This window comes from Ixodes scapularis, unplaced genomic scaffold, assembly GCF_016920785.2.
Source record: "Ixodes scapularis isolate PalLabHiFi unplaced genomic scaffold, ASM1692078v2 PGA_scaffold8__174_contigs__length_109621045, whole genome shotgun sequence".
Lineage (NCBI taxonomy): Eukaryota > Metazoa > Arthropoda > Arachnida > Ixodida > Ixodidae > Ixodes > Ixodes scapularis.
The window spans coordinates 97,134,975-97,279,153 of record NW_024609883.1 but is presented as its reverse complement, the minus strand read 5'-3'; the positions used below and the strand labels follow the sequence as shown (position 1 = coordinate 97,279,153).

Genomic DNA, 144,179 nt, shown 5'->3' with positions numbered 1-144,179 from the left:
CTGAGAGTCCCCTTTATTTCACCACTCCCTGCTGTTGCCATGGCGACCCAAAGCGAGGGGGAAAGGAGCGAGCGGCGGCGTAGCGGCGGACCCGTTTTGAGCGGTGTCGCCTGTTTTCCGTTGGAGGATACAAATCCAGGAGACGGCACCACAACGAACTCCCGATTTTATTATTTCAAAAAGAAGGGCCGTAGTGCGTTCGCAATTGCGTTAAAAAACATGTTTTAGGATTGCCGTAATTAAATTTTATAGAGATGTCGCCTACAAAGCTTCTAAATTTCATGATTCTTGACGTCACCGATCAAAAGAAGCGAGGAGGCGAGAGGCGGGAAAATCAAACGCCAAAAATAAAAAGGCGCGCGCGCGCGCGGGAAAAATTTTTTTCGCGATGCGGTTTTTTTTGCGTGTCTATGACTGCAACTTGCATCGTTTTAGACAATAAAAATAAATACGACCTTTGGGATGTCAGTGCCCCTTTAAGATAGGAAGACGTAGTCAATACCACAAGGAATATGAAGGACATGGATGACGGCGGCGGCGACAGCCTCTCGAGCGGTGTCTTGCGGCCCAGTGGCAAAGTAAACTGCCACGGTCTGGCGTTTTATGTTCCGGTGCTGAGGGTCACGTGGTGTGCCGCCGGCGCGTTTCTGGTTGCCGCGGTACCGCCGGCTGGGTCCCGCCGCCGATTGACCACCCGAATTCGCCATTAACAGTGTTTGAGTGAACCACTATTTGCACAGCCCCACTTTAGCCAGACCTGTACCGTAATCGAATTACTTGTAGTCGAATGCTTTTTGGGATAATTTGGTAATCATTTGATTGCATTTATGAGAAAATAATCGCAAGAGTAATCTCATTATTTTTGGAAGTACTGAAATTGTTTGTAACCCTCGCTATTTTGCCCTCCCCTTCCTAATAAGGCCCTTTCTTTGTACAAGTTTCCCACCGTTTAATCCTCGAGCCAAGTGTACAACAGTTTCCCAGAAAATTCGTAAATTAAGAAAATAAGTAGCTTATAATTCCTTGATCATCATTCGGTAATGGTCAGTACACAAAAGACTTACCATTTTCAAGCCGGCAGAAAAAAATTTGTTTTAAAAGTCTCAATTCGTGGGAAACGTAAAGGTCACTTTTTACAAGGTTTTTTGCATTTTTACTGAGCGCCAACAAAAACTCAGGGCATGTCTACGCCCGTACTGCCTTCTCTTTGTTCCAAGCGCTTGCATGCCTAGTTTACTTTCCTTCCCCGAGGTGGCGGTCCCGTCGCGCGTGTCTAGTTTTCTCCGGCTCCTCGGGGCGGCGATAGTCCTCGACACGTGTGTGCGTACCTTTCGTCACGATGACCACCGATCAAGACAATAAATGTGTTCGTGCCTTTGTTCAAAATTCTGTGTCTCGTATGTGTCGTGTGCTAAGCAGCTTCGCTGTTCATCCACCTTTCCAGAGTGGAGTGGCTCATGATTTTTTTTTTTCAAATATACCGGGCAATTATCGTCCTTCTCAATTAATCGAGTAATCTAATTGAATAATTGTTAACCAGAAGCAATTGTAATCGATTATTTTTTCGAGTAACATGAAAAGACCGACTTAGCCTATAGGGGCTCGCAGAGCCGTTTATACTGAGAGAGTTTGGCCGATGGGCGGAGCTTGTTGGCCGCTAGAACAAGCGGATTTCGCGATAACACAATATGGCGTTATTTCTTTGTCTTGTTCATTCCTGAGAAATCGCGTAGAGTTCCTATGAGTCAGAGCCACAATATGGCGGACGGAAGTAGTCATCCCCCGGTTGTCAGACTACGCTGCTGTGGTTGTCAGACTGTCAAAATCTCCTTAAGAAGGCCAAACTCTCTCAGTATAAACGGCTCTGGGGGCTCGACAGTGTAATCTCCGTCCCAGCAGGTCAAAATATAGAGCCACTAAATAAACTATTCTTCAGATTAGCGACACTCCAGCCACTTCGGTTGCCAGTTATCTGAAGCTTTACCTGAATTCGGAGGACACGTTTTTCCGTCGTCCAGAAATGATAGAACCGTTCTGGACAGAGCAAAACGTTATCGCCTGAACTTCCTACCACCGTGTCTAAAGCCAAGGAAGTCGCAGTTTTGAACTGTAACGATCGACACTTGCGTATGCTCCGCTCTAAGCACCAAGATGGCAGCGCCCACTAGCAGATCGGGGAACGGAGTGACGATACTCTAGGCGTAGCTCATTTAGTGGCCCTAGGTCAACTTATTGTCATTGACACCTCAATAAACAGGGATTTTTCGTCCGCGCAGCATCAACCGTGGGGTCACGTGACACTCCAGTGACACCTCCTCTCTACGTCACGCATCTCCGCCGGTGAGGGCCACGAGACCTTCCCATTCTTCGTGTTCTGTCGAAGGGCGTTATTTGGGTTCGTCGATCGTCAAGCTGATTGTTCCGCGAGCGGGTATACACTCGGACGCCGCGAAGCGGCGTTTACGGGTGGGCCAAGTGAGTCAACAGTTTTGTAATGAGCCACCACAGACTGCCGCCGCCAAGCGGTGTGAACGCAGCGGGGTAGGTGGGTTAAAACGCGCCCCCGTTTTAACCAATAGAAATGCGTGACGCAGCGAAACGACGTCACCGGAGCATCACGCGACCTCCCGGTTGATGCTGTGCAAATAGCAACTCCCTAAGAAACACAAGGCGGGGCAAATTAATCTAATTGGGTGCATTGCGATAACCGGGACTGGCCATGTGCATGGCTGTCTGAAGTCAGTGATGTTGCGAACTTTGATGTGTCATCGTCGTAGCGTCGACGGCTCACCCCTTCGACGTAAGGCAGCAACATGATAGAGCCCTTGGCCCAGCTCATCTGATTTTGTGGTTGCTTGAACGTAACGTCGCAGGTCGTCGAGGTGACTTTGACGCACGGTTGGACGTCCGGACACTTTCCACCGGCCTTTGGTTTCAACTCGAACTCAATGAGGTCGGTGCATCTTGTTGGAGCGGTCTGAAAGAAGGTTAAATGCTTTTCTTCCATTGCATTTTTTTCGAAGTGGACCTTCAGCTGTAAAATTAGCCGGAATTATCGGCACCAGCATAAAGAGAGCTCAAACTTTCACCTAATGTGCACTGAGCGGGTCAGTTTTACCGTATAAAACATCAAGGCGTAGTTTTCTTTGTGTAAAAAAAAAAAAAAAATGAGAGCAGACAAATTTGCCAAAATCAAGATTAAGCGTGTTTGCAGAGGACCGAGCAATAAGCGACGCTATTTCCTGGTTGCGCCGTCTCCCGATAAGGGCAGCTAGCAGACAGTGCGCCGAGACAACCAAGCGTCAATGTCGACGAGCAAGTGGCTGTCTCGTCATCGCGCATTTGCTGCTGGTTCGCTGTTCTGTCCTTTGATTTGAGCGCCTCGATCTCCCTGCGTTCCCGCGCGCCAGAGACGCATTTGGGCATACTTGCTCGCCGTGTATGGGGCTATTAGAATGTCGAAGTTTCCGTTATACCTCCCTGTTTACAGACGTTTGCAAGTACGGCCTCTGTGCGCTGCCATCCTGCAGCTGGTGTGGGTAGACCGTCTGATAGTCAAGCCTTACTGAAGCCTTACCCACGGTTTCCAGACTGGCGCCCACAACAAAGCGTTTTCCACCCACGGTAGCCAGACTAGCTCTAGAAAGGGCACTTGCATGCTTGCAAACGTCGGTAGGCAAAGATGATAATTGACATCTTGTAAACCCTGAGATGGGGAACGATAAAAAAACGACGAACACAACAAAATCTCAATTTTGTTGTGTTTGTCCGTTTTTTTTATCGTTCCCCATCTCAGGGTTTACAAGATGTCGATTGATTACCAGCTCGCCTGCACTCTCTCAGTGCTTACAATGAAAATTGTGTCTTTTTTTTCCCCTCCTCGTTTAATTTTTAATATTTTCAAGTGTGTTTAGAAATGAAAATAGGTGGGGCAAGTTTCCGCCCGATTCAAAGTGTTAAACCTTAACCATCCATCCAGTGACGACATTTCGAGGTAGCCCCAACTAGATCACTACATAGCTCTAACTCCGGTCACAAATTTGTATTTGCATTTGTATTTATTTGCCATTTTATTTTGTGGTTTCAGGGACAAAAGGTGAATTAAAACACCTGACCCATGTCCCGTACACCATACAGGTTTCAGAGCGGCGCACCTCTTACAAGGAACACACAGTACATATACAAATGAAACACAAGAACATAACAAGAAATAAGTAACTTTCTAATGCAATGAAATGTCTCGCAGCATTTCTACACGATACTTTATACATACTCGAAAATATAGTCACTTATTCTTTTTTTTAAATGTATCTGCAGATCTTGGTTTAGTTGCTATATCGAGAATTTGAGGATGCATATTTAAAAGGTGTGTTAATTGCTGCTTCAATGTTTGTTCACCATAATTAGTACGTATTTGGCCTCTATCATATCCCACACGTCTTAAGTTGTATTGGGTGTCTCTTAAGGGAAATTGAGTAACAAAGGACTCCGTATTGTTTTTGAGAGAATTGAAGATTGCTTTCGCAAAGTTGAAACATATATTAACTGTTGGATAGTGAATAAAGTATACTTCTTAAAATAAGTGTATGTGCGATCATTATAGGACAATCATGCAATGGACCGAATTGTTTTTTTTTTGTGCTAAAAGTTTTTTAGTAATGCTTTTTGATGTCGTTTCTCAACTTAATGAACAGTAATGTAGGTGAGAGTGCACAAGTGCACAGTATAGTTGGCGCTTAAGCCATGTTGGTAGTAGAAGTCTTAGTTTATGTAATATGCCGATTGATCGCGAAAGAGTCAAACATAGTTTAAATACATGAATTGTCGAGTGCGAATTCTCGTGAAACCATACACCCAAGAACTTCGTAGATTCAACCTTCTCTAATTTACTTGAAATAAATTTTTATATATATGTTATAATTAAGTGCCTTGTATTTTTGCCCTGAAAAAAATATATCTAGTTTTAGAAATATTCAATTCATTCTGGTTTGTCACTAGCCACGTGGATAGTATATTTAACCAATCATTTGATACGCTTTCGAAATTTCTGAGGTCACTGTGGGAGAAAAAAAACACTGGAATCGTCTGCAAATATTACTATGTCCGTAAAATGCGAGATATGTACAATATCATTAATATAAACAAGAAACAATAATGATCCAAGAATGAATTCTTGTGGAACACCATATGTGATCTGTGGAATAACAGACTTAACGCCGCTATAGACGGTAAATTGTGAACGAGAGCTCAAGTAAGTGCATATCAATTCGAGCGCTTTGCCCCTTAAAGCATAGGTACTCAGCTTTGTTAACAGTATTTTGTGTTTAACCGCGAGTCGAAAGCTTTTCGAAAGTCAAGAAATATTCCGATCGTATATTGCTTATTTTCTGTATTGGTTATAATTTTATCTTTAATGTTTAGAAGTGCCATTTCCGTCGATTTATTCCTTTGAAATCCGAACTGCTGTTCTGAAATTATTTTGATGTGTAAAAAAACGAGTTTGTCGGCTATTTAATATTTGTTCTAATATTAAAAAAAAACGGGTAATACAGAGATTAACCTATAATTATTTATGACGTTTTGTGCACCACCCGTGTGTATACCGCAAACTCGCGCTACTTTCTTTCGACTTGGGAAACGACCAGCTAATAATGACATCAGATCAGATTTTATCTCCTCAAAGGTATCCCAATTGGAATACATTACGTGAGGGGGAGAATAAATACAACATTCAATGTACAGAAATAAAAGGTAAACAGCAAAACAACAACAAAAAAACATTCAGTGATCATGATCACGTTGCACATATGTGTTTGCGGAGTGGATATTAGTTATGCTTAATTGGTTCTAATTTGAGGCCGTCCTCCCCTGCAGCGGTACTGTTTTTAAGACCATTAGTCAGGTTAAGTATTTCTTCCTCGACAGTCGGACCTATGGGGAACTTGAGAAAATCGTTGTTTTTTAATTCCCTTTTTCCTTTCTTAAGCCCCTTAATTCCATATACTCACTCCGTAGGCGCTACAGTAGAAGTCTATACCACCCGCACTTGAACTCGAGCCCTCGGACAAGACGCCGTATCGATGAGTTGCCCAGTAATGTATCAGGTGGTATTCTGGAAGGCGAAGTTACATAATTGTGTGAAGCTCATTAAGTTGCTTCAAAGTTGGTTCGACCCATTAGTAGTTACACCCGTACTATAGTAACCCAAGTTACGAGTCCCAACAATGTTTTGGTTTTCTCACAAAATTTTAATTTTTTGAGTTTGTTCTGAGAGGTTCAGATGCTCTACTGGCAACATTGAAAATAAATGTGACGTCAGATGTTTTACTATGTGAGCAGTATAGTTTGTTTCCGACGGGCTCCGATAATTTCGATGGTGTGAAATGAATGCTGGGAAAGCACATGCCAGCAAAACGAAAAAGAAAAAGAACGTGCAAAATACAGTGTTTTTAGACTGCCAGCTCGACTTGTGGCAGAGCTGGCAGTCTAAAATACTTTATTTGCCTTTTTTGCTGACAAATTTGTTGCACCGAAATAAATGCCTCGTGCGTCCACCATGTTAACTCTTCAGGCGAAATTAGGCTTGGGTGGACGTCGACTCATATAACAATTTCGTCTTCCACTTCTATATATTTACCCACGCAATGTTACGATCTCAAAGGTTCATACTTGGAGTTTCTCAGCTTTCTGCAATACGCGGAACGAAAAACCGAGTTTCATTTCCTCTTCCTCGATCGAACCCAATTGTATGCTGGACTATTTGAGAGTACAGGAGCGATCACCTGGTTTCTTGTACTGGGCGGTCGTACTGCCGTTAAGCTCGGTGATGTACTTTGTCGGCAACTGCACGGGGTTGGGGCTCACGGCTCTGAGAGGTACGGGCTCTAAAATTCCGGGCAGCGTGAAGCCGTCGCTGATCTGAACTTCCGCGTCCTTGTACGAGTCTTCCCACATCACCTCCGCGTTGCTGATGCTCAGCCACGCATTCGGGATCAGAATCATAACGTCCTTGAAGTAGAATTTTCCCCTGGTGGCGACCAGTAGGAACTGCGATGCCTTCCTAAACAAAACCTGCAATGACCGAAAGAATAAAAAGTCTGGTTTAGCTGATGTCGGGCTCTGAAGGTTCCTTTCTCCCTTTTGGTTCCTCCTGGGTCGTTCTTTTGGCGAGGGCCAGTTTCTTCTGATTTCAGTTCTCAATTGGCTTTTAGATGAAATAGTCGTTTGATCCAATGATCCAATTCATTTATATTGAATGGACTTTAAATCGGTTGTGCCTAAACAGGCGGCACCAATCGAGGATCAGATATTTTTCATTCTTTAAACTTCCTCATCCTAACTCATGTTTACGACCGGATGTTCTAAAGCCTCGTAAAATCTTTTCCGACGCGGGAAGACGCTGGCGCCATCTATCGGGAAGCCGTGTAAAACTTGCGGTTCCCGCATTTTGGCGTGAAACGTTCTTTGGCTAGTGGCTCCGGATTTTGTGAAGCCATGGCCCTTGACGTCCGATGTACCATAATGCAACGCGCGCAGTGTTGCATTATGGAACGTTACAGACCTACACACCGATTGCTTCTACACTAAATTTAGCGGCGAAGTTGAATTGGTGTTCAGGTCACGTGACATCAGGTCACGTGACATGAGGTCACGTGACATGAGGTCACGTGACGTCAATTTCCCAGCTAAATTTAGCGGGAAAATGAACGTCCCGTGACTTCCGCGCCAATTCATTGTCCCCGCTAAATTTAGCGGGGAATTTGACGTCACGTGACCCGATGTCACTTACCTATATGGCAATTCGGTTTTTCCCCTGAATTTAGAGGGAAAATTAACGTCACGTGATCCTGCACATCAGTTCAGTTTCCCCGCTAAGTTTAGCGTTAAAATTGACGTCACGTGATACTAGAGTGTTTCACGTCTGCAACACAACTGTCCAGCAACGTGCCATACAATATTCCCCCCCCCCTTTTTTTTTTCTTCTTTTCGAGCTTCATTTAAAGTGTTTTCTATCAATACCGCCTAAAAGACATAGCGTGCGCCTTTTCCCCCAATACGTCATCACTAGTGGATCCATGCCGCGCCACATATGCGGAGCGCAAGTTCGTCTGCTTCTTTTGCGGCAGTTGACGTGACGTCAGAACCGGGCGTTCTGACGTCACCACAACCCCCGCAAAAGAAGCAGACGAACTTGCGCTCCGCACAGCTTCCCTCACCAGCGCCGCCCGCGTGTCTTGCATGCGTCTCCCGACGACGCTAGCACGTGGCAACGCCAGGACGGACGCGTCTGCCGCTTTTGCGGCGTCTCTCGTCAAGCTTCAGGGTGTTCGCCGCTTGGGGCGCGTCGGGGATCCACAAACCATGACGTCATGCCCGGGCCTTGTCTTTTAAGGTCGGTGTTGCTCCTATTCACTGCCCTGTGGCTTTATAACGTGGGAAAATGGCTGACAGGGAGAACACGCGTGGACGCAGGTGGCCACACCATTATGTTGTTTACGATGTCTGGGTGGTATGGGACGTTCTCTTCGATGGCCACCAGAAGATTCTCGTACCCTCCGTCCGTTGAATTCACCGTGGCTTTGGCCATTGCGCCGCAGACCGCCGAGAGGACCAGCGCGGCCAACCGCAGCGCCTTGAACGGCATCCTGTAAATAAGTCTGGAAACGTCAGAGACCGCTCTATTCAGTGAGGGCTAAGATTTCAGAGGAAGCCTCTCGCCCCCTCTTTCCACTTTAGTAGAGCGAACCCTGGAGAGGAGGCTGCCTGCTCAATAGCCTTCGCTCTGCTAAGTGGAAAGAGGTGGGAGGAGCTTCCCCTGAACTCTCAACCTGTCACCGTTTATCCACAAAATACCTTGTCGGCTGTAAAGGGCTGAGACTGGACGGAGTGCTTGTGTAGCTGCTCTCAACGGGGCTGGATTTGGAACAGAGCGTGCGGGGCGAGCGAGCGCGCGACTGTCGGTGGCCTCGAAAGCTATGGCGATGTGGATAACGGTTAATAAAACGAGAGTGATGATACTTTGCACGTTTGCTATGGTTTCTGAAACCATATTGGAGATTTATGTAACAACTGCAGGGGAGGCCTCCAGGAGGTATAACACTGAAAAAAAGTGGTGTGTGTAATAATTGGAAGGGGGGGGGGGGGGGTTGTGGGGATATTTATACAGCGCGTAGTTGGTCAGCCATTTAAAGTTGTGGTGTGTGTATGTTTATACAGCCGGACGTTACCCTGCCTTGCCTCAGTGGGTCGGTCAGAAAACGTTTAATGCCGTAGAAAAAGAAAAGTAAAAGAAAAAAAAAGAAAGAATAGAGGGAAGGAGGTATGAGGGAGTGCGCCGGTGATATCAAGATCAGGACGCTGGCGCCTTAGTGGGCGACTTGTCTCTCAGCTGTATTTTGTATTCTGGAGGGGGCCGATGTTAGCAGGGAGGTGGTAATTTGAGAGAGCCTGTCAATTGTCGGGGACGGAAGCCAAGATGGCGGGCCTTGAACGCCGGTGGTGGCGATGGTATGCTTGTCGCTGTCAGGATAAAGCAGCTGCTGCTGCTGTACCCGGGGACACGGTCGGGGTTGAGGCGTATCAAAGACAAGACCCAGTAACGGCGGGGCCGCGTCCTCGCGGGCTCCGCCGAGGGCAAGGAAGGACACCGGTGACTGTCGACTTTAATCGAAATCTCAGGGTCCACATTCCCAAAGCGATATACCAGCACGAAGTGAGCATGCGACACTGCGAGTGGGGCAGGCGCTTCTCTCGCTCAGAGCTCGTGGACTGGGGTCTTTAACGAGCACCAGGCACAGTAGTGATACACGGCCGCACGCCGGTACGATGCTCATCCAGATCGATGAGCATCGTACCGGCGTGCCGTTGTGTATTCCTTCTGCGCGGCGCACGTTAAAGACCTCGGCATAACGGTTGTACCGCACTGACTAAATTACCCCCGGAACTTTTAGAGAGTTTCAGGGAACCGTTTCTGGACTTCCGATAAGGTACGATGGGCCCCCTCCGGCATGAATTGCGCATAAGCCAGTCTTCTGTGTTAGCGCATGCGCAGTTCGTACCGGAGGGCTCATCGTACCAAATCGGATGCGCCGAAGACGGTTCCCTAAAACTCTCTTTTGCCGTAATCACGATGAGGTCGAGCGAAGACACCGGTGGGATGCGAGTGGTGCGTCAGCGTTCAATGAACGCGTTGAAGCACGCTGGGCATTGTTACCTCTCTGCTTTGCCTAGCACGCCGCCAGGTGTGCACTAGTGCCACTAAATAAGCTCATTTAGTGGCTCTAGTGTGCACTCGTTACTGCGCAAATAAATCACTTTTTAGTTTATCGGTCTCGGGTCCAGTTGCATAGTTGGTTACATCCAACCGTGATGGCGTTCCATGGAGGAAGAGGGACGTTCGTGGGCCTCGGTTATTCAGCAAAGCAACCATAATGGCCGGGGATGTCACGTTAGTGCACAAGCCTTGAAATGCATGTGTCGCGCTGTTGGCCATTCCGCCGTAGTGCGGTATTTTTGGAACTATAAGAGGCAGAACGTTTGATATTTTTCGCGCGCTCTGCTGCGGCCTGTCCAAACGCTCGGCTGCCCTGTACAAAAAGCAAGTCGAGTCAGTTCTCTGGATCTCCGCATGCAGCGCTTAGAACCAAGCCAGAAACGGACACACAATCGCTTCAAAGCACGCTTGTAGACATTTTTCTAAGAAAGCAAGCGACCACTTGGAAGAAGAAGAAAGACGTCGATATCTCCTGTGACCGGGGCACGGTGTGTGCGAAGGTGCGAACGTGTGGAACTCGTAAGCCTGTGTGACGACCGCAAACGGAACCTAAGCTTGTGTGGTCACCCCAACCGTTGAATTCAATAATTATTTTATTTCCTTTTACCAACGTGAGTAAGCCCTTTCGATCTTCTGACATGAATTGAGCACAAAGATAACGTCTCAAAAGTGGGATCTGGATCAACGACCGCCCTAAAGGAAGTATGATGTTCATGTTGCTCGACTAAGCCTCGTTGAAGATGGACAAGGACAAACTTCCGAAGGCGACCAGCTCAGCCGAAGCTGCCGATCAAAGCGATGGACCGTACAAAAGTACGTGAACTTTTGAACGTGACTATGCATGGAGAAAGATCGACTCCTGAATGTACTTATTGAAACTCTCGAAACTTCTCCAGTAGAGTCACCGGGGCATCGAAAAGGTGAAAACTATTGCCCGAAGCCACATGTGATGGCCTCACATTGATGACGACATCGCCAGCAAGGTCAAGTCCTTTGCGACGTGCCATGAACATCAATACCTACGTCGACCAGTGCAGTCAACACCTTGGCCATTTCCAGAAAAACCACGGACAAGACTACACAATGATTTTGGTGGACTTTCCAATGTCTTTATTTCTTAGTCCTCATGAACGCCTACTTCAAGTTGAATGAAGTGATCCCTGCGTCCTCTCCACCTTCGGAAGCAACTATGAATGCCTTAAGGACTATGTTTGCCACGCGAGGAATTCCAGAAGTCGTCCTATCGGACAACGGAACAAATTTACGAGTAACAAGTTCCTGGAGTTCCCCAAAAGGAATCGCATCCCAGGCATCAAGGTACTACCGCACAACCCTGCGTAAAACAGTGCTGCTGAACGTGTCGTTCAGTTCGTAAAAACACAAGTTGAAGAAGGCTGAACCCTGCTACTTTCAGACCAAAATCGCCAAGTTCCTTTTTCGGTACCGGACAACTTTTTTTAACGTGACAGGTCGATCCCCTGCAGAGCTACTGACGGGAAGGGGAACTGAGAATCCTTATAAAAGCGCTGCGTCCGAATTTGGTGGGAATATATCTTAAAACAACTGAAGCAGAAGCTACACCAGGACAAAGGAGCACGTCGCGCTCAATTGTCGAGGCCAGGGTCAAGCGTCATTGTGAAGAATTTTAGCCTGGTCCGTCGTGGTTGCCAGCCACTGTTGTCAGCCCGACAGGTTCACCATCCGTGGAAGTGCCACTGGAGGACGGAACCAACTATTACAGACACGGCCACCATCTCAGACCTGAGGGCAGGCTCCCGCGAGTCACACCTGAGTTACCAGAACTAAATACAAACACTTCGTTTGCTGAACAAGCATCCGCTGATGGAGGAACAGCGGTGCAAGGTAATGATCAGCCAGAGTCTCGAGAATCAACCCCACCGTCGTTGTCTCCCGAAGCACTGGTCGAGAGTTCTATCGTGTCTCGTCTCGGTCCTTTACATTACCTCGTAACAATCATCATCACCCATCATTTGTATCATAATGTAGCCGGCGTTACACGCAGACGGCCAATGACAAGGTTCGATACAGCTGACGACGTTGCGATAAGCCGTGCTGGACTCGAACCCACGTAAGATATCGCTTTATTAATGAACACAGTGTCATGATGGTTCTCGTTGAAGTGCCCCGTAATGCAACTCCTATGGAGTCGTGCCCGTGATCCTGGTGGCCACGAGATCCTCCTTGCTCTCTTCCATAAAGTCCTGCAATCAAACAAAAGTGCACTATAGCCCCTTTTCAAAAGGGAGCGCCATCTAGTAGCGGCCGGGCTAATTATTCGAGTCTGCCATTGCTTGGGCACGTACTCTGAACATGTGTTGGACACCTGCATAGGCGTTCGCCGCGAACTCGGCTCAGGTCGTACTGGAAACGAGTGCTGCGTCAGCGCTCGGCGAGGACTTGGATCCAATCACACGTTTGGTGCCCAAGAAATGGCGATCACCAATGTTGCTCGACTGGGTTTTGAAAGCAATGTATAACGGACGCCTCAAGAAGGCAGGTGATGAAAAGGGCACTTTGAAGAGTTAATCGAGTCAACAAATAAACGCTTCATTTGGCCACATGATGCAAACTATACCTCTCCGGTTATCTTTAGGTTTCAAACGAGATTATAGAATACACCTCTGAGGACATGCGGCATCCTGTCCGTATACGCCGCATGAATACTAACTCATGTTTGTGACGTCACACGAGAGCGTACAGCGCTGACTACATTTCTCGGGGAAAGAAACACTGTCGCCATTTCTCAGAGGAAGACCGACCTTATGCTGTCTAAACACGAACGTGTAATTGGCTCTTTTTTTTTTTTAATTCAGTGCTCCTCGAAGGGATAAATGCCACTGGATAACACTAAAATTCCCAACCAGATTGAGTAGCACCACATTGGCTATAGATGGCGTAAGCCGCCGCCCTACCCAAATGGTTCATCCGCATTCATGCATCAATCCGGTATTTACACGGAGCTCAGGGTGGAGCGAATCAAACAACGCCAAAAGTGTGATGCCGTGGCGCACAGGAGCGTGCACGTGAATGCGGGGTGATCCCGCGCTTTTTTTCCTCTGTGCGTGATTGGGTTAGCCGGCGATAGCAGACGCGTAAAGACAACGAGCGTCGTGACGGTGCACTTGTGGCGCGGTTTGATTCGCTCCATCGGATTGTAGCGCGTTGACTGTGGTCGAACTATACTTCGTTTCACCTTATGTTCGAGCGCGGACGATGTTATGGGCCGAAGGGCCAATCAAACAGCGTAAAAAGCGCAACGTCATGGCGTGTTCTCTGCGCTTGACCATAGTTATTATAATGTACGCTAGAGGTTCAACTGGCGCTAGTGTCTATGCGACTTCCGTGACGCAAATTGAAGCAGACAGCAACCAGTCTACTTTTGCGGTGCTCCTGTGCATTCCTATGGGAAAACGCGCGTGCATTTTGCCTCTTCGCCGAAAAATAACACGGAACACTTTGGTTATTTCGGTCATACCGAATAGTATGTGTCTTAATTAACATTGTAAAAGTGTAATTGCTTTAGTTGACGCATTTTTCTTCCTCATTCAGCAATGTTTAACTCTGCTACATTTCAGTCCCAAATGTGTGTTCCGCAGCAGGTGTGTAAGAACAAGCGACGATTCAAAGCAAAATTACAATCGAAAGGAATGTAGAATGTGTTCAAGGCTCGCCAGCATTCCGGTGACGTTTATATACTGATAATATGCCAGTCCTGTCACTATATAAAAATGCCCCGTCGTGCATGAGCGGATAAAACATTCAAAACGTAGAGAATTAAGTCCGTGGGCTATAAAAGGTGTCTCTTCGTATTGTTTTCTCTGCCGGGCAGCTTTTATCGGGCGCTTGTTCTCAAAGATTTCGAGCGTGCGGGTGATATTTTGAATGTAGAAGCTCGCGCAGAGCAGAAAAAATAAAGCGGTACTTACTTATTTAAAATCAGAATATATTACGTGGTGGCAATTTATTTAGATCGTATATGCACGTGTACTGATCCAGTGTTAGTGCGTAGTTCTTGCCGTCTTTCTTAATTTCCAGATGTTCTTTGTTCGTTTGGCACGTATATCCCCACGCTGAAAAGCACCGACGTCGTGTTCGCGCTAACAGTGTTCGACAGTGCACATTAATACACGTACAAAGCCGGTTTAGCACCGTTTTTAATGCGATGAATTTGAAAGAAAAACACCGTAACTGACCAATTATTTCGTCGGCCTGACTGAGAAATGTTCCAAGCTACCCAGTACGTACGAATTATTCGGGATATTTGCTCTTATGATCGAGCGCAGAGAGAAAATGCACTCACTTTTTCCCATAGAAATGCATTACCGGAAGTCAATTTCAGACTGGTTGCTGTCTGCTTCAATTTGCGTCAGCACACTAGTGGCACTTGAACCTGTAGCGTACATTATAATAACTCTATGCGCTTGACTAGCCGGCGGAGGAGCAGAGCACAGAGAGACGGCGAATACCGGCTGGTTCTATCAACTACAGAGAACACGCCATGACGTTGTGCCTCTTTCGCTGTTTGATTGGCCCTTCGGCTCATGACATCGGCCGCGCTCGGACCTAAGCTGAAACGAAGTATAGCGAGCGTGTAGCCTGTAGACCCAACTCGTACTATGTAGTGCATGTGCATCAACGAGGAAAAAAAAGCCTGCTCACCCTGAGTGCTTCGCTCATGAAGAACGGTCTGCTAAATCCATCGTTCCGCTCGTTGTCCTCGCAGAAACACAGGAACAGCGTGTCTATCGTCATCTGCAGGAAACGGCGACGCGAGCTTTTACGTACTATACATACAATGCCCAGCCATGCGGATAAAAAAAAAACTTTCCTGTTCCCCCCTTTCTCTCTACAATAATGTCCTCGAGGAGCTGTAGGTGTTCTGCGAATAAAATAAATAGATCCGGTACGCCTTTTCAGATGTTGGTAACGCGAGACAAACCCTTCGGTATTCTAATTTATGACTGCACGAAACCCATTGCATGGTATTGTTAATAGAACAGAAACATAAATGCAGAGCTGCCATAACCCACAACTAGATTCAAAACGTACAAAAATAAAAGTAGCAAATCAACTTTTAAGCAGGTTGACCTCTTCATGACTGTAAATAAACAACCATTTTCTAAAATAGAAATCGACTCGAAATAGTTTTAAACGGCCTCTAATACCGCAGTCAGACGGGCTAGTTTAGTGCACTGCAACTTTGGTGCCTGGAATGCGTCTGGGACTGGTGTGTTTAGCGTCTTATTCTGCCCATACATCAAAATGTGGTCCCAAAGTGGCAGCAAATGACGTCACAAAAACCGGAGTGTCATGCTATCGGATGTCGCGATCCTGGCGGTTGGTCGTAGAAATGATGGCGGAAAGCACGAGCGAAGGCGAGTGTCGCTGTCGTACGTGATGGCATCCCAACGTCTGGGTGCTGAAGCTTCCGTGGACTGTCACATCAGAGAGCGGCCTGCAGCAGAACAGGCGTCTGCTACATCCACCACCGGTGATGAAACACCGCCAGGGTCGCGACCGGCGACAGCATGACGATTTTATGACGTCACGAGGCGGAAATGGAGAGACCACTTTTTGGGACGCGGCAAACATACCTTCGGAGACGCGTTCCAGGAACCATGCTTCAACCAAGTGCACTTTAGCTCACCGAATGTCACTTGAAGTATTTCGGTCCCACACGGGATAAATTAGTGTCACTCGGAAATGATGACTATAACGATGATATAACTGTTGGATTCCTAAAATGTTAAAGCAAAGGCATAAATGTCTCAGCAATATTTAGTCTCTTTTAATAAAAACATGTTACGAGACAACGTTACGTTAATTGACAATATTTGCGCCAACTGTATGATTCTGATCGATCGTCACAAGCCAGCAAAAAGAAGAATCAAACTCACTTGAGGCCGACTGCGTTCTTCAGGAAGATTAAGTTGCGTGGCACACTACACAAATGACACTAAAGGTGAGGTGCACTCCGTTGAAGTGCACCAAATTAGCGTGTCTGACTGGGGTGTTAAAAGTCCAGTTTTGATTACTTGAAAAGGTAGTGAAATCGTTCGTATGATTACACCCAGAAAAGCAGTAAACCAGTAAAATACTATAAAAAAATTACGATTTTCTTTTTGGCTTTTTTTTAGATGGAGGAAATACGTTGCTTACCCCAACCCACACCGATCTGCTTTTGTGTGCTTCAATGGGGACGATGTACTTAAAATGTACCCTATTTTGAAAATAAGGCCTATTAAAAAATGAGACGTTTACAAATCCCTGTAATGCGAAATTAGAGCGCAGCTCTTGAGGGGGAGAGGGGGAGGGGAGGGGGGTATGCTTTTCCTTCTTCTATGTACCCTCTCCTCCTCCCCTCATCTCCCCTTTCTCCTTTTCCGTACCATCCCATCCTCCTCCTCCTCCGTACCATCCCATCCTCCTCCTCCTCCTCCATACCCTCCCTCCTCCCACAATTTCCTCGCTAATTGAGCTGGAAAATTGACGCCACGTTACCTCAACACCAATTCAGTTTCCCCGCTATAAATTCAGCAGGAAATTGAAGTGGTGCTGAGGTCACGAGGCGCCAATTTTCCGGCTAACTCTAGTGGAAAAACTGAATTTGTCCGCTAAATCTAGCGGGGAAAGTGAATTTTCCCGCTAAATTTAGCGGAGAATTGTATTGGCGTCGAAGTCACGTGACGTCAATTTTCCTGCTAAATTTTGCGCGGTTACGCCGACGCCGACGCCGATGCCTCGAAACACAGAAACGGGCGTCTAAGATATGCGCCTTAAAAAAACATGTCAATATGCTGAGCGGCTCGTGTCACATGAGCCACCGAAAACTTCAAAGCCACTGTCTTTGTCTAATACGTGATGCCACATCCTCTTCAGTCAGTCATGATCACATTGTATGGTTAGAGCAAAACCAAAACAACCTCAAGGACTGTTATCAGACTGGAGAACGGAACTGACCTCGTACACAGATATGCAGCTGTCGGCCACGTAGTAACTGATGAACCCTCCGGCGAAGAGGGGCACCCACACATTCACAGTCGTCAAGGAATCCTTGAAGAAAAAAAAAAGAACGAAACAATTAAAGTGTATTTTAAATGTCCCAACACAGCGTTCGTTGGATGTCCATCCTATAGGCAACCTGCAATGCTGTTTGGTTTGGCGGCATCTAGCGACTGAAACAAGAAATATTGGGTACCCCTGGGAGTGGCGGCTGCATTGTTCAAACGTGAGCGCTTACTCCGGAGGCGCCGCTTAGCCTAGTGTCTGAAGCAAGAAATACTGGGTATCCCAGGGAGCCGTGATCGCCTAATGTGAGCGGAGGCTACGGCCCTGGCAAGCCAATCGGAACATGACTGCGTATCACCGGAGCGCGCCTCAACTCCGGAGAAGTATCAGGCTTTTCGCTGCATCATGCTCAAATATGTGTGCGTTGCGCTCGTACACGTCGAGAATTTCGAAGCCTTCGGCACGCAATGTGGGGCTTATCGTTCACCCTTTGCCAAGTTACAACGAGACAGGGTATAACCGTGCGCTCTCACGCTGCTGGCGCCGCCTGACCGTTGCCGGTTGGCTATGGGGCTAGACTATTACAAAGCAAAGATGTCACTATCACAGCTGCGCTCTTTTCGGCCCTGTCTCAAGAAGAAATGACGTATGTACGGTTAGCAGGTTGGTCTGCTTCTTGTGCACCCCGTACGTTTGTTTACCCGCCTAACCCCACGTACGTGCTTTTAATTCCCACCGATCTGAGCCAATCATGGCGCGCGCTTGACTGCCTGGTCATCGTGGACGGTAGAGGGCCATGCAGCAAGGTTGCTTACTTTCCAATTTATACTCAGCGCTTATCACTTAGGCTAGAATCGCAAAGTCACTGGGCTGTGAATGCATGCGCAGAGTCGGATGTTCCGCAAAGAAGAGCTACTGCGCATGTTCACAGCGCAGCCCGGTAGACAAAGATGATAGCGCGCAGAGGGAGATTGTTGGAGTGGTCAGAGACTTCCAATCAGTTAACCGGTTATGTTTCTGTGACCACACGTCCCGTTTACAAACATAAGCCATCACCCAAAATACTTCCGGTCGCCCCGTTTCGGCAGGCCTTCCTGAACTTGTTGTTAACAGATTTCCTGGGACCATCAAGTTCTACAGAAATCACGGAGTTGGGGCTTTAGCGAGGTCCTTCTGCTGCCCTATTCAACATACAAGAGGGAATCGACCGTCTCAGGGGAGTATTCAAAAATCGCCAACAAGTATCTCACTAACCGGTCCTTAATTAGCTAACCACCTGGAGAACTGGTCATAAAAATATAGCGTACGCTAAAGACATTTAAGTCTGCTTACGAGTAGGAATGCGAAAGCATCCCTACACGCAGCGCATTCCTACAAGCAGCGAGCCACGTCTTCCTTTTTCACACGGCGCTCCGGCAGTGATATAACGCTCCCCCCACTGCGCACGCGCAGCGAACCCCGCCGGTTCCACGGCTTCTGTGACGATACATCTGCGTTGCTCTGCTTTTCCTGGTGTTTTATTTCTGAGGCGCGTCCGCTTTGACCTTGAGCGCCCCGCCGGCTTCCGTGACGAAGCGTCTGCGCTACTGAGCTTTTCGCCAATGGGAATTTAACTGCCGTTTCGCTGCTACAGACAGTTACAGATAACGACGGCCACGTTCCCTGGGACAGTTAATGCTTTCGCATTAAAATATTTCATGAACGTTACAAGAAGCAGTGCTGTGGTGGGGATTGTGTGCCCTCTGATTTGACCGGAAACTCGCGGGGACGTCAATTCCAACAGCACCCTTCCGACGCTTTTAAACAAAAAGGGACTGCGTGACACATTTAGTGCAAAGACGACTTTGGAGCTATTTTCTATTTTATCTGGAAAGTTTGCTGGCGAGCATTTAAAGTTACCACATAGGTTAATTCCCCAGCTGAGCATTTACCACCACTATAGTAGTTTTGATAAAAGGTTATTGGATACTGCGAGAAAAAGAAAGGAAACCGGTGAAGGCCTGTTCGCGCCAACAATGTCGCGCTAACAGCGTCCTCACTGTGATGGTCCACACTCCACAGAAGACAGCCGGCACGGCAACTGCCAGCTTGGTGAGGAAGAGCAGAAAGTCGGCGACGCTGTCGATGGCGGACAGCTGAGCCCGGTGCCTCGCCAGCAGCCTCTGGGCCCTCCTAGCACTCGTCCTGAAGCTGAGGCCATGGACAGCTGTCGAAAAAAAAATAAAGGTTGCTACAGTCGGTGAAAGCCTACAGCCACGCGGTCGCGCTACTCGTATACGTCACACCAAAGACGCGGCACTGCTCGCTGCAGACAACGACGACGACAGAACTCTTGGGACATGCCTCAAGTATATGTTCGAAGCATATTCTTGCTTCATACATGTGCAGCCTCCGAACATGTCTTCAGACAGTTTTCGTTTGTCCGATGTGACGTCCTACAAGAAAGGCTTCAGACACTGTCTGCAGACATTCGTCTTTATGATGGATCAGCAGTGTGACCGCGGCTCTAGTAGATCATACGAAAGGCAGCTTGCAGACACTGTCTAGGCCTTCCTTGTATGATGTCACATCGGTAATATAAAACTCTGCAGATACGTTAGAAGTATACACATGAGGCAACCATGTCTCGAAGGTCCTTCAGACCTCTCCGCAGATAATTTTGTCATCATATGTCTACGGCAAACACCGTTCCTTTTGTGTCATGCATTCGAGCAGGGGCGGGGGGGGGGGGGGGGGGGGGGGCAGCAGCTTAAGAAGTGCCGGGCGTGGCCTGCTATGATCTCGCTCCCTGCTGCGGTATTTCTTCGACGGTTGATGTCGAAGAAATCCTATTACCCGAGAAATTATAGTAAGATGGACGTACGGAACTTGCTTTCGAGGATTTTGAAGGGAATACGCATTATCAAGTGAGAGGTTGAGTGTGAAACTATGGTTTATGCGGTTTCCCTGGTTGGGGTGCGTTGCCTTTTCAAGTCCGCTAAATTCTGAAAGAGAATTTGTTTGTTTGTTCTTACCCATGACAATAAATGCGTTCTTGCTGATGTACATCGGGAAATAGTCCAAACATCGGCAGCACATGGTCCAGCATGTCTCCAACCGCAAGCATGACCTCACCTTCGGGGCCACGCTAGATAAAATCACACAAAAAAAAAATTAGTGCGTATGCAGCCACGTTTTGCGTTATCTTCTTTTGGGGGGGTTTAAGGGTGTCCTGTTTACGACTCAGAATATCACGTATCAGGAAAAAAAAAAAAAAATAAACATTATGCCTTAACTCCGTCTGCCACAAAAACAAACCAATATTTTTCTCAGAGGACATGGTAGCAATGTGCGTGCGCATTGCCAACATGGCACTCTTTCGAAGTGCGAAGCGTCTCCGCGGGCTTCGTACATAGTCAGCGCTGCAAACTTGTCGTGACGTTACAAACAAATACTTCTGCGGAAAGAATCACACCAGCAATTTAGTTGTTTTCAGCAATCCGTCTCGTAAATAATATGAGCGTGAAGAGCTCTTCAAGCTCTGACCTATCAATCTTTAAATATGTACACTCTGGTCCAAACTAAAGTCACTGGTCAAGACTAGTGTAATGTCAAACTAAAATCACTGGTCAGTCTAGTCCAAAGTCAAACTAAGGTCACTGGTCCAGACTCTAGTCCAAACACAAACTGGCCACTGGTCAGTCTAGTTCAAAGCAAAAGAAAGTGACTGGTCCAGACTCTAGCTCAAAGTCAAACTGAAGTCACTGGTCCAGACCCTAGTTCAAATTAAAACTAAAGTCACTGGTCAGTCTAGTCGAAAGTCAAACTAATGTCACTGGTTTAGACTCTATTCTAAAGTCAAACCAAAGTCCCTGGTCCGTCTAGTCCAAAGTCAAACCAAAGGCACTGGTCAAGACTCTAGTCCACATTCAAAATAAAGTCCCTGGTCCCAGACCTTACTCGAAAGTCAAACAAATATTACTGGTCAGTCTAGTCCAAAGTCAAACTAGAGTTACATGACCCGACTAGTTTAAAGTCAAATCAAAGTTACTGGTTCAGACTCTAGTTTGAAGCCAAACTAAACTTGCTGCAGGTCCAGAATCCAGTTTAAAGTCAAACTAAAGTCACTGGTCCAGGCTCAATCCCAAAGTCAAACTAAAGTCACTGGTCCAGACTCTAGTCCAAAGTAAAACTAAATCGCTGGTCCAGGCTCTACTCCAAAGCCAAACTAAATTAAGTCAATCGTTCAGACTCTAGTCCAAAATAAAACTAAAGTCCCTGGTTTGTCTAGTCCAAAGTTCAACTGAAGTCACTGGTCCAGGCTCTAGACCAAAGCCAAACTAAAGTCACTGGTCCAGACTCGTCCAAATTCAAAGTAAAGTCAATGGTCCAAACTTTAGTCCAAAGTCATACTAAAGTCTTCCATGCAGACTTTATATACAAATCGAAGGGTAATAACAATTGTGGCGACCGCAGTCTTAAACATAATTTGAATCGAGTGTTGTCCCGCATATTGCATGTTACGAGTACGCCTTACGACATAATTAGCAATTATCAATTATCAAGTTTTTCTCTTTTTTTTTTCGTAATTAATTCGCAGTTAGAATTATCGGTGATGTGGAAAGAGCTCAGTTGCTGCACCCATTTGAGCGGTAAAGTTTGATTCTCCTCAACGCCTTGTCTGAGTAATTATAGCCACCGGATCAGGCGAAAGTAGCCAAGCTTCCATTATGGTCAACATTTTAGTCCCCGGAATGAGCGTTTCTCCTTGACCTCTCCATTCTAATTTGACAGCGGATTCAAATTCCCAATGATGGGTTGCCTTATAAAGACATTTCTTGTATACCGAAAAGTGGTTACCCACCCACCGGCGAAACAAGCGCACCTCGTCGTACCGTTACCACTTGTGGCGTCGGTGCCTGGCTGCATTGAAAAATAATTTCCTTGCCTTTAAATACGCGAGAAGGATAATGTATTTGTAGATATCTGTGGAGTTAAGCATGACTGATAAGTTAATTGTAAACACACTGCCTAAGACGCGTCTATCGGCGAGGAACACTTTCAGTACCATGACGCTCCAAAGCAATCTTGACGAGAGATAGATCAGCCAATCGCCTTGCAATATTTTGGTCGTCTTTAGGTTTGCAGGCTGTTTGTGTCCGGCTAGTGCGCAGGGAATGCAATGGCCCTACTTCCCTGGATCTAGTGACTTTATGAGTAAGATGCGAAGATGTCTTGTTCGCGCTGTGTCACGCTGGGAACATACCTAGTCAGCAAAGATCCTTAGGCGTGCTTCTTGGTTTTGAAATCTTATTTTGCATTTTAAAACTTGGCCCTTGTAGGGCCCGCGAAAATTTCCATGGCCGACGGTATCGCATGTCGTCTTCGCGAAGTACTGGGAAAAGTTTTCAATTATACTCGTTTTCATCTCAAGAACCGTAATAAAAAAAAAAGAAAAAAAAAGTACGGTTTTTTACGAAGGATGTACACGTTTCAAACGCCAAAAGCATCGCTTGGTTCTCCGACGACCAAATAGATTAAGAACTACTTCGCGCGGCGTATGAACAATGCGCGAAACTTCCTTTTCTCTTAACGCGAAAACGAGTATAGCAAGTTCGTCTGCTTCTTTTGCACGGGTTGTTGCGACGTCAGAACGCCGAGCTCAGAATGGCTCTGAACGAAGGATAGTGGGTAGTCCTCAAGGCGGCTTGCTTTGAGGTCTAGCCACTATCCTTCGATCAGAGCCAATCAGAGCACGGCGTGGTTCTGACGTCAGCACAACTCCTGCGCAAAAGGCAGACGAACTTGCGCTCCGCATTGTCACCCCCTTTGTTCAGATACATTTATTTTAATACAGAATTGATACAGTGGGTACGCAGATCAGTAGTGGTCTAAGAAACGTTCAGTTCAAAAGGTCATTGACTGAACACGACCAACTAAAAACAGTACGACATGGAGGATGAATAGACTAAAGCAGTATGCGCAAATACGGCTTCAAATGAATTTCTGACGTTTATAGCTTATAAAAGAGGGGTTAGTTTCTTCTCCCCAGGCAGTGACAGACCCAGAAAAAAAAAAAAAAAAAGAATAACGAACAGCGTTTGCCCCCTCAACAAGCAGCCAGAACAGCCCAGTTACGAAACTGCCCATAGGCGCTGCTTGCACGGCCAGCACCCCCCTCTCCCTCCACGGCTCACCTACCGTCGTTCGACGCGCCACCGCTTCTGGGGAAAGGCTGCTATGATAACTGCAGTGTATTCTATGGAATACGCGTGTTTCGAAGCACGTAGTCTAGATGGCGTTTCGCCGTACTCTATGGAACACATAGTTCTGAAAATAAAATATAGATGGCGCTTCAAGAAACGGTAAGCAGACTGGAGAGAGTGGGGGAGGGGGGAGAGAGAGGGGGTGTACCCCCTTCCACGGGGGCTCCACAACTGAGGTAATCTAATAACGTTGGCTAGAACAAGTGGTCACTTGATCTGTAGCCGATTATAGCCTTCATTAAAGAGTTTGAGAATCCCTAACGTTTTGGGACCTCGAGCATGCAGCTTGGGGAGCGCATCGAACTGCACAAGCGCAGAAGTTCGGCGCACGCGAGTGTGCAGCCTTAAACTGCTTGGGGGACCCGGAGAAATTGAGGCTCCCTATTCTAAAATTCCCTAATGCTTATCACAGCCATGCGATGGAGTTGGCAAAGTACAGAACACGCGCTAAGTTCCAGACATTCTTAGGGTTCGGCTGTCATCGGCATTGCAGCGAACGCTTGTCGAGTCATTGATTACCCCGAGCCCAAATCGAGTGCTCACGCAATGTTAAGGTCCAATCTACGAGCCGCATTCAAATATCCTCACTCTAGGGACTATGCCAACACTGCGGTCTCTACGTCATCAAGTTAGGCGAAGGAGATAATGAAAAGAAAACACTCGCATTTGTCTTTCAAGTTAGATCGCAACAAAGAGGCGCATTGGTCAGTGGCATTGCGTGCGAGTATACTTGGGTCCCATTAGTACCAGTAAGCTCCCGTAATGTGAAGAACATTCCAACTGAACATCGTTGCATCAACCCTGTAAACGCAAACGGAGTATAGTTGTCCACTAATAAAATAAATAAATAAAAACTTCTGAAAAGGTTCAAAGCAATTTGGCAAAGGCAGTGGCTCACGCAAGATGGGCGCCAGTGACGAGGGCCCTGATTGGTTCCACAATAGCCAGCAGCAGTGATCCATAGGTCACGGAGCCCATGTGGTATGCGACGAGAAACTCCGCACTTTCCAGCACGGGAGAGCTCATCTGGGTCTTGTGCCTGTCCAGGAAGAACACAAAAATAACACTACGTCAGTAAAAGTCGAAGGCATGAATCGTGCCTAAAATGGGAATACAATTTCCGTGTGGACAACGCGATCATCCAAGGACTTTCCAGAGCCAACAGAAATGCAAACACAAATATAGCGAATTTTATACGAAGCCAACGCTGCTGGTCTGGACGCCAGCTCAAGCTCTTTCGGTCCGCAGGATGATGCGCCAAGCGGCGCCAATTTGTGGTCAGACTTGTAGTCAAGCAAGATGAGAATTTACCCAATCCCAGGCCATTTTTCAAGATTCGCTGAAGAGATGTACCTTGTGACATGTCATTCAAAAGCAGGACAATGTGGCAGGTTATGCTCCCTTTACTGCAGTATATCTACATACGAAGGCTACGAATATCGGGTCATGAACTCGTATTGTTGACAACAAACAAAAACTATAAAGACACCGAAGTCTTATGCTTAACAATCAAGCGGGTACAAACTTATCACGGCTCACCTTTCCATTAGAAATTAAACACATTGTATAACTGTTATCTGTAAAAATACTTTTAGGAATATGTTAGGAACGCGGGTACAGGTGATATTCGCCGCGGCCATAGCTCATTTCGCATCTGCTGAGCACGCGCTTACATTAAGCGCGCTTATGTGGTTTGTTCTGAGCATGCACTTTTAATAAATCATTCACATGTGATGTCCAGCGAATACTGCCTATAGATATCTAAACACCTGCAGCGAAGAGAAAGATGTTCCACGAAGGACAGGGTATGAAGAAGGTGAGTTAACTGTCTGTAAGAGCATGATTCTAGAAGCATGTTTATAAAGCGGCCAGGGGACAGTTAATTATAACGAGTTTATATTCATGTTTAATGGCTTGAACTTTGAACAAAGGTAAAAGCCTCGTTGGAGGTTCGACTAGCGCTCAGTGACATACATTGAATTTGTAAAAAAAAAAAAGTGCATACCTCGTAAAGTACCAGCTGGACACTGAGGCCGCGACGACGAAGTTCTGGCAGTTCAACACGATTTGGACGAGCCACAGAAAAAATATCAAGTAGAACGGAGCCATCGTCTTCACAGAAGGAAAAACAAACAGGAATTGACAAGGTTAGTACCTCTAAGATCAGGTTTCTTTCGTCTCCATGTTACAAGCATACAGATGTATCAAGCAAACAAGCTTCGAAGATGTGTCTTTTGAATGACGCATGAGCAGTATGAGCGCAGTTTTAGAGAGGCTTCCGAAAAGGACACTCAACTGTCATAATTTGAACGTGCTCCCAAGGAGTACAGTTTAGACGAGAAACGTACGGCTCGGCCAGACCGCTGGACGTGGCTGAATGCAACGCCGCCACGTCACAGCGTCGGTGACGGTTTCTATGGGTCCGGCGCGCCAGCTGTGCGCCGTGTGACGTTACTGCTCCTCGCGCATGCGCAGCACGGAGCACGGCTCATTATGCGAGACACGCGAAACTGCTCAACCTCGGCCAGTGTAGCTCACGCTACAAAAAGGAACTTACTAAAGAGTTGCTACCTCGCAATACGGAAGGAAAGCAAATCAAGTACCACTCTGTTCGGAGGTTTCGGCTGACCTACCAGGAAGAAGTCGTCGGGCTTGAACATGACGCTGTCATTGTGCTCGTCGCTGATGTAACAATGGGCCACGGAAAGGATGCTCACTAGGCCCAGAAGCCACAGGCTCGAGATGAGGGTCACTGTCAGAGCCGTCTGGAACACCGAGGAGCGGAAGAAATGTTAGAGGATGCATTTCGGCGCACCATGATTAAGCCCCAGTTACACACACTGCTCATACGTCATACAAATGACACGGTCTTTACTGCAGACATCATGACAGAAGTATCAGCGGACATTTCCTCATATATTCGAAGCACACGTTTGCTTCATACGTGTGTATGCACACTTCGAACATGTCTGCGGAGTCTTTGTACGACCAGTGTGACAGCATCATCATACAAGCAAGACGCATGACCCGGACAGTGTCATGCAGACGGTATTTCGTACGACGTAACTGCTGTTTTAGAAGTAGGACGAAGTTTCGTCTAACCTATCCAGTTGAAGAATTCCCATTAAGTTCCAATTGGAATTTTCCGTTGATACCAATTGGGTTTTTGGACAACCAATTGGTCACTGCCAATGGGAACCAACGGAAATCAATAGGAACCATTTGGAACCCATTCAGGTTATAAATGAAAAAAAAATATGTCGTATTGGTTAAACCCATTGGCCAGTCTGCTTCCCGTTGGAAACCACTAAAACCAATTGGTTCCAGTTAAAATCAGTTGGAATGACAATTGGACTGAATTGGAATTCTTAGCCGGTTCGGCGTTCAGTTCAGCGAACCCTGAACTTTTGGCAAAATTCGACGAAATTCGACTTATTGAAGGGTGACCAGCCGACTTCAACATAAACGTTTAAAATTCACCGGAAAAAAAAAATATTTGAACTCTAGTTTCTCATACATTGTAGGGAATAAAGACCACTGGTTGCACACTATTTCATTTTTTTTTTATTTCAGACGTCTTTATTTAGAAGCCATAGAAGTGAGCACCATACATTGGTGCCCTCTTTGGTCATATTCACAATATAAAAAGCAAAACATGTAGCGTGTGAATAATTCACAATGTAACAACAACCGTGTGTTTTTTTTTTCAAATTACCTAGGTTTCTAATGGAAACAATTTATCCTATAACTAACTTCAACCTTCCTTCGCCAGGCGGCGCCAGCTCGTTTTCAATTTCTACGCATGCGCACAATACTCGAGCTGCACGTTGAAAGTTCGAGCAAGTCGAACATGGTCGAACTCGATCCTCGGCATGCTCGCGGCACCCCTCACCACCATCATCATCATCATTTATTTTCCTTGAGAACTCGCAAGGGCTATTATATACAAGGGAGTAGGCATACATATATTTTCATACATGCAGGAGTTTCCGAGAAAAGAGGACCGTAAGAAAAACATTTTCTATTTCTTGCTGACAAGAATTGTTCACTTACATATGTCACACATGCGCCCACATTGTCATTTTTTGTTTTGAAGATAGGCCTGGACGTCGGCTTATAGGGAAATGTCGTTTTCTCGGTTATCTTTCGATCCAGGTAGCGTCACATGTTCCCAATCATTCACGTTGTATCCGAACCGTTGGCGTCAAGTTCTCACAGAATTTGAGCTTTCTGCGATGCATAGTTTACTTACCCAAGCCAAAAAACACGGTCGTCTTTTCTCGGGAACTCCCGGTATATTGATATTAAAATATTAGTATACCCTGATATTATATACGAAAAAGCAAAACATTCTTAACTTCGTATTGACTATTTCCTTCCAAGAAGCTAGTCTAGTCGAATACGTCTACACGTATACTCACAATGAAAGGTTGAATAAAAAGAACCGGCATGTCTCCGAGAGCCCTGCCAGCTTCAGTAAAAAGAGTTGTGACCTGCGCCAGCAAATGAACCGCACATCAAATTCAGCTCGTACCCAGAGCTTGAGAAAACGCGCTTAGGCTGAAAATGGTAAGTGCTCTCACCAACTGCACTCGCTTGGAAATGGAGATAATGAGTATTATAAGAATAACCTGAAAACAGGCAGGAGATAATATTAATGAAAAACAGCGATTATCGGCCATACGCGTTTTTTTTAATTAAACAAAAATAGTACATGACTGTCTTAAAGTTCTCCCGGTAATATTGCTTTAGTATAGGCTTATCGAAATGAAATGTGAGAGCGTAAAGAAAAAGAGAGAATATATCAAACTAAATATATGGCACAACAATTGTGGTTCGTTATTATGCCTCGCACAAGACTTGCTTTTAACGTTAAGCTGGATCTACTTATTTATTTTTTAAAAATTAGACGTGCTAAGAAAATATTAAAAAAATAGACTTCTTTTTTAGTGCGTTTTAACTAATCTTTTCAGTGCGTTTTTTAACTAAATTTTAAAAAAATTCTTCGATTGTTTTTTTTTTTAAAGAAACTCTCAAGACAGAAATTGAACTTTTTTTTTTGTTTGTTCAGAACGTATTCTTCAGCACGTCATTCGTCATTTCATATATTTCTGGCTAGCAAATACCGCTTATTTACCCACACATTTCTCTCGCGAGCTATAACGATATTCCAGGCTTGCTTACCGTCAGAGTCGTCACTATGGTGAGGGCGACAATCCACCAAACCTTGTAAAGTTCGAATGATGCAATCTTGACCTCTTTTTCGTCCGTGATGTAACTCCAGACGCTCCGATTCCATTTGAGCCTGTACACGTACATAAGGCTCATCTTCATCGCACAAACCGCTTGGCTCATTTTGAGATATTCAAAATGACGTAAGAATTACACATAGGACAGGACACGGACACTGACGTAGCACAGATGTGCTCTCCGTGTTCTGTCCTCCCGCGTGTAACTCTATCGTGAGTTCTTACACCTATACAAACGCGCTCATCTCCAAATATATATTAAAAGACATTGCATACTTTTTTGTTTACATATGAACCTGGGGCGTCATGCTGGCAATGAATGGGGTCTCGCTCTGTCAGACTCTAATTGGTGACAGGGCTAGAACGGCAGGGAGGTCTTTCAGTAACGCTTCAGCGTGTCGTAAGCTTGGAGCTTGCATGCGCAGTCTAGGCGCGGCAACGAGCGATGTCCCCGAAAAGACTCCGTGCCGTTCTCATCCATTTATTCATTTTAAATAGCCCGATCTCACTAAGCGTTCCACGCATGCGTGACGCCACCGTAAGTGTAGTTCACAGGGGACAGGCGCCCGTGGACGAGATGGTTCGTGCCGTCTCGTGCTCGGCTCCAGTGATGTTGTCACGAGTGCGGAAAGACTGTCAGTTCCCATGATTCAAGCCGGCAGCAGCAGCGTAACGAAACTAGCTCGTCAGATCGGTTTATTGACTCTAAGTCTGCAGTGCTAACGCGCCAGCAGACCGGAGTAACTTTCTTTTTTTTCCTTCTAGCCGCCTTAACTGAAATATTGTCAGAATTACATTCAAATTTGCAAAGTGTGTGTGTGTGTGTGTGTGTGTGGGGGGGGGGGGGGGGGGGGGGGGGGGGGACAGCTACGACTCGCAGCGAAACTGAAACAATTTTGCTGCGATTCAAGAAACTGAATGGGTGATAGATCATGTGACAATTTTCCCGCTAAATTTAGCCTAGAAGCTCAACTTGTCTGCAGGTCTCGTGACGTCAGATCACGCGAAATCAGATTTCCCCCCCTAAATTTATAGAAAAAATTGAGCTGGGGAATAGGTCACGTGACACCCATTTCCCCGCTAAATTCAGAGGGAAATGCACGGACCGACGGACGGACAAAATTTTAGGATTGGGATGGTTTCGTCGAAAAAGCATTCTATGCTTTAAAAAGGACGCCTAAATCGCTGCTTTCGCTGCGCTGATTGCCGACGAAATGCGTTAACATTTAGCTCAAGGGTTCCGACTCGGCGGAGAACGGGAATTCCAACCTCGCAACGGTCCACCTGCTGTTGTCTTCGAAGAGCCGCCCTGTTCTTCAGGGCGTCGGCAGTTTCGCACGTAGCCGCCACAGCTTCCTTCGAACGCCGCCTCGAAGACAACCAAAGGCGGATCCAAGGGAGGGGGGGGGGGGCGACGGGGCGGCCACCCCCCCCAAACAAAAGTCGACCCCCCCTCCCCCCCCTTCTCGGAGGGCAATTGGACATCGGCAGAACCCCCCCCCCCCCGTACACAGAAAGAATGGGAGAATAGTATCGTTACGAATTTTCCCGCCCCCCCGCCCCCCCCCCCCGCCCCCCCCCCCCCCCGCCCCCCTTTCAAACGGAGTTCTGGATCCACCCCTGAAGACAACAGCATATGCTGTTGTCTTCGAAGAGCCAATTTTTCCTCCCGGGTGTCGGCGGTTTCGCGCAAACGGCGTCGGCGCTGCGACTGTCGGTTTTACGTGGTCGCGTGTGTTGCGCGACCGTCGCGGCAACACCTTCCTGATAACAAAGCCGTTGTGCTGAATGAGACGGCGTCATCAGCGAGGGCCAACGCTGGTCACGGACTGGACACGACGATTGCGTCAACGGATCGGCTCAAACTTGATTCGAAGCCGAGCGCGGACGCAGCACTCGTTTCCAATCTGTGTCTAGCGTTGACCATTGCTGGTGACGCAACAATGTCAGCACTACGGCCTTCTCTTCTAGGCGGTGTTGGCCACGGCCGCTCGATCCCCTCCTCTCCCACTCCGCGGCGCGTCATTAGAAGCGTGCCAGAAGGATCAGTGAACGTAACGAGCGAACGAACGGCCTAACGAAACCAGTCCAGTCCAAACCCCGACCGTCCAAACGAAAGACGGCCGCATACACCAGGGCGATATGCTAATGCGTTTAACAATCACCTTCTACGCTCCGCCATGTTTGTCGTGTACAGCCAAGTGACTTGGCATTATTTTTTTGCCGGGTTGATAAGCTCTTGCAATGTGTTGGGAGGAAAATAATAATGGAAGGGTCGCCGACCTTTGCAGCTGAATGTTAACAAAATGGCGTTCAGGGTGACGTCATCAACGAAGATGACAAAAGAGGCGTCGTCAAAGGGACGTCAATTATTGAGGTCACCGGCCCACGTGACTCTGGTCTCACCAAAGAGCGATGGTGATCGCAAGGCTGCCTGCCGCTGCGATGCCCATGATGATCCAGACGAAGACGGCAGCGAGGAACCTCAGGCACAGCATCCACAAGATCGTATGACCTGGGCATTAAAAAAAAAAATCGACAAAGACACTTAAAACTGCTTACGTGTAGGAGTGCGAAAGCATTCCTACACGCAGCGCATTGCTACAAGCAGCGCATTCCTACAGGCAGCTTTGTGTTTTATTTCTGAGGCGCGTCCGCTTTGACCTTGAGCGCCCCGCCGGCTTCCGTGACGAAGCATCCGCGTTGCTGTGCTTTTGGCCAATGGAAATTCAGCTGCCGTTTCGCTCAGTCAATGGGAATTTAGGTGCCGTTTTTCGTTGCTACAGAAACCGGCTACAGACAACGCCGGCTTCGCTCCATGCGACAGTTAATGCTTTCGCGTGGAAACATCTTTGCCTGCGAACGTGTCGCATCGATGTTTTCGCAGCGGTTTTGGATCAGCTTTCTTTCCTCGTACGAGTTTGTATAAAGGTGATTTTCTTCTTTCTGCCACGTAGAAAACTGACGAAAACTCTTAAACTCACCGATTCCTATCAACACGACAAAGGCGATTTCTCGCAGTCGCCATATAATGTCACTTGCCACTATCTGAAAAAAAAAAAATGTATTGCAATTGGTTGGAAGCTGACCAGCTGAAAGTCTATCACCACAAAAAAAAAAAAAGAAATTGGTTTATAGAGGACATTAACAAGCAACTGACTTTGTAGCACTACGACGCACGCCCTACTTCCTGTTGCGTCGTCCCCCATTGGAAAGGGAACAAGATAGACGTTAAAACGCAGGTGTAAATTAAGAAAGTGTATTTCCGACATCAGTTATGACGTCATAAGTCGAATCCATCGTCTGACGTGCATCCCTATTCAAATAAAAATGAAAAAAAAAAAAAAAAACCGGTCAGGTCGGTGGTGTTGCTCGGACGTGTGAAAGCCGCACCGCTACAGACTACAATCACTGTCAGTTAAAAAAAGAAAAGAAAAAATAAACCCGGGGCGCACCTGGTTATTTCTAATATTTTTTTTATTATTTCTAGAGCCAATGAGTACTAGTAAATTCCAGCGCGTTGTCATAATGGATACTTAAAGGGGCGATGCAACGAGTTTTGTATTTTGCGGAAATACCGCTTAGAGCGGGTCCCTGACGTTAATGACCTGTGAAATACCCATTCGTTTTTCACCATACGCAATCGAAGTCGCAGGAAAAAATAAAGAAAAACAAGCAGAGGCCACCCCCTCAACTCGCAGCCAGAACGAGCTGCCTCGTGATCTGGAGCCGATTATATGCCGCCAATGTGGATCATAGCCATGCGCTGGGGTTGCCAAGGCACAGGACACGCGCTGCGTTCCAGACATTGTTATGGTTCGGCTGTTGTCGTATTTCCAGCGATTGGACGCAGGACACTACCCGAATGCTTCTCGAGCTATAGATTATCACGAGCCCAAATCTAGTGCTGACGAAATGCTCGGGCCCAATATATGAGCCGCATTCAAATATCGTCACTGGGCGGTATTGCTACCGCCCAGCTACGTCATCAGGTTTTGCGAAGGAGAAATTGAATGAAAACGCTCGGTCTTGTCTTTGAAATTACAGTGCAACAAGGGGTTTCTTGGCCAGTGCCGTTGCGTGCTAGTATTCTTGAGTCGCACTCGAGCCAGTAAGCTCGTGTAAAGTGAAAAAAAACATTCCAAATGAATATTGTTGCACCGCCCCTTTAAAAACGAAAGAATAAAAACATAAAAGACGCACACGGACGACCCCAGTCTTTCAAATAGCAAACGTCGTTGCTATTTGAAAGAGTGTGGTCGTCCGTGTACGTCTTTTACGTTTTTTTCATTCTCTGATTTTTAAGCAGCCAATGAGATTGTGGCGTTGATACAAGCGCCGAAGCGCGAACCAATCACAGAGTAAGAACTGTGAACATGGTAAGCCACACCCTACGTTTAGACGGACTATACGGAGAGCGAGTCGTCTGCTTATTGCGCAGAAGTGGCGGTGACGTCAGAACGACGCCGAGCTGTGATTGGCTTTGGCTGGAAGGATAGTAGGTAGACCTCAATGCTAGATGTCTCGAAATCTACCCAGTGTTTTTTTGTTTTTTATCAGCTAATAAAGAACTCGGCGTTCTCACATCATCGCAACCCCCGTGCAAGAAGCAGACAAACTTGCCCACTGTATAATCCAAGGTATTTGGAGGGTCTACTTTCCCACTAAGCACACCCAGTCTCGTCATTCGCCGAGGTCCCTCCGCATATTGCAGCGATTGGCTTTCCCCATACTGCTTTGTGTGAACGCAGTTGCTCCACATTTCCTAAAGTGTATATTTCATGGAAATCCGTACTCGTACAACCCCTTCCGAAGACGTGAGTTAAGGGCAACGTTACTAAAACACTCAGTTGGGAAACTCGCCGTCGAAACCTGGGCCACTGGAGTCCACCGAGACCGAGCTAAATGCGACAACAGCGCCACTCTTTATCGTTTGTCTGTACTGTAATCACCTTGAGCTTTTTGAAAGCCTGTTTTTGCGTAAAAACAAACGGAAAAGACTTTTTTTGTATGAAATTTATTGGAGTTTAGTACCAAATGATGGGCGCGTGATGTTTTTTTCATCTTTAGTTCGCAAGGTTTTGCGGAACAATTAATACTGTTTTTCTACAACCATGCCTCAGCGGGCTTTTCAGGTAACGCGTCCCGACCTAGGTGCATTTTAACTTCGGTAGTTCGACGCGGCGCGTCCGCCGGGGAGACGGGGGTTCACCCCTGTCAAAGCCAAAAATAGATGTCACGTGCAGTTTTTCGAGTGGCCGCTGCGGGAGAAATGGTGGCGTTGTGTTCGTCATTAGCTCGATGCTCGGAGACAGATTGGGGCCATATTTTTAGGGCTGTCTCTATGGGAGTTTCCCAACTGAGTGTTTTAGTAACGTTGGTTCAGGGTTACCTCGATCTCGCTGTTTCGTAGCAGGTGGTGCGGGACGCCAGGCCTCGTTGAATCGCACACGCGAAAGCTTCCGGTACGCTTCCTGAAACAGCCAAGCGAACAGTCGAAGATGATATCGCCGAAGCTCCTGGCACTATGTATACGGCACGCGAATACTCACATCGGTCCTACAGTGCACTTATCAACGCATTCCCACGTCGTACGCTGTTTCGAGGCGTCTAGCTTCTCTTCGACCATCCTGTCGTATTGATCGAGCGGGGAGAAAAACAAACACAAACATGAAGGCCGTTAAGTTCGCTCGAAATATTAATGGGCGAAGCGCCGAGAATCGAGTACGCAGGGTTTATACGTGGCTTGCACGTTACGTCTTCGCGTCCACCTGGAAGTCAAGGTACGCGCAGTCAGCAGCAATGCCCCCACAATGGCCACTGCTGTGACGTCAGTGAAATCCACGTACATTTCCATAATAGAAAAAAAGCCTAAGGTTCTGCAAGCCTCGTACTGGCATCAGATGTTTCGCTAGCGGACATAATTAGATTCTTCGAGGCAAGCATAAAGAAGAGGAAAAAACAAACATTCTGCATGCATTGTGTGAGGAGTGTTTTTTTACGAAGGTCCTAGTCGCTCCCGCAGATAATTCCATCAAGCCTGCCTGCAGCGAATACTGTGTCTTTCGTATGATGTATGCAGAGACGTCCGAACTATTTTGAAGATGGGGGGGGGGGGGGGGGGGAAGCCGATCGCCCCCCTCTTTGCTGTTCCGACGCCACTGGACGTATGAGGAGTGTCACTGCAGCTTAGTTGACCATGAAGAAGCGAAATCATTTGTAGAACTGTCGGCCGGTGGTCTGGTGTGCTTTCATGTTCTTGCTTTTAAATGTAATTGTGTACCAGCGTTAACTACAGTATTCACGATTTACTTGCAGCACGCGTGTACTACAATGACGTATACAACCAAACCGTGCCAGCAGAGAAAGAGAGCGAGGCTCTAAAAGTAGGCTTTCTCACAGCTTTCCGCGCATGTCCTGTCCCGAGAGTGGGACGCCGAAGAGCTTCTTGTGCCTGTTGTCCAGGCCACACAGGTTGCCGTGACTGTCCATGCGGTGCGTCAAGCGAGCGTAGTCCCGGCGGGACGCGGCCGCGATGGCCACGCACACCTGGAAGATGTCACATGATTCGGGTTGGCCAAAGTGCATATAATATTCGACACAAACATTTTTCATTTTAATTGCAAGAGGACAGTCGTATCCTAAAAACGAAAACTGTTGGCGTAAAGAGCATGTGTTCCTGCGAACAAATCGTAGGATGTCCCATCTTCTGCTGTGAGCCCTGCGAAGATCCTCAAGACCAAGAAAAAAGAAACACAGCTTGATTTATTACTCATTGCTAATTGGTTGATTAGCCGACAATTCTTTATTGGTCTATGAAGTTTCTCCAGTGGCAGTAATTCCAGTGGTCGATAGTTTATTTGTCTTCGGTTTTATAAACAACACAGCAAAATTTATATTTAAATATTTAAAGAAAACGCAACGAGACACGATAGACAAAGACACAGCGTTAATTTACAACTGAACTTCACTTCCGTGATCATCTAATATATATAACCGGTGTCAAAAAAAAAAAAAAAGTCAAAGAAGAAGCACACACACAGTTAAAAGGCTCAAATATTGGTTGTGCCACCATATTCACTGTCTGTAACATACTAAACACACACAAAAAAAAAACAAAGGTACAAGAGTGCGCGGGAGATATTTGAGGCCCGAGAAATTGGCAGATTGGGAATCCAGTGTGTCAGCGCTCCCTCTGTGTCATTGACAGATAAAGAACTGCGGTTTCTCGACCGGGAGAGAGCAGCTGCAGTGTCGCTGTCGGTGAGAGACAAAACAATATTTGAGCCTTCTAATGGTGTGTATCTGTGTTTCTTTATCCGCTTGCTTCTTGTTGGCATCGGCTATATATACTATAGGTGACTACAGAAATAAAGTTCAGCTGTAAGCTAGCGCTGTGTCTCTGTCTGTCTTGCTCGTCCGTGTCTCCGTTGCGCTTTTTAAATATATTATGAATCACCAACTAGCTCAACTTTCCAGCCTTAGATTTAAAGTGAGCGTGATAAACGAGTGTGTATAAGCACTCAGAGCACGAAATTAGGTGGACGTGTCATTATTTGTAAGGGCCTCCATCACCTCGCTATTGGTTCCTCATTCTTCTTACGGGATTAAGTCAAGAAATCTCACAGCCATAATGAGATTAAAAGCGCTGGCCACGCCGTTACAGATTTATCTTGTCAGGAATCACACATGCACCCGACATCTTAAGAAAGATTCGACTACAAGTCATGTTGCTACGAACATGATAACATTGTTATTGAATGATTTCCGAGGGGGTCGCTGAACATAAATAGTTACATATACAAGGCCAGGCATTCGCATTCGCCGATTCGCTCTTCCCCTCTTGGCCAAGCCAGAACTGTCCCCGCCCTATCGCTTTGTGAATATCATATCTTCGCGTATACCCACGGGCAATTAAGGCCTTCAAACATTACCGCATGTTCCGACGATCACTTTCAAACATTGCCTCTCTGAATAACATGTTTTCGTGCTCGCATCACGAGTTCGATTAAGTCGGATTCCACGAAACGATATTTGGCCATGATAAAGATACCCATCTTCTTCGCTGTCCGGCGACTGTCCTCCCGCTCAGTTGGGGAATTAAGGATCTCCGACTGTAATCAATACCATTTAGAATACAAAAAGGCCCGCTCCTGTGCCCCCTAATACGTCATCACTAGTGCATCCACGCAGCCGCGGGTATGCGGAGCGCCAGTTCGTCTGCTTCTTTTGCAAGGGTTGTGTCGGAACGCGCCGAGCTCTCATTGTCTCTGATTGAAGGATAGAGGGTAGACCTCAAAGCAAGCTGCCTTGAGGTCTACCCACTATCATTCAACCAGGTTTTAGTTGAAGGATAGTGGGTCCTGTTTGAAGGATAGGTCCTGGTTAAAGTATAGAGCTCGGCGTTCTGACGTCACCACAACCCCTGCAGAGCTTGCGTCAGCGTCGCCGCCAGCCCGTCTTTCAGCGTCTCAAAACGAGTGCCAGGCTAGCGAACGGCGACGCCAAGACTGACGCGTCTGCCACTTTGCGGCAGCTCTCGTCGGGCTTCAGCGTGTTTGCCACTTGTGGGAACGGTCGGGGATCCACTAAGGATGACGTCAAGCGCAGGCCTTGTCTTCTAGGTGGTATTGCCATAATGCACGACGATAAGGAGTCCAAACAGTCAGATTGACCTCACGAGGCATCGATTATACTTGGAAAAGTAGGATTCCGGAGCAGCGGTGGAACGACCTAGAACTGGACGGCATGCGCACGCCATGAAATCAAACAACGAAGATGGTCCCCCCTTTGTCTATGTCAACAAACGGGCTTGGAAATGGCCATCGATCGCAATCTTTTTTTTCCGCACGAACGACATGGGCGTATGTCACGACTTGCATCGGGACAAAAGCGCACCGATTTAGGAAAAGTACACACACAATATAGCCGCACGCCATGCGCCGCATTAAGGTATTCATAGTAAACGGTAGTTGTCTCGGTACGTCGGTTGCGTTCGGTGGAACTAAACCGACAGAAACCGGTACACCGCTCTGCGAGTCACAAAAACTACTTCGTTGCGTGCTCTGCAAAAAAAAAAAAAAAAAAAAAAAAAAAAAAAAAGACGTGCGTCAATTTACTAATGCATAACAAAAAAGACAGTCTGGAGCAACACTGTCTGAGGCGTGTTTCTTGCACGCGGAACGGATGTTCCTCTAATTCTTTTGCAGAGGTTGTGGTAACGTCAGGACGACGTAACTCTGTTTGGTTCTGAATGAAGGATAGCGGGTAGACCTGAAGACAGCTTGCCTTGAGGTCTACCCACTATCCTTCGATCAGAGCCAATCAGGGCTCTGCGTCTTTCTGATGTCACCGCAACTCCTGTGCAATAAGCAGACGACGTTCTCTCCGCATATGACGGTCCCGTCAAATTGGTCATGCAAAAACTGTCTGTAGGCATTTTCGAAGCATGCATATATGAAGCAAACATGTTTGAGGCAGATAATTTTCTCATAATTTCTGCCGGAAACACCGTGTAATTTGTATGTTAGACCCTATTTCAAAAGCGCGTCGCTGACACCTCCTCGATAAGAAATACCTTTAAGCCGGGGTTACACTGCTCGTACCCATCACACAAAAGACAGTCTGCAAAACACGAGTCACTGCAATACTATCGTTTTTCGAATGCCGCGTGTCAAGTTTTCTCCTTGAAACTCGTTGCCATGTGGCATTCCAAGCACGGATCTCGCGATCACTCGCGTTGGAATCTGCATGCAGACTGTCGTTTGTACGATGAGTAGGCATTCTGGGACCCCGGCTTTATGGCTGAATTTTCCTGCGTCACTAAAGAATCTAGGTCGCAGCATACGACCTAGATTGGACACGGATGCGGCGTCGGCGTTCAGCTGAAACTCGCGTTCAGTCAGCATGACCACAGGTCTAAGCTGAACGCGCAGTAGAGTCCAAATCTATACCATCTATGGTGATGCCTAGTGACTCAGGAAAATTCAGCATCTAGGCTTTCTCGTCCAAGAGATGTTGCCGCTGCACCAACCATTCGAGTCCTCCATTGCTCAGGCACGCGCTCTAAGCACGTGTTAACGCGATAGCGTTAAGGAGCTCGTATCGCAGAGAATCCGATGTCGGTGGCGTGACGGGAAATTCCTGATTGGTCGATAGGGTCGTGACGTCACAGCCACATAACCTCGCGCGGGAAGTTCAAACAACCTACAACGCTCACGAGAAACCTGATGTAACGTTTGGAATGAAAGTGACTAAAAAAACGTAACATGTAATCCGAACTAAAGGTCGCCGCATGTCTCAAATGATTTCACTTTTAAAAATAATTCACTTTCCTTAAAAGAAAATTTTAAGAATTTTAGGCGGGATTCGAACCTCCAACCCGCGACCCATACGTCAACTCAGTTTCTCCCGCTAAATTTAGCGGGAAATTGACGTCACGCGACCTATACGCCGATTCAGTTACCCCCTAAATTTAGCGGGAAAGTGCACGTCCTGTGATCCAGACACCGATCCCAGTTTCCCCGCTAAATTTAGCGGTGAAAATCGGTGTCACGCGACAACCATTCAATTTCTCTACTAAATTTAGCGGGAAAATAAACGTGAAGTGACACACCAATTCCATTCCTAGTTTCTTCACCAATTCCTTATATTGCATTGAATGCATAATAGGACTTTAGGGTAAAAAGTCGCTGCCAATTTATGGCTAATGTGACAGGACTGTAATACAAGGGAGGAAGAAAGGCGCCCCAGACTGTGTCTACAGACTGTCCTTTGTGAGATGTATCAAGAGCGTGATTGCGGCTCAAGGTGTAGGCGATTCTTTGGTGCTGACTAACGGCGCTTCCATCTTCGGTTTTTTTTTTTTTTTTTTTTTTTTTTTAATTTATATATTTGCGTATGTATTTTTGCTTCAGTATCCACGCAACTTATGCGTCCCAGGATGCTTACCATGTAGACAGCGAAGACGCTGAAGACCATCAGAATGAAGACGTCCTTGCATTCTCGTGTCTTCACCGGGCCGCTGAAGTCTACGTCATCGGCGAGCTGGGGAAGCGACTGAAACGGTTTTCCCCACAAAAATACACGCAAATCATTTTGAGTTTTTTTTTTTTTTTTCGCGTGATTCGATGAAACCATGGTTTCCCAGACACTGACAAAGAATGGCAGATCGCCACGAGAAGCGGCCGCCGTGTTGGAAAAGGTGGAGCGGCAGAGAACGGATGAGAGGAGAGCCACGTGACTGACGCCCTGCTGCGGCGAGACGCCGAAACACATTTCTCCCGAGTGAACAAGTGTGTTTCGGGTCCTCGTCACTGCGAAAGCTGTGCGCTGACGTCCAGGTTCCCCGAGAAATGTCTATTTGATGCTCTGTGCTACCAGATCCTCGCGCTCCAAATCTGCGACCGGGCAATCTATGGCTCCGTCATCGAACTGCCAGGCTTTGTGAGTATAGAGGAGGCTATGCTCAAACATCTTTTTCAGAGGCCCTCTTATCTGCCCAGTCAGATGACATCAACGAGATTGGGGAGATCAAATTTGGGATTAATATTTAGCTACGATTGCTTGCGACCGAGCTCTTGCGATCTTTTTACGAGAGAACACGCTAGCACACTAGCGCCATCTATGAGGAGGCCCTGGAATTGCATTTCACCAGAACGAAGGTTTAGCGGTATCTGCAAGATAAAAATGTAGGCACTGTCTATAAGAAATGGTCTTTTGTAAAGTTGGCAAAAGGTTTTCGAAAAAAAAAAGAAGAATGATGCAAAAAATAAAAAAAGATATACGGAAACGTGTTGCGTCATGGATACCTGTAGATGGCGCCGCTGCGTTTTCTAGTCGTACGAAATCCCAAGAAGTTTTAGGGCGCATGGTCGTGAGCAGTTGCGAGTTGAGTGATCTATAGCCTTTACTATATTTTTGAACGAAGTGGGCAACACAAGACATGTCCGTGCAATTCTCAATATTAATTATTGATATGATTAAATGTTGTACTCGGAAGTAATTTTATTTATTCCAGCGGCGCACACAGAAAGTTACTTGCGGGGCTTACCGCTGTAGATGCAACTCGGCTCGAAGGTGCTCCACAACACTCCATGTTGTTTATGGGACGGTTTATTCGCCAGAACTCACAACATCTGCAAAGTTGGGTCATTAACATTCCCTTCCTTCGGAGCGGGCACCAAAGACGCTTTATGGACAACAGGCTTTGTTTCTGATGTCCATCAGAAGTTTGCATAGCTCACACTCTAAGAATAAACAAAAATAGAAAGTGGAGTAGCTAATTGAAAGAGTATATTCATTTAGCGCAGACTGAAGCAAACAAACAGAGGAAAATCTAATGAATTTTAAAGTTGCCGAACTATAAGGTACGTATTTAGACTCTAGTGTACACATTCACACCAGTTTTAAAAGTATAAATTTGTTTTAAATAAAAAAGCTATACAAGACTGCTTCTCTTAATTATATACACAAGATGTATACGCTTGTTCCGCTGAAGAACGATCACCTTTTCTGGAATCAAAAAGTGAGATGAAGTCTTGACATTCCTCGCTAGGGCTCGACTCTTTTTATTAACGACGTGCTTGGCCAAAAGCGCCGCTGCGATCGGAATTCGCGATTGGCGAAATGCTAACTTTCGCGTCTTTATTTGGATTAGTTTTTCATTCATCGCGGATATCAGCGCTGTGTAAAAGTGTTAACTGCGACGATGTTGGTTTAAGCCTCGATCTCCAAGCTTCCACTGTTATGTTGACACACACCCTCGAACTGTAGTTCACAACTGATGATAAGAAGTCAAGATTACAACTCACGACTCCGCGTCAGGGGAAATTCTGATCGTGACGTCACGAACGCGAACCGTAAGAGGGCGCCATCAAAACATTTCGGCGCTAATACAACCCCACCTGTCGCTAAAAAAAAAATCCCCCCTCAAAAATCCTCGACATCATCAGACGCGCGCAATCGCTCGCTCAACAATGTCATCATCGCCCGCGTATCAAAAGCAGGCGCAGTCGTGCAACCCCAAACACCATGGCGAACAGGGACAGGTCGGTCGAGAGAGACAGATATTGAGTTTCAGATAAGCACCTGCAATCGATTCTAGGTCTGAAGTCCATAGACCCGCCGCCACGCACACATACCTGCCAAGCCGCCAGCTCCTCCCGTAAACTGCCGTCAGACTTCCGACTGCCGGTGAATGTCTGAGCGCTGTCTGCAGAGTACCGCTTCACTCGCGCATTAAAAATGCCAAACGTAGGGTCCGGCACAGTTTCCCCCGGCGTAGCTTTAAACCCGCGTCTGCCCTTTCCCGAATCGTCCGTCGCCAACCTATCGTGGTCATTGTCAACAAGGCCACTCGCAGTCACGCACCGCTGTTCTCTGTGGGGAGGAGGGAGTTTGTGCGTGCTTGCATCGATTACTGCAATTTTGAGGAACACGAGCGGTCTTGCCTCGTTATTCGCCGTTCATTATTCACTTCGAGCTACGCGGACAACACGACTGACGTTTCAAAATTCTACTATTTATTGTTGCTCCTAATTTTTCCTCCTTCAACCTAAAAGCCTAGTTTTAACGCTTAGATAATTGATTTAAAAAGTAAGTACAAACTAAGGTTAACTTCACCTCCTGCTTTTTACGACATGTACCATCACCACTACAGTCTTTTTATTATTATTGTTGTTGTTATGTTTTTGTGAGAGTTGGCAACCCCGCACGTCGCTTCATGCAACGCGTCTATGGATTACTTGGGCATGTCTGCCATTTCATAGCAGGCACCCATGTCTTGCACAAATAGTAGGTGCGTGGATGATACGTTTCTTCTTTTTTTCTTCTTTTTTTACAATAGATTATTTTTTATAGATTCCCGATTTATGGTTTTCCTCAATAGGCAACAATGAAACTCATATCTGTCTGTCAGATCCAATCTACTGATCCGTGATTTAATACGAATTCTTCACCACCGTGAACAAACAAAATGGCGGTCTTGTGGTGGTGTTCGTCCAACGGGTTAGTGAGTCTGTTTCTTGTCTCCGTGGTCAGCACTGAAAAAGCAAAAAATAAAAACTATTCATATCCTTTTATAGTTATTTTGGTGAGTCTTATCATTATTTAATTGTATATATAATGTGTTGTGTATCTTTGCACACGAGCCAGTCGCATTTGATAGCGACTAAACTAGTCTAGGATAGAACTGGGATAAAGTAAAATAGAACTGGAAACAGCACTAATTCAGACAAAAAACATGGAAAGAAGGAAATTGGCAAGTGCTATACATAACAGCATCTCCAGTTCTATTCTCCATGTTTTCCCGTATGAGCTGCACTGTGTCATAGCATGGTGCGAAATATGTCACTACCGTGCACCATGCGAGCATTGTTGACATATTTTGGTCCCATTTGATATCCTTGAACATTTGGATATTTTACCACTCACACTTCTGGAGGCCGCAGCAACACTTTTTGCTTTTAATTTTAACTTCTGGTGTTTTCTTGAGGGTAAATTTCAGCCCTCTTATTTCTAGTATGGGCATAGAGATCGCCATTCAGCACTGTTTACGCTCACTAACCACCAGAAAACTACTACGAGGCCATCCCAATTTTCCACACTATAACCTTGACAACATTTTAATTACTCCGTCATCTGTCACAGCTTCAGTTTACTCCTTTTTTTTCATTGTTATAAATTATCCACACAGATACATTGTGTACTATCTTTTACACTTTCTACTGCACTAACCAACAGTTTTAACTTGGTATCTTTGGTGCAGTAGCCATCGAATGTGTTGCTTGTATTTCTTAAGTAAATCTGTTTTTCTGTATGATCATCCCCAAGTGTAGTGTATGGGTACTTTAATGGTAAGTAAATAAATGTAAAGGAACTTGTGAAGTTGTGTGCACTGATTACAACCAATAATACACCGAGGAGTTTTCTTTTGATGAATATGTTTTATACAGTTGATCATGCTGATCATCTAAGTTTATCCTATTGATTTCAGAGAACTGTGAAATTCTCATGACCCAATGGAAGGGCAGCGTGCAGAAGTAGTGGGAGTATTCTGTATTTGGGGGTGAAGGGGTAGGGGCCCTGCAAGCAGCAATAAACATTGCCCCCAGGTTAGAAAAGACTGTGCATTAGTATTTAGTTGTTTTTTTCTGTAGATACCGGAGAAAAAACTCCTTTGGCAAAGTGTGAAGCTGAATGCAACACATCTCTTTTTTTGACATGCATGTTCAGTTGCTGTAGCAATTCACTGCAGTCTGGCGTCTGTTTATTTTTTTTTTTTTAGTTATGTACCTTAAGGACCTGTGTCTGCTTATTACTAAAGGAAGGGTGCAAATACATTTTCAAAAGATTCTAAAAACATGACAAAAACTGTAAGGAAGAAAGACCCTACAGCCATACGGTTGAGAAAATGACAAAATCACACTTATTACATTTTAAGTATATTACTAGGATTAATAAAGACAGTGAGCATTTCTTGACATTTAGCGCGGTGGTATAGTTTCTGTAACGATAGTAATTGGCGAGATATTTCATTCCACAATTGCCAGGGTAGTGTTGAATTTGGTAAAGAGAGAGAGATGAAGGATGAATGAATTTGGTTTTGCACACATCGTCAACTCTAACGAAAACTTGTTTCACGGTGTTGAGAAGGGCCGCTTTCATCTGCGGGTTGTGATAATACATCTTATGAAGAAGCAGTAGTGTGAAAGCTTACGTCTCAAAAGAAATGTTGTATAAAAGTGGTGTTCAAAATAGTAAAAAAAAAAAAAAAAAAACATACGTTAAAGGCCGACTTACAGAATCACCTCCTGCCGAGCAGAAAACTGCTTCCATTTTCCTTCTCTCCGTTCCCCCTCACACTCTTCTCCCCTCCCCACAGAAGCGAATCCCTGGGCTACTCAATGCAGAAAAAAGGAGAGCCTCCCTCTTTCTCGAATGGGAAGGAGAAATTGAGGGAGACTTTCCTCTTTTCTGCTTGTTGGTCCGCCTTTAATGCTGTTTTGGATGCACTCCATTTCATTGGTGAGATAACTTTCAAATGGTGACCGTATTGATGATGCATATTCAATTTGTGATCTTATCGGGGTTGTGTAGGCTATCATCTTTATTTCTGGTGAAGCGAGTTTGAAATTACGTCTTAGATACCTAAGTGTGCAATTTCTTTAATGCGACTGTTCTAATGCGAGGTCGCTGGTGAGGTGAAGTCCTAGACACTTATATTATGTGCAGTGATCAATGCTAATGTTACAGAGGTGGTAAGGGAAACCAGAGGGAGGTGGTACTCTGTGTGAATGTTAGTAACTTTCCTTTTTTATGTTGAGGCTCATCTGCAAGTCATCACTCCACTTTTGGTTATGTTCGGGTTGTTTTGTTGTACTACATAATCTGGTAGTATTTTTGATAGATCTGTAAATGATGCAGTCATCTGCAAAGAGATACACAGGGGATGATAGTAATTTTGTTAATTCATTTATGTATGCTAAAGTAATAATGGTCATAGGGTAATACAGTTCTCTGAGTACAAGGTAGACCAGTAGGGCCAGCTAAATCACCAGCTTGACCAGCCAAACTATAAGCTTGACGAACTAAATTACCAGCTTGACCAGCTTGGCCAGCCTAATTTCCAGTAAGACCAGCAATATTTTGTTGCTGGTTATTTTATTGGGGGCATCATCATCAGCCGCGAACCCTGCAAGTTCATTCAGCCACGCGAATGAGATCACTCTTGCGTGGTTCATACCACCTCCCCTGGATAGCTCAGACGGCAAAGCACATGGCTCACAATTTAAATCCTGCCGGGGGACTAAAGTCTTCTCATTGCCGTTAAGCTTTTCGATGTCGGTTTTTGGTTACAACCGCCCCCTACAGCCGGCTGTTACAGCCGGCTGTACAGCCAAACGAGAACTCCATGGAAATCGGCCTATAAAACACATTCTGTGTTAAATAATAATAATATTAATAATAATAAAGCGTGGGGGAAGTTACGGTACTCAACCCCGCAGCCACAAAAAGAAAAGCAAAATCGCACCGTGTAAATCATGCTTCCAGGGGTAAGTATAGGTTATACGTTCAAAGACCTAGGAAGGAGCCAAGAAGCTTCACTGCAGTATTTGAATGCATAGGGTGAAGCCTTCCGCTCCAAATGTGCGTTGCTCAGAAGTGTTGGGCTTCTCCACACTACGATACACAATGCAGTGAAGTACTATCCTTGCTTAAAGGGATACTGAACCAAGGAATTTTGTGTCCATGATAAGTGGCGCACGTTCTTTCCGCGAGCCAGCAGCCGCCGGTGTGCGCGAGCACACGCAACAAAAATGACGTCAAAGACCTCCATTCGCGGTCAAGATGGCAGGGAAATGTACGGGAGAATAAAGACAAGTTTTTCATCTGCACAGTGGTGTCTGGTGTAGAAGGTAAGCGATTAATTAGTCTATCAAGCACGTAGCTTTCACATGTAGAGATGAAAAGCCTGTCTTTATTCTCCTTTGACCCGAAGCCCATGCATTTCATTGTCCTCTTAAGCGCGAATGGAGATCTGTGACGTCATTTTCGTTGCGTGTGCTCGCGCACACCGGCGGCTGCTGGCTCGTGGAAAGAGCATGCGCCACTTATTATGGACACTAAATTCTTTGGTTCAGTATCCCTTTAAAACAACTTTTAAAAACGTTCAAAATTAAAAAAAAAACTAACTTGCGTTAGGGTACTAGAAAACAGGCGATATTAGTTAATCAGTTAGATATCTAACTAAAAAAAATTATAATAAGTTTTACATGTTCATGTTTGAGTCATAATGTAGTTTAAAAAAAAAGAATGCTCAGCCTCGTCATAGTCTAGCCGTGACGTGTCGATTAAGAACTTCGCAGTGGGCGCTACAGGTCAAGGAATGTCATCTTTGCGCACGACTCCAAACCGAAACTGATCCTCCAAAGCGCGAGCGTGAATGGTCGGTGACGCCATTCTCGGCGCTCAAACATGTGTAACGAACACCGGATCTGTGCCATGATCAGGAACGCAACATGGGTTTGTTATTTGTTTTCCATTTGCGATATTGTCACGGGTGAAAAAGGATAGACAAGCGTAGAACTAAAAATAACGGTTTAATCGGCAAACTTGCGCCAGAAACGAAAGAAAGAACGACCGTCGAGAAAGCAGCAACGAATATCGAGGTGTCGGCGTGGAACGAGTCGGCAAGGTTCCGCTGGGTCTGCCTATTTGCTCCACTCGGTCTCTCGAACATTCGAAGGAAGAACGTCGAAAATTTAAAGCAAGGGTAAACGCGAATCTTCTAGAAGTACGGAGTAGCGTTCCCTCTCAGTCATGCACGCGGCATAAAAGCTCATCGTCCCGACGCAGCTTTGAATAAAAAAAGACAAAGCAAAACCAAACGACCGTTGACAGGAAATTACGGAGTCGCCGGAACTACGAAAACACTCGATCGCGGCGGCAGATTCACGTGGTCGGCGATGATTCGGACTAGTGCCACTAAATAAGCTACGCTTCAGAGTAACGACACTTGGCCATATTGTGTCTTAAAATCATGGTTGCCAGTTATCTGAAGCATTATCTGAAATCACAGGAAACGTTTTTCTGTCCTCCACAAATGTTTAGACAGTTCGCGGCAGAGCAAAGCAATATTACATGACCTTCCTAACACCGAATCTAATGCTGAGGAAGTCGCACTTTCGAATCATGACGATCGGCAGTTGCGTCTGCTCTGCATACGAGCCAAAATGGCGGCGCCCACAACAATGTAGGGGAACGGAGTGCCGATACTCTAAGCGCAGCTTATTTAGTGGCTCTAATTCGGACTGCGGCTGGCGTCTTTCTGGCTTCGTCTGGAGCAAGGGCAGGTTTTCGCAGCGTCAAACGGTTCTTCCCGAGATCGATGATTGCGCCGTATTCACGCATTGAAGTCCATCCCCAAAAAATGACCTTTCTTGCACAGCTCACTGCAGTACGACGAATTTCACGCGGCAATATTGTTATTTTATTTCTGACAAGGTAAAACAACAAAGAAAGGTGCAATTTTTAAGACGCGTGAAACATTGTAAGAAGAGCGAAGTTATTTTCATGAAAAATAAAATAAATCTGTTTTCTTCCATATCTTGTTAAAAGGGGGGAGGGGGCAAGATTGATGCCGTATTGGGGTGGACATATTAACTGTTCTTATCGTCACTGACAGAATGAGAACAACAGGACGTGCTTCGGCTGCCCGCGCACACTTGAGATTCAAAACACTTTATCTTCAGGCTCTTGACATGCAGAAGAAAAGTCAATTTGGAATTAAGTATACCACCTAAAAACTTATGTTCAGTTTTCGCTGGGACAAGAACATCATACATAGTTAAAGAAGGTTCATGCAAAACTCCGCTGCGACGAGAGAAACTCTCACAGACAGTCTTCTAGGAAAAAAATTTAAAACCGCTGACATCAGCCCATTTGACCAAGTTGTTGATTGTGAGCTGGAGCCGACGTCACATATGGATGGATTACAAGACGATAAAGAAATCTGCAGATCATCGACGTACAATGAGTACTGAACAGATGGACCTATTGCCATACCTCGGCAAACCTCACTCATGAGGGCCCTCACTCACCCTTACTCACCCTCATCTTCACAGGTGAGGTGAGGGTGAGTGAGTTTCTGAACCAGGAAAATTCATGAGTGTGAGGGTGAGTGAGGGCCGTGAGGGCTGTGAGGGCGGTGAGGGCCGTGAGGGCTGTGAAAGCCGTGAGGGCCGTGAGGGCGGTGAGGGCCGTGAGGGCGGTGAGGGCTATGAGGGCCGTGAGGGCCGTGAGGGCGGTGAGGGCCATGAGTGCGTGAGGGGCGTGAGGGCCGCAAGGGCGGTGAGGGGCGTGAGGGCGGTGAGGGCCGTGAGGGCGGTGAGGGCCGTGAGGGCCGTGAGGGCTGTGAGTGCGTGAGGCCCCCTTCAGATCGAGCATCTTCCTCAGCAATTTTGATGTTAATGGCGGGTTGTTCTCTAGCTTTCCCTAGATCGACACGAATTACTGAGATCGGGTCCGGCTCGAAATAAGCAAGCAACTCAGAGCAATTTTAATACGTTTGAAGCGGCTGCATCCAATCAGGGATGCAAAATTTTCACGTGATACCTCGTACCGGTGATGATGACACCGAAAGACTTGGTTCTGGTTTGAAATCGATCGTTTTTGGGAAATAAACTGTTTCAGAAAGGTGCATTAGTATTCTTAACAAGGTTTAAATGCATAAAAACACGTTTATAACGCGTAATTGTGTCTAAATACTGCAAGAAAAATAAAATTTTATGGTGACGATGGCAAATTGCAGCAATTGTTTGCTGCGTGTGATCGCGGGCGGCCCGTGTTGCTGGTGTTGCGACGTAAAGTTTCTGGGCGAAATCGCCCCATCTGAAGCTGGCCTGAGTGGCGTGAGGGCCATGAGTGCGTGAGGGGCGTGAGGGGTGTGAGGGCCGCAAGGGCGGTGAGGGGCGTGAGGGTGGTGAGTGGCATGAGGGCGGTGAGTGGCGTGAAGGCCGTGAGGGCGGTGAGGGCCGTGAGGGCGGTGAGGGCTATGAGGGCCGTGAGGGCCGTGAGGGCGGTGAGGGCCATGAGTGCGTGAGGGGCGTGAGGGCCGCAAGGGCGGTGAGGGGCGTGAGGGCGGTGAGGGCCGTGAGGGCGGTGAGGGCCGTGAGGGCTGTGAGTGCGTGAGGCCCCCTTCAGATCGAGCATCTTCCTCAGCAATTTTGATGTTAATGGCGGGTTGTTCTCTAGCTTTCCCTAGATCGACACGAATGACTGAGATCGGGTCCGGCTCGAAATAAGCAAGCAACTCAGAGCAATTTTAATACGTTTGAAGCGGCTGCATCCAATCAGGGATGCAAAATTTTCACGTGATACCTCGTACCGGTGATGATGACACCGAAAGACTTGGTTCTGGTTTGAAATCGATCGTTTTTGGGAAATAAACTGTTTCAGAAAGGTGCATTAGTATTCTTAACAAGGTTTAAATGCATAAAAACACGTTTATAACGCGTAATTGTGTCTAAATACTGCAAGAAAAATAAAATTTTATGATGACGATGGCAAATTGCAGCAATTGTTTGCTGCGTGTGATCGCGGGCGGCCCGTGTTGCTGGTGTTGCGACGTAAAGTTTCTGGGCGAAATCGCCCCATCTGAAGCTGGCCTGAGTGGCGTGAGGGCCATGAGTGCGTGAGGGGCGTGAGGGGTGTGAGGGCCGCAAGGGCGGTGAGGGGCGTGAGGGTGGTGAGTGGCATGAGGGCGGTGAGTGGCGTGAGGGCCGTGAGGGCGGTGAGGGCCGTGAGGGCGGTGAGGGCCGTGAGGGCGGTGAGAGCGGTGAGTGGCGTGAGGGCTATGAGTGCATGAGGGCCGTGAGGGCGGTGAGGGCCGTGAGGGCGGTGAGTGGCGTGAGGGCGGTGAGGGCCGTGAGGGAGGTGAGGGCGGTGAAGGCCGTGAGGGCGGTGAGGGCCGTGAGGGCGGTGAGTGGCGTGAGGGCCATGAGTGAGTGAGGGGCGTGAGGGCCGTGAGGGCGGTGAGGGGCCTGAGGGCCGTGAAGGCCGTGAGGTTCAGTGAGGGTGAGTGAAGGGCTGAAGGTGAGTGTGACTGTGAGGGTGAGGGTGAGTGAGGGGTTGAAGGTGAGTGTGACTGTGAGGGTGAGGGTGAGTGAGGGGCTGAAGGTGAGTGTAGCTGTGAGGGTGAGGGTGAGTGAGGGGCTTAGGTCAGTGTGGCCGTGAGGGTGAGGGTGAGTGAGGGCGACCTAAAATGCCGACCTCTGCCTATTGCACGGGCGACTGAATTCATCTTCACAATAAAAAGAGTGACGCTAAGTACACCACTTTGAGGAACTCCATTTTGCTGCAAAAATTCGCTAGAAAAAGTTGTCCCAAGCTTCACACGAAAAGTCAGGTTTTGGAGATAACTCTGAATGGCACCTAACATTCGGCCCTGCACACCGAGGCTCAACAAACCCTGCAATATGCCATGGCGCCAGGTTGTATCAAATGTCTTTTCCAAATCATAAACGACAGAGACACAATGCTGCTAATTTACAAATGCCTCTCGTACAACAGTCTCAAGGCGAACTAAGTGGTCGATTGTGGATCGTCCTGATCGAAAGCCACATTGGTACCTGTCAAGAAGATTGTTTCTCTCTAAAGAAAACATAGGCATTCTGTTAATCCTTCATTCTAATGTCTTTGAAAGACAGCTAGTCAATGATATAGCCTGAAGCTGGAGGCGCTGCTGGGATCTTTAACTTGCTTTAACAGGGGAATAATGATGGCAACTGTCCAAGACAATGGGAAGAGACCCTTCACCCAAACGCGGTAACTCGGTTGAAAAGGTACAAGATGAGCTCCAGAGCAGATGGATGGAGGTGCTGAAGCATTTGGTAGTGAATACCATCCCGTTCAGGGGCAGTCTGTCTGGATGAATTAAGAGACATCTGCAATTAGTGCAGCATGAAAAGAGAGTTATAGGGCTCTTGCAAACCACCTGTCGTAGGCACAATTTCCTTTTTCGCATGTACTTTTGCCGCCGAAATGATTGTGTATAACGTTCGGAACTAGAAACAAATTCGAAGTGCTCACCAAGGACGTCAGCCTGTTCCTCAAGGCTTGCAGGAAATATTCCATTTCGGCACAAGAGCGAGACAGAGAAAGCGCAGTAGGAACCCTCAATTTCACGCAAGCGGTCCCAAACTTGCTTTATAGATGCACTGCTATTAATTGACGAGGCGTATTCTCTAAAGCTTTGCCGCTTGGCTTGCCTTCGATAAACCTTGCCTGTGCCCTTTTTCTTTGAAAAGACGTCTGATAATACCCCTTGGTGAAACTTTGGCATCTGGTTCGTACCTCTAAGCTATTTTTGGGCGGAGAATGAGCGTTCGGCGACCGCTTCACCCTAAGAAATTAAAGGGAGACCCATTGGTGGATCCTTAGGGAATGTGTTAGCACTACCCTTGGAAAACGCCACACACATCTCCCTTTGGAAAACGCTAACACTGACCTCGTAACGAAGCCAAGAAGAGGCAGCAACAAATAGAGGAAGCGAGAGAAACTCAAAACAAAAGGCCAAGACAGGAAAGCGATGGGGTCAACGTTAGCGGTTCCCGAAGAGTCATGCTAATGCATTCCCTTTTTCTTTTAGTGCGAAAGCGTTAGCTGTTCCATGGAGCGAGCCGACGTCATCAAGGCCCGTTCACACTCTTGCCACCGAGTACGACCGAGAAAGACGAGATCTGTTAAAACCTCTTAAAATTTCTTAGGAGGAGAAAACACACTGGAACTCTGGCGCCATCTATGCGGTGACCTTGGAACTGCATTTCACAAGAGCGAAGGTTTTGCGGGATTTCCGAGGTCAAATGTGCGTAATTCCTATAAGAAAGGCTCGTTTATAACGTTGACAAAAGTTTCTCGAGGTAAGAAAGAAAGGATAATGCTAGAGAGAAATAGAAAATATGCCGGGCCACCAAGTTTACACTGCTACCCAATAGATGGCACCAGTGTATCCTCTCGTTGTAAGAGGTTTTAAGTAGGGGTGTCGCGAACTTTTGTCGAACCAGATTTTTTGGTCGAACTTTCGGGGTTCGACTGGGTCGAACCGGTTCGACGAACCTTCGAACATTTCATCAAATTCGACCGGTTCGACTTTGTGGACAGTGTGGCCAGACCTTAATACAAGCATGTCTAGGTTTGGAGAATTTCTTTTTTTATGCAAAGGGTTATTTTATTGTGTGAACAACTGCAATTAAAAGAAACTAATTCTATTCACTGAAAAAGTTAATAACTTAAATTTTAGTACTGTATTGACTGAAATAGCCGATCAGCGCTGCACTTAATTCATCTCTTAGCCATTACCATCCAATCCGAAGCCAACTGGTTAGCCTGTCGCGCATGCGCACACGAGTCGAACCTCAATACAAGGTTCGACGAACTTTCCACTAAAAGTTCGAAAAAGTCGAACCTGGTCGAACTCGAACCGCGGCCGGTTCGCGACACCCCTAGTTTTAAGTAGGGGTGTCGCGAACTTTTGTCGAACCAGATTTTTTGGTCGAACTTTCGGGGTTCGACTGGGTCGAACCGGTTCGACGAACCTTCGAACTTTTCACCAGATTCGACCGGTTCGACTTTGTGGACAGTGTGGCCAGACCTTGATACAGGCATGTCTAGGTTTGGAAAATTTCTTTTTTTATGCAAAGGGTTATTTTATTGTGTGAACGGCTGCAATTAAAGAAACTAATTCTATTCACTGAAGAAGTTAACATCTTAAATTTTAGTACTGTATTGACTGAAATAGCCGATCAGCGCTGCACTTAATTCATCTGTTAGCCATTACCATCCAATCCGAAGCCAACTGGCCAGCCTGTCGCGCATGCGCACACGAGTCGAACCTCAATACAAGGTTCGACGAACTTTCCACTAAAAGTTCGAAAAAATCGAACCTGGTCGAACTCGAACCGCGGCCGGTTCGCGACACCCCTAGTTTTAAGGAACCCAGTTTCAAAAGGTCGCAAGAGTGTGAATGGGCTTTCAGCTTTGAAGCCGCGCCAAACGCGTCAGTTTCAACGACCGCCACCCCATGGCGCTGCGTGTCCGCGAGGCAGCGGCTCCGCCGCTCCACGCCCCAGGTCAGCGCGCCGAGGACAGCGCGCGCTCGACCGTCGACGCAAACGCGCCGCAGACAAAAAAAGGGAGCGGAAGAGCGGCGTGCATGCTTTCGCATTCACAACTCATAAGAAGTGCTATAGGTGTACCTCGAGCCTTTTTTGAACAAGGTAAGCCCACCCGTTGACATTTTCGCACCACGCTTCCACCACCTGGTTGCACCTCTGTATTAAATTGCAATTGTTGTAATTGCAACAAATTGCAATTACAACCAATTGTTGAGAAACCAATTTTTGCTGGCTGTCTATAGTGCTTTAGAAACGTTAGTTTACATGCTGTATACTCGTTAGTCGTTACATACACATACACAAAAACAAAGGAAGTTTTGCACATAATGCGTTGCACGAAGTAATTCTTACAAGATTTAGTTATCGAAGAAAGAAACGAAGCTTTTGGCGTTTGAAACATGTACGTCTCGATAAAATAATGTAAAGATGATCTAAGATGCAGAATATATCTTAATTCAACACATAAAGGGGGAAATGAGTGATGTCCCGCGAGGAGCCAGACTTGTTTTACTACGGTCGCAGTCGTTTGATGTCATGAAACGTCAGGATAAGGCCAATTCGCAATGTAGTAAACTAAATTTGTATACTGCATTAACAAAAAAAAAAAAACAGTTTACAACTTCCTGTAACACCGGATTAGAGCGCAGCTCCTGAGGAGGAGGGGAAGGGTACTGAGTAGAATATATATCTTTTTTCCCTCCTCTTCACCTCCTCATCCTGTCTGCTACTCCTCCCTCCGAGCGGCGTCGCCGTCGTCTCACGAGGGCCACGTGACCTCACGGGGGTCACGTGACCCCAATAAGGTTACGTAGCGAGGACGTCATCAGTGACGTCACTGATGGCGTCATCAGTGACGACGACGATGCCGACACTGATGACGTCATCGGTGAGGCGTCACCAGTGACGACGACGATGCCGACACTGATGACGTCATCGGTGACGTCACGCGTCCCATAATGCACCGCGCGGTCACGGCGTCGGGGACGCCGCTCAAGCCGGAAATGGGCGCCTAAGAGCTGCGCTCTAAAAAAAATACGGTTGCAAAAATAAAAATGCTTTCGATAATATTCAAACGCAAAGGCACGCAGATTGACTTGTGGATTGCATTAGCTGCTTCTATGCGGAGGGCATGTTCGTCTGCTTCTTGCTCAGGGGTTGAGGTAACGTCAGAACGCCAAGCTCCGACTTGCTCCAATTGAAAGGACAGTAGGTAGCAACGTTACTAAAACACTCAGTTGGGAAACTCGCCGTCGAAACCTGGACCGCTGGCGTCCACCGAGACCGAGCTAAATGCGACAACAGCGCCACTCTTTATCATTTGTCTGTACTGTGGTCACCTTGAGCTTTTAGAAAGCATGTTTTTGCGTAAAAACAAACGAAAAATACTCTTTTTGTATGAAATTTATTGGAGTTTAGCACCAAAAGAGGGGCGCGTTATGTTTTTAAAATCTTTAGTTTGCAGGGTTTTGCGGCACAATTAATATTGTTTTTATACAACCATGCCTCAGCGGGCCTTTCAAGTAGCACGTCCCGCCCTAGGTGCATTTTAACTTCGGTAGCTCAGCGTGGCGCGTCCGCCGGGGAGACGGGGGTGGCACCCACTACCGCTATATCTATTCTTAACGCCAAAATAGAAGTCACGTGCAGTTCCTCGAGTGGCCGCTGCGGGAGAAATGGTGGCGTTGTGTTCGTCATTAGCTCGGTGCTCGGAGACAGTTTGGGGCCACTTTTTCAAAGCTGTCTCTATGGGAGTTTCCCAACTGAGTGTTTTAGTAACGTTGGTAGGTAGGTAGACCTCAATGGTAGCCGCCTTGATGTCTAGCCACTACCCTTCCAACCTGAGCCAATCGGAGTTTGGCGTTTTGACGTCACCGCACTCCTGGCGCAAGAAGCAGACGAACTTGCACTCCGCATTACAACTAGGGGTGTCGCGAACCGGCCGCAGTTCGAGTTCGACCAGGTTCGAATTTTTCGAACTTTTAGTGAAAACTTCGGCGAACCTTGCATTGAGGTTCGACTCGTGTGCGCATGCGCGACAGGCTGACCAGTTGGCTTCGGATTGGATGGTGATGGCTAAGTGATGAATCAATGGCAGCGCTAATTGGTTCTTTCAGTTAATTCAGTACAAAAAAAAATTAAGTTATTAACTTCTTCAGTGATAAGAATTGATTTCTTTTAATTGCAACTGTTCATAAAATAAAATAACCCATTGCATACAAAAAAAAATCTCCAAACCCAGACATGCTTGTATCAAGGTCCGGCCACAGTGTCCACAAAGTCGAACCGGTCGAATCTGGTAAAAAGGTCGAAGGTTCGTCGAACCGGTTCGGCCCAGTCGAACCCGGAAAGTTCGACAAAAAAATACGGTTCGACAAAAGTTCGCGACACCCCTAATTACAACTGTCTTTTTTTTTTTTTTTTCCAGGGGAAAGGATTTTTTTTTGTCTCGCTCACATCACCATTTCGAATCGTTCCGAAATCCCACCGATGTATGGCAGCGACTAAGAAAATGGTTGATGTTCACAATCTTTCCTCAACGACAAGCTCCAGTCATGAGGACGAGGAGTTCACAAACAAGCGAACAAGAACATGGCCGCGCGCCCGTCTATTCCTATTAGAAAACAATACAGGAGGTTAGAGATGATGTCCCAAATGTGGAATCTCTTTTTGTTTGTTTGTTTCTTGCGATAACGCCTGCTGATACAGGTGTGCTGCAGGCTGAAAATAAATAAATAAACTTCAGTGGAGCTTCTATTTATCTTGACATAATTATATATCTCAATAAAAAATTAATTAGGTTTATTTTATGCAGAATAATTTGATCAAAATCCTATAAAAAAGGTATTTTGTATTCTTATATGTATTGTTAAACATGGCAATTGATCAATCACTCAGTTCAATGACTGAAAATAACACGAAATAAAGAATTACTGGAGATAGAATATTTGAAAGTACAGTTTAATTAACAACTTTTTATTGGTGTATACCTGCTATACTATAGAACAGTGAACACACACTTCATTATTTTTTTTTCTAGTTAACGAACGCGCTTTTTTTTTCTTCTTTTTTTGCAATTTGATTTGCTTGTAAATGACAAAGTTGAAGGTATACAGACAAAGCGCAACTTTCCGGTTTGCTCAGAACAGCACCGCTTTTCGTTCGTGTTCAGCATTAAATGATAAACAAATAGTAAATAAGAAGTATTGTTGGGGAATATTTAGGCGGGAAAGATTTCATTTCAATCATGATAATACAACCGGTTCAATTTAAACAATTCAAATCATCTTACTTTTTATCCTCCGCCTCGCCACCAGGTAATACTATAACAATAACTCTACGCAATCATTAGTGATTGAGAATCCATATATCATACCCTCACTTTTAGCTCCCCGATTAGCCTGTTAGAAGAGAAAACCAGCAATATTGACTGGATGCTGACCCAGCTGTGTTAAAAACTCTGTACAGCTTATCACTACCGGCCCAAAGAGGGCACAGAAGGCGCTCCAAGAAACAGGAAAAGCCGAGTTTTGCAGTGAAAGTTTTACTATACAAAACACTTCGACGTTGTGACCAGTATGTAGCGCCCCCTCCAGTCCACCGGTCTGTGTCCGCCAGGCTCGGCGGGCAACATTGGTCACCGCGCCAATCACTGATCTCAATGACAATTGCTGGATCGCGCTTGCCGCTCCCGCAAGTGAAGCCACCGGGCTTCACTCGCTTGGGATACGATTTGCCGTTTTTGCTAGCCTTTGCTGCGGTTTTCCAGCGTGCTGACGACACGTTTTCTACTCGTTCGTCGTCATTCGCCGAAGAAGTTTTTTGAAGACTCTGTGTATTGTTGAGACTTGCCGTTGTGAACACGTGGAAAATTTTACGAAAGTGCAGTGTCGCAGGAAAAAAGGCACAACGCGTCGAAAGGAAGGGGCTGGCGGCGTGTTCAAAGCTTCCTTGGCACGCCGAAGTGCCGTGTCTTTGTGCCTTCGCGCGCTTGGATACCGACCAAGAACCGACGCCGTGTGAATGTGTTTAGCGAGTGCAATGTGCGTGAAGCCGTATCAAAAGGTACAACTCGTCGAAAACGTGTCGCCGGTGTCGCGGCGTGATCAAAGCTTCCTTGGCACGCCGAGTGATGCATCTTTGTGCCTTCGCACGCTTGGATACCGGTCAAGAATTGACGCCGCGCCAAAGTTCTGAACGTGTGTCGCGCGTAGATGCCTTTAGATCATTTATATATATCCGCCACGGAGTTCTGGATCGTCCAGCTGTTCCGGTGAGTTGCTATCAATAAAAGGGGGAGATCTGTACGTGTTCTTATGTACTATATTAACCATGGCTATGTCCCAAATCTACTCTAATAGATTCCGTGGGAGCACGAATAGGGCAACGTTGTGGAGCCAGGGGGGTTTTCGAAAGCAAAAGTACAAGACGGCGAGAATGAAAATCTTTGAAGCGCGGCCGATATGGTCGTGTGCAATCTGTTGACCAATTACAATTAGGCGAGCCGCGCTCAAACGTCAAGTGCCATTAAGTAGGTTGATAATAAGCCAGCACTGATCAGTGATGAGGAGCTGTTGTGCACGGTATTGTGTAAATCGTCTAAGGACGAAAAAGAGACGTACCTTCTCCCCATCTTCCGTCGCTAGTGGACGCTGGATTAAGCTCGTTCCTAAACCGCGAGGGGAAAAGACGCTGATCCAGAGGCACGAACAGCTTCACGCACATTGCACTCGCTGAACACATACACACGGCGTCGGTTCTTGGTCGGTATCCAAGCGTGCGAAGGCACAGAGACACGGCACTTCGGCGTGCCAAGGAAGCTTTGAACACGCCGCCAGCCCTTCCTTTCGACGCGTTGTGCCTTTTTCCTGCGACACTGCACTTTCGTAACATTTTCCACGTGTTCACAACGGCAAGTCTCAACAATACACAGAGTCTTCAAAAAACTTCTTCGGCGAATGACGACGAACGAGTAGAAAACGTGTCGTCAGCACGCTGGAAAACCGCAGCAAAGGCTAGCAAAAGCGGCAAATCGTATCCCAAGCGAGTGAAGCCCGGTGGCTTCACTTGCGCTGCAGCGAACAAGCGGGGAAGCGCGATCCAGCAATTGTCATTGAGAGCGCACGCCGCCCAGTGTTGCCAGATTGGGCTATATATAGCCAAATTGGGCTACATTTTTTTTCTAGTTGGCGTCAAAATTTCGTGGCTGGCTATGTGGCTATTTTGGGCTATTTCTAAGAATGCGGCGAACTTTTGTCGAACCTCAGATTCGACGCCGAACTTTCAGGTTCGGTTAGTTCATTTTGGAACTTTTAATCAGTTTGGAAACAAAAAAAGTTTCTCTTTTGGTTAGTCGAGAAGATGGAGAGGAAGGAGAAAGGCTTCAAACTTCTACAGACTTTGGGGTTTTCACATTACGCAGTGAAGCAATGCTTACAGAGTTCAAGCGGTCTCCAGCGCAGTGGAGCAAACCAAACAGATTGTACCATTACCACAGGCCCGGTAGCGCGCCTTCAACCCGGACGCATATGGCTCTGTCCGGACGTAGGCTGAACTGAGTGTGAACTCTCCAAATGCTGCTATGGTGCCCATTGTGAGAATCCTTAGACACCCAGGTTTGTAAAAAAAAGAAGTCCGCAGTTTCACCGCTAAACAATAAACTACCTTCCATACGTTGCTCACCCCAAGAAACGAAAACACAATTAGAAATAGCGTGAGCATGAATGGGTGATAGTAATATTCTTTACAAAGAAAAAGAGACGAGACCGGGGGGGGGGGGGGGGGGGGGGGGGGATATTAGTAAGGACCTGAGATATTGGGGTTCTGGTTTGAAACACCCAGTGTTATGACTGTTCTGCTTCTGTATTTTGTGCTTTTATTGCATGATCATATTTCCCGGGCATCCCAATAAAGCTGTCTTTGTGTGTTTTGTACTTCTGAAAACTTACGAAGGAAGGGCCAGTTTTGTACGGATATTCATCCTACCGAAGCTTTTCTTAAAAAATTCACAAGTAACATAATATGCACAAAAGGTGATGCATCTGAGGGTTGAAACAGAGATTGTAACGTGTATTGTATGAGCGTGAGAAATTGTCAATATAAGGCTTCAAATTCATTGTTTTAGTCTTGGCTATTTGGGCTATATTTTTTTTACGGCTTTGGCTATATTTGGGCTATACCTCCCAGCCGTTTGGCGTTTTTTTGGTGGGACCATCTGGCAACACTGACGCCGCCCCGGTCAGTCGTCGTCAACGTTACTAACACTCAGTTGGGAAACTCGCCGTCGAAACCTGGGCCGCTGGCGTCCACCGAGACCGAGCTAAATGCGACAACAGCGCCACTCTTTTTCGCTTGTCTGTACTATGGTCACCTCGAGCTTTTTGAAAGCCTGTTTTTGCGTAAAAACAAACGGAAAAGACTCTTTTTGTATGAAATTAATTGGAGTTAAGTACCAAATGATGGGCGCGTGATGTTTTTATCATCTTTAGTTCGCAAGGTTTTGCAGAACAATTAATATTGTTTTTATACAACCATGCCTCAGCGGGCCTTTCAGGTAGCGCGTCCAGACCTAGGTGCATTTTAACCTCTGTAGCTGAACGCGGCGCGTCCGCCGCGGAGACGGGGGTGGCACCCCTGTAACCTCATGCGCTGTATCTGTTCTTACAACCAAAGTAGAAGTCGCGTGCAGTTCCTCGAGTGGCCGCTGCGGGAGAAATGGTGGCGTTGTGTTCGTCATTAACTCGGTGCTCGGAGACAGATTGGGGCCACTTTTTCAAAGCTGTCTCTATGGGAGTTTCCCAACTCAGTGTTTTAGTAACATTGGTCGTCGTGCACCTTCACAACCAGGCTGCGTGTCGTCTCTTCTCGGCGGGTGTTTCGGCCCCCTTCGCCCACGTTCTTGAAGGCTCGTGACAGAAATGTGTCCTTTCACGCCAATGATTGAAGCCTGGATATAAGCTGAAACCAACTTCGCAAAAGGATATGTGCCACCACTTCCAAAAAGTTCCTCAAACACTAACACAAACGTCTTTTGAACCCAAAGCACCAATCTCGGTGCTTTCAGCTAAAAAATCACCGAGACTGGTGACACTGACGGACAGTGAACGGTGTTTGCCATTTGCCTTAGTTCAACGCTAGAAAATCTCTGCTCCTCCTCACATTTCAGCTTGCGCACAGCGTCGACACAGGTGAGCCCTTGTCTCACCTGTGAGACAAGGGCTCACCTGTGTCAGAGTCTCACTCCGGTCGGTCATACAAATGAGCAGACAAGAAATCACCTGTGTCTGCGCATTTGAATGATCGACCTGAGTGAGGCCCTGTTTAATGGTGCTTGGAATGCCTCTTCGACTGGTCTGTTTGGTCGTCCTCAACTGTGGTCCGCCAAATACCGGCTGATGACGTCAGAAAAATGTCCTGCTGTTGCCAGATGCGATCCTGGCCTCGTCTGTTAATAGAAATCGCAATGTTTTGCTTGGGGCGCGGCTGACTTGGACAAGTTATTTTCTTTGTTTTCGCAAATGCCGATAAAACCCGAAAATTAACCCCCCAAGAGGGTTTTATCAAAAGCGTACAAGAAAAACCCAAGCTTCACGGGAAGAAAATCTTTATCAAGTTTTATTTTGCGTTAACCAAGGACAGAGCCTCCACTGAACTGTCTGCGAAACTTTTTTGAAAACCACATCCCCTTAGGGTTATCGTTTCCTTCTCTTTTCGATACCGGGACGATTTCTAAGAACGAGCAATCCCGTTTTCTTCGAGATAAGCCCCAATTTTCTTTCTAAAAATTACCGAATCTGCGCTACAAAAATAAACTCTTAAAACGCGGGACCCTATCTAGGCACGAGTCATACCATTCTACGTCCTTTCGTGCGTTCCCATGTGCTGCGTCAGGTTCCCACGCGAAGCAAAGACCTTAGGACATTGCTCGCACTCGAAAGGTTTCTCCCCCGCGTGCCTTCGCATGTGCTGTGTCAGGTTCCCACGCGAACTAAAGGTCTTGAGGCATTGCTCGCACTCGAAAGATCTGTCGCCCGTGTGCCATCGCATGTGTTCCACCAAAGTCCCGCGCGCAGCAAAGGCTTTGGAACATTCCTCACATCTGTGTGGTCTCTCGCCCGTGTGCGTTTGCATGTGGCGGTTAAGACGGAAGAGCTGGGTGAATGCCATGGGACAAGACGTGCATTTGTAAGGTCTTTCTCCCGTGTGTGTCCGCATGTGGCGGGTCAGGTTACTGCGCACACTAAAGGCTTTGGGACATTGCTCGCATCTGAAAGGCCTCTCCCCTGCGTGCCTTCGCATGTGCTGTGTCAGGTTCCCACGCGTAACAAAGACCTTGGAACACTGCTCGCATCTGAAAGAACTATCCCCTGCGTGCCTTTGTATGTGCCGCGCCAGGTTACCGCGTGAGCAAAAGGCCAGAGAACATTGCTCGCATTTGAAACATTTCTCACCTGCGTGCCTTCGCATGTGCTCTATCAAATTCCCACGCGCAGCAAAGGCTCTGGAACATACCTCACATCTGTGTGGTCTCTCGCCTGTGTGCGTTCGCATGTGGCGGTTAAGAAGGAAGACCTGAGTGAATGCCATGGAACAAGATGTGCATTTGTAAGGTCTCTCTCCAGTGTGTGTCCGCATGTGGCGTTTCAGATTGTCACGTGTGCCATAGACTTTGGGACATAGCACGCATTGGAAAGATCTCTTATCCGAGTGCGTTCCAATGTGCTTCGTCAAATTCTCGCCCTGACTGAAGGCTTGGACAGATTGCTCACAATTGTAAGATCTCTCACCCGTGTGTGTTTGAATGTGAACTACACACTCTAAGCTTCGCAAGAAAGCCTCCGGACAGATAGTACACTTAAACGGCTTATTCCAAGCAAAGGCTTGGGACCACTGCTTATGTTTAAAAGGGCTTTCACCCTCATGCATTCGAATGTGATCGACCAGTTGAGTATTTTTCTGGAATGTCGTTGGACACAGGTGAGACTCGAAAGTTCTTTCTGGCTTGTGAATCTCAGTCTGGTCTCCCAAGTCTTCCACCATCGAAATGGATTCTGGGCACGGCTGGTACTTGGCTTGTTGTTCATCACTGTGGAAAACCAGGTGATGGACGATCCCATGCTGATCTCCAGTGACACAGGTGCAGAAACAGCATTTGAAGAGAATGTCTGTCGTGGTTTCCGGAAGGTAGCCAATCTCCTTGGAGTATGCACCTCCATCGCCTACACGAATAGACAACCCCGTGTGTATTAGGAGACAAAAGAAAGACTAAATCACAGCAAAGGTAGCCATAAATGCTAGGCACACTTTGACACAGCGAAGGGTAGTCTACACGAATCTCAGAGCATCTAACTGCTTGATACACTTTTGTGCAGCACCAAGGCATGCACCAAGGCACAATGGTTCAGCTATTTTGACAAGGCTAGAACAACACAAATCAGCATCCACTACAGGTCAAAGAGTACTATGTTCACCTGGTCGTTCTTCAGCTCAAAATCACCGTTCATGCAGCTAACAATAATAAAATAAGCGCAGGTCATATGCAACACACGTTGCCAGGTAGGAAGTTCTTCCGAAAACATTTCACAGGTGATTGAAGAGTAAGTACACAGGCGAGCTGGTTGATGTTACACATTTTTAAAAGAAACGGAGACCTTTTCGTCCGTAGTCGCCTTTTTTTTTTTTTGATTACACAGGTTTTTAATCTTATTTGGTGTATCAAATTAATGTCGCAATAGGTAGCTTCAAAACCAGAGAGGTCTTCTCATTTTCAATTTGCCGTCCTTTTGGTCGAAAACAGGGCGTGTATTGTGGGATTGAGTGTTCTGAATATCATTTTAGTTGTAACACGCTTTATTATCTTCACAGTGTTTTTCATGTATCTATGGTATTAGTAATCTTTACTAGCCTGTTAACTGTAATATATTAGTACTTGAAATGTAGAATGTGTACATGTGTGTGTGTGTATGTATATGCATGTATGTGTATATATATACATATATATATATAGTTTTTTTAAGCTTTACATATTTGTTTTAAAAACGCTGTGAAAGCTACACTTATGCAGTTTGTGCAGGTGATTTATATGGCCAGGAGAACATTATATGGGTGGCTAATTTTTGCGAGAACCATTATATCAACTTCATTTAGGAAGATATGACAGGGAAAGCATCTTACGGTGTTCTGAAAAAAAAAAAAAGAAAAGAAGCTCAATTTTGACGCGTTTTTAGGTTTTCGTTTTTTATCGGACTGCATAGAAACTTGCTGAGCGTCGTCCAATACACCTAAATCAGTCATTTTTAGAACCACCCGTGGAGCAGGTACAAGGCAAGCGGTTGCGGTAACATGCCCGCGCAATTTTTCCTTCTCTTATGAGAGCCCCAGCTTTGTGCCTGCTCCACGAGTTATAACTTTAGTGCACTAGTACGCTTCTGACGCATTTAAGAGTTTTTCTGAAAATTACCGATTTAGTGGTTTTCGATGATGCTCAGAAGTTTCTAATTGGAATCATGTCTATTTTCATCAACTAAAAAGTTAATTAGTCATGTTTAATTAATTAGCATACTAATTAGTAAGTATCGCACATTTTCTGACATCCGCCGTTTCGATTAATGCGGTCCCGAGAAAATTTTCTTTTTACTTTGAATACACTTAAAGGGGCCCTGCAACAACTTTTTGACTGATTCTTATTTTGCGCCGATCCTGAGCGCACTGAACGTAGTAACTTAATGATACTTTTCTTTTCTCGAAATTCGCTTTATTTTAAAAGTTATAGGCAAATTAAAATTACAAAAACAAGCAAAAAATAACCTCCTTCATGACGTCGTAGGTCCTGGCTTGAGTGGCCGTGAACTAGACGCGGGATAGTGAGCTCATCGAGCGCTCACGACTGCCGCACTCCGTGTCGACGGCTCGAGAGGGCGCCACTAAAGCACGAGTTGGATAGGCTGTATGAAGCGGGCGGTCAGGGCGGCTCGCATTGCATTTGCTGCAGGATTAAAGGCTAATTCAACGTAACACTTCATTGGCCACAAACGACAGCAAACACGGGGTAAATATCAGTTTAGAATGGGAGCCACTTCGCGCTGCCATACCGCGAAACGGCCAAACCGCAAGGGAAAGCTTCTCGCCGAAGGCCTTCGGAGCGCTCGGAGCCGGTCGGATCCTCCTGTCCATACGACCGCAGCGCCGACGCGTACATCCGGGACCCTTCTACGCACGCCGTTTGTCGGCGCCTCATCCCACTAGCCCTTTCTAGTATGCGCCGTTTTTTTCCGCCGCTTGGTGGTGGGTATGTCGACGGGTCATTTCTTGTTTTCGTACTTTATAAACTGCATTTGTTTCTTTTCTGATCTAAAATACTGAACCAAAACTACTTTCATACATAATTGAAACGGTTTGCGACACTTGTATTTTGTACCTCGACTAAAAAAAACATGTTAGCGGTTCTGACCAGTAGTAAGCCCAGGACCAAAGACGTCACATATCGCGCGCTTTCGCCAACGCGGGTCGCCCTCGTAGGTGGAGGAGGTTTCCGCGTCGCCCGGTTAAAATATGACGCACTGATATTTAGTTACTCCCTCCGTGCCCGCTGGCTTGCCCGAACCCCAAAAGACCTGGAAACCGCAAAAAAAGGTACACGCTTAAATATGATTGCAGGGCCCCTTTAATTGCAGGAATTTTTGTCACCCTTACGTGAAACACCCAATATATATATATATATAAATATATATATATATATATATATATATATATATATATATATATATATATATATATATATATATGTGTGTGTGTGTGTATGTTTGTGTGTGTGTATTTTGTTTGTTGTCATTGCTTTCTTTTTTGCTTTTTTTTGCTGTCGCTGTGTGCCAAATTGTTAGGCTGCAGGGGTTTCGTCAAGTCCAATCTTTTTGACTTTTTGCCCCGGCAGCCTTCATTAACTCTTGACATGAAAAAAAGCATGTATTGATTGATTGTAATAATGCACCTAGCAACCAAAGCATGGAGACAGTTCGTAGATTCTGACCAGTGGGCTGCTGTAGTGTCAAAGTTGCTGCAAGCATCTGACATCACAACAACTCTTGCTGCAGGATGGCGGCTGGTGGTTTAATCATTATTCTTTTGCACCACACATACCCTAATGACGCTACAAAATTTTTACTTTGCAAGATGATGGGGACAACCCTCCACAAACTGCAGTCATGAATTCATCTGGCTTTTTCCTTAATTTTTAAAGATATTCTATCGGTAACCGTTGCACCATGGAGAACTTTCAACTTTATGCTGGGCAAAAGAAAGGGAGTCAGCCCCATCCCAGTAATAGCCCTTCTCTCCAACAAAGTAACAGAGGACATCTTAGACAAACTGGGGGAAACATTCCTGCCGCAACCCACCAACAAACCAAGAGCCGAGATATATCTGCCCAAGCGTGCAGGCCATCGGACAAACCCCAAGACCTCCCCTTTATTGGTGAGAACTTGGAGCAGTGATTCACCAATGCCAAACCAAAAGTGCACCAGGCCACGATGGCATCACGGTCTCAATGCTTAGAAATCCTAAAATGGTTCAACAAATGGGAATCAGGGCAGTTGCCCGAGGAGTGGAAACTCCCCTCATCACTCCCATATCCAAGCCAGGGAAACCAGCGAAGGACTACAAAAACGTACGACAAACTTCGCTTACATCAATCATGGGTAAGCTCCTCAAGTGTACGGTGCTTGGCAGAATCCAATACAATGCAAAAAATCTAGGCATATTCCGTCCCATGCAAACAGGTTTAAGGGCAAATCTTAGCACTCGTGACAGCTTATCTACGACCTATAAAGATGTCGTCGACGTGCACCCAGCCAAGAAACAAATGTGGGTGACTGCATCCATAGATATCAAAAAGGCTTTCGATACTGACTCCTAAGAGTCCATAATCGACAAGATGGGACAAGGTCTTGATGGAAAACAACTCAGCTTCGTCAAATCCATCCTCTTGGGATGCGCCTACAAGGTTATAGCTGGTTGTGGCAAAGACGGCAAGGAGGGACCCACACGCGACAACAACATTGGTGTTCCGCAGGGACCAGTACTATCCCCAACCCTATTCAATATAGTAATGGCACCACTCCTATTGAAACTGTATGAAATTTCCCACCTCAAGGTATGCAGACAATGTGACTGTATAGACACACAAAGAGAACCCCAAAATGCAAGCAACAACTCTGCAAAAAGGTCTCAACACCACCAAATCATATCTCAACAAAGTAGGAATGTACTCTTCACCGGAAAAAAACTAATTACACCATATATGAAAGGAATCCGAACAACAAAAACCTTGTGCTCACCTTTGCCGAAAACCCAATCCAACGAGAAAACTCCATAAAAAGTTTAGGAGTAAACTTTGGATACATGCCAAAGAACACAACAACAGAGCATCAATCTCCCTCAAAATGGGAGGCGCGAGGAAAAAGACGGCAAAGAAGTTGGTCACGTCAGCACTCGTCTCAAAAATTACCTATGCGGCAGGATTTTGCCCCCTCACCCGGCGACACCACAACAAACTCAAGACCTCGCTAAATGAAGCTAGAAGGACCGTCCTCGGACTGCCGAAAACACACCCAGATAAAGAGCTAGCCAAGTGTATTTTCCTCCCGCATATCGCAGATTTCATCCAGCAGCAGAAGGATGCTCAAGTCTCTTGCCTACAACATACAAACAAAGGCAGGATGATTGCGAAATTCATGTGTACAAATCCAGGCAGATCTTCCAATCCCAAGAAGACCGCCCCCATGAGAACTCATTGATGTGACAGACTATGAACCCCTACCCATGAACATGCATGCAGATAGACACAAGGAATGCCGGGACCATTACACAGACAACACAAGAAAGACCTAGCACAGATACTAACAATCCTTAACAACATGGTGGCCTATGCAGATGCTAGCCTCGGCACCACAAACTGGGCCACTGCAGTCACCTACCTCAAGAACCACACAACCTGGACTATGACCCAAGGCGGTCCCCTAGCCCATCACACACCAGCATATGCAGAGTGGAAGGCCGTCCTGCAAGCCATTGAAGGGGCCACACCCCACTTCGAAACTGACCAGCAGCTAGTTCCCTATACGGACTCCAAAGAAGTGATTAGAGAACTTAAACAACACAAGTACTCTGTAAGTCCCACCATAAAAGCAATATTTGATTCCGCAACCCAATTACACCGGAACAAAAAGCCAAGATCAGCGTCAGGTGGGTCCCCGGACATGAGGGAACACCCGGCAACGAGCTAGCACACGAAGCCGCACAGCAGGAGATGAGAAACCTCACGCACCCGTCCCTTCAGTCCCGTCCCTGCAGCCCTGGCCTTGGGACGTCAGCCCATCACGCCTACAGCCGAGCGATTGCAACGACAATCCTCATGAGGACCAAGATATGTTCGACCCCGTTGAATGAAGAACTGCGATTAGACCAACGAACAAGGAAACGCCTCGTAAGAAGATTCTGGTCCCCAGAGGAACACCCTATCCCAAAAGATACATTTCGAAGAAAAGAAATAGTGCTGCTACGGCGCATTCGCACCGGCAAAGCGGAGACTCCCAGCTTCCAGTATAATATAGAACTTTATGCTCTCAAAAAAGAACACCCCTATGCAGTACCACCTGACCCCCGGTGTAAACTTTGCAGAAGGGGGGGACTCGTGCCCCAGTTTACATCCATCCATAAATTATTGAGCAACCCCCGCATCATAATGGTTTTCGCGGTTCATTCCAGGCTCCCAAATGTCTTGCTCACACAAGCAGGATAAGCTCCTCCCGCGAAGCTCTCTTCAGCAAACGCTGAAGAGGAGCCGAGGGACGGGCCGCCGTGAACCGACAAATTTGTAACATGCGTGATCGAAGCGGCGGCCTAATTTCGTACACCTCGGATAGGTAGAGGTTATTAAATTATTAATAAAGATTATATTTTAAAAGAGTAAAGCTATACGCACTCCGGAGTGCGCTTCGCGCGGAAATGGCTATACGCACTCCTCCGAGAGATCATGCCGCTCGGGCCACCCTTTTCGAACGGCGCGTGAATCACTGGGGCGCTCGTTAACACAGCCCCCCGCCTGCGTTCACGCCGCTTCGCGGCGACAGTATCGGCTGCTAATTACAAAGCGTAACCAGTACACGCCGCTTCGCGGCGTCCAGCCGGCAATCCAAGCCCCGCTGTCCCCGATCGCACCTCCGGAAAGGGAGTCCGATACCATTTAGTTCTGCGAAGTTTCTCGACAACATTCGATTTTTTTTTCTTTTTTTTACTGTTCATCGCAAAAAAGGAAATGTCGTAAATATCGCCAAATGCCTCGACAAAACAAAATGTTCGAGAAAAAAAAAAAAAAGTAGGCCCACCGCGGTTCGAACCCGCGTCCACTTGCGTATAAAGCAGACACCCTAACCCCTATGCCATGGCACCGCTTAGGAAACTCGTTGTGTCCACTCTTTTTATACGAGAAAAGCGGAGTGCGTATAGCCATTTCCGTCCGAAGCGCACTCCGGAGTGCGTATAGCTTTACTCATTTTAAAAAGTCAATCTTACCGTGCTCGATGAGATCAGAATCCATTGACGTCGCTGCTCTTCGCCAACAAGCCGATTGTGTCCGCGGTGTCAGGTCGTCAACAGCTCACGAGATCATGACGGGAGCACGGGAGATCGGGAAACAGAGGCGTTGTGACTTAAATTCAGAGGTTGATTCAGAGTAAAGTCTGTGAAGTACGACGACAAACGGGAACCACAACCACTGGAACCATGTTGGAACGGGTGGAACGAACCCATGCCCCTCTGCTGTCACAACCATAAGATCCTACATATGTTGAAGGTCGACACACAGCCCGCCCACGTCAAAAACGTTCATGAGGCCCGCGCATCGGTTGATTTCGGATACTATTTGCTTGGTGCTGCGACTTCACAGAGGCTGTAGCGGCTTCAATGACTTCTTGCACTTCTTGCGAGCGGACGAGCGGTTTGTGTGAGTGGCCAAGGCGGACAAACGGGCCACTTGGGAGTCAAGCCAGGTCAAACCGTCCGGGACCAAGTCGTGGATAATATCGTGGACAAGCTGGACAAGTGAACTTTTGGTGCTTTTTATTTTGTTTTTGTTTTTGTGTTTTCTTTATCCACGTCATATCGACAACGATTTCTTTTTTTATTTTGAAACGTGCCTGTGACGTTCCTTATGGACGTTTCTTTGGGAGCGACCGCGCTGATGCGAAAGGGTTTTGGTGGTTTAGACATTGTTCTTTTAAAAGTCAAATTTATTTTCACCTTTCTAGACTCCCTGCTTTCCATTGATTCAAAAATAAGCAGTCAAGATTTACATTTTATATTTATATGCACAACAAAATTTGACAAATAAAACGAAACCGAAACCAGTTGACTGGCGCGGAACAAAGTACCGTAGTAAAATAGATAAATGGGCTAGTTGGTACATCATTGAATGGAAAGCGCCGAATAAACAAGGACCCTTCTTGGTCCTTGTTTATTCGGCGCTTTCCATTCAACAATGTACCGTCTGCATTCCTCGAGTCTAGAAGTTCGACACCATAATGAAAATGATAATATTTATTCAACTCAGGGGAGTTGCGGGACCACTCGTTCATACTTGCGGAAAACTTCCTTGATGCCGACCTAATTTCCTGGGCGGAAAAAGACTGCGCCGTTCACATTTTTTGCCACCCGCTGCTTTCGCTCGACCAGTGGCATCACGAGGGTCAGCGCTGACCCTCGTGGAGGTTTGTTGGACCTACATGGAGTGTTTGTTGTCAAGCCTGGAAACTACCATATGTAAAGCACATTTTGTGCTCAATCACCACCGTCGGACGAAGCAGTTTCGGGAAACTTCATTTAGACTGTTGAACAGTAGCCCTTTGGGATCCTGAGAACGTTTCTCAAACCACGGCACCTTAGCCTTGAGCAAAACTGGATTAAGATATGCACAGCCTGCGCGCTTTATAGGCCCAAGGTCATGTCCTCAAGGTCATATGCTGCCTGTGGCTGAAGTGCCAGGTGGCATAAGAAGGTCACGTAGTGCCTGGCTGAAGTGCAAGGTCGCATGATCAAGGTCAAGTAAGCGCCGGTTGCGTAAGCTCCGTTCGCATAAGCTTGTAAGCGCCGGTAGCTGAAGCAGACGTGACCGGTTGACGTCGTCCTTGAGGTCGTCCTAGAGGATGTAATTGAAACCATCCTAAAAGTCGTCCTTGAGGCCGTCCCAGACGTCGTCTCCTTTAGGATGTCACCCTGGACATCATTCCAACATGTCATCCTAGACGGTGTCTTTGAGGTCGTCATCGACGCCGTCCTTGATGTTGTCCTTAAGGTCGCCCTAGATGCCTCCCTCGATCTGTGTACGGCATATTACAATTATTTCATCACCGTATCATTTCTTAATTGCTTTCATAAACAATGTTCCTGTAAAGCAAATGCATTTCGTAGCGCTTGGCCGAATGAGCGTGCGTGCAATTGTTAGGAAGTTTACATAAAGTTTCATGGAACTACTTCAACAAACGATGGTCATTGAGCACAAAATGTGCTCTAAAGTCAGCATCTTTCCAAGCTTTACAATGCTCCATGTAGGTGACGCAAGATGGCAGGAATCGGCGATCCAGCAAATTGTCATAAAGATCAGTGGTCCGTGCGGGCAATCGGGGCGAACAGTGGCTGAAAACCTCCGGGCCACAGCTGGTGAGCGAGAGGAAGTTTAGCAAGACGCCATATACGACTCCTCGTGCCTTTGCAGGAACACGACACCCAAAGGCTCAACAGGGAAGGTGGGCAATTCAGAATCCTTCGCCCATTTTTTTTGACGTGGTGACGACACAATGCTGGCGCCGTCTGGCCAGTGTTTTTAATCTCAGGTTTAAAGCAATGTGGAGTGCAAGTTCGCCTGCTTCTTGCACAAGGGTTACAATGATGTCAGAATGCCGAGCTCTTATTGGCTGATTGAAAAAAATAGTGGGTAGACCTTAATGCATCCCGCATTGAGGTCAACCCACTATCCTTCCAATCAAAAACAATCGGAGCTAGGCGCCGTTCCGACATAACGCAACCCCTGTGCAAGGAGCGGACGACTTGCTCTCCGCATTTGTCAGCGACACCGTCTTGGCATCACCAACATCACGTCAGACGAGTGAAATGACGTGTCGATTGAGGAGAAGAGGGGTTCAGCCACGCTAAAACTGTCTGAGTGCATTGGGCTTTGAAGTGGATTATCCTCTTCAAAGACCAAAATTTACCGTAAACTTGGCAAACAGTGAAGCTACGCTCTCGGGGAGCCAATCAAAGCATGCCATCGAAACCACAGGAGGGAGAGAGGAAAGCCGCTTTGTGGGAATCTCTAGTGACGGGCTAATCTTCTAGGGGGACGAAAATGATGCCTGGGAACACACAAAGTTGGGGCCTGGATAGAAGCTCCTCCCCAGTCTTCCCCAACTGAGTGGGTTACACCCACGCACCCGTACCTTCGGTAAGGGCCGTCACATACATTCAGCTCCGTAGCTCCGACTGGCTTGAAGGGGCCGTAGCGTTCGTCCTTTGCCAAGTTACGATGAAACGAAGATATCGAGTAGATGCTCCATGTGACGAAGCATTAAAAGGGCAGAAAGCTTGCACTTGAGACATGGCATTTTAGACATATCAACACTGTAAAAAAGAACTCATACGACAGACGAGAGACTTCTTCAAAATGAGCTTTATTTAAATACTCATATACACATAACAACATGGAACCAGCCGGAAGAACGAGAAGCTCCGACAGTCACGAACATCGAAATAAAAAAAAAAATACTAAAAACGCCAGCGCATTTTTGTTTAATGCGAAAAGTTGCTACGCGCGGGCACCATGCAATAGGGCGACACGAGATGCCCACTTCCGTCGCCGTGGAAGTGTCGCGTAACCACAACTTATATAACGCAAGAAAAAAAAAAAAAATTAAAAGCGTTTGTTTCTTGGCGAAAACCACATTTTGTTTTGGAAATCCGCTCCAAGAGGTATTGCGCGAGACCACGATGTGCAAGTGCCGTAAAAAGCGAAGAGCCGTTTCTTAAAAGACGTGTGGGGTCCAGACTCGCTCACACCTAAGTTGTCGTTCAAACAAGGCACATTAGAGGCGTCTCGCGGCAACGCAGAGACGGACAGAGAGACTCTGAGAGGCACTTGAGCAATTGTCGCAGCACGACAATGAGCGGCGGTCACGACCCTAACAACGGCGAGTTCAGAACCGAACGCAATGGCACACTGTCGTATAAAAATGGGCGTTGGTCTGACGAAATCGCGTTGGACGAGTCGGCCAGCTCTACCCAAAGATCGGCGAAAGCTCGGTTGCCTGCCGAGTTGCAAGCAATAGGGCACGGGTACCTTCTGCACCAAGACGCCGGATCAAACTTGAGAGGTTGTGATCCAGAGTACGCAACAGTCTGCAATTTAAGGCTCTGGTCCCACGGTGGCCATATTGAATAACTACAAAACAATATTTAATTTATTAAAAAAAAAAAATAAAGGCATACTCCGAAATAGCTTTGCTGGCTTGTTAATGATCTGATGATTAACTTACGCCTATAATAGCTCGCCCTAGAATTGCAAAGAGTACGCTCGCAAAGTTACTTTCAAGTGCATATTTAGGTTTCCCTTCAAAATTTTTTAACCGCGTTGTACCCATTCGAGAATGCCACCGTGGAACCGGAGCCTTAAATGCAACCCCATTGCTAACAAAAAAAAAACAACAAAAAAAACCTTCCTCTCATAGGAGACACTATTAATGCCTAAAATAAGCTCGGAGAAATTCGTCCGGCCTAGAATCCTTGCTCTTTCAAAGACGTTGTCCTTGATCGTTTACGACCCCTCCTTGCAAACAAGTTGAGGTGTCACTCTTAATAACAAAACGAAAGTCATCGATTCGGGCTCTTTTGTGGCAGTAAGGAACTTCGAACGATGCGCTGAGACCCTGCAAGAGGTTTTCTTCCGCCTCCAAGACCAGTACCATCTTGTAAACTCTAGCATCGAAACACTGCAGATTACGAAAAGATTTTGACGCTAAGAACTGAGCCACTAGTCGAGCGCTTCTCACTTCGTCACGTTTATGTACACTCAGTTTTAAAAAGTTACCAGCTACTTCGTCGAAAGCTACGCACATCCAAAGATAAGAGAGCGTGGTTTTTAGTTTTGCAACGACTTATCTGCTTCTTACCCTGGTGAACTGTGCACGCTTGCTACACCTTTGCCAAGATGAAAGTAACCGCAATAAAGGCACGTCCTGTTTGAGCCATCTTCGCACTTCTCGGAAAGCCGGAAGCACTGGACCGTGTTGCTGGGAAAGAGAAGTGGGATAACCTTTTCCCACAAAACCTTCCTCTTTCTACTTCAGCAGAGCAAATGCTAGAGTTGAGGAGAATCTCTCCTTGTCAGTGTTTGCTCTGCTGAAGTGGAGTGGAAGGCTTTGCAGGATGAGCTTGTCCAGCTCCTCTTAGCCCACACAAGGTGAAGATCGTACATCATTCAAAGCATCTCCACCACACGAGCATAGGCACGATAGGACATTTTTCCAGAGCTACTCGTCCACGCTCGCAACTTTCGTATACTGCCGAACCGGAGACAAACTAAGACTTCTAAGTGACCGAAACATTGTTTCGGCGTTTTGGCATTAAAACTATGTTTAAAAAAGATCTAATTTCCGTCGACACCAACGACGGCGTCTTCCAAAATGTCGAACTAACAAAAAAACACGACTTGACACTTAAAAACTCGCAATTACTAACCAGAGCTTTCGAAACACAACAACAACAACAACACAACGACTCGTGCAAAAGCAGACTTTCCCAAAAGCCACAACTACATTAACTTGCACGCCACGAAACAGTCGGGTTTCGTACGGCGAGCCCAAGGGGTGACATCGAATCGTTGGGACACACAAATGCTGTACACATTTTCACTTTTTTTTTTGTTTTCAAATGTTCATTAAAAAGAATGAGCTAGGCACTTTCACAACATTGCAGCCAACGTTCGAGCTTCGCGCAGCCGACCACAACGACTTGCAGGCACGCCCTGCACGAACGAAAAGCCACGGAGTCTGCACACAGAGTAAAACTTGTTTTTACACAGCCGGCAAAACTGGCATCTTTGAACACCCAGCAGGTACGCTTAGATTCCCGTCGAGACGACATCCGACGGCGGACGGCGATCCACGACCCTCTAACTTCTGCTCGACGTTTGGCGTCGACCAACGAGTAGCCAACAAGCCTCGGGCAAACATTGGAAAGACTACGGAGCGTGGCAAGTGGCACCGAATTCCCATCGGCCGCTTGCATTCGGCGACTAAAAGTCTCTCGAACGCGAGCGGACGATGTTGGGCACGCTGCGGCGAACCCGCAAGAGCGCTTCCCCTTCGAAACGAGCAAGAGCGCTTCCCCTTCGAAACGAGAACTCCCGCGCAAATGCGGCCACGACCACCGTTGTCTTTGGTCGACGCCAGGACCGCGACGAGCGTGCCATATTTGAGAGCTAATACCGAAGCCTGGCTCACGACTGGCGCTAGATCTTGCGGCTGGGTAGGGTGGACGCTTTGCCGCCGGGCGCCGAGGCCGAGCCCGTGGACGTGTTCGAGGCCGACGACGCCGACGAAGGGAACTTGCGGAGCCGAGACGTGCTCGGGGAGTTGGAGGAGGAAGACGCAGCGTAGCCGCACGCGTCCACACGGAGCCGGAGTTGCGCCACCCAGCGGCGCTGGTCGTCCGGCGACGGCGCCAGCAGGAGCATCTCCTTGGCAGACGTCGGGTCCACCTGCGACATGGAGCGCGTAACGACTGAGAACGCTTGGTCGTGCGTTTCCATAAGCGAGCGGTGTTTTATATGCAATATTTACACTGTCGCGGTGCTCCACGCTGCCGTTGCCATCCTTACCCACTTCTTCGTCGCCCTCATTCGACGGGAAAGTGCTCTTTGGAAAAGATGTTTGACAGAGTGCGATGCGCTGTGGTCACAGATGGAAACGACGCACGTCGAGTTCAAGAAGTCATATGGTCGACCTTCCGAGTCGTAGACAACTACAGTATAGACCACTTACAACGTAACCGCTTATAGTGCAGGACCGGGTATAACGCGGTTTTTTTAAACCACTGGTTCGCCTCCCATAGATCTCCATATAATTACACACTACCTAAAATGCAGGCGCGCGAAGGGAAATACCGGTTATAGTGCGGTTTCTGGAACAGCCCGCCAACCGACCAACGCAGCGAGCACGCTTCCCTGTGCGACACTAGATAACGGCGCTAGCCGCAAGCGGCACTCGCGGGGGAAAGGATGGCAAGGAGGTTGCTCGAAGCGGGGAGAAGCGAAGAGAAAGGCTTTAGTTGCCATAGCGACAGAGGGACGCGCGCACGAACGCGCTTCCCTCGTGCATGCACGAGGGACGCGCGTGCACGTGCATGCATCCCTCCGCTGCGTTAGAAAACAACCGCAACGACAAACCAATCGCAGGTCGAGGAGAAGTGTTCGTGCGCGTTGCATGCCGGTCGCGGGCCGGCTGCTTCTATCCGCAAACATGGCGTCGGTTGTCATCGTCGACGTAGACCTCCGCGTAAAAGCGCTATCCGTGACTGTGAATTTTCGTTGTGCGAGCGAATAACCCAGCACGTACTAGAAGGCAAGATCCACCTACTCGTGCGGCGATGTCGTGGCGGCACTCTCAAAACGGCAGAAATGCCCGTGTCGTTGTGTTTGTTTACTTCGACTACAGTGGTGACTTCTAAGCATTTGTGTTTTCGAACATCGCCCGGATTTCTTATTTGGAGCATTTCATGCCTGTGCTCAAGTTGAAGGTAATACTGGCGCGTACCGTATAAAGGATGCGAATTTTCACGCGTTTATATCACCGGAGAAAAGTGATTAGGGTTAGCAATCCTGAACGCTCGCAACGTCCTCCCGCAACCCGCGACGCCGTTAAAAGGCTGCGCCAGGCGAAAGTCGCTCATTTCTTTCAAAATGTGTGACACACATGAGAGAGAAGTGTACTAGTCTGGTGAAATAAAGACTTTCCTCAAACTAAGCTTTATTTTTCATCTAACATAAAATAAATTATTTTACAAAGGTAAGTGGTCTCATGGCAAGTATTTTGGCCTGAAAAATTGATGTTTTGGTTATAGCGCGGTACCGCTTATAGTGCGGATTTTTGCGACTCCCGCGACATACGTTATATGCGGTCTACACTGTATACCGACTTTCACCCAAAAGTCTATACGAGATGCACTGACGAGACGTTGAGAGAAATACTCATTGCAACTGTGGTGCTTGGCAGGAGTCTTCGGCGTGTCATGCTGTAAAATGTCAAGACCCTGGCGGTCGGACCACCTGGGTTGCGGCCGGCGGCAACGCGAAACCCCTACGATGTCACCAGCTACCACTCGCACAGCAGGCACAAGGCTGGCGATATGAATACAGTCGAGCCCAGTTATATCACACTCAAGTACTATTTCGAATCATTGTTTATATTAAACAGTCCAAATAAACCCTTGGAAATCACAAGTGATACTGCAGGAGCGTTGTCTTTTTGTACAGAACTCCCATGGTGGGGACACTTGATATAGCAAACGAAGCCAAACCGCCCGCTGCTTTTCCCACGATTGCGCTGGTGGTGAGCACATCGCTTGCATTGTGGGACTGGCAGACCGCCAAGCCAGCAGACATGCAGTAAGACACACAGTGAAAGGGCAGTTGTCAAAAAAAGAAGAAAAAGAAACAATGAACGGTAAAAAAAAAAGATGTGGAGGATCATAAAAGCAAGGAAAGGGCACGCGCATGTAGGGAGAGCAGGGAGTGCTTGCTGTCGGAATGGTAACCTGCGCCCTTTCCTTGAACACTGCTGATGCTAGTGACTCCCTAGCTCCAAAATAAAACAAGCAAAAAAAAAAAAAAAAAAAAGTCTTGGCAATGGAGTGTGTTGACAACAATGGTTGTGCAATTGCACTTTGAATGCCTTATCTTAGTTAACCTTTTTCTTTTGCCGCCATTGCTTTGCCCATTTTTTTCTTTTCTTTTTTGCTGCCTAAATTTAGTGAGCTTCCTTTTTTGTTGCTAGCTTAACTTTTTTGTCTTATTTTATGCATCTTGCTTTTCCGTTTTTCTGTCATTTTTTTTAAATATTATTTTCGTGTTTCGTCGCTTATGCTGTGTGGAGGTCCCAGCCAGGTGCGCGTGTAAGCGTGGCAGTGTTAGCAGTCTCCACCAACTACGCTCTACTGTATTTAGCTGTTCTTGGATACTCTATTTGGTAAGCTCCCCTTTGTCGCGAACTTCGGTATTAGCAGAGATGCCAGGAAATTTCAACTCGAGCTTAATTTAACATATTTTTGTGTATGAAATATTGATATATCAAACTATTTTACAATATCCTTTGAATTCAATATATCCGGGTTTGACTGTATCATCCACATTTCCGCATCTCCAGCCTTGTGCCTGCTGCACAGTGGAAACATTCGCAAACCTCCTCACTTTACACATGCTTCGCCTTCTTAAAAGTGACCAATTTAGGTGTTTTTGATGACACTCCACAAGCTTCCAATTGAAACCACATGCTTATTTTTGCAAATTAGGAAGTAGATTATTATATATTAGCTCATTATTTAGCTAATTACCACGTTTTTCTAGAATCCCCGACATACGCCGTGGCTGGCAGTTTCTTCCTGAAAGGATTTCCTTTTTCTTCACCACCCTATTGGTAGGAATGCTCGATTCTTTGCCGAAACATCTGGTACACATACTGCACCGTGGCGATGGCACGAGGAACCCACCTTGCAGGGTGCCAAGAGGTCCACGTGGTCCCGGTGCAGCTTGAGCCTGCACCGCCGGCACTCGAGGGCGGGGGGAGGCTTGAACATGTGCCACAGGGGCTTGGGGCACAGCTCGCACGTCGTCGGCATGTGGAAGCTGATGGTCACCAGGTCGTGGCCCTTGTGCTCAAACGCGTTCGGCTGCGGGAGTCCGAACGAAAGACGGGTATCACGCGACGCACCACTAAAAACTATCGTTTCTGGGCTTCCAGGTTTCGCCTTGTTCCACGGAGACACATACACATTGAAGACAACATTACTAGACAGGTGAGCTAGTTGTCAATGAACTTACTAAAACCAGAGACAGAGGCAAAAAAGGAGGACCAAAAAGCAGGGTCCTGAAAGGCAACGTCTCCGAGACGTTGCAGTCGTCCTTTTTTGCCTTCGTCTGTGATTTAGATATCCCCTCAATTGACGTACGGGTTACTAAAGAAGCGATTAAATACCGCCACTTGTTTTTCGCTCGAAAAGTAACCAAGTACGTAGCCCGTTACCAAGGTCCAAAAGGAGTGCGTCGCTTCAGCTCAAAAGTGATGAGTGTACTTTCTCGTTACTCTGGATGGGTCGTTTTTCCGAAGCAGTACAGTATAGACCACTTACAACGTAACCGCTTATAGTGCAGGACCGGGTATAACGCGGTTTTTTTAAACCACCGGTTCGCTTCCCATAGAACTCCATGTATTTACATACCGCTTAAAATGCAGGCGCGTGAAGGGAAATACCGGTTATAGTGCGGTTTTTGGCACAGCCCGCCGACCGCGCCGACGACCGGAGCAGCGAGCACGCTTCCCTGTGCGACACTAGATAACGGCGCTGACGGCGCGAGGCGAGGACGTTGCTCGAAGAAGTGGAGAGAAGCGAAGAGAGAGGCTTCAGTTGCCATAGCGACGGAGGGACGCACGCACGTGTCGTTCACGTAGTTCACGTGCATGCGTCCCTCCGCCCCTCCGCTGCGTTGGAAACAAAGAAACAAACAACCGCACCGACAGACCAATCGCAGATCGAGGAGAAGTGTTCGCGTGCGTTGCATGCCGATCGCGGGCCGGCTGCTTCTATCCGCAAACATGGCGTCGGTTGTGATCGTCGTCGTAGACGGCGCTCATCTCATCGTTCTGCGTAAAAGCGCTATCCTTGACTGTGAATTTTCGTTGTGTGTGGTTATGATAACCCAGCACGTACTAGAAGGGAGGATCCACCTACTCGTGCGGCGATGTCGTGGCGGCGCTCTCAAGACGGCAGAAACGCCCGTGTCGTCGTGTTTATTTACTTCGACTACAGTGGTGATTTCTAAGCATTTGTGTCCTCGCACATCGCCCGGATTTTTTATTTGGTGCATTGCATGCGTGTGCTCAAGTTCCAGGTATTACTGGCGCGTACCGTACGAAGGATGCGAATTTTCACGCGTTTTCATCTCCGGAGAAAAGTGATTAGGGTTAGCAATCCTGAACGCTCGCAACGTCCGTCCGCAACCCGCGACGCCATTAAAAGGCCGCGCCAGGCAAAAGCCGCTAATTCCTTTCAAAATGTGTGACACACTTGAGACAGAACTGTACTAGTCTGGTGAAATAAAGACTTTCCTCAAACTAAGCATTATTTTTCATGTAAGATAAAATAAATTCGTTTACAAAGGTAAGTTGTCTCATGGCATGTATATTTTGGCCTGAAAAATTGATGTTTTGGTTATAGTGCGGTACCGCTTATAGTGCGGACTTTCGCGACTCCCGCGACATACGTTATATGCGGTCTACACTGTAGCGCCTTTCAATATTTTGCATCGTTAATGATGCCTAGTTTTGTGATGCATCACAGTGTTTGTCTGTGTGGGTTTGTTGTCACCAACTAAACCGACCGAGCAGAAAAAAAAAGCGCATGATCACAGCATAATTTTTGTGCACGTTTTGTTTAGTCGGAGATGGTGGGTGCACTTTTGGCACCGTCGGGTCGTAGCACTGGCAGCGGTGGGACTTAAAGGGGCACTGACACCCCAAAGGTCGTATTCTTTTTTATTGTATAAAACGATGCAAGTTGTAGTCATAAACACGCAAAAAAAAACGCATTGCGAAAAAAAAGTTCTTTGCGCGCAAGCGCGCCTTTTTATTTTTGGCGTTTATATTTCCCGCGCTCACCTCCTTGCTTCTTTTGATCGGTGACGTCAAAAATCAGGAAATTTAAAAGCTTTGTAGGCGACATTTCTGTAACATTTAATAACGGCAATCGTAAAACATGTTTTTTAACGCAATTGCGAACGCAATACGGCCTTTCTTTTTGAAATACCGAAAATAAGATTTTGGTGTGATGTCGCTTCCTGGATTTGTATGCTCCCTCGGAAGACTTGGCGGCGCTCGAGCAGAGGATTATCGGCGAGTCGGGGACGAAACCGTTTTTTTTTCCCGCGCCGGCTCCCTTCTATCCCGCCTGCTCGCCTCCTCCTCGCTTCAGGCCGCGGTAGCAACGGCGCTTAGCTTCACAGCGTGGAGCGGAGGTCCGAAAGAAAGTCAAGTCGCAGGAGACCGCAAAATTTGACTCACTGCACTGGCGCGGATCGCGCGGGAACTTCAAATTCTGCATTTGGAAATTGTTTTTTTAATTCAGAAATACTGAATTCCCAAGTTTCAAATTTTGAGGGTAATGTCCAGGCATCGTTTTCAATCGTTTCGGATAGTAAAATAAAATATGATTTTGATGTGTCAGTGCCCCTTAAAGTGAAACGGAGTATGGCAGCTTTTTCGTCGTGGGCAACAAGAAAGCAGAGGTCCGACTCAAGGGGAAGGCAAGGGAGGGGGGGGGGGGGGGGGGAAGAGCCACTCACGTCCTTGAACTGTGGGGGCTCTGCGCCGTCGCCGGGCTTCCTACTTTCCCCCTCGCCCGCGTACAGCACCTGCGCGGAAACCAGGCTCGAGTTGGCAACGCGGCGGGTTCTCGACAAACGTCTTCCCACGAGTAAACGGTTTGGATTAGTTGTCATGCCCTACTTGAGACTTATGCCCTCCTTTATTTAAAGAGGTTGGCCGCCGAGAGCCTGTTACGGATATACAGTGCAATCCACTTATAACAATAATGAGAAATCCTGAAAATTCAATCAATAAAACCGATTATTGTTGCATCAGGACAAGAAACTGATTGTTACTAGTCTAGAAACTCTACAAATTGATCGTTATAGGCAGTACATCGTTATATGTGGTATCGTAATAAGTGGATTGCACTGTTCTGCGAGTCCACGTTATGAGACCTCCGACGCAGAATGTAAAGAAAACGCCAAAGACACTCGTGAGAAAGCTCTGGCAGTCTGCTAGCCCCATGCTGACATCACACTGGCATTATTACAGACAGTATGTTAGTAATTACTGATAGTCTATCGTACTGGTAATGTGCTAGCTAGCACCATCGTGCCAGTGCTGAGTGCACATCACACTACAGCCATACCAACATTTTACCAAAACTACAGTAACAGAGTGGCAGCATTCTCCAGATACGGTGGCCTGTCACCACAACTAGACTGCTATTCATGCTAGCATTAGGGTCATAGAAAAATTAGTGGTTCATTGGTATTTTGTAGGCAATTCAGCGGCATTGTGTTGACCACAGCGTAGCACTCCAAACAATAAATGAGCAACCCACCGTATAATTAATTTTAGTGTAACTTAGCAAAGACCAAACACTACTACACCCTCCAGCAAATAGGAGACATTGAGCAAAGCAATTGACAGCTCATGGCAGGAGTGCACTCTGTCGTTTGCCAAGTTACGGTGAAATGAACCACGGGAAGAAATGGACTTGCCTGAAAGATGCGCGGGATGTCCTTGGCATCTGCGCGGATCACGTCACCCTGCGTCACGCTGCGCACGTGGAACAGCTTGCTCAGGTCTAGCACCAAGACGGGGTCTGCATTGGCTCGGTCCGCCTCGCAGTTGTAGAAGAGGATCTTCCTTGAGCTGACGACCACATACTGCCGCCGCCAACCATGACGCCGGATGTTCTGCTTCTGGGGCAACGAGAGCCAGCCCTCGAGGCGCTGCGGGTTCGTCTCCGAGCCGGGAGGGGCCAGTGATCCGGCGTCCGGTGCCGAGACGGACGTGGCGGCCGCCACCCTCCGCAGGTGTTCCATTTCAGAGTCCTTGGAGTCAAGCTCCATCTGCAGCTTGATCCGCGCCTGGCCTTCTTCGTGGGCTGCCGCCTGCACGGTATGTGCGGAAGGAGTGTCGTCTGCTAAAGGTGCTGTGCCGACATAGCCAAACTATAGTCGCCGATAGAGTGAGAGTGGCAGGGCATGTCTTTCGAACTCCTGGCTCTAGCATGCGCTCCGTGCCTTCCACAGTGCTCTGGCAGCGCGCACTTTCTCTCATGGTGCACCAGACACAGAAGCGATTTCGAAGGAAGAAAGTTTGCGCTGGAGGCAGGACAATTAGAAGCTCATCCCTGCTGTTCTCACTTTGTCTATTACTACATATAGCCTTCCATGATGGTTTCATGCAACTTTCGAATTCCCATGAAAGTTGCATGCAAGCAGAGGGTTCTGAATGGTGTGTGCAACCACGGTGGCTTCAGAGTTCCACGCAACCAGGTCGGTCTGCAAGTTGCGTGCAACTTAAAAGTGTAATCCATTGCCATGCATGAACCAAAAGCAGGTCAAAGGGGCGTGTGCGACCGCTTCGAAGTTCCGCACAACCAGGTGGCACGAATCAACAACCAGGAAAAAGGCGAGACGCTGCCATCGCCGGGCACTCACCTGCAGCTCCGCCAGCTCCTTCTGCAGCCTCGCCACCATCTGAGAGTACTTTTCCCGCTCCTGGGTGAGTTCCTGCTGAAGCTTCCGCACGTCCCTGTCCCTCCTCCGCAGGTCGTTGGTCTTTCCGCCCCCTTTCCCTGCAAGGTCCTTGCGGTTCATGACCTCCGCCAGCTTGTTGACCGCCACCTGCTTGAGCAGCCGCTCCTGGTGCAACTGCTTCTGCAGCTGCTCCTGACGCGCCGCCTCCGCTGCCCGCTCTGCCCGTTCCTGCTCCAGCGCCGACTCGTGCGACGACCTCTCTGACACCAGCTGCTTGTGGAGCTGCTCCAACTCAAGGTCGCGGACCGCGCGGTCTTTCTCCAGTCCGGCCGCAGTGTCCTCGAGCACCGAGCGGTGCAACTCGAGCGAGTCCGCGCGTGCCTGCGCCACCTCGAGCTCCCGGCTGAGCATCTGGCGCTGGTCCTCAAGCTCTTGCGCCATGCGGCTGCGCTCGTCCAGTTCCTCTTTGAGCTCTCGGGCCTGGGTCTTGTACAGGGTCTGGATGGCAGAACATTTCAGAGTGGGATAAACCGTAAGTTGAAGGCGAGCATGTTGGTTGCACGGTGAGCATGCTAAGGGGTGACGCAGAGGTTGAAAACCGAAAAATCTTGAAAAAGTCAATGTTTAGAAAACCACTCGTTTGGGTCGTATATTCCAAACTATACTTCCATTGTAATCATTGGCACCTAATTCACCAAAAAAAATTTAAAAAATATATTTTTGACATTCCGGCGGCTTTAAAACAGTGTTGGACAAAATATTCTATAGAAGTATTTAAGTTGAGTTACTAAATACCTGTTTCATAAAGTATCTAAAATACCTACTCAAGTTACTTTCACTGCAAAGTATCTTGAGTAGAGAACAAATACCTAGAAAAGTATTTCAATTACTTCTGAAGATACTTCCGCATTGCGTAATTTGTATCGACATCAGTGACAAACACAATTATACAGTTGCGCAAATCTGGTTTACCAGAATAGTTTATTAGCACGCAACAACACAAAAAACAAAACAAAAAAAAAAACAAAAAAACATTGTAGGGTTATTTTATGAAGACCAAATATTAGGAGCAGGATATAACTGATACGTGTTACAAAACATTTCTGGGACAAGAAAAAAAAAAACAGGTTGCTTCAGTTTTAGTGACATTGAATATCACGTCCTGCGGCGCACCTTAGACGCATCATTTATTTATTTATTTATTTATATTTCCTATATCAGGAGTTAACTATAAATGAACTTGGAACGCAGAAATTAGTAAATGGATAACCAAGAAAGCCCACATAATAGCCGCAGGACTGGTTTCACCTTCTTCAGGTAGGTTGAGTTCAGAAAGGCACTCAACGTTGGGGGACGCTTCGTTGGCATTTTGAGTGGTCATCCAGCTCTTATTTCATTTCCTGTCCTGTTCTCTGCTTATCAATGTTTGTTTACAGACAGTGTTTGTGAGAGTAATAAGTGCCAGACTGACGACAAAAAACAAAACAAAAAATTGTTCAGCCTTTCCACTCTCGTGAAGGAAGACCAGCGGAGCTGTACTCGATACACTGTGTGCTTCTCAGTCGTCGTCTGTTTTTCGAGCTGTTTCCTAGGATGAATTCCCACCAACGCGCCCAACTATCCATTCTTCTATTATAGCTGGAAAGGTTGCCACCATCTACGAGCGACGGCGGAAACCATACTGGTTGTGTGCTTGCTGCCGTCGCTTATAGATGGCGGTAGCTGTCCAGGTAGGTTTGTGTCGAAAATATTGGACACGATACTATGGAACCTAGCCCTTAACAGCTCCGCTGTAAAAACTCAATGCTTTGCCGTAGCAAAGTTAAATATACAAGGAAAAAGAAGTGCCTTCTTTTTGTGTCCACTTTCCATTTTCTTCTATTTGTTATTTTTGTTACACTGAAGTCTGCAATGTTGTCGTGGGCCACTTCCCGTTCTGTGTTCCGCCTCAGTGTGGCAATCTTTACTTCTGTAAAACCATTCTTTTTTTTGAGGATTTTTGAAGGAACTCTAGGGGACAAAAGGCGCCTTTGGGAATGCGAGGGAAAAACCTTCCTTGCACAAACTTTGGGGTGAAATATGAGTCACAATCGGCAGAAAAGCAATGTTTTCACGATCTCAATCTAAGTCACCATAGCGTAATGAAGCTAGCAACAGGATTTGGTTGCTCGAAAGAATGTTGACATTTGCTCATGCCACGCCCATGCCACTTCAAAGCGAAAAACCCGGAAAATGACGGAATGTCAAAAATGTATTTGAGATAATTAAATACTCTGAAATGTAATTAAAATACAGAGGCAAAAACTCTAGATCAAAAGTATTTGCAAGATACCAAGATACTTTAAAAAGTATTTGAAATACAGTAGCTTGAGTAGAGTACTTGAGATAGGCACAAGTCTGCTTCTAAATCACGCCGAAGGCACAAAAGCGTGCAGGACTAAGAGGTTCCTGCTCCCTTTCACCTTGGCAGACAGCCGCCGTTGTAGTGTTGTTTTGAAGCTGAGCTTTCTTCTTTTTGCCGCCCTCCAAAAACGTTTCCACCGCTTAGTTTTGTCCTGATCGGCGTTTTTCCACCTCGCGATTACGAAGCAGTGATTGGTTAAAGTGTCGCTCGAGGAAGCGGAAACTACTATTAGCCGCAACATTTGTTCTCTTTCCGTTGCCATGGCTTCGTGGCCTCCGGGGCCTCATGTCGTCTGCTTGCTCCCACACTTTGTCAAATCCACTTCGTTTCTTGCCATCTTTACTACAATTGTTTACAGCCGTTTGTTTTAGTAGTTTCACCTACTTTGCTCGAGTGTTTTGTGGCCGCAGGGCATGCTGGGAATAAAGTAAGGGACGGTGCCGAGGGTGCACGCAGTCGACGCACGTCAGAAGTCCATGCAAGCTTCTTTGCATGGCAACCTTTGGAAGCAGCATCGGTGGCCCACCTTTGTGTGGTGGGACACAGATGCTCATCGTGTCACTAGATACTTCAGATTGTGATTCTTTTATCTATGCTATTAACCACCGAAACCAAGCGAAGACAACGGCAGGATAAAAAGACACAAGCACGCTTGCAGCTACTCCGCGGGGTAAGGCCGTTTCACATGGTGTAATCCGGCTCGCGATTTTCCTGATTTTCCGTTGCAATGTTACTCGCTCGAGAAAAAACATGAATAAAAGCAGTGGGCGGTGACATATGCGCGAGCGAACTGTGTCTGCAAGCTCTTTGCCGCCCAAGAATGAAAATCGAAAGCAGAATCGCGCCACATGAAACGGTCTCAATACTGAAATTATGTGTGCCACTTTCAACTGCCATTTTCTCAAAACGCATTTTTCCGTCAGCGTTGGCACTTATCCCAGCAATATCTCGGGAACTGTTTAAAAGACACATGAAAAGGAAAAAAAATTTTTTTTAGACAGCTTAGATGGAAAAAGGATGTCATAAAACAATTTTACAAAGAAGAAAAAAATTTTTTAGAGCTATATTGACGGCGCTATACGATTTTGTAGTTGGCGCTCGCGGGAGCCGCCGCTGGTCACGTGGTAGGCTTGCGCACCACCGCGCTGCGTCGCCGCCGTACGCTGAGCGTTGTGCAAACGCAGCTTCAACGCGTTTCTCCACGCCACCGCCGCCGCACAAGTTTGTCTGCTTCGGGGCACCGCCGCCGCCGTCGTCTGACCGGCGCACAGGTCTATCACGTCTGCTTGCGCTTTTTCAAGAGTTTCCTTTGGGCTCTAAAAGTTACTTATTCATCTTAGTTTTTTGTTATACTTCATACAAAGATGAATAAGCTACTTTTAGGGGCCATAGGAAGCTTCCGAAAGAGCGCAAGCACCACGTGACAAATATGGGCCCGTCACGTGATAAACAAGGGCCACCTTTCCGCGGCGCCCGCTGGCGCCAACTACAAATTCGTATAGCGCCGTCAATATAGCTTTAAAAATTTTTTTCTTGGTTGTAAAATCGTTTTATGACATCCTTTTTCCATCTAAGCTGTTTAAAAAAGAATTATTTTTCCTTTGCATGTGTCCTTTAAGGAATTCGCATGCAGTTTTTCTTATTCTATTCCTAAATACCTTTGTGAAAGCATGACAGGCTTCCCTTTTTTCTTTAAATTGTGTTAGAAATTTATTTATCCATCAAATTTATAAATTAAATGTGATGGATGAGGATATGACCAACATAAAATTTAATGTTGTACAGAAAGTTTTCTGAAAGGAGGTTAATATAAAGGGCTCTTTGCCTATCTAGAAATGCTTATAATAAATTTCACATTCCCACTATGTCTTACTAATTTCTCCAGGCCTGGGATAAAAAGAGCGAGTGAACCATACAGAAAAAAAAAGTGCAACTTAAGGACCCATGGGCACAGCTTTATGAAACTTAGCAGTTAGTACATATATGTGCTGTGAATGTACCCTGAAGATATAAAACAGATAGCTCTAAAAATAAAGTTTAGGTTTGATGCCAGCTTCCCTTTTTAACTGTGATTAAGACTGGCTCCTACACTTGAATTCGCTTATGACAGGGTTCTTGTAAACTCTTGCGACGAGAGAACACACTGGCCGTCTGACACCATCTATGAGGTGGCCCTGCAACTGCATTTCACTCGAGCGAAGGTTTTTCAGTATTACCGAGATCAAGTGTATGTACCGTCAATGAGAAATGGTAGTTTATAACATCGTCAAAAGCTTAAAAAATGGATGAGAAAAAAAAAGTAGGAAATACCTACAGGGTAATTTCAAGTGTTCCACAGCTACCTAACAGATGGTGTCAGCGTGTCAAATTTGGGGGTTTTACATGCTAAACCAACGAAGGAGGACTGAGGAAAAATTTCAAACACCCGGGGACTTTTTGACATGCAACCAAAATCTGTTACGTGGAGCCTTCTCCGCAATAAGCCTTCGTCAGACTGCGGGCACCTCGGTCAGCATTCGAAACTGACATTTGGGGAATCCATAGGCTGGCGCTATGCTTTGGAGCCAGCTAGGTGCTCGAGGTGCGATTCTGTTTGCAATTCCCCGTGTTTATACTTTCAGCAACGCCCGTGCCTTAAAAGTCCCAAATATCGGCGGAGAGCAACAGGCTCTAACTAAGCGAGAGATAGGTCCAAATGAAACAGTGCCCGAAAGGATAAGAGAGAAGGTAACTTGCCGAAAAGTACTGCTCCGCTTCAAGTTGATCTTGGAGCTCCTTCATCTGCAAGTCATCCACATTCTTGGACCTGCAACAAAAAGCGAAGCGTTCAAAGAATGACAAACGACCGTCCAGGAACTTTGGTCAACAACAGACGTGGCAAATTTGACACATCATGAGCACTACATCCAAGAGGGTCTAGCGGCACGAGGTCGCGGCAAGATGCTTAAGGACTCTAGGGATCATTGAGCTAGGAAAGTTCAGGGCTCGGGAAATAGGGAATAGGGGAGGGAGAAGTACAAGGGTGGAGGGTGGGACAAGGGTGTGGATGGGCGGGAATAAAAGTAACCATACGCCTAACAACTTGCGTGAAGTGAGCAATGTCTAAAACTAACACGTCCCAAAAACTACCTGAAATTCACCTAGAAGCACACCCAATATGAAATGGATTGGGTTCAAGTCAAATTTGAGGGTTTTACGTGCCAAACGAGCAGAGGGCGTCGGAACGCCCCAGCGGAGGACTTTGGGTTAATTTCGACCACTGGGGACGTTTTGACGTGCAACCGAAAGCTCCGTTACATGGCACCTTCTCTGCAATCAGCTTTCTTTGGATTGTAGGCACCTGGGCTGAGATTCAAACCTGCCATTTGTAGATTTATAGAACAGTTACTCAGCTCGGGACCACTCAGGTGGTCACTGGATTGGGTTTAGTGGTTGTTGCTTACTCCTTATAACCCAAAAGCAAACCTGACCGAGAGAAATCTAATGTAAAACAAAGGAATCTGAAAGACATGAAAACAGCCGCTTCAGAAGCCCCAGTTCAGTGATCACAACGAAGAGGCTCCAGAACAACGAGGAGTTCGTAGGCGCGCCAAACTCTCGCATTGCAAATGTGCCGCAAAGAGAGAGCGCCATCCCCTTACGCGTTCAGCCTCGCCAGCTCCTCTTGCGCTGCCTGGTGCGCCGTCCTGAGTTCCGTGAGCGCCGCCTGCGTCTGCTTCTCCCGCGCCGCCAGCCGCGCCACCTCCTGCGCCTGCAGCGCCGCCTGCTGGGCCAGTTGCCCTCTCCGGCGGCCCTCCTCGTCGAGCTGCGCCTGCAGCGCCTGAGCCTTCTCCGCCTCCTGCCGCTGCTCGCCCTGCAGCCGCTGAAGCTGGGCCTGCAGCTGCCGGTAGTCCACCGCTAGCATCGACATCTGGCGCTCCCGGTCCTGCGCCAGCGCGTCTGCCTGCTGGCGCGCCGCCCGCTCCTCCGCCAGCTTCGCCGCCAGTGCCTCCGCGCCCTCCCCGCCGGAGCGCTTGTCCAGCCGCTGGCCCTGCTGGCCGAGCTCGCGGTCCAGCCGGTTTTGCGCGTTCCGTAGCTCCAGCTCCAAGACCGCCCGCTGCTTCTCCTGCTCAAGGACCCGTCCCGCGAGCCTGTGCGCCTCCTCCTGCGCGTGGGCCTCGCGCTCGCGCAACCGCTCCAGCTCCAGTTGGAGTGCCTGCCGTCTGCTCTCGAGGTCTTGCCCCCGGACCGCCCAGCTCGACTTCTCCTGCTCGAGCTGGATCTGGAGGTTCGAGAGGTCGCGCTCCTGTGAGCCCAGCTGTCCGCGCAACGCGCCGACCGCCTCCTGCAGCTCCTGGCAGGCGCGTTCGCGTGCCGCGACTGTCAGCGAGAGCTCCGCGTTGGCCTTCTTGAGCTTGACCACTGCGTCGCCCTCCTGCTTGAGCTTGTCGTTGAGCTCCCAGAGCTGCTTCTCGAGGCCCGAGGCCTTTTCCGAGGACGCCTGGGAAGCCGCAACCAGCTGGGCGCGTGAGGACTGCTCGCATTCCAGCTTGGACCACAGCTCCTGGACCTTGAGCTCCAGTTTTCGGCGGTTGTCGCACTCGTTCTCGTACTTGCGCTGGCTCTGCAAAGAGGCCGTGGGAAGAATACAACCGGGCTCGGTTATGCGATGATTCCACTGCCATTAGAAGTATTAAAGTGTGAAATGCTTTTTAACAAAACCCCCGATCTTAACACTTTGTCCGTCCATCCGTCTGTGCCTTTCCCGCTAAATTTAGCGGGTTACTGGCTTTTCCTGCCCCACACACCGATTCAGTTGCCCCGCTAAATTTGGCGGGAAAACTGATACAGCAAAACCTCGTTATAACAAAGTTGAAGGAGCGGTCGTAATTATTTCGTTATAACCATTAGTTTGTTATAGCCAATGTCCATTTCTTCCCACTATAAGCAAGCAAAGGGAATTATGATTGCTTTGTTATATCCATTAGTTTGTTATACCCCATTTTGTTATAACGAGGTTTTACTGTATTACGCGACCCGACGTCACATGACCTATTACACAAATTGATTTTCCAGCTAAATTTTTCGGGAACATTGATATTGCGTGACCTTTGCACCAAGTCAGTTCCCCATTTGAATTTAGGGGGAAAATTAATAAAAAATAGGTTCTTCACCTCCCAAACAACCATTTAAAATTTGTTGTAAACAAATTTAAATGGTCGCTCCTGAAATACTGCATTTCGTGCATTTCAGTACTTTAAAAATAAAGGTTTTCCCTGCTAATGCGTATAACTTGCTGTCCATAAAGTAACTTCAGTAATATAGTGTGCATGCTGAAGTGTTCTAGTCAAGCGTTCACTTTAGCATTAGTTTGACAATATTCCGTGTAGAGTGGCAACTTTACTAGAAATTATAAAGTTCCATAAGTTCTGAATCCACAACCCGACTGCACCTTACAGAGTTTCGCAATACCGGAGAAACGCAAGCCACCGAAAACCACGATTACAAGTTACACAGGTCAGCGGCTTACTCGACAAAGCTCCACTCCCAGATAAAAAAGATTTATACATACACGTGGCATTTCCCTCGTATCCAGCAGCACAGCTTCCAAACAAGTTAAAAAATAACCACATCTCCACGTGGTGAATGATGTTGATTGGGGCGAAGCTCGGGTGGTGCTGACACTGATTTTGGTCATAGGTAGTGCTGATGGTGCCGTTTTCATTCATGTCAGTAGGAGAATGTGTGGTTTTCTTCTTTTTCTTTTTTTAAGAAGACAGATGAGATGGCAACTCAGAACCCCCTACTCTTTTTTTTTCTTCTTTTTCTTGATACTGATTTTGGTCATAGGTAGTGCTGATGGTGCCATTTTCATTCATGTCAGTAGAAGAATGTGTGGTTCTCTTCTTTTTCTTTTTTTAAGACAGATGGGATGGCCTCTCAGAGCCCCCTATTATTTTTTTATTTTTATTATTTTTTTTTTTTCCTTTTTTTCTCTTGTTTTCGCTGCTGAACTCACGAGCGGGGGCACGCCGGACGGCAGATGGACATGGCTAGCCCCTAAGAAGCTTCGCCCCTAAAAAAAAAAATTTCTGCGATACGCACGCACAGCGGCTTACCTCTTTGGATTCGTGGGAGAGCAGCGTGATCTTCTTGTTCAGTTCCCTGTTGTCCGAAGCCAGCACGGACACTTGTTCGGTCTGCTGCGAGAGGCTCTCCAACTGCTTCAGCGTCAGCCTGCAAGGGCCCACTCCCAGAGTCTGAACCCTGCCCACCAAAATCCAAGCTCGTGGCCCAAATAACCAAACTGGTAACAGCACTGCCGGCCATGGAGCAATCGGCACTACCGACGGACGTAGAGCATGACGCTGCGGGATTGATTTCCTTTTTCGTCGTCTTTTGTTGCTGAACAATAGGTATAACTTCAAGTGTGTTTTGTCACGCCACATGCGAAGAACTCTGACGCTGACTATAGTCATTCGCAGATGAAGAAACAGGCGGAGTGATAAGCCCCGAGCATATTATCACTTCACAGTCAATGAGATAGCAGTATCAGTATATGAACGCCCGAGAACCTATCTCGAAGCAAGATGCGCGATCACCTTAGGCCAGACCTTGCGTTCCTTACGCCATCGGCAACCGTAGATGAATAATGACACGACGGTTTGGATAATACTTGCTCTAATTTTGGGACTTCTAAAAATCTGCAAGCAAGCTTTGAGAAATCTCAACGAACGAATAGCATCGAGGAGAAGCCGCCTCAAAATCGCGAGTCTCTTCGAACTCGAAATCGGCGGCGTCTGTCAATGGGCAAGATGATCAACAATCCTGCCCGTCGGTGCAAAGCGAGTGCCAAGGTCTCAGACCGTCGAAGTCGACGTGCTTGCATTTTGACTGCCAAGTTCTGGTAAACCTTTGTACGCAACTGTCGTTTCCGGGCTCCAAAAAGGTCGAGGAGTACCTACCTGTATTTTTGTTCAACCTCTTCCTTGGCACCCCTAAGTTTGACCACCTCTTCCTGAAGTACATCCGCCTTTGGACCGCTCATCTGTTGGCAAGGAGAACGACTATTCAACGTCCCACATTTTAAACGAGCAATCCGAGCCAAAGAAATACGCTAAATGAAGCATAGCTAAAGCAAAGCTCGAAAGCCTGTAGAAAAAAAACTTTCAGCCTTTCCACTCTGGTGAAGAAGGAAGACCAGCAGAGGTGTACAATGGAAAGTGATAGCCGGCCGCAAGTCGGCAAGCAAGAGTGGAAAGGCTGCCGCCATCTATGAGCGACGGCTGCAACCAGATACGTGGCTTGCCGCCGTCGCTCATAGATGGCGGTAGGTGTCCAGAGTTCAGGGTCTTCATTTCTTTGCGGGGGACACGATCCTGGTGAAACTAGCCCTTAACAGCTCCGCTGTAAAGAAAAGCTTGAAAACAGCAAGTTTAAAAAGTAGTTTTCTTAGCCAGAGAAATAATAATGTAGGATGAAATAGGTTATCTGTGCCAATACATTCCCATAAACAACTGGAAGAGTATGTTCCTCCAATAAACGCTAAAAAGAGTAATCCATTTTGAGTGTGCTCGTTTGTGTGCCTGTAGCTTAACCATCATTTCACTCAGACTGCAAAAATTAAATCTGTTTATGAATCTTAAATTTAATGTTTCCAATACTAGTCTAGATATCATGTTCTCTTTGTAAATCTGCAACCATCGCAGTCTCGCAGTAAAACAATATTGTGCTGGGCTAGATAAAACACAAGATCAATTTACGCCAAAGACGTTTTCCAAATATCACGTCTTTCACATCCTTGCCCTCCCCAATTTTTTAACCCAAGTTATTACACTAGTAATACTATCCCTTCACGAGAAAGATATAAGAAGACCATCGCCCACCACGCAAGCTAAAACCGAAACGGAGAAACTCAAGACAGGCGAGGATGTTTTTAAAGCATGTACTCCAACAGTATTGGCATCCTGAGCGCTGTCGCCATCAACCGACACACTCTGTTACAAACATCCCGTGCGGCACCTCGTGCTCAGGGCTACTCAGAGTCGTGTTAAGGAAGCCAAGCGGCCACACACCTTATCAGGCTGCAGCAACAGCACAGGCACACCAAGTCCACAGCAGGAGAGAAGGCAAAGCAGGCAGCGTGCAACAAAAACAGCATCACCGTACCGAAGTTCAACAAGTTATAAATCTCCACAAAATTTTAAAAAATCAACATCACATGACATCACGAGATGTCGATTTCCCAGCTAAATTTAGCGGGCAAATCAACATCGCGTCTTGAGGTCCAATAACGCGGACAATGTTACGTCCACTTAACTGCTAAATTTGGTAAAAAAACTGATGTTGTGTGACTTCCATTTTCACGCTCATTTTAGTGTGAAAATTAACCCTACGGTTCTTCATGACGCTCCTTTATAAAGGTCCTTCACAATGGTGATGGTTTTCTCACGAAGTTCGACTGATAAAACACATTTTGTGTTAGAAAACACACAATGTGGAAGGTCTTTCATACGCGGCAGGAGATCGGAGGCCGAGTGGGCTAGGTTCAATCCCCACCCCTACCCGTTTCGATCTGGATGAGTATTGTATCAACGTGTGGTCGTGTATCATTACTGTACGATGCACGTTAAAGTCCCCCGGCTAGCGGTTGTACTGCACTGTCTAAATTTAGCATCTACAGCTGGGAGACAAGTTGGTTATTGAGACAGACTAAGTTCTAAGCCATATAAACATACACACACCCCAATTTTCGTTGCTATCACACATTCAAAAACCTTAGGAAAAAGTTATTGTGTTATGGCATGAACCATGGAAGTGGAGGTTACTCAGCAAGCCGAGTATACTTCACTTTAAACAATTTCACCAGCCACTTCCAAAGGTCAGTCACTGGTAGTCCATCCAAACATTCTTTGAAGATCATATAGAGCCCAGCAATCAAATATTACCTAGTCATCACACGTGTTAGCATACCGACAATCAAAATGAAACCTGATGGCTGAGGCATGCAACAGATCACTACGCTGATATTGTGGCAAGGCGTTGAGATACCGAGATCTCATTTATTTTCGTTCGGACAAACTCTCCTGCAACACCAAAGATAACCGACGCTATTTATTAAGGGTGCGCGGATACCCGCTTCAAATCGAATAGCGCGTCGTCACCCCTGGTTTCGACGATGCAAAGAGAACCAGTGCTTCGAAGGTTTGTTTAGCACCGTAAAGGCTATCAACCGTGCGGCGCTAGGTGATCTGAACCCCTGTCGGCACACCCCTAGTATGTACGGCAGCTAAAAGATAAGTGATAAACAGCTCATTCGACAGAGCATGCGAGCAAATCTAGTAATTTCGCTTTGTTCCCCACACACACCACACCGCATTACGTAGATCTCGTCGCGACTATATCGCATCGCCCCATTTGCGCCGGGCGAGCCGTGCAGTTCGGACGAGCGTGTTTGGCAGACGCCACGATTTCAGCTTCCGTGGGGCACGCTCGACGCGCCAACGACGACGACCGGCTACTGCCGCTGTCGACGGCCGAGCAAACAACGGCGTACCTCGTCAAAGCCGTCCAGACCCTGCACACTGCAGCCCGAGAGGAGCGAATAGTCGCCCGAGTAAGTGAAGCCGACGAACGGGAGGTGGTTCCCGGCAAACGCCTTGGGCTCGGGGAAGTTCTCCTCGGGCGTTTCGTCCTGCTCCACGTCGTCGAAGTTGCTGGCATCGTCGTCTCCGCTCAGCTCTGGCGAGACGGGTGGCGCCGCTGTGTGGAAAGCCGGCTGAACATTACTCCCAGACGGAACGTTACAGGGACTTGTTCCATCAAGCGTGGCTCTAACCCGTGCCAATCACTGTTTTTCATTATCAAATAAGTCAGATTTATTTGATTTAAATCGCCGTAGCTAATAAACAGCGAATCCTACCACCATGATCGTTTTCACCTTAAGAAAAAAAGGGAAGTTTTGTACACTGTATGTACGCCCAGCGAAGTTCTCGCAGTGCTTGGTTGTCGGAGGAAGGAATGATGCTTTTGGCATTTGAAACGTGTGTGTCTTGATAAGATGACTTATCTAATTTGAAATGCACCTACACATACATATCTTAATTCTCTACATAAAGGGGGAAATTAGTAATTCTCCGAGAGAAGCCATACCTTTTTTACTGCGGTTCTTGAGGTGAAAATGAGTATTCGCCTCGAGATCGAACCGTGTCGCCACCGTGCGGCCGAAATTGGAAACGCGCGAAAGCGGGGATGCCGCCGTGCGTCGTCTGCTACGGACGCACGCTCAGAAGCGTGGATCTCGCGACGCAAGCCCGTTTCAGGCTGAGCTTGACATTCCTTATTAAACGTTTTATGTTTTTGTTGCCGTTTCTTCTTACTAAAGGTTGTGTTGTCTCATTTCCCATGCGTAAAAATTCAGCAACGCGATTATTATTGAGTCGGAAGCTTCCATAATCTTAGTGTGTTGGTTTGTATACAATCGCTGGCTCCACGTATTTTTGTTATCTCGCACAGACCGTGGCTTTCATAAAGCATTGAATGTTTAGTAGGTCTGTGGTTTGATTAGAAAATTAACCCGACTGATCGCTAATCAATCAATAAATTCATATGTCGATTTTTCGCCGGTCATATTAAGTGAAAGACGTTAAAACTTCAAATTTTTTTACTGGTTTTACTATGTCATAAATGGCATATTGCATTCCCATTTTAAACTTCACATTGTGAGTCCCACATAAATATGAACACGGGAAGCCTTTTAAAATGAAGTATTTTTATGTTATTATTTAAACAGTATAATCACCCTCGGTGAAATGACAAGCACGCTGAAGTAGTTTACCGTGCAAGCCTGCTTCACAAAAGAAACAAAGATGTCAAAAATATTAAAGCAGGCATCTTTTACTCCTTGTTGACTTTCTCCAGCACAAGACTCCAATTAACCGGCAAAAAGAATTGCAATTAAAGCATTACTTGAATAATCTGAAAGTTGATTGATGAACTGCCCAGTCCCGATATATGTTAGGTGAGGGCGGAGGGTGATCGGAAAGTCTCGTGAAGGTCGCTAGCTCTCATCAGTAAAAGAGTATCACTGCGGCCGATGCTGTCTGTGTCGTGGTGCGCGTCGTTTGTTGGGGTTGCAGAGTCTACTGTGTTTGAATACAAGATTATTTAGCCTCTTGATATCCGCGGCCCTCACCAAGAAAATTGAAGCGGGTGAACCGACAGTGTAACCTGCGTTGCTCGGTTACACTCGTTTATTACAGTCACGGCAGATATATTAGAACAGCTTCTTTCACTTGTTTCAGTTGTCCTGCCAACCGTGCAGTTTGCAGATCTTAACTAGAAGAGACACACTCATCGCAAAGCAGTAGATTTGTTCAGACTTCAAAAAACTTACCCACTCTATGGCACTGTAAACGGGCAGAGGAACTCAATAGCATGGTAATTTCCAATACAGCGCTAACGTATCTTCATTCTAAATATTTATATTACTACAAAAGCTAGAAGTTAAAAAAAACAAAAAAAACATAGAAGCTGCGATTTCACAGCCTACAGTACCAGTATTATGTTATCTGGGTTGGAATTTATTGTTTTTTTTTTGTTTTGTTTTTTTAATTCCCACGTTGATGAACCAATACATCCATTTTAAAAGAAACAAATATTTAACATAAATATTCCAGTTCAGCCGGAGACAAGCATCAGTCGTGGTGATCCATGCTTTCCAACGTCTGCCTAGAGCAGACGACGCACCCACAGAAGCGATTACATAAAGTTAGACCGCACGCTGGCAACACGATTTGATCTCCACTGAAGCACCGAACAGTACCGCATCCTTTTCCTTTAGAATTGTTTTCCCACCGATTGTATGCGACAAAATAAACGCAACAATCTATGCTGTCTCGCGCGTGAACGTGGAGAGCCTATGGGGCGGCCGTTCTCCTATCCCCGCTTTGATGATGATGATAGCGCGACTGTAACGCCACCTCTAGGTCGATCTCGTGGCCAATAGATGTACTTTTTAAACATGGCAGATTGACTGAACAATTTGTTCTATCACTGATAACAATGCGGAAGAATGAATTAGTGTAAATGTTAAGTACAGTTTAATTAACAACTTTTATCGCTCTCATCTCCACAAGAAGAGCTTGATACTTTTAGTTAAACCCTTTTTAAAAAATTTTCTTTCAAGTTCTGACTTTACTGTAACAGGAAATTACTTTTTCAGTTTTCGTTTCTTTCGCTTACGTTTTGATTTTGTTGCAATAGGATGCTACATAGCTGATGATTGAAGGGGAACAGAAGAAATCCAGCTCAACACTCCGAGTTGCTCAAGAGAGCAATTCTTTTTGCTCGTGCTCAGTCTTATATGAATCTCTCTCGGTTTATGTTTCTTTGCTCTAAATACATGTGAAATGCACATAGCATCAAATGACAGGCAAACAACAAATCAAAATATTTTTTATTGTTTTTGCGGGAAAAGTTGATTAAAATTATCATAGTAAACTTACGGTAATCAGACTTAAATCACAATATAAATCATAATTTAAATCATTGATTTCTATTTTTTAACCTGCCCCCAGGGGCTCCCCCAAGTGCCCAAACTTTCTTAATCGTCCCTGCCCTTAGTGTTCTTTGAATTAAGGACTATTTTTGAAGATTTCATCCATCTATTGATGCATGACTTAAGTGCCAAACAGTCCCAAGCATTGCATTAAAGGTTACAAATCTGTACAGGCCTCTGCACCATTTCACTTCAACATTGCTAAGACCAGAAGGGAAAAGAGAAAGAGAGAGAGAAAAAAAGATTTTGAGGGGAAGGGGGGGGGGGGGGGGGCCTTGAGACCAAAAAGTTTTAGAACCCCTGCTTTAGATAACGAAGGGTCCCGACTGAAGGCACATTGTTTGGTTTCCCAAAAAGCGTTCTACGGAAAAAAGACGTACATAATTCTGCTGGGCAGGAGTAGATGAAATGAAAAGCAACTCTGGCATAGCAGTTTATTTGGTTTGTGGGCCTGCAGGCTCGTAGCATTCAGGCTCACTTAAACCGGTGGCGCCGAAAGCACAAAGAAACAGACCAGATGCTTTGTGTGTGAAGAGTACAAAGACAACAAAAGATAACCCCACCCCAAAATCCCCGATCGGCACGTAAACATGATGTTCAGAAAGGCCGTTAGAAAAAGGTTGAGTGTACGGTTCCCAATACTACTAACTATTCGTAATAGACATGAATGGTGAATAGTTAAACAAAAAAACCGGTGGCCCCGTCTCAAAATCTGCAAAAGAATTAATTTCGAAGCCGATTCTTTTGCACTGGCATCCCGCTCTAGTTAACAAGGAAGCCTGCATATATCGGGCACACCATGAACGAGTCAAATTCAAAGGAGCTTACCGTCACGAATGTTCTCGAAGGTCCACTGATCGTTTTGAAAGAACGGGTGAGCCTTGATCTCCTGGACACCGTTCCTGCCCAGCCTCACTGTCCTGGAGACGGAAACAAGCCGTGGAAGCCACAAATGCTATGCTACACGCTTGACCCATGAAGCCTAATAATACAATTATTCTAACAATCAGGGCAGAGAAAGCATGCAAGAATCAACATCCCATATACATTTTTTTTTTTGCTTTTAACTTTTTCAAGAGCCTACAAAGCACACCTTTCCATTTGTCACTTAGACATGCCCCATCACCATGTCCCGGAGTAGAAGCGGATATAACTCTAATTATTTTTACGTAGGTTGTGAAAACTACGACCACAGAAAAATTATAAGAATCTCAAAGAACTTCATTCAGCTAAGAGACATACAAAAGATGGGCAAACAAAAAGTCTCTTCTATGGATTACAAAGCCAACAAATAATGACCACACAACCACCTAAAGCTTAAAAGTGTAACAGGCTTATTAAGAAAGCGGAAAGATAAAAATAAAGATGTGCAATGTTGACACGTCCACTGCAACCGTTTCAACGAATGGTAACATGGACTTGTCGCTAGAGTTCAACTTTATCCAGTGAAAGAATTTCTACATCAAGTCTTTCCTCGCTATCTGCTGCTACAGTAAAAATGTCAACGATGAGTCGCAGGTTCAAGACTGTACAAAACTTTAAAAGTTCTAGGAGGAAAGGATGAGTGAGGGAGAAATTACCTGTACAGTGCATGTGTGGGCGACACCCTGCCACTCTTGATTTTTAAGCATGGAATGGATACAAAATAAGCCATACAGGCTATCTAACTGAAAGCACTAGTCCTTATAAATTGCATTAAAAAATGATTGATTGGGTGAGTGATTGGTTGGTTAATCAACTGACTGGATAATTGCTCGATTAACCTGTCAATTAGCTAAACAATTGATTCATTGATCAATTGATTGGCTGACTAATTGTTTGACTGATTGATAGGCTGGCTGATTTATTCCCGGACGTACTGGTCAACTAATTTCTTCACCAATTGTCCGACACTGACTGATTGGCAGGGTGTTGAACTGAACCCAAACCGAAAACCAGAGCAAAACCATTCTTTTTGACCGAAACGGAACAAAACCGTAACCAATATCTAGCATTTAAGCGAACCCAAACAGGAACGGAACCAATTTCGTGTGGCGGCCACCGGTTCATTGGAAAACGTTGCAGCAGAATAAAATGTAAGCCACACCCTCTTGCCGGTGATGGTGCCAACAACGCAATTGTGACTAAAAAGAAAAAAATTCACATCTTTGTGCATTGGAGTTGGCATGGAGGCATGCACTTCTATACATACTTTGTTTCACCTTACAATGGAACGCAAAGGACGCTACGAGCCACTGGAGCGAATCCATATGGATTGGCACGGTTAACTCGTAGCGTCCATCGTAGAACATTGCAAGGTGAAACATAATCTGACTGTGCTAAGAGGCTAAAGAGCTATTCTTTTTGTGAGTCTGTAACTGTGTGTTTCTTTTCTTTCTGCCAAGCAACATTCCTCAAGAGGAGAAAAAGCAAACAAATATCAAAATAAAAACAATAAGTCAATGGCAGTCAGGGTGTTTGTTCTGTGGTAGCGAAATCAGGAGGCGCCATGAGGCAAAGCTCCGACGGCTGCCACCAACACTGCGGCGCCAGTCGCCAGGACGCCCATTGCCCAGAGCAGCCCAGAGCCCTTAGAAAGCTGCCCAAAACATTTTGTATTATTGAGTGTGCGCGGTTGAATGTATATATGTGTTTTTGTCTCTCCAAAAGCAGAGTGTTGCCAATTCTTTTTCAATCTCCTTTTTTTTTTTTACTTTTTTAGAATGCCCTTCACTGTCATGATCTGCTTGAACTCAATCATTCCAACAAGGCGTTCGGGCGTGCTGGGTGGGTATTTCACGAGTAGGGTGTGTCCTAACGTACGGGGTCGCTGCGTGTGCCAACTGATTGGCTTCCCATGCAAGTACATTGCTTTGGTACTGTTTTTGGGTGCCTGTATTATCACTTAATTTGTGTCAAACGGTGTTCACAATAAAAAGTCAAATTCGCAATACAAAATTACATATTTTTGTTTTGCTGCCTTCGTCTCTGCAAAAAGGTTTCTGATAACCTTTTTTTTTTCTTTTAATGCAAATGACATTGTTTTGAACACACTTTTTCTTAACGATGGGGAGCTGTGGACTTTTTAAGAACCGGTTCACACAAGGCTAAATTGGTAACCAAACAGTTATTTTGAATTTAACACTGAACCGGAACCGAATCAGAACAAAATGCAAAGCCACAAACCCGAACCCGAACCAAACCGAAATATTGACCGGTTCAACTCCCTGCTGATTGCTTGATTGACTAATAACTTTACCAATTGATTGGGTGACTGATTGGTGGTTTAAATGGTCAAATGACTCTCTAAATGGCCGATTGATTCATCAATTCAGTGACTAATCGACTAAACAGTTGATTGATTTATCGATGAAGTAACTAGCTCCATGACCGACTGATCGGCCGAACGACCAATCGATTTACTGACATACCAAGCGACTAATCGCTTTGCTGACGGATCAGTTGACTGACCGATTGATTTAATAACATAGCGATCAACAAATTGATTGGCTGACACACCTGTCACTGAGAAAGGAGCAGATGAGGTGGCGGGCGTCACGTGAGACCTCCACGTCCTCAGGGAAGCTGAGGGAGTTGGCGTGGTCCATGATCTTCCCGTAGGTGCCCACGAGGGAGTCGGCGTAGAAGGGGGTGTCCCCCACCAGCATCTCGTAGAGGAACACCCCCACGCTCCACCAGTCACACTCCCGGCCGTAGCAGCCCTCGCCCCCCTGGCTCTTGAGCACCTCGGGCGAGATGTAGTCCGGGGTGCCCACTGCCGTGTCCGACCGCACCAGGCCATCCTACGCACGACGGTCCCTCATTCCTACTGCAACAACCTCACATACCGTGTACGATTACAAAGACAAGAGTACGGAAGGACCATGTAACTTGACTAAATCGGAAACACAAATGGATGGAGCAGCATTTGACACTACTCGGAGAGCCTCAACTCTTGCCATCGTCATGCTCTGTTTGCACTGGCACTGCATTGCATCACAACATTACAGCGAAGGAAACTTGTGGCGTGCTCGTAACGTGGGAACCTGCTACAAACTTGCCTGTCACAGGAACCGATATTGCGCGCGCAGGTTACAGACAAAAACGTGCGAATCCGCAACGAACTCCTATGTCACGGGAACGAATACCGCAAATCGCGGATGCAGCAGAATCGCATTTCACAATGCAATATACACGCGGGATCAACTCGCGTGTTACGGGAATCAATATCGCGCGTGCAAATCACAGACAAAAATGTCGGAATGTGCCACAAACTCTAGTGTCGAAGGAATGGATACCGCAGATTCGCATTTCAGGATGCAATAAACATGCTGGAACAACTCGCGTGTCAAGGGAGCCGCTATCCTGCACGCAGATCACGGACTAAAATGAAGGAACCTGCTATGAACTCGCTTATCAGACGTACTAGTGCAGACGTACCTGTATCGTATCATTCGACGGGAATCGGAGGGTGGGCAAAATTTCGGAATTTTTATGTCACGGGACAGATATTTAGCCAGAAAAACGGGATGGGTGATTTCTCGGTGGCGGGCATTATCTCGGAACTAGGCGTGCTGCTAAACAAACTAAGACTGAAGACCGGCGACTCACAATTGCATAAGAGGAACTCTGTGTTGTATATCTAAATGTTTGCGATGCTAGAACATTTCACATGTGCAACAAAACTGCCTAGAGATTTGACGTACAATTTTCTTGCTTTATTTTGTATATAGAATTTTCGCTAAATCAAACTATTTCACAATCTTCGCGCTGTCCAATATATGCGGGCTTGACTGCATATGCAAACAGCCATTCCTGGGATTGAATCAAATAGTCGTGATGCTCAAACGTTTTGGGCTGCGTCAAGGTTATAGGAACCGGGCGGATTTCATTCAAGCCCCGACCAGGGCGCCCCAAGCGGCAAACGGGTCCGTTGCATCGGGGAGCTTCTGCCAGTCGCTGTGTTGGTTGTGTGTTGTCGCGGGTTAGCGCTGTAATTTCTGAGATGGCTATTCTGCACTAAGAAAGCCACAACAATTGCTGCATGGTCGACTGCAACAGCATGTAAAAGAGCGCGCACGGCACAAAGTTCTATGGCGTCCTTTCGAAGCTGTACGAGGCGGAGTGCCGCGCGACCTGGGTGAGACTTCTGTGTCGATGCAGGTAAGTGGCATTTCTTACCTTGCAGTTCACATTTTGCTTTAAAATAATAGAATTAACTTTTTTCTAGCGACGATGGAACAGCATGGACACCAACGGCAAACTTTAAAATATGCAGCAAATACTTCACAGGGATCGAGAAGCGGAATGCGGTCGCCCAGCCTTAGATGTTTCCATCAGCCTGCACGAAGATAGTAGCGGGAATCGCGGAACAGCACGAAAACAATCGCCCAGTTATTGTCAAGCTCATTAAGAAAGTAAAAAATTTACATAATTAGCGCAGTCGAGTTAACACCAACAAAGAAAGCTCTCTTATCTAACTATGTGAAACTCTAAGCCTTTCTGCGGGCACGCTCAATTTCGTCTGCGGAGTACAGCGCGCCATGACATCTACTTGTCCGTTGAAACAGACCTCCTTCATGTCGCACACGTGGCCAGATTCATGAGACTTTTCCCTTCGTCATAATGGACCCACGGAAGAAGCTTTCTGGATTCATAACCGCCTTAAACCCCGCCGTAATCACCACGGGAATGCTGTCCGTTGTGCTGCTCGTCACCATTGCTTGTCCCCGATGAATCTGCGCCAACTACTGAAGAAGCTTCTCGGATTCGTGACTGCCTTAAACCCTGACGGGGACACTGTCCGCTATGCTGTTCGTCGCCATTACTTCCCAATGCTTCTGCACCAGCGGCACCGGCTACCAAAGAAACTTTCCGAATTTGTAACTGCCTTAAATTCCGTCATAACCATGATGGGGACACTGTCCGCTGTGCTGTCTGTTGCCATTGCTTTCAGATGATTTTGCGCCAGCTACCGCTAGGCGGTAACGAGAACAATAGGCGACCGCCGCGACGCAGCTGGCTCGCTCGCTACCTTTTTATAGCGTATTGGGACATGGGATTAAGAATCCAAACTTCAGCAACAACTCACAGTGTCCATCCGCATGCAGGTGCCGAAGTCTGCCAGCTTTAGGTGACCCCTTGCATCGAGCAACATGTTGTCTGGCTTCACATCCCTAGAAAAATGTCGCAAAAAAAATAAAAGCAACAGGTTTAGTTCAACCACTTTTGTGCACCTAATGTGAACATTTTTTTGGCTATGGAAGCTCAATGGTACTCTTTTATTACGAGTTTTCTGCCCTTTATTATAACCTGAAAAAAAAATTTTTTTCATAATTCCTATTTAAATAATTTTAAATGGCAACTGGGAAGAATCATCAATTATGGGTCCTGCAAGATACTAACCAAAATGAAATATACCAGGGTACATTTTACGGTAATCCTTCGGTAGATAACGATAAAGGAACGCCTAGCTTGAAGCCAACAACAGTCAACATGCAGAACCACTCTGCAGAGATTGGCAGTTTCTCCAAAAGTGTATGCTGGAACATCAGAGCATCAGATGTAGAGCTTTTGGTTACAAATGACCAATACAGTGCCTCGGACAATGTGGAAGGACAGTAAAAAAGAATCTACACAAATAAAACCTTCGGCGAATTAAACTTCTAAATACTAGCTGCAACTTTGCAAAATATGTGTTCGGTTCCTCAAATCGGAAGATGGTCTTCACATCTCTTGATGTACTAAATGGAACAGCACTGCCCGATTCCCGCTCAAAAAGATACTGCTGTACGGCACTGCTCTTGTTCCACCACGCAGCCTACTTCAACCAGATTGGATTGGATTGGATTGTGGCGGCTTCACCCTGGAACTTTCACTATACGAAATGCCGCCCTATTCCTTTCAAGTTTCACACTGAGATTTTATCATACGCCACAGCAACGCGTTCCAATCACACAGCCTAACTCGACCGAATCGAACGACACGCAGCCGACGTACCTGTGCACAAAGCCCATGCCGTGAATGGTGTCGACCGCCAGCACCACCTGGGCGCAGTAAAAGCGTGCCCAGTGCTCCGGCACGTCATAATTGCTCATCAGATTGACCAGGTCTCCGCCGGGCATGTAGTCCATGACCATATAGAGCCGGCGGTCGTCTTGGAAAGCGTGGTGGAGCTGCACTACCCACTGCGACCTCGCATGTGCCATGATGAAGCGTTCCTCCCAAAAAAAGGCAGAATCCGAGCGCTTCATCATCTCGAACTTGCTGAGCAGCTTCATGGCGTAGACGCGCCGCGTTGACTTGTGCCGCACCTGGGGACGAATGTGAGCCCATGAGACACCTCGGAAGACAACCGCTCGTCTGCGATTTTCAAGTTAGCAGGATGGTTACGCTCGTGGAGTGCAAGGCGACTGTCTCTTATTATCGTGTGTGGGCAGAGAACAATGACAAATAGCTGGGGTTCCGCCGGGCAGAGTTAGTACACTTGTAGTGGAGGCTGGAAAAACGTTGCGCTAAGGGAAAAGAAAGTGATGCTTCGATCTTCTTTAATTCAGTTAGCAACGAGTAACGGTATTCACTTCTTTAAGTGACGTGGGTGTGTCTGACCGGAGCATCTACCCAATAATGCACCTTCGTAGTCCTGCCTGCAAAGTACACTGTATGAAGAGGAGAAACGCACTCACCAGTTGCACCTCGCCGAAGGCCCCTCTACCGATCGTCTTGATCACTGTGAAGTCGTCAGGCTTCATGCGCCAAGAGGTGACGGAGGCAACGGCGCTTTCATCTGCACGCAAACAAGCAATGTGGAATGTGCCAACACGGGATGCTATAATCACTGTCAAGGAGACAACAGCAGGGAGGAGCTCCAGTTGTCCCACCTCGAAAGATGCACCGCCAACATTCTCATTCTCACAGTGACTATGCAAAACTGCATCACCTTGTCCGAAATATGTAGCCCATAGATTCTGTATCTATTTGAGTCGAACAGCAATCACGTGTCTGGGAGAGTGCAGCCAAAATGAACATGTTTGATTTTAAAAACAAAAAAAAACAACAAAAAAACAAGCAGTTGAGGGTCAGAAATTTCCCAAAACCTAAGAATGGTTAAAGGGAAGCTGAAGCGGTTTTGTATTTGAGGAAACACTTCAATCATCTTCATTTGACCTCCAAGATCTCGAATATTAAAATCATTTTTTGCTAAGCATGCACTTTCTAACAATTTTCGACAGAAAAAGACGTCACGACTGGTACCAGTGTGGGGGAATATACTTGGCAAGCTTGCAATTGCACGCTCGACCTTCAAGCAACATGCACTTGGCGGCTGAAAGACTCTTTCATGACGTCACGACTGGTCGGAGGCTTTTTGCGTTTTCTCACGTCTTGTTATGCTTTCGGGGAAAACTAACATGATATTCAGATTCAAGGGATAAAACTATGCTAGAATGAACCTCTATCTAGTTTTTGAAGGAAAGATTTCATCTTCCCTTCCAAAAGTTAAACAATTGCAGAAGTTTGCTCACATCTGTTGAGGAAGCAGTCGATGTTCTTAATCCGCCGGAGGGTTGGACTTTTGCAGTCCATGACAAGAGCTTGTACCGCATCCTATATAAAAAAAAAAAATAACACTATAGAGGAGCAACAGGTCGAACGACACAATGGGTCCTCCCAAAAACGTCTTTAAAGGGATGTTGACACCCCAAAAAAATTTTTCATTTTTGCCAGGGGCTTTATTATGGTGTCGGAGGACTACCCAATTAATATTCTGCAATAGAATAGCATATATCTTTAAAAATATCTTTAAAAAAGCCAAAAGGTGCAACTGCTTGAAACCGAAACCCGCGCACGGAGGTCGGAGAAGTGGAGAGGAGAGAGTGAGTGGCGGAAGTCACGTGTCTACACCCGACTGTGCACTTTTTTTTTTCTCCCTCTGCGTAGCAGACGACATGCGTGGCGGCGTAGCGGAAACTGTTTGCCGTGCGATTCTTTTGCAGTTATGTTTGTTCCGCTCGCTGTTCTGTACTCTAAGATTAGTTGTTTTGTAGATTGAGGAGTTGGAGATGAGTAGTGAGTGCCCGTGGTGAATTTCCATGATCGGCTCCGAAAAGAATACACTCAAGATGTTGCGTAAAGAGCTGGCTCATAGGTCCTGCGTCCGAAAAAAAAAAAGTGGCACTGTGCAACAGAGTTTCTGAAAGATCAACGGGATCGGGACCAATGGCTGGCTGCGATTCCTGTACAACATTTACGGGCACCTCGGAAAGCAGACGCTACCCGATTTATAGGCTCCCTATATTTTGCGGAAAGTGATTACATTGAGTTTGCAGGTGTCAAAAAGGAAATCCCATACCATTTAGTTCAGCGACGTTGCGTCCACAACATTTGTTTGTTATCTTTTTTTTTTTTTTTTCAGTGATAATTGTAAAAGAAAAAAAAAAAAAATGTTAACATCGCAAAATGTTTAAAAATGAGAAGGTACGCTTTCACTGGGGATCGAACCCGGCCCTACGGCGTGTGAAGTGGACATCTTTCCACTGAGCTACTTGGGGAACTCTCTTCAGTAATAATGCAGCTGGTAAACGAAGTTGGAAAGTTTGCTGCCGATTTTCCTTCAGCAAAAGCATTCCCGGGTCAAAGTCGGGAAGCACCACGCATTGGCGACATTCGCACCTAGTAAAGAAACCGTACGCGTGCATATTCAACTCGAAATAGACACGTCATGCTTGATGTTTGCGCGAGCAATGTCTTCAGCCACGAGAAGAGAGCGACGGCTCAGCGACGTCTTCATGCAAATCGGCTTGGTGGTCGGGCGTGTCGTACGGGATGAATACCAATTCTTTTGATCAGTCCCAAATTTCTCTTTTAAAGGCAGACGAAATTCGCCGGTACCGCGAACGACACTTCTGAAGTAGAGGTCCCACGCCCGTCGTCTGCTGCCTTCGCCGTCCCCGCGAATCCCACGATACGCGAAACGACGCACGCACAGAATGCTTCCGGTTCTCTGTCGAACTTCTTTTTTTTTTATCAACGTATTTGCAGCTTTTTAGAAGCCACAAAAAATGGGTTTCATATCTTTTTTTCTATATTTAATATAGAGTGTGTGCCTTAGTGACCAATGACTTTGATTAAATTTGGTGGTTGCATCGAAACTTTAGAAAATGGCTTGTGGCCACGGAAAAGAGAGTGAGCGAGACTCAAACCGGCCAGTTCTTGATCGGCGGTTCTCGGGCGGAAAGAAACCGAATTTCGAGCCGCAAATTGTTTTCTGGGTAAGTTGGGCTCTCATACGTCAGGTACAACTAAAAACCTCGGCGAGCATAAATACCTTGTCAGTGTCTCTTTAAAAGTTATAGCTGTCCCAGTAAAATTTAACGAGTCAACAAGTAGCGAAGGCAGATTTGGAGGAACAAGTCCTTTTCACCACTTAATCGACCAGAGTAGTGCTGTGCACGCAGACTTTATGACTATTTTGATAAATAACAATATATCATGTGTCAATGTAAGATATGACCCTAAAATATTTTATGCTATAATAAACATTTTATGGACTTGAAACGAGCTGCACAATTTATTTGAAGGCGACGGCAATATGCTTCTCATGGAATCACCGAGGCAGACCAATACTACCTAAAGGACAAGACATTCTTCATGAAGGTTATCCCTAGTGGATCCAAGCGGTGCCACCTAGGTTAATCATTGTCACCGCCAGCGTGTCCCGCAGCGTCTCGCAGCGAGCATGACGCTAGCAGGTGGCGAGACAGACGGGCGCATTTGCCGCTCTATGCGGGCCGAGGATCCACCGACAACGACGTCGTGCACAAAACTTGTCTTCTAGGCGTCATTAATCAGACGGGGTATGATTTCAGTGTGGCAGTCGAAACACCAAAAACATGCTCCGAATTCACTTTGAGCGTCGCACCCTTTCCAAGGTCGTCAATGAAGCTGTAAGGTATGTTTGACGTCACTACAATGATGGGCTGCATGCACACTCGTTACAAGTCTAGAAACGTCCGCCAAGGCGTTCAGCTGCGTGAATGCCGTTGCGATGTTGAAACGACGTACCAGGAGTCCGTCTACGTGGACCTCGGATGTGCGGTCCACCAGCTTCCGCTCCAGCTCTTTCAGCCTCCGGAGGCGATCCGCGTCCTGAACTTCTCCCATCTGTCGAAGTCAAGTGACAAGATCGGTTAGGTGGACCCCCCGTTCAATAGACCTGTTTCGAAATTTGGTCTTCTGGCAACTTTAATCACTATCGTCACCTCAGTGTATGGTACCTGTGCCAAACTAAGGGTGGCCTTCTTTAGGGTGATGAAACAAGAAGTTGAAGGTACTACTAAGCAGGGCGTGTACGAGGTTTGTATGTTCGAAGCTTCAGTACAACATGATGCACAAATAAAATGCAACAGCTACGTAAGCGATTGTGTTGGAGTGTGGTCCTATCTATTTCTTGACACAAGTTTGGTTCCAAAGCCTTTTGATGGTGGAAATTTAACTAAGGGGCTTATGGGTCGCAACTTCGAACTAGAGCACTCCTTAAGTTTGCACCGTCGAAACTGAAAGAAGTCAAGCAAGAATAATGCGGTGATCAAAGAACCAATTCTCATATGCCATCGACCTGCAAAAGTGACAGTGCACGACAAAATACAACTTCGTGACCGCCATTAGTTTGTCGAACATGAAACTTTCGACAAACCACCCCCAGCAGGATAAACAGGGACAAACGACTAAATCGGACTGCTGGTAAATCTTTGAAACACGGCAGTTTCGGATGCGACGGGGCAATGCAGGAAAAGCACAGCTCAGGCGCCTGCCTCACTTGTATAATAGGCTCATTCGATTTACCTGCACCTGCTGTACTGGTGCAGAAAAGTACTTCCAGTATGCGCATTGAGATAAGACTGGAGGTACACAGCTCTACACTTTTCTGCACCGGTGCAGGAAATGCAGGTAAATCGAATGAGCCTAATGATGTCTGGTACCCATCAGTGTAGGGATGGATGGAAGGATGGTACTGGCTAAATCCTTAGTATTGGGCAACATATAAAGTTTGCTTAAAATTCTGTCTCTTGCTAGATTGTCTAACCCACCAAACATTGCAATGCAATTCTCTAGACCCAGAAAAGTACAATACAAAATGAGAAAGCACCGATACTATGTTGTGCTGCACAGCCCCCCTACGTAATGTCCCTTTTTGGAGCCTTCAGATGCAAGTGCATAAACAAATGAACAAAGGAACCTAGGTACTGTCAGGAGTAATCAGGGCAAAGGAAGTACAAAAAAGAATTTAAGCAAGAAACATGTGACTAACGCTTGCTGCCGCTCTTAGCAAGCTTCACTGACATCTCGGATGAAATTGCTCGTGCAGATCAGCAATTTTAATGTGCATTTGTTGCACACCAGTTAGCGCAAACAGTGATTCAGGTCACACTTGCAAAGTTATTTCAATCCAATCGTGCCATTCTTTATAAATGTGTATACTGCAACACACGTCCCCGACATCACGCTGCTGCGGTGGAGCTGTTGTCGGCACAGCACAGGCGCTTCACATAAATCTAGTTTCCGCGCACGTGCACTGCCCACATCTGGTGTGGACAAATGCTGACTTGTGTGTAAGCAGTGCGTTGGTGTATAGAAAACAGTGAGAATCTGTAACGCAGAAGCCAGTGTTGCCAGCTGAGGTGTCAATACAGTCTAAACGAAAACAACTGCCGGAATGTGTGTTGCTTAACTTCCCTGTTAGTGCTCTCCGCTGCTGACAAGCTGGCTTAACAGTGGCCATATAAGTTCGTTTTTTTTTTTTTTTTGCCTACTGCTGCTACGGTTGGGATGAATAATGCACGACGTAGAACTGAGGAATGAAGTAACTAAACAAAAGAAGAAAAAACAAATGTACAGGTAAATGCACATAATGAAATTAGATGTTTTTATATCTCGCTACACTGTCCAGGTCCACGTTTCACCCCAGTCCCAGATATCACAAGGATGAACGACAGCATACTTTAACGAAACGCCGGTACACCCATGCTGCGACCGGCGAGGCTTGCACTACCAACCGTAGCCAATTATAAGCAGGAGAAGTCGGGAAAGGTTAAATTAAATGTTTTATTTCAAAGCTGAGCTCTCTCCCTCCCCCCCTCCCCCTTCTTTTTTATGGCCAGCAAAGACAGCCCTTATTAGCAGCAGGAACGAGAAAGACTACCAAACAAAAATAAATCGCGTATGTCAGAACAATTGCGTACGTCTCAATCTGAAACACATCGCGGATTCCAAAACGATTCATCACGCAGCTAGCGTCTGTAATAGTCTGTAGGGTGCCAGCGTTGTGTACGCGCTCGAAACCCCAAGGACCCCCCGCGCACACACACACACCCACACAACCGACGAGCTTCGGTAGCAGTTTGCCGCACGTGCGTACGCATTAATACAAAAATGCAAGACGCAAACAAAAAATGTTTTTGCGGTCTACGCCGCTTCCGCCGGTGCGATGAGGGGAGCTGGGGCGGGTGGTTGGAGGGGTTGGAAGTGGAGCTCTTCTAGAGAAACTGTCAATGATTCGCGACGGCAGCTGCCTCGTTACAAGAACAAACGATGAACTGAGCGGGCTTGGCGAACCGTAAAACGCCGCCAACTGCCCCCGCCGGAAACCGACGATGTCCGTACCCCGAGTTTAAAATACACAAATAAAAACACTCAAACGCGCCTTACAAAAACAAACTAACACGACGGAGGTTCCGACCCTGCTTCTAACCCAGTAGGAGCGAAAGTGGAACTAGGTATCAGGTGTTCTTAATCCTCTTTTACTACCTGCACCTCATCTCTGTGCGACCCGTGCGGTTGTAAAGTTGCTTTTAACCTTTTTTTCTTTTTTTTTTTCTTCTTTTTCGACCGACACCGAGCGACTTACCTCGGACGTGTTCCTTCCCGGCGGAAGGCGACGGGACTTGTCAGGATTCCCTTTCAAGTGGAAGTGCGGCGTAAAGACGCCCACAGTAAACTGGTCGAGTTTGAAACGCGCCCGCACACATCGGTAGTCCGTGTAACTTGCGAGCAACAAGACGACATGCCTTCACGGCTCGGGCATGGTGTTGCCGCCTACTTGAGTTCCGTCGCTGGGCTCGGCGGAACGGTGGGACGCCGGTTTTGGGGTTCCTTCCGGGCGAGTTTTAACACTGTCTGGCGGTAAAGACACCAACACCGACGACCAGGAAAGAACAGAGTAATTGCTCTTACCACAGAATTTAGAATCCCTATGCCGCATATGCCATATCTGCCCTATCGCGGTTGTCGCGGTCCAGCCCAGCCATAGAGTTATTACAATAAACGCTAGAGGCTCAGCTGGCGCTAGTGTCTACGGGACTTCCGGTTGCGAACTCAAGCAGACAGCATGCAGTCTACATTTCTAGCCACCCTGTGTATTCCTATGGGAAAACGCGCGTGAATTTTGTCTCTTCGCCGGAAAATAACCTGAATAACTTTTGTCATTTCGGTTGTACCGGATAGTATGTACCTTTATTGGTACTCTGAAAGTGTAATTGCTTTAGTTGCAGCATTTTTCTTTATCACTGAACGATGTTAAACTTCGCTCTATTTCAGGCCGAAACCTCTGTTTCAAGGAAGAGAAAGAGAGAAAACATCTTTATTGACCCTCAGTTCAGGGTGTCGAAGTGGTGTCCAGGAGGACGCCATTTAGAAGGGTGAGGATAGGTGGATCATGAGGGATTGGTGGCTTCTTTCGATGCCTTCAGCTTCTCTTCGATCGTTGTGATGTGGTGAAGAAGGGCGTCGAAGATGGCGGGCACGTGTTGATGGTTTGTGGGAGAGAGCCACTCTTTCCATATCGTGGGCCGAAGCCCGGGAGGGAGCTTGGAAAGTGTAGAGCGGATGGATGGTTGTGCATGGAGGCAGAGACTCGTTTGGGTAGCCAATGCAGAAGGGACACTTAGCTGTGCCCTGAGCGCCTTGGAAGAGATGATAACGTGTGGGCCTATGGTGGTGTGGGCAGGGATGGGCAGGGGAGCTATGTTGCGCTTTTTGCACTCCCAGGAGACTTGGAAGAAGGAAGTGACGTCAACGACTAGAGCAAACGCAGATTGGATGTTGACAGAAGAAAACAAATCAACGTCACTTCCTTCTCCCTAGTCTCCTGGGGTGCAAAAAGCGCAACATAGCCCCCCCAGTGCCCGGTTACTGCCATAGAAGTTCCATAGACACAATGGAGTCGATTTCCGGGCAAACTGGGCGCTCAGCAGCGCTTCCGTAGTCGGAGGCGCTCATTACTGCAACAAATCGAAGCCTCATTGCTCTATTAATCGATTGCGAAACTAAAATAAGCAGCGAGGATTATGTTTATAATATGAAGCGCCAACGTTTTAATAATTACTTTTGGCGCCGTCGAGCTATGGTGCCTGGAACGCGTCTCAGACTGGTGTGTTTACCGCGGCCAAAAAAGTGGTCCCTCGATTTCCGCCTGATGACGTCATAAAAGTGTCATGCTGTCGCCGGTCGCGAGCCTGGCGGCGTTCCAACAGTCGTGGTATATATGGCAGACGCCTGTTCTGCTGCAGGTCGCTTTCCACTGTGACAGTTCACGGAAGCTAGTACAGCCGGAAGTTGGGACGCCTGAAGCGACGCCGTGACGACAGCGCTGCTCGCGTCCGCTCGTGCTTTTCGCCAGCATTTCTACGGTCAACCGCCAGGATCGCGACAGGCAACAGCATGACACTCGCGTCATTTGTTGCCACAGTGGGCGCGTTCAGTAGCGCCTCCCTTGCCTCCGAACGGAGTGATTCGAGTCGGAGTCATCGGAGCGCCTACTGAACGGCAAAAAAACACGCGGCTCCAAACCTGCTTCTACGCAACTTCCGCTTCCTCCCCTGTGCCAGACGGTCTCCGAATAAACTGGAAGCAGACGATGGCGAGCACGATCGCTTTTATTTGACGATGATATTGAAGAAGTCTTTACAAGGTGGTTGAAGAAAAAGCGGGTGATTGTACAGATCAGCGCTGCTGTTCGAAGCGATACAACGCGATTGAGCCCTTCGCTTGGCGGTGCAAAGGCAGCTACTGTTATAAAAGCCGACAAAAATCGTCGTCAGCACACGCAAAATACAGAGCTCAGCGAATCTACCCCGCCGCTTGCGATACTTTTATACGGCCATAAGTTAGTTCTCCCTTCGTAACGAACTTCCTATAAAATCTATTCGAAGTTCGGCCGCGCTCGGCGATCAAGGTTCTGTCGGCCGAAGCGAGCTTCAGCCAACGTGCACCCCGATTTAGCTACGCAAACAAAACATTAATCGGTATCATGCTCTGCGTGAGTGTCCAACCGGCTTCCAAAGTCGCGTTCATACCCTGTTTTGCTCTGTTGAGCGCGGACAGGACTAACGTCAATATTACCGAGTTTCCGTGCAACGGCGATCAAGACACGGCGTCAAATGAGCGTTTGCGTTGTTTATTAGCATATTCAAACCAAACAAAATACGGTCCAATGCATTTTCCGAAAGAGCCTTACCTGAAAAAGATATTCGAACGCGTTATTCGTTCTTACCTTGAGCACTTTTCATTAACAAAAGCGAGCAAACCGCACACCCGCGACAGAACCGAAGCAGCTTATCCCGCCATATTGTTTGTTTTTTCCTCTTTTAGCGCCGGAAATCGTCACCAGTCAGGAAATTACGTCATTTTAGCTCCTTTTGGCGAATTCGCGTGGTGCGCGTGGTCATTTCCCGGCAAAATATTTTGCCATATCTCCGCCAAGGGCGTTCGCGTGGTCAAAGGCTGGCGAGTGCGCGCCGTTCGGGTGGCAGTTCTCAGGCGTGTGCTGGCAATTTACCGGCACAATTTTTGCCCGAGCTCCAAGAGGTCGGGCAGCTTGTCTGCCAGACTGTATCCGGTATCGTCATATCCGAATCGCGAAAGGGAACCAAACGAAACAATGGTCGCCGCAAGCGTGTTCTAGTAGAAAACGAAGCCATTGAGACAGACACCCCTCTGTGGTCCGAGAAAAGACAGCAAAAACAACGGAGATAAAGATAAAATATTTTAAAGGAAGCTTCCGCAAGATCAGTTTCCTATGGGACACAGCGTGTTATTACACCGCTCTAAAAAATGTATTGATAGTGCTGCAGCTCGACACTTGAACGCGCATTACTATTTTAGAGGGCTGGGTCAAATCAAAATGCCGACGATTCCAGCAAAAAGGTAATAACGAGAAAATGGAATATAAAATAGCGACGCTGGTGAGCCTTCTAGGATCCTTGAAAGATGGCAACAGTTCCTCGAGAATCTAAACAAAATATATTACAATTTGTTTACCCACATCTCAGAGTCCGAATATATGTTGCTGATGCCTAGAGCGTGCCTATTGTATCATAAAATAATCGTGGAAGAAGTTAACGAAGTTCACGAGCAACCCAGGCAGACGAAAACGCCAGTTGCAGGCGCTTTGTGTTCGGGTGGAGAGGGTCACGTGGTGCGCCGCTGGCGCGGTTTTCGTTGCCTGTGCCGCCGGTGTAGGACGCCGATCTCACTACCCCTCCGCTTCGACTACGGTAGTGGTTATGGCGTACGCCAAAATCAATACCGTAGTCGTTTCGGCGTACGCCATAGCCAATACCGTAGTTTTTTTTGCATACCCCCAACACACTATCCTTACGCCAAATGCAATACCTTGAATAACGTCAGTTGAGCAGGGATTGAGCTCCGCATTTCGCTAAAACTGGCGGAAGTAACTTTCTGCAGCAAAATACCCTGATTGTTTGTTGTTGTTTGTTTGTGCTGACCCAAGCAATTGAGATTGTACAACAGGAGGGGAGACACCTATGGGCGGCTTTCTTGGACATTGAAAAGGCCTATGATTCAATCTCCCACTCAAGGCTCTGGTGGGAACTGACACAGATTGGAGTGCCAGGTTCAGTGCTTGAGCTCCTCCAGGAGCTGTACAGGGACACAACGGTTGTGGTGGAATGGGAGGGCATGAACACTCAACCAATCCCAGTGACAAGAGGCTTGCGACAAGGATGCCCCCTTTCCCCTCTCCTGTTCATGTTATATATGTCTAGATGGGAGACAGAACTGGAGGAGTGTGGGAGAGGCCTCAACCTGTCTTACATGGAAAATGGGCAAATGGTGAGACAACATCTTCCAGGACTATTTTATGCGGATGATCTGGTGCTGACAGCGGGCACCTGTGAAGAGATGCAACAGCTGCTGGACATATGCACAAAACAAGGGGACAGACTGGGCCTAAAGTTCAGCTCCCGTAAGTGTAAAGTGCTGAAGTGGGGGCCTACAGAGAATGTAGAGGGGGCTTTGGACACACCGCTTGTACTGCAGGGGGAGACTGTGCAGTGTGTCACGGACTACAAGTACTTGGGTGTACACCTGTCCACGGGTAGGAACTACATCCAAGCACATGAATCGGCTGTCCGAGCAAAGGCCATGAGGGGAAAGGGAGTGCTGGCAGCAACGTCCATGTGGGCTTTCGACCGCTACGAGGTTGCTCGTAGCCTGTGGAAGATGGTGATGGTGCCCGGACTGACTTTTGCAAATCGGGTACTGTGCACGTCGTCTCAGACTCGGGAGTTCCTAGAGGTTAGACAGCGGGAGGCGGGACGGATGGCACTCGGGGCACACAGGGGGACTCCAAACGAAGGGGTGCAGGGGGACCTCGGATGGTCTGCTTTTGAGTCGAGGGAAGCGGTGGCTAAGCTGTCTTACGAGAGGCGTCTTTGCGGCCTCGGAGAGGAGCGATGGGCCAGGAGGGTGTTTAAGTACCTCGTGTACAGGAGTTTAAACACGCGCCTGACCAAACGGGTGGCCAGGCTCGCGGGGAAGTATGAGGTACCACCGACCCTGCTGGACGGCCGGCCGCTCCGAGAGGGAGTTGCGGACCTCAAGAAGCACGTGCGGCAGGTCGAGACGCGAAGGTGGACGGAGTCGGCCACACGAAAACCATCAATGACTGTGTATGCGGCCTCGAAGCGGGCGATCGAGCGGGAGCAGCTGTATGATGACTCCAGGGGCAGCGGCTTGCTTTTCGAGGCACGAACGGGGACCCTCAAGACCAGGCTGTGGAGATCGCGATATGACGCTGGGGCCCCAATCGCCTGCGTCGCCTGCGGAGCAGCAGAGGAGACAACCGAACATCTGGTGCTGCAGTGCAAGGCCCTCAGCCCGTGCCCCCAGGTGGACCATCTGCCGGACGCGCTGGGCTTCCGGACGGCGGAGCGGGGGGATGACGGCGAGGAACACGTCGAGACCACCAAGCGCCGACTAGAGCAGTGGTGGGAGATTTCCTGGCGGCTGTGGAAGAGGGAGAGGCGAGCTGGGCCGGACGTGCAAGCGCAAGCCGGACAACCGATGTTTTCCGCCCAAGTCGACCTGCCCCACACCGAGGACCCGACCGAAGCTCCACCACAACAAGAACTCGGCTAGACTTGGCTAGAAACCAGACTAAGCAAGCCTTTTTTTTCTTTTTGGCAGGCCATCGCCGGAACTTCCGGCGAGCGGCCACCCGTTACAAAGGGACGCCACTAAATCCAAATCCAAATCCAAATCCAAATTGTATGAGCAGCGGAGCGCGCGCGGCAGGCGTTGTTAATTTTGATTAGCGTTGATACGGCTGACGGCGCACAAAGCTAAAGGCCACAAGCAAGCTTGGAGTGATTCTGTGTCGATGTGATTTGACGTCGCTTCTTTCTGTTTCTTCAGTCATCGTGCAAATGCAGGTGCCCGACTCCCGAACGATTCGAAGGCAAGAGTGGTAGCCCGCCTATCCGCTGGTCTTTCAATCGCATGCACTGTCGTCATTTTGGGCACAGCGGAAGAAAATAAATAGCGTGCGATCGGCCTGTCTAGGTTTTGGCGACACCGTTTCAGGCTGTAGATGAGAAAATTAAGCCACTACAGTACGACTGCTAGCCTGGGGTCTGCGCCTCACAACAGATCGAAACGGGTAGGGGTGGGGATCCCTGGCAGCGGGACCTTTCGCCGTACGACCTGCGGTGCGCCAACACACTCGACCTCCGATACCCCCTTGGGTCACAGCGCTTGCTGAAAGAAGTTTGGATCGTTTTATGCAGATTTTGCAGTGCGTACGAGACGCACAACAGCTACGTACTATGTCCTAGATGCCCAAGCTGAGGCTCGCTACTTGTGCGCGGCTCTCGTGATCTGGGAAACAGTATGCTCGCCATGAAAACATTGCAGTGAGAAGTGCGGAAAAGTAATACTATAAAAGTATAGTATCTAAAACTGGCTTACATTGTCACTGAGCATATGGAAATAAAACTTATTAGGAATGCCGATCAGATGGGTGGGAATGTTATATAATGTGCTCAAGTTATGTGTGAAGTTGCATCGGCACAGGAATTCAAACTTGTTGGCCCCACCCCCGCTCCTAAATTCTTCCAATGTTACTGGCAGTTTTTTTTTTATTATTATTATTATTATTATTGTAATTTCAAAGGTCCTAACAGGGGCATTACATAAGGAGCGGGGGGGAGGGGGGGGGGGAGGAGGAGGAGGAGTACATGAAAAATACAAGATCAACATATGCACAGACAGGTGGCTGATACCTACAGGGCTGGTGAGTAATATAAACAGTGAGAACAAGTGTGTGTGAAATAAAACTGGTACGTATATACACTTGCTAAAAGAGTAATCGAAGCATTGCGGAACAAGACGGGGTTACCTATTGCCGGGCAGAACCAGGGTAATCACCGACTCACACCAAGCATACCGGAGCTTCCAGTCGGGCTCGGTGCCCTGAAAAGCGCTGCAGGTGCTCAAAAACAAAAGACCCCCAAAGGAGCCCATAGAATTTAAATGGGTACCTGCCCACTCCGTGGTAGAGGGCAACAAACTTGCTCACCAGCAGGCCTGCGCGCTGACTTACCGGGCCACAGCCATGGAAGAGGTGCAGGACCAACCCATGGTGACCTAAAAGGAAATACTAGTCGCACTCCACTGCAAGACCCTAGATGACGCGTTGCTGACACATGAGGAAGTTCTTGACCCAGGGATGAGCAGGCACAAAGAACTCTCAGTGAACCTGGATCTGAAAAAAGATGCAGCACTGCGTTTTTTGAAGGCTAGCCCTGTTCCATTTGCAATGTGTACCGCAGTGGAGGCAGAACTCCGGATGCTCCAAAGCTAAGGCATAATCGAGCCGACACAACACTGAACGCTGTTGAAAAACTGGCGGTAAATCTGATGCGGGCTGTAACAAATTTTGTGGTGAGCGTGCTTGGAGGCACTATTTTTTCAACAGTGGACCTCACTAATAATAACAATAATAATAATTTTTATTTGCACGAGAAAGTTTGCCCACTCAGCGGCATGCGAGGCTAGACAGAAAGGTTAATACCCTTACACATGTGCGCCTGCTAGGCCGCCGCTGAGTAGGTATAAACATAAACAAACTGTAGTCGTAAGTACAAGATAACACATATACACGTATGGAAACAATGAATAATCAGAGGGGAAGATAAGAAAACTCGCTGTGCCCCAACCCACCCCCCGCAGACCACGGCAGAGGCCCCAGCCAAAAGGCATTCAACTAGCTGTGTGTGACAGTGGAGACAGCAGATATGCTCACCATAAACACCATCAAAGGACGTCATAGAGTGAAAAGGATGCTCTTAAAAATTTCGGCTGCCGCGGCAATTTTTCAGCTCTGCAAGGAGACAGTCTTAGCAGGAAAACCCATCATGGAATTCTACCTGGGTAATGCTGTTGTGACGATCTGGATCGGTCATCAAGATAAATGGGCACCATGCTCAGGAAAGACATGTCAACGTCATCAACTACCATGCCAAAACTACTTCTTTTATTTTGATCATGAGCGCTCGCACGAGCCGCTTCAGAGCGATGTCTCTTGCAGCTCGTCACGTGCCAAGGGTTTTAAGTGTCGACCTGATATCACGCTGCCATGCAACGAACATCAAACAAATACTGCGTTGAGCAATATGCACATGATTAAATAATGATATACATACGACGTGATAAATGAGAAAAAAAAACTTGTAAAGTTTACAAAGTTCAGTCCCCAGGTAGAGGCTGCACAAATTTGACGACCGGCTTAAGTTTCTCCACATGCACTACATTGCGGCCAGTACCGTCCACGAGTTCAAGCTCGTAATTCACGGGAGAGAGCCGGCTCGCGATTTGGCGAGGGCCAGTAAATCATAGTGTTGCCTTGACTCTGATGAGTGGGCTCTCCTACAACACGAGCTAGTCCTTAAAAAGAACATACATGTGCCACTGTCAAAGTCGCTTTCTTGCTTTTCTTGAGCAAGCTTGATTTGTCAGGCGGTCAACTTCCGAGCTGCGTACCGCTGTCAAATGTGACACCAACGTTGGTGCTGAGGGTTGACAACTTTCCAAGGTTCTGAGACAGAAGTCCCCTGGCAAAAAAAGGCTTAATCAACGGAAAATGTGGTCAGTGTTCGCATTGCTGAGCTTAATTGTCTTGATGCCCACTGCAGCACCAGAGGTGATGTAACAAACTACTAATGACACCTTCCAGGCGGTAGGGGCATCAGGTTTTCACTTTTCTCCGTCAACAATGCAACAGACTCAAAGTGCCGTTGCCATTCCAGAAATTCTTGGGTTAGCTCTTGCCGGCATCACGTGACAAAGTGGCCACGTCTCTTACAAATGAGACGGAGCGGACAAACTTCAGGGTATTGGGACGAAGAACATTGAAAGTCCCGCAAAGTTTTTGACACATGCCGAAGCGACGCATCTGCTTCTTTTGCTTCTCTGTTGCAGAAGGGTGCTGGTGACGATTGCTGTCGTCAGCATTCCGATGAGGCGGTGGCCGGCCCTGCTTCAAGAGCAGGACGGAGTGCGCTTTCTTTGTCCCTGCGCAGCTTGCACTCGCTCTGCAGCGAGAGCCAAAACCGGTGTCTTTGGTTGGCTGAAGACAACCTGGTCAAAGCAAAGGAAAGAGTCCAGCAACTCATTCAACGAGGCGAAGCGCCTGTCGAAGCATGCTTTCGTGCTTTGTGGAAGAGTGTGGCCAGGATAACCTTGCATTTCTCCACCTTCGTCTCTGGGTAGCTGCACTCGTAGATGAGCTCCAGTAAATGGAAGGCGGAGTCGGTGCAGGACTCTCCTGATTGCTGACTTGTGCTGAACATCTTTTGTTTTGCCTCAGCTTCGTTGTCCAGGTTGTAACGACGACGGAAAGCTTTCTTCATTTGCTCCTACATTGTTAGCTTGGCCGTCTTGAGGTGGTACATAATCTACATGGAGTCCTTAGATGGTAGCTTGGATACAATCAATGGGATGGCCTCACCTGGTGCAACTTTAAACGTCTGGAACCTAAAATCTATCTGGTGAAACCAGGCGATGATGTCCGTGCGCAGCCGAGAAACCGAGCTGACAGTCACGTTGCTCAGCGACTGCAGTGTCTGCGGCTGACTCAGCTTGAACAGGAACCCTCTTCCTAGGTGCTTTGGACCTATTTTTCTTTGCGGACTCTTGGAACAGTGTTTGTCAGAGTCCATGCTGCATGAAAACTTCGAGGACGAGGTTTTCGGCATCCTTGCCTCGAGCTGATCAAGACGATCCATGATGCTGACAGGTGCCAACAGGCAAATTCAGTGTTGCCTGTAGCTGCGTGTTGAAGAATCTGAACGCAGACATTTTGAGCAGACTGCCTTTCCTGCGGGCAAGGATGAGCCCAACCCTTCCACAGTTCTGCTCATGTTGCAAGCGTTGACAAGGGCGCTATAGTCTGTTGCAGGTCAAGAATAGCACGAGAGTGGAGAAGAGGAAACCACCTCTACTTGTCAGGATAGGTTGTTTGCCTCTCTCCAGTGTTCGCTCCGCCAATGTCGAGAGGGAGGGACAGAGACTTCTCTTGCTATTCTTGACCTGCAGGAGACTCTAATTATGTTCCAGAAGCTGGCAGAAAAGACCACATAGAATTTCACCCTTTCGCACGTGTCTGAAGCAGTTCAGAGTAGAAATGTCGGAGGCCCCAGAGAGGATATTTTTGACCTATTCAAGAGTTTTGTTACGCTGCTGCTGCCGCTATTCATTCTGAGAACTGCAGCCCCCGCACGCGCGATAACCCCGCTGTGGACCTGTGCGTGCAGTACACAAAACGACACCACCTGTCTTGTGCACGGCTGTCTGTCCCCTGTGAGCAGTTATGGCGTCACCAAGCATGTGCACAATAGCTGATGAGATCAGTGTGTTGGTGACATGATGTTGTTTAATGCAGGGATCATGTGTTGTGATACCAATGGATCCACGGTCTGGGTCGCTGACTCTGGTGCACTCCGTATACCTCAGAATCATCGCCATGAAAGCCTGTGCCAGAAGCTATATATCTAATGGCCAGGAATTGGGGAAAATATATCATATATGGGTGTAGGACAATATGGTCCCAGACAATATGGTCCCGGGCAAAATGGCCCCGACAATATGGTCCCAGACAAAATGGTCCCGGACAATATGATCCCGGACAATATGATCCCAAACAATATGGTCCCAAGTGCAAACCTGGACAAAATGGTCCCGAGTAAAATTTCCGACACATTTGACGCACTGTCTAAAATGTCACTGATATCTGCAGCGATTACTTTTAACGGTCTATTCGTCACATGTCGATTCGTCATAGGGGGAATAAAGGCAATCTACCGTGCAGATACCGCATGTTTTGATGCAATGTTAGAAAATATGAATGGAAAATAATAAACATGCTTTTGAACACATGACATGTTTTATTACGTTCCCACAAAAGGTCTACCCTTCTTTGATGCTGTTTGACCTCAGCAGCCCTCGCGCCATAAAAACCCAATCCAGTCCAAAAGGTCTACTATCTTGAAACGGCACTTTTCCCACGCCTTTCATGATACGGCTCAATTGTTTGTACTGTATGCAGATTGTTTGAAGTTGCTGTTGCATTTCTCGGTAGACTGGTTGAAACTCAAGTTGAACACACGAAAAGTAGAACAAATGGCGAAAATTATGCGTGAAAAATATAAACTCTAGATTGACAAACGGCTCGCAATATAAGTATTTTGCGAATACATTTAATAACATAAACCTGTGAAGACCAAGCAATTAAAAAGTAACTTTAAAATAACCAATGGCTCATGTCACAAATGTTTACCAAAAATAACTACATGCAATCTACAAACCTGTGAAAAGCAAGAAAGAAAAAAAAAGAAAAATGCAGTAAAAACAACATGGGACCATTTTGTGCGGCCTGGCACTTGGGAACCATTTTGTCCGGGACCATATTGTCTGGGATCATAAGGTCTGGGACCATTATGTCTGGATCCCATACTCAATGCCAAACAACCAGAAAGCCAAGCTAAAAACACTGACAGTGAGAATGGCCAACATCCTGGAATGAAATTCGCATAGGCTTTACTGGTTCAGTGATGAAAAGCATTTCAGGTTGTTATACACCTAATGGCTGGGATAGCAGCATGTCGTCGAGCGATTTATGGTCTTTGTTAGACACAATTGAAGTGTTAATAAAGGTTTGTTTGGGCAACGGAGCTGCTTTAGGTTACCATGATTTATTGCATGAATATCATCTGAGTCACCATTCGCACCTCATCACCGGCAACTCACAGGGAGCAGATGGTACAGGAGCTCAAGCGATTGCAAGGGCAACTACAGTAGATAAAAAAAATTCAGGTTTATGATTGGTTAAACGTCATGTAGGTACAACAGCGCAAAACAAAGAGGACTAAGGAAAGGAACAAACACCACAGGACGAACGCTGCACTAGTCCTGTGGAGCTAGTCCTCGTTGTTTTGCGCTGTTTTATGTTTAGCCTTCAATAAAGTGACCAGATGTCTCCATTTAGGCGAGGACAGATAACGCTTTTCCGACCAAGGTCGCTGTCCCGCCAGCGGGCTTGTGGGACAGCGCGCTTTTTCTTTTTTTTTTTGGGGGCGAAGCTCCTTAGGGGCTAGCCATATGTCCGTATGTCCATCCGATGTCCGGCGTCGGGTGCTCGTGCTCACGAGCACGTGAGCACATGCTCCCGTGCTCGTGTAGGGCAAAAAACAACCGCATCTCCACGTGGTGGAGATGCATCTCCACGGGGGGAGGAGGGGTATACCTTCCCCTCACTCCTTCCCTCCTCCTCCTCAAGAGCTGCGCTCTAATTCGGCATTACAGGGAGTTGTAAACGTCTTTCACTTTTTAACTCGAGATTAAAGAAAGAATATTTTATATGGCAAGATTTGTAATTCACTCAATTGGGTATGATTTGCTGTCTCTATAAGATTCATTTTATATCAGATCCGTCGTTTACCTGCCATTTCATGACATCAGACGTTCTGAGGTCACAGTTCATAATGATTTAAAAGGTTAAAAAGCGCAACACAACAAGGACAATGAAGACACGAAGACGACAGGACGGGCGCTAACTCACAACTGATTTTATTAGAAACAACACTGTCACTTTTATACACAAGATCGTATGCCAAACCCACACTGCAACCAATCACCGCTCTCACAAGCAACTATCTAGAAACATTACTTCTTTCTGAAGCAAAAAGAGAGAGGGCGTGCTAACGCATTTGTCATCTTTCTTTTTGATATAAAACGCCTCTATAATCTCTCTCTCGGTCTTATCTTTTGATTTCTTTAAAAATTTTGTTTCAGCCAAAAGAGGCTTACAGTCAGCACATCGCCTGCAGTGGTCTGCCAGGTTCATAAATATTTGATAGTTAAACTTACCTTATAAATGAACAAGTAGAACAACCTTCACGATTTTAGCTGGGTTTTCGTCTAAGCATATAATGCGCGAAAGGCATGGGAAAACTTTTCAATATTCAAATTGAAAATATTTGGCCAAAATTTTTCGCTTCAAACTCAAAATCCACTATTTGCATATTACTATAACTTAGAATAAACTGTTTTTCAAAATTGTCATCGGCCCACATCAGTTAATGTTTTTGTTTATTTTTGACTCCGAAACGACTGAGGACACGGATGATCGCATAATTACCTCACGGGATATACTCGGAAGCAGGCCTGAACGTAGCGGGTCAAACAGTTTCGAAAGAATATACAGGAAAGGAGACAAAGTGAGGCCTTCTGGTGCTCAACGAGAATGTACGACGACCACTGCGGGGTCTCTGTCTAAAAAGCCATCTGTGGTTCCACAACAAAGTGTCCAACCATTGAGGTGTTTCTTGAGGTTATCAACGAAAAAGGCAATTTCATTTGAACCTGCCTTCGTGTTTAGTCGAGCAGCTCTGAAGAGAACAAATGAGTGAAACAAGTGCTGGCTTTCGGCACAATGTGGGGACGGCTTTTTTGAAAACTAATAGGGAAGAGGAGACGGTGACCCACTGGGTGTAAAAATGACAGCGCACATCCTACAAAGGCGAAGAAAGAGGGGGGTGCAGACACAGCCCAGTCGGAACACTCGGAGACATATTGCACGAGCACCGACACCCGCAGATGGTCCCCACATGAGAAGAGTGAGACAAAGTCGGTGAAACGGACATTGTTTGCCGCCCCTACCACTGTGGGTGCTGCTTCCTTTATCTCCCGGTTTCGTGCTGACTCGATTATCAGTCGTGTGCTAAACCAGACAATTTTTTGTTTGTTTAATGCGTGGAGTTACAGTTACAGTAACCCAATACAAAAGAAACAGTCTTACAGTTACAAGTTACCAGCAGTAAAGAATAACTCGTTACCAAAAAGTAACTAGTTACCAGTAACGCATTACTAGTAGCTAGTTACTGCCCAAGACTGCTTGTCATGCACGGTCTGGATACGAGTGCTTCACTCTTACCAGCGCTTTGGTCGTATAAAAAGCGGCCTTTGGAGCGTCATCTTCGATGTCGCTCATCAAAAGCATTGCAATTATTGCAAATAAATTGTGCACATCAAAATGCTGAAATGGCGAATCACACAAAAAAAAGAAACACCCTTTGGGTTTAAATTTTTCTAATTTCTCAGTTTACCTTTCTTCTTACTGTAGAGTGTAACAAATAAAATAATATTGTTTTGGTTTGTGATTTCTTAACTCCAATTTTTGTACTGTGACGAGAAAGTAACGGCGTTACTCTTTTTGCAGTAACTGTAACATTTTACTTTTTGAAGCCGGTGACTGTCACTGTAGCAGGTATACTTTTCCCCCCTAGGTAACTGTAACTGTAACACTGTTACTTTCTGCTGTTAACGTGCCCACGACTGATGACTAGGTTCAATTTCTTTGTTATGCTGTGGTAGTAAACACTGGGCCGTGGGGACAAGTTCAAATAAAGTACCCCTTATAGTTTGATCTCCTGCCCATCGTATTATCGGGCACCGAACAATGGTTCTGAGCACTGCGACACTTTGCGCACCATACTGCTCGACATTTAGAGTCTTCACCCAAAAGGAGACTTTGCTATCTTTGACGACCTAAATTTTCCAAACATTGACTGGGTTTATCTTACCACGAGCAGCTCGAATGCTGCGCGAGAGTTTTTCATGTTTGAATTTTAACCTCATCCCAGTTGTTTAACAACCCACCTGTGGCGACAATATTCTTGACCGTACCCTTACAAGCACACCAGAAATAATAAAAACTGTCAGCTGTGTTGCTGGCTTAAGTGACCACGGCATCTTGATCGAGTTATCTATCCCTGTGCCGACGCTGAGCCCAACTGTTCAAACAATTCGTGAGCTATAACAAAGGTGATTACTACGTCACCATAAATCGGAACGTGTCATCGTTCTATCAGTCGTATGTCGAAAACCTTTGTTCAAGATCGGTGGAAGAAAACTGGTTACTATTTAAAAACAAACTTAATAATCTAACTCAGCAGTTAATTTGTCCCGAATGTTATTGTAAACAGCGACGGGCATAACCCCTGGTACAATAAAACTTTACGATCATTATAAATAACAAAAAGAAGCACATGTATAAAAGAGCTAAAAGAGTAAATAATAACAAAGTCTGGGACGATTATTTTTCATGTCTCAAATCTTGTACAGAGCGTAAAGTTGACGAAAAAGAAGTTATTTTCCTTGGACCTGCAAGAATTCTGCTAAGTAACCCCCAGAAGTTCTGGAAGGTATTTTCACCCAGAGATAATACTGACTCTATCCGACTAAAGAATGAAAATGTAAACGCCGTGTGAGCCACATTGCACTACCGCCTTAAATAAGTATTTCTCTTCCATACTATCAAACGAAAGCATTGAGCATATACCAAGTTTGCCTTGCTCTGGTTTTGAGCCCATGGCCCCCATTGACACTAACATTTCTGCTTCCAGAATGCTTTGACTTATAGAAGGGTTAAAACTCTCATCATCTTCTGGTCCAGACAATATTAGCCCCAAAGTTCTTAGCAACACCAAAGTAATATCTGTGAATTCCTCAGATTCATATTTTCTTAGTCATCACAGCAGGATTGCCTATACTCCGTTTCACCTTCAGTCCGAGCGCAGCAAACGCTAGGAGCTATCCCAGCCAATTCAGCATTGAGAGAGTGTCATGTGACCTTGAGCTCCCTGCGTCGCTCTGGCCAACCGAAAGGTCACGCGATTTTTTCCCGACGTCCAGTCGGACTGAAGGTGGAACGGAGTATACCATTGGACTGGAAGCTGGGGAAGGTCATTCCGGTTTTTAAAAGCGGTGATTGTGTGCTAGACTCAAACTACCATCTCATATCATATTTAGAAGCCAATCATATTTTTTACAATCAACATGGATTTCGTAGAGGTTTTTCATGCGAGACGCAACTCTTTGAACTCAAACACAAGTTAATCACTAACCTTGACTCGCAGGGCCAAACCGATGCTGTATTCCTCGACTTCTCGAAGGCATTCGAAAGAGTTCTCCATCGTCATCTAATTTCAAAACTTTCTATCCTGGGTATCGACCCTTTGGTCCTTTCTTGGATTCGTGACTTTCTCTTTTCTCGCACTCAGTTCACTGTGGCTAACAACCATATGTCAGATATTACTAACGTTATATCTGGGGTTCCACAGGGGGCATTACTAGGTCCACTACTGTTTCTTATTTTTATTAACGACTTATCAATTGTAGTCTGTCTCTTCGCTTACGATTGTGTCCTATATTGCAAAATTACTTTGTCTGATGACCATTTGAATCTTCCGAGTGACCTTGACCTGATTCATGCCTGGTGCTCCAAATGGCTAATGTCATTAAACATGTCAAAATGTAAATTACTTCGCTTTACTTGGAAACATGTAACATCATATTTTTCGTATTCCATTGGCTCTGGACTAATCATCTCTGCCTGCCTCCATCTATAAATATTTTGGTGCAACACTACCTAATGACTTAACCTGGAATAACCACATTGAAACAGACTCAGCAGAGGCTTTGCGCACTCTTGGGTACATCAAAAGAAATCTGAAGGCGCCACCATCTCATCTCCGGAAAATGGCATACGAGACTTACGTTGGACCAAAGTTGGAGTATGCAGCAGCAATTCGGAATGCTCATCAAATTTATCCCATTAACCATCTTGAGTCAGTTCAAAATCGCACGGCCAGGTCGATTCTTAATGACCATTACCGAAGAACTAGTGTCTCTGCACTGAAATGCCCGCTGTATAAGTCGCGCCACAAGATATATCATGCTTAACCCCATTTCATAAAGTTTTCCATTATAATCCAATGCTTCATAACTCACTCGTACTTCCTCCTTGAAGAGCATCGTCTCGACTAAATCACCCATGTCACGTATCTCGGATCGCAAACTACTTCAACCAATCAAAGACAGAGAGAGAATAAACTTTTATTCTGAGCATTTCAGCACGGTGGTCTGTGCCGGAAGAAAGGGCTTCCCTTTTCACGAGATCCTATATGCTGCCTTATCTGCCTGGCCCCTGTTGACCAATTGAAGCTGATCCTCCAGGCGGGGCTGGACAGCAAGTTCTCCCATTGCTCTACAGGGGAAAGGGTGTGGGTGGTGGGTGGTCTTGATTGAATTTACACTCACGTATGTTGTGGCGGAGGGCTCCTATCTCTTGGCACACTGGGCAGTTCCCACTGTATTGAGAGGGGGAACATATGCGACTGAGTAAAAGGGGGTGGGGGAAGGACCCGGACTGAATTTTCCTATACGCTACCTGTTCCTCCAGCGTTAACTTAGGATGCGGGGCTGGCAGTCTTCGCCTTTCTTTGCAGTAGAATGCGACTAGTATTTCCTATTAGGTGACCATGGGTTGGTCCTGCACCTCTTCCACGGCTATGGCCCAGGTAAGTCAGTGCACGGGCCCGCTGGTGAGGAAGTTTGTTGCCCTCTACCACGGAGGGGGCAGGTACCCATTCAAATTCTATGGGCTCCTTTGGGGGTCTTTTGTTTTTGAGCACCTGCAGCGCTTTTCAGGACACCAAGCTCGACTGGAAGCTCCGGTATGCTTGGTGTGAGTCGGTGATTACCCTGGTTGTGCCTGGCCATAGGTGACCCCGTCTTGTTCCGCAATGCTTCGATTACTCTTTTTGCTAGTGTATTTATGTACCAGTTTTATTTCACACACAATTGTTCTCATTGTTTATATTACTTACCAGCACTGTAGGTGTCAGCCACCTGTCTGTTCATGTGTTGATTTTTTGTATTTTTCACGTACTCCCCCCCCCCCCCCCCCACACACACACACACACACACTCCTTATGTAATGCTCCTGTTGGGGCCTTTAAAGTTACAATGAATAATATATATATATATATATATATATATATATATATATATATATATATATATATATATATATATATATATATATATATATATAATATATATATATATATATACACATATATATTAAAGCTGCCAGCAGCATTGGAAGAATTTAGGAGCGGGGGTGGGGGCAACCAGTTTGAATTCCTGTGCCGACGTGACGCCACACATAACTTGAGCACATTATATAACATTCCCACCCATCTGATTGGCATTCCTAATCAGTTTTATTTCCATATGTTCAGTGACAATGTAAGCCAGTTTTAGATACTGTACTTTTATAGTATTACTTTTCCGTACTTCTCACTGCAACGTTTTCATGGCGAGCATACTGTTTCCCAGATCACGAGAGCCGCGCACAAGTAGCGAGCCTCAGCTTGGGCATCTAGGACATAGTACGTAGCTGTTGTGCGTCTCGCACGCACTGCAAAATCTGCGTAAAACGATCCAAACTTCTTTCAGCAAGCGCTGTGACCCAAGGGGGTATCGGAGGTCGAGTGTGTTGGCGCACCGCAGGTCGTACGGCGAAAGGTCCCGCTGCCAGGGATCCCCACCCCTACTCGTTTCGATCTGTTGTGAGGCGCAGACCCCAGGCTAGCAGTCGTACTGTAGTGGCTGAATTTTCTCATCTACAGCCTGAAACGGTGTCGCCAAAACCTAGACAGGCCGATCGCACGCTATTTAAAATAGCGAACGTCTTATTTTCTTCCGCTGTGCCCAAAATGACGACAGTGCATGCGATTGAAAGACCAGCGGACAGGCTACCACTCTTGCCTTCGAATCGCTCGGGAGTCGGGCACCTGCATTTGCACCATGATCGAAGAACCAGAAAGAAGCGATGTCAAATCACATCGACACAGAATCACTCCAAGCTTCCTTGCTTGTGCCCTTCAGCTCTGCGCGCCGTCAGCCGTATCAACGCCAATCACAATTAATTAACGCCTGCCGCGCGCGTTCCGCCGCTCATACAAACAACAACAAACAATCAGGGTGTTATGCTGCAGAAAGTTACTTCCGCCAGTTTTAGCGAAATGCGGAGCTCAACTCCTGCTCAGCCGACGTTATTCAAGGTATTGAATTTGGCGTAAGGGTAGTGTGTTTGGGGTATGCGAAAAAGACTACGGTATTGACTATGGCGTACGCCGAAATGACTACGGTATTGATTTTGGCGTACGCCAAAACCACTACCGTAGTCGGAGCGGAGGGGTAGTGAGATCGGCGTCCTACACCGGCGTGAGCTCGCCGGCGATTGACCACCCGAATTCGCCATTTGACTCTACGTGCACCGTCTCCGGACTCGGTGCTTCGGAGCTCGACTCCGAAGCCCCGGAGTTACGTGCACCGGAAGTGACTTTTGGCCGTCCAGTGGAAGGAGTCAATGACCCCTTGACTCCGGGGCCGCTACTGAACGCGCCCATTGGGCGCGTTCAGTAGCGCCTCCCTTGCCTCCGAACGGAGTGCCTCGAGTTGGAGTCATCGGAGCGCCTACTGAACGGCAAAAAAACCCGCGGCTCCAAACCTGCTTCTACGCAACTTCCGCTTCCTCCCCTGTGCCAGACGGTCTCCGAATAAACTGGAAGCAGACGATGGCGAGCACGATCGCTTTTATTTGACGCCGGTATTGAAGAAGTCTTGACAAGGTCGTTGAAGAAAAAGAGGGTGATTGTACACATCAGCGCTGCTGTTCGAAGCGATGCAAAGCGATCGAGCCCTTCGCCCCTTCGCTTGGCGGTGCAAAGGCAGCTACTGTTATAAAAGCCGACAAAAAACGTCGTCAGTACACGCAAAATACAGAGCTCAGCGAATCTACCCCGCCGGTTGCGATACTTTTATACGGCCATACGTTTGTTCTGCCCTTCGTAACGAACTTCCTATAAAATGTATTCGTATACACACGGGAAGTTCGGCCGCGCTCGGCGATCAAGGTTTTGTCGGCCGAAGCGAGCCTCAGTCAACGTGCACCCCGATTTAGCTACGCTAACAAAACATTAATCGGTATCATGCTCTGCGTGAGTGTCCAACCGGCTTCCAAAGTCGCGTTCATACCCCGTTTTGCTCTGTTCAGCGCGGACAGGACTATCGTCAATATTACCGAGTTTCCGTGCAACGGCGATCAAGACACGGCGTCAAATGAAAGTTTGCGTTGTTTATTAGCATATTCAAACCAAACAAAATACGGTCCAATGCATTTTCCGAAAGAGCCTTACCTCAAGAAGATATTCGAACGCGTTATTCGTCTTACCTTGAGCACTTTTCATTAACAAAAGCGAGCAAACCGCGCACCCGCGACAGAACCGAAGCAGCTTATCCCGCCATATTGTTTGTTTTTTCCTTTTTTAGCGCCGGAAATCGTCACCAGTCAGGAAATGACGTCATTTTAGCTCCTTTGACTCTACGTGCACCGTCTCCGGACTCGGTGCTTCGGAGCTTGACTCCGAAGCCCCGGAGTTACGTGCACCGGAAGTGACTTTTGGCCGTCCAGTGGAAGGAGTCAGTGACTCCTTGACTCCGGGGCCGCTACTGAACGCGCCCATTGGGACCACTTTTGATGTATGGGCGGGATAGGGCGCTAAACACACCAGTCGAAGACGCAATCGAGGCACCATAGTCTGCCATAGTCGAGCTAGCTTGAGCGGATTCCCAGCCGTTTGCGAAGACGAAGCCGTTCAAAATCCAACATGGCGCAGCCCCTCCGCCAGGTAAGACTCAAGCTCGTTGCCTCCGCCGTGCGTTTTGTTTGGAAATTTACGGAAATTTACGGTTCGCGATTGCCATGCCACTTGTTATGGCAAAGAATTGTAAGTTCTGCTTGCCCACCTTGTGTCGAGCAGTTGACAGTTCGTTACTTGTCGTCGGCGTCTTCCAGGGAATCGAAACAGGTGCAGCACAAGGAAACACAATTTACACTGTTTGGTAGTTGGATAAAAATGACTCCCTGTGCACCTTTACGATCGTTTAGAGAAACATTCGAACGCAAATAAATAAAGCACGTGAGTTACGAAAGGTGTGTCTTTATATTATTTCCTATGTCGGGCAGTTTTTATCGGGCACCTAAAGCACTGAATATTTCCTCATCCAGTGCTTTACGGGCACCTGCTCTCTGGCTCCCCTTATTTGCAAAGATTTGGAGCGTGCGGGTCACTGTGCGGGTGATGATTTGAACCCAGAACAAGCATCTTCGCACATATTCATGAGCAGAAAGAATAAAGCAGCACTTATGGTTGGATATAGCATGTCGGAGTTCACGCGCGTATGAAAAAGACGTCGAGGTTCACGCGCGGTGAGACTCTCGCGGGCTTGTGCATGGCTTGGCATGGCGGACTGGTTGGTGTTCTTTTTGTACATACGTTGCTGACCTTAGTGTAAGATAAACTCTTTTGTCCTGCTAGTCCACAGCGACTATGTCTGTTTCATTCTGCGCCCCGCAGAATAAAACATGGTGTCAGAAGTGAGCCAGCCTGATGATGATGATGTATTCTCCCGGTAACCTGCGAACGTCCAAGGTCAGCAATGGCAACGTCTCAAGCTGGAGTTCCTGATTCGTCAAATGCTGACAGCGCCGGTACACCCGGCCACAGCCAAGCTTCAGGTCCGCAGCTGGGATACGAAACGCCCGTGACCATGACGTCGTTCCAGATTACACCGCCGGAGCCGTTTGCCTTCGCGAATCCCAATGATTGGCCTACGTGGAAGAAACGATTTCTTCGCTACCACACGGCATCGGGACTGAGCGACAGGCCAGAAGCCAGCCAAGTCGACACACTTGTTTACCTGATGGGTACACAGGCTGAAGAGGTGTTCAAGCTCAGCGATGCTGAACAGAAGAAGTTCGATCTAGTCCTGAGCAAGTTCGACGCCTACTTCATTCCCCGTCGGAACATTATCTTTGAAAGGGAACGTTTCAACACACAAATTCAGCAGGACGGTCAGCCCGTCGAAGATTTCGTTACGGCTTTACATGCTCTGGCAGAGACCTGCAACTACGGAGTCCTTCGAGAGGAGCTAATCCGAGATAGGCTCGTCGTTGGCCTCAAAGACAGGAAGGTTTCTGAAAAACTGCAGCTCGATGCGGATCTAAGTTATACAAAAGCATTGACTGTGGCACGCCAACACGAGGCCGTCCATCTGCAACAAGCAGTAATGCACAAGGAGCCATTAAGCGAAGTCACAATAGACAACGTGCGGACCGGGAAACATCGACCGTCCTCACGGAAGACCCTCGCAAAAAGCCCCGCTGGTGCATTGAGCCCTCTACCGTCAACGACTGCAAAGGTCCCAAAAGGCAAGAACCAGACAAGCTCTTGCGGCTGGTGTGGTCGCGAACGACATTCAAAGAATGCATGTCCGGCAAAAGACGCTACTTGCAGACAGTGCTCAAAGAAAGGACACTTCGCCACCGTCTGTCGTTCAGCGCCAGCTGTACACAGCGTTCAAGAGCAAGAACCAGGCTTCCTGGGTCTCACAAGCCACGGAAGGTCTTCAAACTGGGACGTCATAGTGGTCGTCAATAACAAGGAAGTTGTATTCAAGGCCGACACAGGAGCGGATGAAACAGTGCTTCCAGAAGGCCTTTTCCGCGATCTGTTCGAAGGTGTACAGCTCCAGCCAGCGAAACGGCCCCTCAACGGCCCCAACGGTAAGTCACTTATCGTTGTCGGCACGGCCCAGATGCACGAATTTTAACAAACGAACAAGCATTGAAGAAGTTTACATACTTCAGAGCCTGAAGTACGCTACCACACCGAGCGCCGCTACGCGCAAATTGAAAAGGAAGGCCTCGTCTTATTTTGGGCATGTGAAAAGTTCCGAGACTTCCTGATTGGGAGAAGTTTCCAACTCGAAACTGACCACAAACCCCTGGTTTTAATTTTCGGATCCAAAACACTCGACGACTTAACGCCATGGCTCCAGAGGATGCGAATGCGTCTCATGAGTTACACCTATACCATTTCCTACGTTAAAGGAAAGGATCTCACCGCGGCTGACGCCCTGTCTAGGTCTCCAGTTCAAGGGCCTGGAACGACGGAGCTAACCGAGGCTTCGTAGACCATGTGACGTCATCTCTGCCGGTGACTCCGCCAAGCCTTAAGCAAATCTCTGCTGAGCAGAAAGTGGACAAGGAATGCCAACGTATCAGCAAATTTTGTGCGACTGAATGGCCAAGTCGCCGAGATATAGGAGCCGACCTTAAAGTCTATTGGATTCACAGATCCGACATTGCTATGGGCGGAGACGTCCTGATGTACGGAACCGGGATCCTCATTCCTCAGAGATTCCGAAAGTCAGTTCTCGTCCAACTTCATGAAGGACATTTCGGCATAGAAAAGTGCCGAGCAAGAGCCAGAAGTTCTGTATGGTGGCCCAACATCGACGCAGACGTGGAAAATCTTGTTAAAAAGCGCCACATCTGCCTAAAACACAGCCGAAACAGACAAATGCCACTGAAGCAATGGAGTTCCCTGAAAGACCATGGCAACAGGTGGGAATGGACCTCTTTTACCTCAGTGGTCAGTGGTGGGGCTGATAGTGGTTGACTACTACTCGCATTACCCGGAGCTAGTCCGCCTGAGCAGCCTTACCGGAGCCGCGGTAGTCAACCACTGCAAGACTCTTTTCGCCAGACATGGCATTCCGGAAGTGGTTGTCTCAGATAACGAACCACAGTTTTCTAAGACATGCCATTCTGAATTTAAGAAGTTTGCACAAGAGTATAACTTCCGCCATGTGACCTCGAGTCCGCACTACCCTCAGAGCAACAAGCTCGCCGAAGCGGCGGTAAAAATAATAAAAGGATCCTTAGACAAATCAAAAGATCCCTACGAGACACTGCTTGCATATAGGACAAGCCCCCTCAAAAACGGGTACAGCCCCTCCGAACTCTTGATGGGAAGGAAGCTTCGTACGACTCTCCCAGTGGCCTCCGAGAGTCTTCGTCCTCATACTCCCGACGAGAAACAGCTGAGGCTTTTCGAGAGAAAGTCGTCGAAAACAGAAGCAAGACTTCGATCGGCGTCACGGCGTCCGGGACCTCTCCCCACTAGACGTTGGTATAGACGTCTGGCTGGTAGACCTCCAGCGCCAAGGCGTCGTAAGTGGTCAGGCCGATGAGCCCAGATCCTACTGGGTAGAGACAGAGAGAGTGCGTATGCCGTAACCGTACTCACTTAGTACCGCTTCCAGAGCAGTCTTCGCCTGTTATGGATGGCAGTGGAGACACATCTACAAGCACAAAAGTCCCTACGTCGTGTTACGACCCAACACACGAGCAAACTAGAGTGGGAGGTGCATAATTCCTCCGAAACGTTTTCAGCCATCGTGAAAAGAGCTTTTGAGCAATTCTTGTGTCCAGAGCTGTGAACTTGCGGAACTCAAGAAAGATTTGTAGAACTGTACACAGTCCAGCTATGTTCCCTCTATTCTAAGAAATGGGGATGTTGGATATAGCATGTCGGAGTTCACGCGCGTAAGAAAAAGACGTCAGGTTGTTCACGCACGGTGAGACTCTCGCGGGCTTGTGCATGGCTTAGCATGGCGGACTGGTTGGTGTTCTTTTTGTACATACGTTGCTGATCTTAGTGCAAGATAAACCTTCTTGTCCTGCTAGTCCACAGCGACCATGTCTCTTTCACTCTGCGCCCCGCAGGATAAAACACTTATTTATTGCAAATCTGACTATATTGCGTGGCTTTCAATTTATTTTGATTGTCTGCGAGCACAAGGAGTTACTTATCCAGTGTTACTGCGTAGTTTTTGCCGTCTCTCTTGGTTTTGCGCATGTCCTTCGTTCGCAATGAGGTAGAGTTGTTCGTTCGTTTGACGCCGTGTTCGCGCTAACAGTGTCCGACAGTGCACACATAAATCAACGAGGTAGAGGGCCGCTCTAGTAGAGGGGCTTAGAGCAACGTTACTAGAACACTCAGTTGGGAAGCTCGCCGTCGAAACCTGGGCCGCTGGCGTCCACCGAGACCGAGCTAAATACGACAACAGCGCCACTCTTTATCATTTGTCTGTACTGTGGTCACCTTGAGCTTTTAGAAAGCATGTTTTTTGCGTAAAAACAAACGGAAAAGACTCTTTTTGTATAAAATTTGTTGGAGTTTAGTACAATATGAAATGCGCGTGATGTATTTATAATTTTTAGTTTGCAATGTTTTCCGGAACAATTAGTATTGTTTTTATACAACTATGCCTCAGCGGTCTTTTCAGGTAGCGCGTCCCGACCTAGGTGCATTTTAACTTCGGTAGTAATTCGCGGCGCGTCCGCTGAGGAGACGGAGGTGGCACCCCTCTCCCCCTGTATCTGTTTCGGCACCAAAATGGCCGATGAAAGCCAAAATAGAAGTAAAATGCGGCACCTCGAGTGGCCGCTGCGGGAGATATGGCGGCGTTGTGTTCGCCATTAGCTCGGTTCTGGTGGACAGATTGGGGCCACTTTTTCAGAGCAGTCTCTATGGCAGTTTCCCAACTGTGTGGTTCTAGTAACGTTGGTTTAGAGTGATTAACCGGAAGTTCCAAAGTGGCACCCCCCCGGTTGCCGCCATGTTGTATGCAAATGTGACTACTTGTCACGTGACCTTTCAAGAGCCCTGACGTCATTGGTAAGATGGCAGCACTATGGTGTACTAGAAGTACACCATAGCAGCACCCAGAGCTGGCGGATGCACGTTTGTTGGGTGCGTGGTAGCAGTGGTGTGCAGCTGCTTTCTTCGTGCTCGCTGACGCAGGTATAATGTGAAAATATGAAGGAATGAGACTCTATACCTTTTTTGCGCAAGATCGCTCTGGATCATCTGGATATTAACACATATGAGACAGCATCAGCCGTATCGCCGTACCGGTGCTCGGATTCCCGGATGTGTTCGAGGATCGATAGAACTTTGAGTGCTTTTAGCATGCAATTTTCGCATTCTCTTAGCTTTGTTCGAACGTTGGAATGTCCGAGAATCGACGCGAAATGTATGCGTCCGACGTAGGGCCCAGGGAAATTTGTTTCAGCCCTAGGCAACTGCATAATCGCAGCAACTTTTAGCGAGGAAGCTCATGAGAAAGTTGAAAAATCTTGACTACCATCCCTTTCAATCTCTTCAATAGACAACCACCAGATTTCCGAGATTTCGACAGAAGGGAAGTTAATGCAGCGTATTGACTTTATTGCTTTTTATAAGCGTTAGAATAGCTCATAATTTAGTTTACGACGTTAAATTATCACTGTTTATATTGCTGAGAGTTTTCACTCTTCGCGTTTACCATTGCGACTGTCGTCCTTCAGGTGACAACATTGGTTTCTTTCTCTCGTGTTCTGTAGCTCTCTTTCGCGATCTTTCACTCAGGACCCAGGATGTCGGCGCGCGGGATTTGCCACTCCTCCTCAGCCACTTTTACCCCCCTGGCCGGTACGAAACTCATCCCAGATCAATTTATATACCCATTGTCTCTTTTTTTTATTTGTTTTGCCTAAATAGAGCTTACAGACATTCTATACAATACCCAGGGTAACACCAATGATACGATACCCAGAACGCGTCTCCGGCCAGTCTGCTTATTATCGTGTCCCCCAAAATCGGCCCATCAATATCCGCCGGATGTGACGTAATAAACGTGTCACGCTGTTGACGGCCGCGATCCTGGCGGTGTGACAGCAGCAGCGGTGGAGGCGTGGCAGACGCCCGTTCTGCTGCAGTTTTCTCTCCAGATTTGACAGTCCACGGAGGCTTCTGCGGTCAGGCGCTGGGATGCCGCGACGACAGCGACGCTCGCGTTCGATCGTGCTTTTCGCCGGAAAGCTTCTTCGACCAACCGCCAGGATCGCCACATCTCCACATGGATGGATGATATTGGCTATGCCGTTTGTAGCGGGTGGTAGCTTGCGCCACCTGGCACTCCGACTTTTGTGACGTCATTTGTTGCCAATTCGGGTCAATTTGGATGTATGGGGAAAATGGGACGTTAAACACTCCTGTCGGAGGCGCGTTCCAGAGACCGTAAATACCGATATGCAAACCGAGGTTCAGACCAAACCCGGTGGTTGGGAGTCAAACGCTCGTTTCAGACAAAACAGCGAAGTGCAAACAAACGCTCTTCGTGGTTTGAGACGGATGCTCTCTACAATCTAGGCTCTCTAGAGAACACACTGGCACGCTGGAGCCGTTTGCCGGAACATTTTTTAATCGCCATATGTAATTTCTCAAGGCCGGTTCAGACACTTGCGTTTGAGTGCGTTTGACTGCGTTGCGTCGAGAACCGAAAGCGAGTCACCGGCACATCTGTGCTTCGAATGAAGCGTGGAATTCTATTCAAGGACTCATCTTGGCATGCGATACAGGCAGCAGGGATGTCCTGGTTTCTCGCAGCCGCAACGCAGTCAAACGCAGTTAAACGCAACTGTCTGAACCAGGCTTTATTCTTCTACGCATCACGTTCTTTCGTCATGGGCACGAAATAATCGCGGCAACGTTATAAGCAAATATTTTTCATCGTTCGGGTTTTCGGGTTTTCTACATTATGACCTCCGGTCGAGTGTAAAGCAGATCGGACGCGTTATAGAGCAGCCCGACAGATGGCGCCAGTGTGCCAGTGTGTTCTCTAGAGAGCCTAGATTGAAGAGAGGGTCCATCTGAAGAGAGCGTTTGACCGTATCGATCACACTACTCTCATAAACAAGCTCGAATGTTATGAAGTCCGTGGCGTAACAATCGATATTATAAAATCATATCTTAAATTTCGGCAGCAATGTGTTGTAATAAATGGTCAAAATTCTAGGGTTCAACCTGTCAGAGTTGGAGTACCACAAGGTAGTATCGTAGGCCCTCTTTTATTTAACTTGCATGTAAATGATATCGTTAACATCAGTAGGACCCCCTCTTTCATAATTTATGCTGATGATACTGACTTATTTTTTTCAGGCACTGAAATACAGGAACTGGCGTATGAAACCAACGCCACATTACAGAAGCAATATGAATGGAGTGTAGTAAACTCGTTAGAAATTAATATGAGCAAAAGTAAGGCGGTCCTTTTTAGACCTAAGAATGAAATTCGTTAGTTCCACTTTTAATATTGTTCTTGGCCCCTCTGAAATTGATTTCGTTGAAAATGTAAAAATGCTGGGAGTTTATTTTAATAACCACATGTCTTGGAATGATCACATTATCAACATAGCTAAGAAACGTTCAAAAGCGCTCGGCAAGTTGTATCAGTTTAAAAATATACTGCCTTGTCGTTTAAAGTTGTTTATATATAAAGCTCTTTCTGAACCCCTTTTAAATAACTTTATAGCTTTGTGCGGAATACCACAACCCTGTCCAACCTAAATAAATTACATGTCCTCCAAAAAAAAAAAAAAAGGCTGTTCGCATAATACGAAATATGTCTTTTGACACACACACACACTACTCCTTTATTCAAAGAGCTGAATTTAACATATATTCTTGATTCATATGAGTATACTCTCCTCACACGGTATAGATCCAGAGGCAACGAGACAAAAGCAACTCGGGAAAACTGAACATTTTTTTTTTATTCTGAGTATATGCACAAATTATGGAAAGAGGCTAAGGAAATGTTATATACCACGTCATTTCGATGGACTACCGGATAATCTGCAGAACCTCCCGTCATTTATAATAGCAAAAAGAGGAATAATGAAATGGTGTCAATGTACGCGCATACAAATGTGTTGCTAATTTATTTACGATTTGCCATAACATAAATTCGTAATGCTTTCATCGTGTTCTCTTTTAGAGCGCAGCTCTTAGGGGCCCGTTCCCGGCTTGAGCGGCGTCGGCGTCGCCGTCGCCGTCGGCGTAACCAAGGTCATCCCAAGGTCACGTGACCCCCAAGGTCACGTGACCCCTCCCAAGGTCATCTCAAGGTCACGTGACCCCCAAGGTCACGTGACCTTGGGGGTCACGTGGGGTCATCTTGGGATCACGCGACCCCCAAGGTCACGTGACCCCTCTCAAGGTCATCTCAAGGTCACGTGACCCTTTGAAGGTCACGTGACCCCAAGGTCACGTGACCCCTCTGAGGTCACGTGACCCCTCTGAGGTCACGTGACCCCCGAGGTCACGTGGTCTCCTCCCCAAGGTCACGTGACCCCTCCCAAGGTCATCTCAAGGTCAGTGACCCCAAGGTGACCCCCATGTGACCCCTCTGAGGTCACGTGACCTCAGAGGGGAGGGTAGACCCCTCCTCCTTCTCCTCCTCCTCCCCTCATTCTTTAATATGCTCCGGGGGGGGTCACGTGACCCCCTGAGGTCACGTGACCTTGAGGGGACCCCCATGTGACACCCAAGGTCACGGGACCCCAGGTCACGCCTCCCCGAGGTCACGTGACACCCCCCCCCCCCCGAGGTCACGTGACCCCCCCCCGGAGCATATTAAAGAATGAGGGGAGGAGGAGGAGAAGGAGGAAGGGTCTACCCTCCCCTCAGTACCCTTCACTCCTCCTCCTCAAGAGCTGCGCTCCAATTCGGCGTTACAGGGAGTTGTAAACGGCTTTAATTTTTTTTTTCGCAATGTTAAAAAAAATGTATGGATTGGTTTCGAAATAGTTTGCCCCGTCCAGTGTCAATGACTCTTGACTGTATATCTCGAACGGCGAAACTGCCACATTTGTGTATTTTATTTTACTGTTGTTGTAGGTTCTCTCTCTTCTTTTTTTTGGTCAAAAAGTACTCCGATGTACTGTCCGTACTCACACACAAGTACAAAAGTGCTTTCTTGAGACGGATTCACATATTTGTAAAATGAAGCGAAATAAACTATTACTATTATCCGCCCTTCGATGTAATGAACCATTTTTTACTTGCATTTGAAATTTAACTTCACTTTCCAAACCTCATGACGTTAGGGAAAGGGAGCGCTGGAAAATTTCATTACATCGCACGAACTATAGGTTTCAAATGTTAAGCTATAATCTTCCGTATGTCTTAAATAAAGTTGAAAAACATAATTTGTCAAACATTGAAAACCTACATCTAAATGAAATTGGGGAGCTTTGTTTTCACAAATAAAAAGAAAACTGTCGTTGTGAGCTGTAAATACATCCTTTATATACATTTTGTTTCCTGTATAAATCCAGACGCTAGATGCTGTCGTTCTTTGTGTATAAGGACAAAATCCTTCTCTAGCTGCAAAATACAGTACCTATATAAGTGTTGATCGTATAAGTGTTTTATTTTTTATCATTGCATGTCACTATAGTTTGGTTTTCCCTGATTGCCGTCGTTTTTGTTCCCGTATACGCCAATTGTAATGCTGCAGATGCCTTGTTAAGTCAAAACTGTTCTGACTTTTTGCCTCTGCAGCCCACATCACCACCAGATGGTGTAAATCAAATTAATTGATTGATTGATCTCGATTCACGGGGAGCATTTGCAATTTAATGGCGGACGCCCCATGCGGAGATGGGTTGCAAGTGCGCATGCACTGCGTTTTCGCGTGGCGAAGAGGAGAGCACAGGCGGAAAGGTGGAAGCGTTTGCAGACGATCGACGCTTTTGCCACCGCTTCTGAGCTTGCATTGCAAACGCGGACCATAAACCCGGTGACCCCCATAGAGCAGTTAGAAACTCTTTGTAATACGATTTTATAGCAGTGTTGCGGAATGCCCATTCCATTCTATCTCCACACAAGAGAATTAGAGTTTTCGACAATGGACCTCTCCCAGCAAGCTTCTGCGTATTCGTGCACCCCCTCCCCTTGGCCTTGCTCCGCGCTGTCGCCATTTTCGGAGGGCAAAGTTCCGATCGACCGACATATTCAGCGGGGATCTTTTGCGCGTATTTCGTGTTTTTTTTTTTTGGCCATTCTTGTTTGAGTACACATTTTTGGAAGGGTGTACTGCTGGGTTTCTGGGTTTTTTCGCCATGCTCTTCTAGCTGCAGTACACCTTTTTGGAAGGGTGCACTGCTGCCATCACACCCTAATAAAATGGTGTAGAGCATAATCACACCTGTCTGTGTAGGGTGTAAGGAATTACACCGGTTTTTGAGGGTGTGCGAAATAACACCGTTTTTCTAGGGCATTTTTGTACACCAATAAGGGGGTGAGTTGTGACCCATGCCATTTACATCAATAAAGGTGTAAAAATGTTTAGTGTGTAGTCTGGGGCATAACGAAGATCAATACAACGACACGATGCCAATGCATTCTGAACGGGCGGAGGCAAATTAGGCTGCCCTTGATGTGTGGTTCAAAGACAACTCCGCAGACGGCGCTCATTGCTGGAAAAAGGTCCATTCCATTCCTTTCAACTCCTAGGAATGAAGACACCTGGTCCATTGCCACTCCTGAAATGACAGAACTACCATTCCATTCTGATCATTCCTAAACGTCAAAGAATCGAAGGAAAAAAAAAAAAGCTATTGATAGCCACATATGTTACCAGAAAAAGCAGCATAAAGCTGACGTCATCAAACGCCGAGACAATTGCAAAAGTATGCAAAATGCTTCCCCAAAGCCCTCATTCTACAAAGCCGAGCAATGGTCACACAAAAAGCTTCGTGGCGCTTGTTGTCACTGCAGTCCAGTGTTGCAGAGTTGCCACTCCGGAATTGGATGGATTTCAAAATCCTTCCGCACTTTATCGACCCCGGAATGGAATGGGAATAGAATGGCGGCAGCGCTGGGAGGAATGAAATGGGAGTGGAATTAGATGCCTTTTGCCCGGTACGGAGTGGGAATTAAATGGGCTCGTTTCTTATGCGAGGTGTGTCGATCATCATTTAGGGGCCTAAGGGCTAATGGCGCCATTCCTTGGGGAATGATAAGTGGCTCTTGAAACAGCATCATTGCAGTGGAGGTGTCCGATGGCTTGATTGTCTCACTGGCATATGTTCCGTCGAGGATGAAAATGGCGCGCCCTCAGTGAAGCAAACATTCTGAATAGTTGTAGACGGACAAGGTGTCTTTCCTGGCGCCGCGAGGCGCTACAAAGCAGCTGTTGTAATCATGCGCGATTAGCATGTAGCTGTTACCCATGTCGAACCGAACCGAAAACCGAAGCGAAGCCGTTACTTTTAAATGAACCGGCACAAGACTGTAACCGAGATCAAACTCTTGATATTGGGCCCAAACCGGAACGGAATTCCGTAATCCCACGTGGCGGTTACCATTTCATTGTAAACGGTTCGGCGTAATGAAATGTGAGAAACGCCGTCTTGCGGGTGGCGGTGCGAAGTCAAATATTCGCTACAGTAACGTCAGTGGCTGTTTTGACTAAACAAGCGGCGGCGACGACATGGAGACAGCTCAATGAAATTGCAACAAATAAGTATATCTACCGTCGATGTACAGCACGAATTGGCGTGGACAAGTCGGGGTGGAGGCGTACACTTGTATAGGAAGTATTCACTGGACGCCATATTTGTGGGTGCTGTTTAGAGCGCATGCTCAGAACGAGCTCACATCAAGGCTGCAAAGACCGGCACTCTTGATGGTGCGGAATGCACGTTGCAAAATAACTGTAGAAGCTCGCCGTCAGCACGCGC

At 46.9% G+C, this 144,179-nt stretch overlaps 4 protein-coding genes across 5 annotated transcripts; 1 reads left to right on the top strand and 3 right to left on the bottom strand.

The window, feature by feature from the left end:
* Positions 1-12,365: 12,365 nt before the first annotated feature.
* Positions 12,366-41,000, bottom strand: LOC8035911 (choline transporter-like protein 1). The gene is made up of 18 exons (XM_040216050.3): positions 40,849-41,000; positions 39,747-39,854; positions 35,197-35,345; positions 34,349-34,426; positions 34,189-34,270; positions 31,781-31,844; positions 31,203-31,311; positions 28,732-28,852; positions 28,131-28,178; positions 27,969-28,040; positions 26,181-26,312; positions 25,553-25,659; positions 24,446-24,586; positions 20,317-20,429; positions 19,342-19,508; positions 17,255-17,347; positions 14,954-15,046; positions 12,366-12,495 (listed from the first exon to the last, which is right to left on the bottom strand). Exons 1-18 carry the CDS (start codon positions 40,954-40,956, stop codon positions 12,433-12,435), a joined length of 1,848 nt encoding a protein of 615 aa, XP_040071984.2. The 5' UTR covers positions 40,957-41,000; the 3' UTR covers positions 12,366-12,432.
* Positions 41,001-61,053: 20,053 nt separating this feature from the next.
* On the bottom strand, positions 61,054-69,502 carry LOC115310631 (zinc finger protein 501). The gene is made up of 2 exons (XM_029969040.4): positions 69,035-69,502; positions 61,054-62,685 (listed from the first exon to the last, which is right to left on the bottom strand). Exons 1-2 carry the CDS (start codon positions 69,057-69,059, stop codon positions 61,322-61,324), a joined length of 1,389 nt encoding a protein of 462 aa, XP_029824900.2. The 5' UTR covers positions 69,060-69,502; the 3' UTR covers positions 61,054-61,321.
* A 2,662-nt stretch (positions 69,503-72,164) lies between these two features.
* On the bottom strand, positions 72,165-112,294 carry LOC115310623 (rho-associated protein kinase 1). 2 transcript variants are annotated; one of them, XM_029969027.4, is made up of 19 exons: positions 111,900-112,292; positions 109,058-109,156; positions 106,519-106,600; positions 105,682-105,782; positions 104,996-105,309; positions 104,088-104,172; positions 101,516-101,799; positions 98,846-98,937; positions 95,015-95,220; positions 93,534-93,542; positions 92,424-92,506; positions 91,578-91,695; positions 89,121-90,082; positions 88,216-88,285; positions 83,037-83,573; positions 82,089-82,484; positions 81,120-81,188; positions 78,272-78,451; positions 72,165-75,266 (listed from the first exon to the last, which is right to left on the bottom strand). In XM_029969027.4, the coding sequence occupies exons 2-19, from the start codon at positions 109,154-109,156 to the stop codon at positions 75,018-75,020; spliced, it is 3,936 nt and encodes a 1,311-aa protein (XP_029824887.2). In that variant the 5' UTR covers positions 111,900-112,292; the 3' UTR covers positions 72,165-75,017. The 2 variants fall into 2 exon arrangements, with proteins under 2 accessions (XP_029824887.2, XP_029824888.2); XM_029969028.4 differs by lacking the exon at positions 93,534-93,542 and having other exon boundaries at positions 111,900-112,294.
* A 2,865-nt stretch (positions 112,295-115,159) lies between these two features.
* Positions 115,160-117,553, top strand: LOC120844326. The gene has a single exon (XM_040216054.3). It carries the CDS (start codon positions 115,970-115,972, stop codon positions 117,428-117,430), a length of 1,461 nt encoding a protein of 486 aa, XP_040071988.1. The 5' UTR covers positions 115,160-115,969; the 3' UTR covers positions 117,431-117,553.
* The last annotated feature ends 26,626 nt before the right edge of the window (positions 117,554-144,179 follow it).

Coding starts and splice junctions, on each gene's coding strand:
- LOC115310623 (XM_029969027.4), bottom strand. CDS start 109,156: ATGGGAGAAGTTCAGGACGCGGATCGCCTCCGGAGGCTGAAAGAGCTG. Junction 105,310..105,681: donor CCTTCGGCGAGGTGCAACTG/GTGAGTGCGTTT, acceptor ATTCGTCCCCAG/GTGCGGCACAAGTCAACGCG. Junction 95,221..98,845: donor CTTCGAGAACATTCGTGACG/GTAAGCTCCTTT, acceptor CTTTCCACACAG/CGGCGCCACCCGTCTCGCCA.
- LOC115310631 (XM_029969040.4), bottom strand. CDS start 69,059: ATGGATTCTGATCTCATCGAGCACG. Junction 62,686..69,034: donor TTCTGATCTCATCGAGCACG/GTAAGATTGACT, acceptor CTATTCGTGTAG/GCGATGGAGGTGCATACTCC.
- LOC120844326 (XM_040216054.3), top strand. CDS start 115,970: ATGAACACTCAACCAATCCCAGTGACAAGAGGCTTGCGACAAGGATGC.
- LOC8035911 (XM_040216050.3), bottom strand. CDS start 40,956: ATGTTAATGACCCAACTTTGCAGATGTTGTGAGTTCTGGCGAATAAAC. Junction 28,041..28,130: donor TTTCCAAGCGAGTGCAGTTG/GTGAGAGCACTT, acceptor TTGCTGGCGCAG/GTCACAACTCTTTTTACTGA. Junction 26,313..27,968: donor TTTTTATTCAACCTTTCATT/GTGAGTATACGT, acceptor TCGGTGTTCCAG/ACGGCTCTGACAGTGACCCT.